The sequence below is a fragment of the Taudactylus pleione genome, unplaced genomic scaffold, assembly GCF_031769625.1.
Source record: "Taudactylus pleione unplaced genomic scaffold, aTauple2 ptg000522l, whole genome shotgun sequence".
Taxonomy (NCBI): domain Eukaryota; kingdom Metazoa; phylum Chordata; class Amphibia; order Anura; family Myobatrachidae; genus Taudactylus; species Taudactylus pleione.
Genome location: NW_028284924.1, coordinates 1 through 144,179, shown reverse-complemented (window position 1 = coordinate 144,179; position 144,179 = coordinate 1). Strand labels below are relative to the sequence as shown.

Sequence of the window (144,179 nt, the reverse complement as noted above, 5' to 3'; positions counted from 1 at the left end):
CATGTTTTGTAGAACGGTCCAGGTCGCAGCCCCCACTTAGTCCCCCAAACGCCACAGCATGTCAATCATGCTGCGACTGAGAAGGGACTGCCGGTGATCACGCAGGTCTCGTTCTGCACATGCGCAGACCCACAAACATGCAATATGTGCGTAAACCAATGGGATTACATACATCTCTGAATCAGACCCTGATGTTCTTAAATCACCATATGCTGGAATACAACCAAGTAGGGAAAAATCAGATATACTGCCCCACTCACCCCTCCTGGGTTGCCGGGTTACAATGCTGTACTTGGTCCAGGCTCCAGATGGCTGTTAGGAGGGTTTTGGCAGAAAAAAAGTGCTCCTACACCTACAGTATGGCCCCCACATAGGGGGGGTGGAGTTTAACATGACAAGGGGCCTGTGACAACGGTCGCAGTGCTCCCTAAGCCGCAGCGTAATTGGCATGCGGCTGTTTGGGGGCGGGTTAGGGGCTGTGAGGATCAGCATCCCAGAAAATGGAGGTATGTCGCCCCATTTTCTAGGCGTGCTAAGGCTAGTGGCTGCGACTTTGGATGCAGCTCACTGGCCCCACCAGAGTGAAATACACAGCCGTACTGAGTAACCTAAGGGCTACTTAGATGGCCGAAGTTCACGTAGTTTATCCGATGCTGCGTTCTTGGATGCACCTTCGGGTCTCAAAGGCCGCCAGGAGGCGTCTATTTACACAACTCGCCTATTGTGGCATAAGCATAATATTGCATGGCCGCTGCTGTATCAGGCCCTATAGCCCCATATACAGGAAATATACCCCAGATGCTGACAGGAATATACCCCCAGACACAGGGAATATACCCTAGATCAGGGATGGCCAGACTTTTGGACTCGATGATCTACTTATAAAGCTAAAAACCTTTGGTGATCTAACAAGTATCCATATACTTTGCTGCCTCCCATTCAAGAGTTCACTTATTATTATCATTTATTTATATGGCGCCACAAGTGTTCCGCAGCGCCTTACAAAGTACATAAACAAAACTGTAGACAAGTGACTTACAGAATACAATACAATACAGGACATGGATAGTATATATTGCTACATTAGGGACCATATCACCCAGATACGCAACAGAGCATAAGCAGCCAAGTATTAGGTGCCCTAGTGGTGAGTAAGAAGTAAGTTACACTATAGTAAGGAGAAGCACAAGAGGGTAGATGGCCCTGCTCGTGAGAGCTTACATTCTAAAAAGGTGGGGGAAGACAAACTGGGTTGACACAGATGGGGTAGATGGGGACGAAGGAGCATGAAGCAAGGAGTTAGAATGATAGCTGGAAGGCTTTGATGAAGTAGTGGGTCTTGAGAGCCCGTTTGAAGGATCGCAAACAGGTGGAGAGTCTGATGGGGAGTGGGAGAGAGTTCCAGAGGTGGGGAGCAGTGCAGGCAAAATCTTGGAGGTGGGAGGAAGTAATCAGCTGGCATGAAAGGCAGCGTGCATTAGTTGAATGAAGAGGGCAAAGAGGAGCGTGAAGGGAGATGAGATCAGAGATGTATATGGGAGAAGATTGGGTGAGGGCTTTGTGAGCGAGCATGAGAACCTTAAATTGGGTTCTAAAAGGGAAGGGGAGCCAGTGGAGGGCTTGTTGGAGAGGGGAGGCAGATGTAGAGCGTTTGGAGAGGAAGATAAGCTGTGCAGCAGCATTAAGGATAGACTGGAGAGGAGAGAGATGGGATTTGGGGAGGCCACATAGGAGTAGGTTACAATAGGCCAATCTGGAGATGACCAGTGAGTGTATGAGGGTTTTAGTAGCATCCTGGGTGAGATAGGGTCTGATCTTAGAAATATTTTTGAGATGGAAACGACAGGACTGTGAAAGGTTCTGGATATGTGGTTTGAAGGAGAGGGATGAGTCCAGGATAACTCCAAGGCAGCGCACCTTGGGACTAGATGAGATAGTTATTCCATCAATTGGTAAAGAAATAGTGGGAAGAGAGGTGATGTGGGAGGGTGGGAAGATGATCAGCTCTGTCTTAGACATATTAAGTTTAAGAAATATCTGGGACATCCAGGAAGAGATAGCAGAGAGACAGTTGGAGATACGAGTCAGAAGAGAGGGGGAGAGATCAGGGGAGGAAATGTAGATTTGAGTATCATCAGTATAGAGATGATAATGGAGGTCAAAAGAGCTGATGAGTTCACCTAGAGAGGAAGTAAAGAGGGAGAATAGGAGAGGAACAAGAACAGAACCTTGGGGAACACCTACTGTAAGAGGCTGTGGGGGGGAAGAGGAGTCATGAGAGGAAACTGAGAAAGATCGGTCAGAGAGGTAGGACGACAGCCAGGAGAGGGCAGTTTCACGTAGACCAAGGGAGTGAAGGATATTCAGCAGGAGAGGGTGGTCCACAGTGTCAAAAGCAGCAGAGAGATCAAGGAGAATGAGAAGAGAGTAGTGGCCTTGGGATTTGGCAGCAAGGAGGTCATTGCTGACTTTTGTGAGGGCAGTTTCAGTGGAGTGGAGAGAACGGAAGCCAGACTGAAAAGAGTCAAGGAGGGAGTGGGAGGAAAGAAAAGTGGTAAGGCAGTTGTAGACAATCCGCTCAAGGAGTTTGGAGGCAAAAGGGAGGAGAGAGATGGGTCGGTAGTTAGAAAGTAGGTTAGGATCAAGGGTAGATTTTTTTAAGAATGGGCATGCTTGAATGCAGAAGGAACAGTGCCTGATGAGAGGGAGAGGTTAATGAGTTGGGCAAGCTGGGAGCAGAGAGAGAAAGGAAGCGGAGGAGGCGGGAGGGGATGGGAGCAAGGGGGGAGGTGGAAGGGGGGGAGGACCGGATGAGGGCCATGACTTCCTCTCCAGATACAGGGGAGAAGGATGTTAGAGTTGGTAAAGTTGATAGGGAGGCCTGATTTGGGAAATGAGGAGGTGGAGAGCTGGGGGACTGGTTGGATATGATGTCCTGACGTATGGAATCAATTTTAGATGTATAGTAGGTAGCAAAGTCAAGGGCAGTGAGCAAGGAGGGGAGGGGAGGAGGGGGTGGGCGAAGGAGGTAGTTGGCGAAGGAGGGAGTTGAAAGTAGTGGAGAGACGCTGGGGATTAGAGGACTGAGAGGAGATGAGGTTCTTAAAGTATGACTGTTTAGAGAGGGAGAGCACAGCACTATAGGATGAGAGCATAAATTTGAAATGGAGAAAATCTGCCATAGAGCGTGATCTTCTCCACTGTCGCTCGGCAGTACGAGAACACTTTTGCAGGTATCTGGTGCATTTGGAATGCCAGGGTTGAGGAGTAGATCTGCGAGTGTGAGTAGTGATCGCCGGAGCGACAGAGTCCAGAGCAGAAGTAAGGGAGGCGTTGTATAGGGAAATGGCTTGTTCAGGGCAGGAGAGAGAGAGGATAGGGGAGAGAAGTGTGTCAAGCAGGGAAGAAAAGGAACCTGTGTCGATAGCATCAATGTTATGCTTAGTAATGGAGGCTTTTGGAGGTAGAGGAGGGGAAGGAGAGAGGGACAGGTTAAAAGAGAGAAGGTGATGGTCAGAAAGTGGGAATCGGGAATTGAGGTGGTCAGAAATTTCGCAATGGTGAGTGAAGACCAGATCAAGCACATGGCCATTCACATGGGAGGGTGAGGAGGTCCATTGGGATAGACCAAGTGACGATGTGAGGGAGAGGAGTTTGGAGGCAGAGGATTCTGTGGGGATATCAATTGGAATATTGAAGTCACCTAGGATAATGGAGGGAAGGTCTGAGGAGAGAAAGTGAGGGAGCCAGGAAGCAAAGTTGTCAAGGAACTTGGAGGGAGGGCCAGGGGGATGGTAAATGACAGCTTATTGGAGGTGTACTGGATGGAAGAGGCGTATAGCATGGACTTCAAATGAAGAGAATGTGAGGGATGGTTCAGAGGGAATGGGTTGGTATGAGTAACCAGGGGATAGGACCCCAACACCACCACCATGGTGACCCTGAGGTCGTGGGGTGTGGGAAAAGGTGAGGCCCCCAGAGGAAAGAGCTGCAGGAGAAGTGGTGTCAGAGGGTAAAATCCAGGTTTCAGTAATGGCTAGGAGATTCAGGGAGTTGGAGATGAAAAGGTCATGGGTTAGGACCAGTTTATTACAGACTGACCTGGCATTCCAGAGGGCACAGGATAGAGGGACAGAGTTTGTTGGAGAGATTTGAATGAGATTATCAGGGATGCTGTAGTGTGGGGGTGAGATTAATTTGGGGGACCGAGCTGAATAGAGTGTAGCGATGGTGCGGACTCCAGTGCTAGAAGGGGAGCCAGTAGAAGGTGGGCAGGAAGGGAAATTAATGATGTGGGGTGAAGTGACCTGGAGAGGGGAGTGGGAGGAGGGATTAGCAGTGAGGTTGTAGGACCCCTGTGGAGTATAAGAGAATGAAAGTGGAGTAATGGGAGAAGATGAGGAGGAAGGTAAACAGAGGTCGAGGAGATAAGGGGAAGAGGAAATGGAAGAGACAAGTGGGAAAGGATAAAGGTGGAAGCAAGGGGCAGAACAAAAGATTAGGTAGACACTGAGGCCTTCATTCAGAGGCGGCCGTACGGTCTACGACCGCACAGCCGCCTCGATGTTTGTCAAGTGCGCATGCGCATGAGGGAGCCGGCTCCTTCGTGCGCATGCGTGAGACCCGCTACGACCGACAGCGCCGGTCGTAGCGGGTCTCTTTCCAAAGGGGGCGAGCTGTCGATGTTGATTGACAGCTCGCCCCTTTTGGAAGGCGGGCCGGGGGGTGGCAGCCCAAACGGAGGCGTTCCCATGGGAACGCCTACCATTTGGGGGAGGTCCCACTGACATAGTGGAGAGCTTCCGGCTCTGTCAGAGCCAGAAGCTCTCCGGGGCTTACGACAAGTGAGACCCTACCCTAGGGTCTCGTCGTAGGGTAGGGTCTAGTTACGGCTATGACCAAGTGTACAGTTATGCACGTTTTATTACTTGTTCTTTTAATACAGTGCATCCGGAAAGTATTCACAGCGCTTCACTTTTTACACATTTTGTTATATTACAGCCTTATTCCAAGAGTAAAAAGTTTTTTTGAGATTTTGCAAATTTAATAAAAAAAACCCTAAGAAATCACATGTACATAAGTATTCACAGCCTTTGCCATGAAGCTCAAAATTGAGCTCAGGTGCATCCTGTTTCCACTGATCATCCTTGAGATGTTCCTACAGCTTAATTGGAGTCCACCTGTGGTAAATTCAGTTAATTGAACATGATTTTGAAAGGCATACACCTGTCTATATAAGGTCTCACACTTGACAGTGCATGTCAGAGCACAAACCAAGCATGAAGTTCAAGAAATTGTCTGTAGACCTCCGAGACAGGATTGTCTCGAGGCACAAATCTGGGGAAGGGTACAGAAAAATATCTGCTGCTTTGAAGGTCCCAATGAGCACAGTGGCCTCCATCATCCGTAAATGGAAGAAGTTCGGAACACCAAGATTCTTCCTAGAGTTGGCCGGCCGTCTAAATTGAGCGATCGGGGGAGAAGGGCCCTAGTCAGGGAGGTGACCAAGAACCCGATGGTCACTCTGTCAGAGCTACAGCATTCCTCTGTGGAGATAGGAGAACCTTCCAAAAGGACAACCATCTCTGCAGCAATCCACCAATCAGGCCTGTATGGTAGAGTGGCCAGACGGAAGCCACTTCTTAGTAAAAAGCCATCCCTACAGTGAAGCATGGTGGTGGCAGCATCATGCTTTGGGGATGTTTTTCAGCGGCAGGAACTGGGAGACTAGTCAGGATAGAGGGAAAGATGAATGCAGCAATGTACAGAGACATCCTGGATGAAAACCTACTCCAGAGCGCTCTTGACCTCATCTTCATCTTTCAGCAGGACAACGACCCTAAGCACACAGCCAAGATAACAAAGGAGTGGCTTCAGGACAACTCTGTGAATGTCCTTGAGTGGACCAGCCAGAGCCCAGACTTGAATCCAATTAAACATCTCTGGAGAGATCTGAAAATGGCTGTGAACCGACGCTTCCCATCCAACCTGATGGAGCTTGAGAGGTGCTGCAAAGAGGAATGGGCAAAACTGCCTAAAGATAGGTGTGCCAAGCTTGTGGCATCATATTCAAAAAGATTCGAGGCTGTAATTGCTGCCAAAGCTGCATCAACAAAGTATTGAGCAAAGGCTGTGAATACTTATGTACATGTGATTTCTTTTCTTTTTAAATAAAATTAGCAAAAATCTCAAAAAAACATTTTACACGTTGTCATTATGGGATATATTGTGTGTAGAATTTTGAGGACAAAAATTAATTTATTCCGTTTTGGAATGAGGCTGTAACATTACAAAATGTGGAAAAATGAAGCGCTGTGAATACTTTCCGTATGCACTGTACTTGTTCCTTTGCTTAGGCTCCAGTCCTTGTCAGCCTGCTAAAGCCTTCCAGCCTTACTTGTATCTGTCCCCTGCCTCCTAGTGTCTGTTGTCTACTCTTTGTGGAGTGTTACATATCTCCAATTCCTGGTTATACAGCTAGTCTTCAACTCCAACTTTCCCTGTCACCACCTGCTGTCCATGCATAAGCTCCTACTATCCTAAATTAAATCCTGGCGGTATCCAAGTACCTGTGAAAATTTTCATCTCTATGGTTAAACAGCGGCTGTTATGTGAAGACCTCTGTAGCATGATTCTAGGAGTTTATGTAGACTATTGGGTGTGCATAACAACTCGTAGCACTTTCTCTTCCAGTCTATCCATCCTAGCCCTTGGACAGAGATTGTTACCTTATTTTTCTGTTTGGTCTTCTGTAGAGCCAACAGTTGGTCTATCTGCTCCTTTTGTTCTCAAAGAATCTTTAACAACTCATTCTCTCTGTAAACATGTTTCTTATTTTAAACTAAGCTCCTTTGCCTTCTATACCACTTTATCTCTAACTTTGAGCACAGCCTCTTCTTCCTTGACCTCACAAATAAATTAGATGAAAGTGGGAAGTGGGGTTGTCTCAATAGCATTTTGTAGCTTGATGGCTACAGAATCAAAGGATATCTCTCCAGTTAATAAATGCTGCTTTCAGATCTCATCCATCTTGTCTACGGCGATACCCCTTTCTCCAAAATGCAATGGAGTAGCTTGTCCAGATGATACAAGTACTTGGATAGCTTCTCCACCAGCCCTTGACATGCTTCCCAATTTGTAAAGAAGGTTGGCGGCTTCTTCAGGAGTTATTTCCCTAAATCCATTTTCTGGGGAGAGCAGAGTAGAACTAAGTTGTTTCCTGTGAAGTTCAAATGAAGAGCTGCAGCAGGGTTTTCTGGTTTGCAGGATCTCCTAGGGTTATTCTTGGGATGATAACAGGTGGCAGAACTTGTGAGTGGTGAGCGCAGCTGCAAAAATATGCTTTGGGCCCAAGTTCATAATAGCGGATGATAGGGAAAGGCAGTGGGTGACAGGGAGGGGCAATGGGTGAAAGGGAGAGGCAGAGGGTAACAGGGAAAGGCAATGGGTGACAGGGAGAGGTAGATGGTGACAGGGAGGGGCAGTGAACCACAGGGAGGCAGTGGGTGACAAGGAGAAGTAGAGGGTGATGGGAGAGGCAGTGGGTGACAGGGAGAGGAGGTGGTTGACAGGGAAAGGTAGAGGGTGACAGGGAGAGGCAGAGGGTGACAGGGAGAGGCAGAGGGTGACAGGGAGAGGAAGTGGGTGACAGAGAGGTATTACAATTTTCTTAACTGGTTCCACCTTAGAACTGCATTGCATGGAGGGAGGCTTCTCCTCCTCCCTGGGTTTTCGCACCAGTGGCAAGTACAGGACTGCCACAGAGAGGAAAAGCTGGGGAGAGATGAGGAGAGGGGAGGGGGCCTCTCCTCCTCTCCTCCAGCCAGAACATATCCCTTCTTTGTTATGGCCCGCAGCACAGCTGTTGTGTATTTAATGACATCGGGGCGTGGCCTGTCAGCCATTTGGAGGAGACGTGCGATTCTGCAGCTCCTGATCTGGATGCTTTTTTTAAACATATTTCTATTACCCATCCAGCCTAAATTGCTCTGGTGAGCTACCATACTGTGCCCAACACCGGCAGGCAACCCTGAGGTAGAACTGCGGAGTCGGGGAGGGTCTCCTACCCTCCTGCGGGCTGTGGCGTACTCTCCGCCCTTGGAGCCGGGACCTAGAGTTGCGGCAGCCGCCCGCGCCTGACTGATAGCGGACCCGCTGTAGACGCCGGCGCCTCCTCTCAGCCCCCGTTGATGCCGCTATGACCTCACTCCACCTGGGGGCCTTACCTGATTTCTGCATCCCCGCTGGCCGGCTCTTGGCGGGTGACTGACGCGGACCCGCGGGAGCGTATGCCATCTTGTAACTCCTGGAGGTGAGAGGTCCGGAGCGTGGGCCCCCTGCGGCGCTTTTTTAGACTCTGCTCGGTGGCCTCCTGGGGAGTGCTGCAGCCTGTGGTCTATGGACGGATAAGACGCAGTGCCTCAGACCTCCTGTCCTGCTGGAGCGTGGTGAGTGTGTCAGGCTCATTACGGAGGGCTGCAAATGCCATCAGTAGCTATTTTATTGCCGCCTACACCCTCAGTGGTCCCTGTATTATTTCCCATTATCTGCAGAGTGCTGAGTGTGGGCTACACAGTGTCCATCTCTGGTGGCCTGACGATTTCATTATAGTGATCCTACTCACTTCACATAAACCTCCCAAATCCTCTATGCTCCACCGTTTGAACATTAAGAGGTTGTGATAATTATAACATATATGCTCACCAAAGAGTCCTGCCTGGATTTAATACCTTTATTTATCTATATTACTTAACAAGTACTCTCAAGTATTCTACACTGACTTAATTATCATCAACAATACCAGCTCTTTTGGCTCCCTCTTGTGGTTGTCTTTTGGAATCTCACTACCAAGAGTTCTCATCAACCCCTGGAGACTGTCATAGACACGAAAACACGGCTGATCTTCTCTCTGTCATGATGTGACGGCACTCCTGATGGCTGCCTGGGTCTTTTAGGGGGGACGGTGCCTGGCGATGACCCAATCCTTTTTCTTTCTTCACTAGTCACCTTCACATATGGAATTCTGAGCAGATCTTATTCTATGTCACAAATCTACAGTTTTTGAACTCAGAATTGGGAAGGACAAGAAACAAAGGTCCAGGTCTGAAGTTGGTGGTAGGTCAGATAGCGGATCTCATCAAGATATGCGTCAGTTTTTAAAGCCTGTTGGTACCACTGCGGTGGATGAGGCCTCTGCACATGCCTCGCCTGCTGCCTCTTCCTCATCAGACAGAATGTCTCCAGGAGCTAATCTTAGTTCCAGCCCTTCAGCACCCTCCTTTCGGGACGAGATTAGTGAAATTCTCTCCCACGTCAGATCACTACCAACGAAACAGGACTTTCAGTCCCTGGAGGCCAGGCTTCAGTCTATTCATCAGGAAGTAGCCATTATACAATCGGATATGGCTGAATTGGCGACGAGGATTGACGGCCTGGAAGATTATAAAGAGGTATCTGCGGGCTTTTTTCACCACTTGACAGAAGTTCTCTCTCACCAACAATCTGAGATTCACTCTCTTAAATCATGTATGGACGACCAGGATAAACGTGGTAGACGCAATAATATCAGGATACGTGGTCTACCTGAAGATGTAATGCAACCTAGCCTTACAGATGCCCTCATGAAAATATTTGGGGAGATCCTCGGTCTAGACCCCAATAGCGAAATCTTGTTTGACAGGGCACATCGGGCCCTCCGCCCGAGAGGTCTACCCACTGACAAACCTCACCTTCACTACCATACCCAAAAAGAAGCTATCTTACAGAAGGTTCGACAACTTGAAGAGGTCGATTTCAATGGGGATAAAATACAACTCTTTCCCGACCTATCATGGTATACCTTACAACAAAGGAAGGCTCTGAGACCACTCACAGAACAACTTCGCAAGCATTCCCTGAGATACCGGTGGGGTTTCCCATTTAATTTACAAGTAACTCATAATGGATAAAATGTTGTTCTCCACTCTTCCAACGACCTCCCTTCCTTCTTCTCGGCTTTGGGCATAAGTCCAGTGGCACTCCCAGATTGGGAGAACCTACACAGACCTCCAGCGGTTCCTTCCCTTCCTTCTGATGGAGAAAAATGGCATCGTACTTCAAGCTCCAAATGGAGGACAAGACGTCCGTCTCTCCGATTACCTGTAGAAGAGACTTGACCACTTCACCTTATATTTATAATTGGTGATACCGTTTCAGTTTCTACCTATCTACAAAAGACTCCGGTCTTAATCATAGATTTAATTGGTATGATGCCAATGTTCATTTGATTGCATTTTTGGTATATTTTCATTAATTATATCAGCAATATATGTGACGTTACTCCTTATTACATCTATAAGTTTCATAATGCAATGTTAACTGTGTGATTTGCCTAGTTGCAGTTGATTTAATTTTATATTTCTATATTTGGCTGGTTGTTGTTGCCGTCCCTCCGAACCCCCTCAATGCTGCATTTTTTTCTTTACATCCTGGACATGGAGTTTTATTTTGTCTCCTGGTTGTCCAGATGCAGCATTTTAAGGTTACAACTTACAATCCTTATCTATACTTAATGCTTTACATATGTGTCCATTGTATGCGATTATGTTTTTTCTTTTCTTTTTTCTCTTTCCTTCCCTCTTTTTCCGTCCCTTTTCCCTTCTCACTACCCTCCCATTATTCAGGGGTGACTCATATGATTGGGTAACTAACACTATATCAAGAGGTGCAGACTGCTACGTTATCTTTACATTATTAATTTATGTCTAGTCGTAAACCTGTGTTGCGGATTGTTACCATTAATGCCAAAGGATTGAATGTTCCTGAAAAGAGATCCCAAATGCTAATGTCCTTTCGAGCTGATAAAGTAGATATAGCACTTATACAAGAAACACATTTCAAGAAAGGGCATGCCCCCCCTTTAAAAAATTTCTATTATCCTCAAACATTTTCTAGTGATAATTCAGTAAGACTTTAGGTGTTGCAGTTGTGTTTGCTCGTCACTTACCGATATCTGATATTTCCATACATAATCTGGTTGAAGGTAAAGGTATTTTGATTAAATGTACTCTATACCATCAGCGTTTCTCCTTTTTAAATGTTTACACACCTAATTCTGGTCAACCCTCTTTTATTGCTGCTGTTTTAGACAAAGCTGAGACTTTGCTGGAGGGAATTACGGTTATGGGAGGTGATTTAAATTGGCCCCTTGACCCTTTCCGTGACACTTCCAATAAAACAACTCATAGACCAGGGAAGGAGTTTAGGCGGATGAGACGCACCCTTCACGACCATCAGCTAGTTGATTCCTGGCGGATCGCTCATCCAGCTGTGTCTGACTTTACCTTCTTCTCTCGCCCTCACCACACCTACTCGAGAATCGATTATCTTTTCTTAAGTCACCGACACCTTTTTTCTCATATCAAACACTTCCATAGGATCTATCACATGGTCTGACCATGCTCCAGTTTTTCTTACCCTTTCCCTTCCACAACACTCGCTCAATCCTTGGTCATGGTGTTTTAACGATCTTCTTTTACAAGATGCCTATTACAAATCCCAAATTGAGTCCTCTATAGACTCTTATATTGCACAAAATGACCAAGATGACATTTCCAAGATCACGGTGTGGGAGGCACATAAATGTGTACTCCGGGGCACTTGCATTCAATTAGGCTCCTATTTAAAAAACAGAAAACGAAGCAAAGAGATGCCCTTTTGGCTGAGATCAAATCCTTGGAAACTACTCACAAGGCTTCCTTATCCCCACACTTCTATTCTAAATTGGAGGAAGCTAGAGCTGCTCTCCATAAACTCTCCATGGATAACATTAAACTGTCCTACCGTAAATGCCATAGTTGTTTCTACCAATGGGGAAATAGACCAGGTAAGATGCTTGCCAGGGCACTGCGCGAACAGCGTGCTATTACGTTTATTCAAGCTATAAAAGACGAACATGGCCAGACCAATAATGAAACTAAACGAATTGCTGAATCTTTCCGGTCTTACTATGCTAAACTCTACAACCTTAAGAACCTGAGTTAAGACTCGGACATTGTTGCCCATCGAGAGGCAATTTCATCTTATTTAAAATCGCTTGACTATCCTCAGCTCTCAGCAGACGAGGTTGATTCTCTTGAGGCACCTTTCTCTGTTGAAGAGGTGGATCAGGCAATCTCCTCCTCTCCAGCTGGTAAGAGCCCTGGACCACATGGATTTTCTACAGCCTACTATAAGACTTTCAAAGATAGATTGGCACCCCTTATGACTCGCACCTTTAATTCGATCTCTGATAGTAGGGGTTTCTCCAAACAATCATTGGAGGCACACATAACTGTTTTACCTAAGGAGGGTAAAGACCCCGCCTTGTGTCCTAGTTATAGGCCTATTTCTCTCCTAAACATTGACATGAAGATTTTTGCTAAGCTCCTAGCCAACCGGTTGAAAACATTTTTACCTAAATTGATCCATGATGACCAGGTTGGTTTTGTCTTAGGTCGCGAGGCCAGAGACAATACAACAAAAGTTATCAATTTAATACACCAAGCCTCTCTCTCATCTGCCCAGACTATTATTTTATCAACTGACGCAGAGAAGGCTTTCGACAGGGTTGACTGGGAGTTTATGTCAGGTCTTTTACGTCATTTGGGATTAGGGCCTACATGTCTGCAGAGAATTTTGGCTTTATATACTAGTCCCACAGCAAGAATTAGGATAAATGGATCCCTTTCCGACTCATTTTCTATATCAAATGGTACGAGGCAGGGGTGCCCTCTCTCTCCTTTGTTATTCGTCCTATGTATGGAGGCTCTAGCTAGAGCGATACGTAGTAATGTGAACATTTCTGGTATCCATATAGGTAGCAAGGAATATAAGCTAGCACTCTTTGCAGATGACCTACTTGCAGTGCTCTCTAACCCGGCTACCTCTCTTCTGAATCTTGTTTCAGAATTCCAAAAATTTGGCATGTTTTCAAATTTTAAAATTAATTATTCTAAATCTGTAGCTATGAGTTTGACCGCCCCTCCTTCTTTGGTAAATTCTTTGAAACAATCCTTCTCCTTTACCTGGTACCCCACCAGACTTAAATATCTTGGAGTCTTCCTGACTAAAGATCTATCCCAACTGTTCTCGAATAATTTTTTACCATTATTACAAACTATCCGCACTGACTTAGCCAAATGGCGTACCACTCGTTTATCCTGGATCGGCAGGATTAACGTGATCAAAATGAATTCCTTGATAAAAAATTCTATATTTAATGCAAACCCTCCCAATCCACATACCCCCGGCGTGGTTTGCGGAGTTGGAACGCCTTATTCGTAGGTTCATCTGGAACACCTCTACACCACGCTTTAAACATGCTATCCTTTACCGCCGTAAACAAGACAGAGGTCTGCAACTTCCCCACATTACTAGCTATTATCAGGCCATAATGCTTAATCATGTTCTTGAATGGACTCGAGCGAAGGGTTTCAAACAATGGATCATGTTGGAGGAGAGCAGCCTGGCTCAACCCATAGAAATTGCTCCATGGCTTCCCAAACTGCCAACTGTTCGACATCCCACTATAACACCTACACTACGCGCTTGGCGGAAATTGCGAAGTCTCCCCCACATTTCATCTAATGTTTCCCCTCTCACTTCCTTCCTTGGGAGTTCAGACTTCCTTCCTGGGCTCTCAATACTGCCCTTCAAAAACTGGATGAGCGATGGTCACTTTCGACTGGGTCAGATGGTTTGTTCGTCAGGGGTGCATCCGTTTACAGAACTCCAGGAATCCTGGCACCTCCCTCAATCCGAATTTTGGAAATACCTCCAAATATGACACTTTATCACCACTTCTTGCAAGCTCCCTGACCTCACCAGGACACTTACCTTATTTGAGTCTTTGTGTTCTTCCTCTCAGGCTCCATCCCATGCTATATCCAAATTGTATTCACTAATTATTGGAAATTTGTATAAACTACCCCCTCAATTTACTGTGGTTTGGGAGAAGGAACTTCTGGATACAATACAGGATATTGATTGGGAGATTGTTTTTGCTAACACCTTTGCCAGTTCTTCCTGTATAGCTACTCTTGAAACCCTCTACAAAGTTTTAACACGCTGGTATAGATATCCAGTACTTTTAAATAAAATGTATCCGCAGGTTCCAAAAGTCTGCTGGAGATGTAATTCTGCACCAGGTAGCCTTCTCCACATATGGTGGGATTGCCCCTCCCTGGCTAATTTTTGGTTGAATGTATTTGAATGTTCCAAGATAATTCTTGGGGGAGAGGTCCCTAGAGATTCTGGCTTTTGGCTTTTAAACATAACCTCTTCTCATACGGCTTCATACAAGAATTCATTGCTGAGGCACTTAAACAATGCAGCTAAAGCGGTAATCCCTGTGTTATGGAAGTCCACCTCTCCTCCCTCCATTAAAGATTGGTTCAAGAGGATCGATTATTACATGGATATGGAGGATATCATATCCTTCTCTAAAGGTAGTCCCACCGACTTTACTGTTTTATGGTCCCTTTGGCTGTTATTCAAGGGATCTACACAATATTCCATGTTTAATGGCTCCAACCCAGTACCCATATCTGTCTCTTCTTGATTCTGATATAATCTATTTGAGATTATGTATTTTGCCCCCACAGATCACCCCCCCTCCATTCCCCGCTAGCTTCCTCCTTCCCCTCTGACCTCCCACCCCCTGAACTTTCCCCTTATATTGTTTATTGGTTGTCTATTTTATTACTATTGCCTACTGTTTATTTTATTTTATTGTATAACTTGCAATGCGATTTATTTATATTATATTAGAAATTTGATTGTATTATTTAAAATGGAATTTTCAATTGTCAATTGTTTGAATCTATACGCTTTTTCCATTCTGATATATCTAAAAGTGTTTGAGTTTCTTTTCAATAAAAACAGTTTGTGTAAAAAAAATATAATGACATCAGCTGCTGGCCCCTTGTTGGGAACCATCCTTACCCTAAGGGCTGTTCTGCTCTGTCTTGGTGGGTGGCCCGGCTTGGGGGCTCTCGGTGTGCGCTGTTGGCGGGTCCTTGCGTGGTGGTGATCTCAGGGGCCCTAAGCTCGGGCGGCGTTTCTGCAAGCTCCTGACCAAGGTGCTGCTGTGGTGGGCCCAGCCGGCTGATGGTGCTGCTGACGGGCTTCCAGTGTGGTGGTGATCTCTGGGGGCTTGGAGTCCGGTGGCATTCCCGCCGGCTCCAGAAACTGGGCACAGCCATATTGGTCCCGGTCAGCTGACTGCTAGTCTCCAGTAACAGCCAGGCCACTCTCCACCTGACCGCATTAGCCAATCCCTGCGAGGCTCAGGGTTTAAGTATCCTGCCCTGATGGCACTCTGTGTCTGAGCTTCGATGCTGATACATGTCCTAGCCTCTCCTCCTGGCTTGTTGTCTTAGACTCATTGTAGACTCTGGCTCCAGTGTGTATTCCAAGTTCGGTCCCACTCCGGCTACACTCTGTGCTCCAAGTACAGTCCTCCTTCAGCTCCAGTGTATATTCTAGTCGGGTTCCACTCTGGCTCCAACCTGTGCTTCAAGTATGGTCCTACTCCTGCTCAGGTGTATATTCTAAGTCCGGTCCCACTCCAACTCCAACCTGTGGATCAAATCTGGTGTCCTACTCTGGCCCCAGTGTATACTCTAAATCCGATCACTCTGTGCTCCAAGTTTGGCTCTATTCTGGTTCCAGTGTATACCCCAGCTCCTGTGTATACTCTAAAGTCCAGTCCCACTATGGCTCCAGTCTGTACTCCAAGTCCAATTTCACTCCGGCTCCAGTGTATCCACTAAATGCGGTCTCACTGCGGCTCCGGTCTGTGCTCCAAGTCCGGTCCTACTCTGGTCCCTGTGTATACTCAAGTCTGGTCCCAATCCAGCTTAATTGCCTATTCTGTCTAGTCCCAGTTCAACTCCGGTATTACTATAGTATTAACCTAGTGCTTACTCCATGCACTTTCTGAGTAATACTGTCCTGCTGCATACATACTATTATTATTACATCTATGAGGAATAGTTATATACAACCATCTCTACTCCAAACCTTCCATACCACCTGTAAGCAGGTATTAGACTCTCTCCCAGGCAAACCAGAGTTCCCAGCCTTGACACCCCTTCATTGCGACATGCCCAGGTACAATGCATTGGCTGCTAATTCTGCCCCTGGATAAGAACTCTCAGATTATTTCTGCTTGGCTTTCCAATAATACAGCAGATATCATGTTCTGCTCATCTCCCTGTCTGTAGAATCTTCTGTCTATATACCTGATAGACTGGACACCACTTCGGACAATTCTTACCACTAAACATCACTCTGGGGGCCTGATTCAGAGGAGCATGCAGTCACCAACACGTCTTTTTTTTTTACAGTGCCATGGTGTTGATAATATGTAAATGTTCATTCCAGTTTAGCGTGCGCCCAGAATGTGCAAGCCCTGAGATGCCCACTTTCCATGCCCATGCACGCTGCAATACCACCAGTGGTTGTGAGCAAACCACCATTAGCTCATTATCTTATGCACCATCAACACTTGCAGAAGCCTATAGAAGGTGCAGTGTCTCTGTATGACATGGCCTATGAGAATGCAGCAGCTTTTACTGACACATCCAGGACACTCCCATAATGCGCCCATGCAACATTTTTTTTTGTGTTCTCTTCAGCCCACCTCCCAGAAATACCCATGGTTTTCCCTTGCCAGTTCTTACAACAGCGGTCTTGTATGTAACAGCACATTTGTGTGTACACTCAGGTGTCTGCATCATATGGATTTTCAGAATATTTGCGCATGCACAGTAGCAAATAATCGCTCACCTACATGAACAATGGCATTGCGTGCACTTAGCCTGCACCTCTTAAACAGGCCCTAGGTATCTTGAACATTGTGTCATGCCTGCGGTTAGATCTGACTGGGAGCAGACGTGGGTAACTGAAGAGGAATGCACAAACCTGGGTGGCTGGACCCAGGTCTTTCTCATAGAGGAATAGGAGGTAGATGTGATGACTGTGATGTCAGGAGGAACCGATGAAGGAACCACTAGACAATGATAATAGTCCACAAGAGTAGATGACTTGATACTAATAGTAAAAGTCCATTGAAGAATATACTGGATCAGCATACACAAACGGTAAGGACCGATGTTGGCACTGGATAGTGACCGAAGGTAGAACTTGATATTGATGGTTGATGAGAAGCGAGGTGAATGCTTGATAGGAATTGATAACTTTATTAATGATGATTGGTAAGAACAGATGTTGGAACTTGAAAGGAATTGATGAAGACTTTATTAAAGATGCTCGGTAGGAACTGATGTTGGTGGAAATCGATGATGACTTTATTAAAGATGCTCGGTAGGAACCTATTTTGATTTGAATCAATGTTGATTAAGGGATAATTCCCAATTATGGTAACCAAACTCTAAGTGTCGAACTCGGAGAGATAATTCCCCATGGAAAATCCAGACAGCAGCTGAAGAAATGAGAATAATTCCCAATGGCAAATCTGGACTGCAACAATTGATCGTGGAGTTGATTGAAGATGAAGATAATCGATTAGGACGGACTGCGCCATTCAGAATAGCATTGGAGGGAGCACAGCACATGAGCTGTTACTTCAGTGGAAGCAACGTTGTACTGGCAGAGGCGTTCCGTCCGAGGAAAGAATTTATAAGGCTGGACTCCGGATGATAGGTCGATGCAATTAGCAGAACCGCAGACCATGCTCTGAGTGGATGACTGGACTCATGTGACAGAGTCCAAGATGGCCGCGGCCATGACCCGGCTCTGGAGGGCCTGCTTGCTGACAGGAGACAGAAGCCTGCTTGGAGTACAGGCAGCATGCGGCCTGCTTGCTGACAGGAGACAGAAGCCTGCTTGGAGTACAGGCATGTGGAGTACTATGCCTATGCCTAGCAGACATCCGGATGCAGTGCGCGAGTTGGGATCTCCTTTGTGCCAACCAGGATAGACACCACATAGGTAAATAGTGAGTTTCCACACTCCGGATCATGACACATTGCTCATACCACCTGTACACCTCTAATTTGACCAGCTGAGGAGCATACACATCAGAAGAAAAAGTCCAAGAGCATTCTTCAGGACCATAACCTTTCCAATCAATCAAGTATTGAAGTCGTTCATACCGAATACGAGAGTCAAGAATCTTAGCAACTTCATACTCTACTCCATGGTGAGTTTGAACCTTGAGAGTCTATGGAAGTGTAGAATGAAATCTGTTGAGAATGAGTGGTTTCATTAAAGAAATATGGAACTAATTAGGGGCCTGATTCAGACCCACTCGCAAGCAGCTGTCCGCTCGCAGGTGGGTCGATGTTGTGCACTGCGCATGCGCACGACGGCGGGAGCTCTGTCGTGCGCATGCGCCAGACGCGACGAGCGAAGGACTTTCCTTCGCTCGTTGTGTCTGATCAAAGGGGGCGTGCTGTCAATGTTGATTGACAGCACGCCCCCTTTGGTGGGCGTGCCGGGGGCGTGCCTCCCTGACGGGGGCATTCCCAAGGGAACGCCTACCGTCAGAAGCCGGCCCACTGACATCACTAGTGATGTCAGTGGGAGTGATTTTGGCTCTGATAGAGCCAAAATCACTCCGGGCCTTGCGGTTGAAAACCTCAACCGCAGGCTCCGGCTCGCAGTGGCGATGGTCAAGACCATCGCGGCCATAAAACTGCACGCTCGTATAGGCTGTGGGTGGTGACCCACAGCTATACGAGCGTCCAGGAGGACGCTCCATAATTATGGAGGGTGGCCCTCATTCAGAGCGTGCGCTCTGCTCAGAGCGTACGGCTCTGAATGAGGACCTAGGTATTTTCAGGAAAGGTGGTAACTTGAATTTGCAGGAAACTGGGTTGATCACATGTTCAATAGCAAATGGTCCAATGTAACGGGGTGCAAACTTCATGGATGGCACTCTCAGACGCAAATTTCTAGTGGAAAGCCAAACCTTATCACCTTCTTTGAGACTGGGAACTGCTCTTCTCTTTTTGTCAGCAAAATTTTTGTAACGATCAGAAGCTTTCACTAAAGAGCAGATTTCTTTCCAAACTTTAGAAAAGTGCTGTAAGGTGCGATCAGTAGCTGGAATTTGGGATGTGGGGAGGGGTTGAAAACCAGTAACTCTGGGGTGGAGACCATAATTGGCATAGAAAGGTGTGGATCCAGATGAGGAATGATACTGATTATTATGACAAAATTCAGCCCAAGGAAGAAGTTCAGCCCAGTCATCTTGAGAGGATGAAATGTACAGTCTAAGAAAAGCTTCCAGATCTTGAAATGACTTTCCGGTTGACCATTGGATCGAGGATGGTATGCAGTGGAAAAGTTGAGCTTGACTTGACCGCCAAAACTTTGCCACGAACTGTACTACTCTATCCGAAATGATTTCCAGAGGAAGGCCATGAAGTCTGAAAATGTCTTGAATGATCATCTGAGCTAACTTGGGAGCTGATGGAAGACCGATGAGGTATGAAGTGAGTCATCTTGGTAAACCGATCCACCACTACCCATATGGTATTGAATTTGTTGTAAACCAGAAGATCGGCAATGAAATCCATTGAAAGATGAGACCAGGGTTGAAGTGGAATTGAGAGAGGAAACAACTGCCCAGCTGGACACTGTCAAGGAATTTTATGCTGAGCACACTTGTTACAGGAAGCAATAAAGTATTTAATGTCTTTTCTTAATGATGGCCATCAATAGGATCTGGAAATAAATTTGAAAGTGTTTTGTACACCTGCGTGACCAGCAAAATGGGAAGCATGAGCCCAATGTAACAGTTTTTTGCGCAGGACTGGTTTAACAAGTGTTTTCCCAACAGGAGAAGAATCTTTTACTCCAACAGCAGCATTTGCAAGTGGATCAATGATGAGATGTCTTTCACTGGATGAGTTATCATTCTCTTGTTCCAAAGAGCGAGAGAGAGCATCAGCATTCTGATTTTGGTCTCCTTGGTGAAAAGATAATTTAAAGTTGAACCTGGAAAAAAATAAGGCCCATTTTGCTTGTCTAGGATTGAGACAATGAGCTGTTTGAAGATACAAAAGAATTTTATGATCTGTAAAAGTACTGATGGGATGTAAAGCTCTATCTAGCAGGTAGCACCATTCTTCTAAGGCTAACTAGATAGCAAGAAGTTCTTGGTCTCCAATGGAATAATTGCATTCAGCTGGAGTGAATTTCCAGGAATAAAACCCACAAGTATGAAGAAGATTATCAGCTGCCCATTCAGAGAGCACTGTCCCAACTCCCACGGACGAAGCATCAACTTCTAAGACAAATGGCAAAGTGATATCAGGCTGTCAAAGAACAGGAGCAAAAATGAATCGTTGCTTAATTTCTTGGAACGCCTCAATAGCTTCTTCTGGCCATCGAGATGGATTGGCACCTTTCCAGGTAAGGGCAGTAATATGTGTAATGACAGTAGAAAAGTTCTTTATAAATTTACGATAGTAATTGGCGAAGCCCAAGAAGCATTGAACAGCCCTGAGAGTATTCTAACTATTATCTTCTAGAAGGTGCTAGTGAAATATTAAGTAGAATCTGATTGGTTGCTATGGGCAACATCTCTTCTTAAACCCACTTCTAAAGGAATCGGTATGAAATACTGCCGGCCGCGGCAGCCCGACAGATGAACAGATCCCGACAGTGGCAGCCCGACAGTGCTGGAAATCCCAATTGTCCTCAGGTAAGTAATAATTAACCTAACCTAACCCCCCTAACCCTCCTTAGGGGTGCCTAACCCAAACTTCCCCCCCAAGTGCCTAACCCTAATCCCCCCTGTAAGTGCCTAACCCTAACCCCCCCCTTCCCCGCTGCCTAAACCTAAATCCCCCCCAGGGGTGCCTAATCCCAACCCTCCCTCCCCCTAGCCTAACCCTCCCGGGGGTGCCTAACCCTAAGCCCCCCCCGGGTGCGCTAAACCTAAACCTCCCCCCCCACGGCTGTCCGCTCATGGCGCCCGGGATCCCTTCGATCGGGATGCCGGGTGCCTGTCTCTCGGCGTCGGGAAAATGACAGGCGTCTAGATATAGACGCCTGTCATTTAACCCACGCCGGGATAAAGCAGTCGGGAAGCCATCAGCCGGATTCCCGATTGCATCCCCTCCTAAAAACTCTAACTTTAGTAAATTTATCCCGATGAGCAGGGGCGTATGTTCCTATTGGCCTGGATGGCCCTCGCCAAGGGCGCCGGCCGAGGGGGGGTGCCATTGCCACCCGACATAATTAACAAATGATCACTGGTCGCCTGTTTGCTCTGTGCCACAGACAGCTGTTATTAGTAAATGATCCCTGGTCTCCTTCTGTCTCCTCTGCTCTTATATGAGAAACATTTAAAATTAGAGAGACTCATTTTTTTTTTCTAATATATCTCTTCTCCCACAATACCCACTACATACCAATCACCACTCACTAATTCCCATATGTCAACCTTGCAGGAAAAGAGTGTGAGTACCACATCAACCACAATGCTCTATTCGCAAGATAATTTGCATATATGGAAATTATTTTGTCCACAATGCATCTTGTTTGTTATTGATGCCCTCTTTTCCTGTGTTGTTGACATATAGAAATTAATAAGCACATTTATCTTGTCCTCACTATGGGGAATTGGCCATGATCTTTATAGAGTGTGGTTACTCAGGTGTCAGGATTAAGATAAAATTCTTATGGGCTGTTATTATTATTGTGTGTGAGATAGCAATGGACCCATGTGGGCAGTTTTACCAGTGAATTATATGGCAGAGTTAAAAAAGTATAATGCAGTGTACAGTCCAATTTGAATATATGTAAATTATTTTACCCATAATGCATGTTTGTTTTTGATGCTATGTTTTCAAGCTTTTCCTGTGTATTTTGGCATTAGTAAATAGTGGTTTGCAATAGAGTGACTTCTGTAAAAGATATATTTATATTAAAAAGAGAAAGAAAAAATATTCTCCCTATTTCTACAGGTGTCTGAATTAAACTACCCCCAGTGTGTGTTATTTTATTTTTTCAAGTAGAAGCAGTCATTGGAGGGGGGTGCCAGTCCCTTAGTTTGCCAGGGGCGCTCGGACCCCAAGATACACCCCTGCCGATGAGTGCAAAGACGTGACAATACTTCCTTGACTTGAAGACGATGTTCTTCTAGATTACTGGCAAATATGACAATAACATCAAGGTACACAACAATATGTTTATATAGTAGATCGCGGACATGACGAGGTACTCATAATGGCAGTCACGAGTGTTAAATGCGGTTTTCCACTCGTCTCCTTCACTCATGACTGCGTATAAGATTGTTTCCACCACGTAAGTCCAGTTTTGAAAAGATGGTGGCACCACTGACCTGATCAAAGAGTTATGTAATGAGTGGAAGAGGGTAACGGTTTTTAATGGTGATTTCATTTAAACCTCTGTAGTCGATGCATGGACGAAGGCTTCCGTCCTTCTTAACAGAAAAAGAATCCTGCACCAGCAGGAGAGGTGGAGGGACGAATGAACCCCTTTTCCAGATTCTCTGTAATATAGTCGGACATAGCTTTAGTCTCTGTTAAAGATAGAGGATAGGTACATCCTCTAGGAGGAGATTTCCCAGGAACAAGTTCAATAGGACAATCCCATTCACGGTGCAGAGGAAGGACATAAGCTTTTTTTGCTGAAAACATCAGTAAACTCTTGATAAGGAGGAAGTGTGGCATACGGATGAGACAGTACAACAGAACACACTGGTAGAACTTTCTGAAGACAGGAGTCAAAATAGGAGGATCCCCATGCAGTAATTTGCGAGGTTTGCCAATCAATTTGCGGATTATGTGTACGGAGCCAGGGTAAGCCCAGAACAATGGAATGTAAAGCCCTGGGTATCACAAGGAATTGTAAAAGTTTAGAATGCAAAGCAAAAATTTTCACACACAGTTGAAGTGTTTGCTAGGTAATGGTACTTCCTGGAATACGGCTGCCATCCATAGCAGTGAGATAAATAGGACTGGACAAGTTCTCAGTAGGCAGTGCCCATCGTTGAACCCATTCGGATGTAACAAAGTTACCCGCTGCACCGGAATTTAATAAAGCTGAGACTTGCTTGACTAGAAACTGGAATGATACAGTCTTTATTTTTTGGAGAGGATCGCCTCACTCCCAACTTAGCCTCTCCTTGCTGAGTTAGGAGCAGGAGTTTCCCGAACGCTTGGGACAGTTATTAATTTGATGTGATGTGATGGAGCAGCACAATATAAGCAAAGGTTCCGTGTTTGCTGTCTACGGCTTTCTTCTAGGGACAATCGAGAGCAATTAACTTGCATGGGTTCTTCTTTAAATTCTTCCTTGGGAGGTGACACCACTATAGCTCGAGTTTTGAAATGAAGAGATCTTTCTTTCTCAGTAGCTCGTAAGTCCACTTTGGTACATAAGGAAATTAAGGGCCTGATTCAGCAAAAAAAAAAGCACGCAGAGTCCTCACACAGTGATTGACAGGAAGTGTCTGTTTGGGGGTGGAGACGGGGGTGGTCAGAGAAATGCAGGAATGCCTGTGCATTTAAACGCTGTTACAGGGGCGTGCATAATTAAGCCGCTGTTATTGCATACGCTGGCAGAGGTCTAGATGGCGACAGGAAGTTTAGCAGTTTGTGAGGTAGGGTCAGGTCAACCACAACTGTGCAAATGGTTCTGATGTTACCGATGTTTTCGCTGACTTGCAGATGCATGTCATGGGAAGTGGGCGGCTTTATACAGTGATGGGCATCTTGTTATAGTGCTTCGGTTGCCATGCGGTTGCATTCAGTAACATATTTTTGCAGTTAGCGGGTGCATGCGAACGCAGCCGTGTGATCCGTGCTGAATCAGGCCCTAAGTCCTCTAATTTATCAGGCAGATCATGAGTGACTAGGACATCTTTAATTCTGTTGGATAAGCCATTCCAGAAGGCTGCGTAGAGAGCTTGATTATTCCAAGACAATTCTGATGCTAGAATGTGGAACTGCATGAGATATTGACCCACAGTATTAGAGCCCTGACATAGACGTAAGAAATTAGTGGATGCAGATGACACTTTTCCAGGCTCATTGAAGATTCAACAAAAAGTGGTGACAAACTCTTTATAAGATCGGGCGATGCCCAGGCTAAAGAGGAACCAGACAACAGGGAGATGAAATACGCCACTCGGGTTTGATCTGTAGGAAAATTGTGAGATTGAAGCTCAAACTGTATTTCACATTGATTTAGAAATCCTCTGCAGTTCTCAGGATTTCCATCAAATTTCGCTGGAGTAGGAACATGAAGACGAGAAAATGTAGACACACTAAGAGCCGGAACAATCAGAACAGATGCTGTGGACACTCCGAAGAGAGGATTGGATGTTATCAAGCTGGCCAGATAGTTCTTGAATGAAATGGACCACTCTTCCCTGTGCCGCTTCTTGGTGTTCCAGGCGGGCAACCAGGTCAGATGGAAACCCAGCAGCTTGCATTGGATCCTCGGCTGGATCCATAGGGCCAGTACAAACTGTCACACCTGCAGTTAGATCTTACTAGGAGCAGGCATGGGTAACTGAAGAGGAATGCACAAACCTGGGTGGCTGGACCCAGGTCTTTCTTATAGAGGAACAGGAGGTAGATATGATGACTGTGATGTCAGGAGGAATCGATGAAGAAACCGCTAGACAATGATATTAGTCCACAAGAGTAGATGACTTGATATTAATAGTAAAAGTCCATAGAAGAATATACTGGATCAGCACAGACAATCGGTAAGGACCAATGTTGGCACTGGAGAGTGAACAATGGTAGAACTAGATATTGATGGTTGATGAGAAGTGAGATGAATGCTTGATAGGAATTGATGATAACTTTATTAACGATGATCGGTAAGAACCGATGTTGGAACTTGAAAGGAATTGATGATAACTTTATGTTCCCGGTGGAACTAAATAAGGTTCTTGGATACAGAAGGTTAATTAAGCCACACAAACCAGTATCTTGAAATTTTTTTTTAATTTTTACAACAAATAACAACATATAAAAGAATAATAGTTACTTAGCTTCAGAATAGAAAATGGTTACACAATCCTGGAGCCTTCGGTCTATTCAGAATAGCTGGACGAACAATTTCCTGGCCACCAGCTGCAGACTGATCCAGGCATTGGGCAGGCCACTGGAATCTCCTTTGTGTCCTGTTTATATAGCATCATACTTGCATACCCAACTAACTCTTACTAATATGGGTATAAACCTACTTCAAACTACTCTATTGGTTAACTACATTCTAAAACTTAATGCAGGCGTACACTGCAAAAAACAACGCCTAAAGGATTTATGGCTTGTCTACTTTCCACATTCCTGTACCATTTCATGCCTGATACCACTTCATGTCTGACACACCATGAATAGAAATGGCTGTCAGTAGCCATTTTCTCTCCCAATACACTTTATTAACGATGATCGGTAAGAACTGATGTTGGAACTTGAAAGGAATTGATGATAAGTTTATTAGAGATAGGCATTAGGAGCCGATGTTGGTAGAAATCGATGATGACTTTATTAGAGATGATCGGTAGGAACCGATGTAGATAGGAATTGATGAAGACTTTATTAAAGATAATCAGTAAGAACCGATGTAGATAGTAATTGATGAAGACTTTATTAGAGATGCTCGGTAGGAACCGGTGTTGATTTGAATCGATGTTGATTGAGAGATAATTCTCAATTATAGTAACCAAACTCCAAGTGTCGAACTCGGAGAGATAATTCCCGATTGCAAATCCAGACTGCAGCTGAAGAAATGAGAATAATTCCCAATGGAAAATCTGGACTGCAACAATCGATGGTGGAATTGATTGAAGATGTAGATAGTCGATTAGGACGAACTGTGCCATTCAGAATAGCAATGGAGGGAGCACAGTACAGGAGCTGTTACTTCAGTGAAAGCAGCGTTGTACTGGCAGAGGAGTTCAGTCAGAGGAAAGAATTTATAGGGCTGGACTCTGGATGATAGGTCGGTGCAGTCAGCAGACCATGCTCTGAGTGGATGACTGGACTCATGTGGCAGAGTCCAAGATGGCCGCACCCACGACCCGGCTCTCGAGGGAAGGCCGGCATGTGGCCTGCTTGCTGACAGGAGCCTGCCTGGAGTACAGGGACGTGGAGTACCATGCCTATGCCTAGCAGCCGCAGCACACGAGATGGGATCTCCTTTGTGCCAACCAGGATAGACACAGCATAGGTAAATAGTGTTTCCACACTCCGGATCGTGATACATTGCTCATACCGCCTGTACACCTCCTCTTGCAAAAATCCAGCCATAACACTTGTCTCTAAGAAGTAAATGGTTTTAGAATCTCATCAGTGCCTCCACTGTAGCATCCCTTTAACCAAGTTTGTATTGGTGTGAGCAGTGTGTTTAAAGATTTTACACATGGTTTATTCTTCTGGAGAATGTTACGACCATGAACACCAAAGGGAGATTTGAGGAACCCCATGCCCACATACTTTAACCTCATATTTCTGAGCTTGATTATGAGGCATGGCCCTTGGGTTGCAGAAGCTAGGTTGGATTTTGGGGATGCACGCTCTGACCAGCTGGTTGGGGGAGTTGGGTATAGACCAAGACAAGTATCTGTCTCATAGGATTGTAATGAATGTCCACTGTATTTGCATAAGTCCCCTAGAGTCACTCTAGGGAGGGCTTCTGCCTATAACAACCTTCCGTTATTCCCATAGAGTACGACACACTCATCGGTACCTAGGATGCCACCAGGTCTTAAACTCCGGACAGTAGGGGCTTATACAAACAGCATGAGTTCGCAAGGTAAAACTGGAGAAGTAGTACAAAGGTAATATTAACCATGGAGCAGCCTGCAGCCATGGACACAAGCAAGATAGAATGCACTATAATAACATGTAACATGAATATCAGCAATACTAAGTAACAATATCGCAGGGTAATTATCACAGAGCAGCATGCACTGTGGACAATAACAGTATACAAATCCATATAAACACAACTACATAAAATAGTGGCAATCACAAACAACAGATATATTGCAAGATGGTATAGCAATAAACTCAGATACATATGCAGCTGGCAGTATGGAATTGCAGCATAACATACAATGCGGAATGGAATAGCGTGTGTTTTGCAGAATAATAGTAGCAAGAGATATAGTATGTGCATATAATAGAGGATGGACTAGCAACAGTACACAACACCAATGGCTTGCAGAATGGATTTGCAGCACAATGACTGTTCCAGGTATACTTGCAACAGGTACAGGTAATGCAAGGTACAGCCAGGACAGGAATCAGGTATACCAAACAGCAGATAGAGGAACAGAGACCGAATGGCATGACTTCCACAAGAAACTAAGGCAGGAATGGGCTGGCTGTCCTATAACAGAAGTCAGAGCCAATCCCGTGTGAGCAAACAAGACCTGCCTCTAGTAATTACCATTATGAGCAGCTGAGTGCTGCACGTTCACAGAGGCTTCCCAGCTGGGAGCAATCAGTCTGGACAAAACCTCACTGTGGCTGTCTTTGCCTGTTAACCTTCTCAGCTCTGGCCGGAACCTGCAGCAGATATGAGCTGTCACGATGGCCCATAACATGGAGATTGTGGTGCTGGGCCCCTAGATTGTGTGCAGTGTATTGGTGAGTTTGGATGCATAGCTCTATAGTGCAGGGCAGCATATATGACACCACTGCACTAGTTCGCTTTTTCTCTGCATACACTGTGGGAATTGTAAGCCTTTGGAAGATAGAACTGCAAACTGGCGGCTACATTCTAAGGCGTTATGTAAAGTAAAGATTGCATACAGTAGCCTGTACTGCTAGAGAAGTGGGCACTATAATCTTAAATAGTTTTTGCCAACTAGATTCCGAATTGCATGCTGCTGCAACCGCTTACTGATGCCGCATCTATGACTTTATGCTAATGCTAGTATTAGCCCTTCCCCTGGTGTACAAGCCTGCATCTATGCAAGGTATGGGAAACCCATCAGCAGTCACTCCATTTAATCTTGCAACAGTCCTATAACAGGTGCAGCTTTCACAATGTGAGTGACCAGTTAAGCGAGCCACCTGCGACACTCCCAGAACATGGCCATAAAATGGTACATCTGCCATCTGTCTGAATAGCCACCTACCCTGACACCATCCAGAACATTTACAGTACATTTCTAATATTGTACTGTCCCATATTGTGCAGTCACGGGGCACCCTTGGAGCCTATGTGGCTTTTTCACAGAAAGTCAGCTTACGTAGTTCACATCCCAGTGGTCAGAATGCCGGTGCTCAGAATCCTGATGCTGGAATCCCTAAAGCAGTCATAATCGCGGTGCCAGAATCCCAACGCAGAGTTACTAAAGGTTAGCCTGCGGTTCTCGTCATTGACTTCAATGGTGGGAGCCGTTCATTGGTTGAGAGAGGCGGAGGCTGACCTCTCTCAGCCAATGAACGTTCAGCCACAGCACTTCTAAGGGAAATGCCGCGTCTGAGCCCGTCATTTGGGAGTTACCATCCTTTCAGGAGGGTACTGAGATTGCGTTTTTTTATTTTCAGAAGACCGAGGATGTCTACATGGAAAAGAGGACCAGGTCCAGGTATTGTAGGTATGTGTGAGTGTGTATTAAACATATACTGTCACGGTTTGTGTGTCTTGTCTTTATTTCAACTAGAGATGAGCGGGTCTGGTTCTCAGAGAACCGGACCCACCCGAACTTGCAGATCCAAGGCAAGAACCGAGTCTGGCTCGAGTTTTCCCACCTGATTTGGATCTCAAAGTGAGGCAAAACATTATCCTCCCACTGTCGGATTCTCGCGAGTTCTCGCGGGTTTTGGATTATATAAAAGTCCCCACGATCTGTGCCAATTTCACTCCGGCTGTGGAGAGTGTAGTGAATGGATGTGCTGTGTCCATCCAAGAGCTGTTGCATTTGTCTAGGGCAGGGGTTGCTGTGTCCATCCAGGGGCAGTGGCTGCTGTGTCCATCCAGGGGCTGCTGTATCCATCAAGCGCAGGGGTTTCTGTGTCCATCCATGATTCTGCTGTGTCCATCCAGGGGCTGCTGTGTCCATCCAGGGGCAGTGGCTGCTGTGTCCATCCAGGGGCTGCTGTATCCATCAAGCGCAGGGGTTTCTGTGTCCATCCATGATTCTGCTGTGTCCATCCAGGGGCTGCTGTGTCCATCCAGGGGTTGTTGGGTCCATCTAGGGCAGGGGCTGCTGTGTCCATCCATGATTCTGCTGTGTCCATCCAGGGGCTGCTGTGTCCATCCAGGGGTTGTTGGGTCCATCTAGGGCAGGGGCTGCTGTGTCCATCCAGGGGCTGCTGTGTCCAACCAGAGGCTGCTGTGTCCATCCAGGGGTTGTGTCCATCTAGGGCAGGGGTTGCTGTGTCCATCCAGGGGCTACTGTGTCCATCCAGGGGTTTCTGTGTCCATCCAGGGGCTTCTGTGTCCATCCAGGGCCAGGAGCTGCTGTGTCCAACCAGGGGTACTCTGTCCATCCAAGGGTGCCCAGTGTATAAAAAATAAAAGCTAATAATAATATAATTAATTAAAAAGTAATTATATATTTTTTTGTACCCCAGTGTACTATATTATTATTATTATTTTTTTACTGTGACGCTGCCTGTCAGACCGCAGTGTAATATTCATACACGTATTGTTTGTGACACTGTAAATAGTAGCACAGTGTATAATAAATATTGTGACACTGTAAGTGTATTCGTAAAAAAATATTGACACTCTTAGTGGAAACGCAGTGTATTCGGAAAAACTATTGCGACACTGTAAGTGGAAAACGCAGTGTATTTGTAAAAAATATTGACACTGTTAGTGGAAACTCAGTGTATTTGCAAAAAATATTGTGACACTAAGTGGAAAACGCAGTGTATTCGTAAAAAATTTTGACACTGTTAGTGGAAACGCAGTGTATTCATAAAAAATATTGTAAAACTGTAAGTGGAAAATGCAGTGCATTTGTTAAAAATATTGTGACATTGTAAGTGGAAAACGCAGTGTATTCATAAAAAATATTTACACTGTTAGTGGAAATGCCGTGTATTCATAAAAAATATTGTGACCCTGTAAGTGGAAAATGTAGTGTATTCGTAAAAAAATATTAACACTGTTAGTGGAAATGCAGTGTATTTGTAAAAAATATTGTGACACTGTAAGTGGAAAATGCAGTGTATTTGTATAAAAATATTGACACTAAGTGGAAAACGCAGTGTATTCATAAAAAAGATTGACACTGTTAGTGGAAACGCAGTGTATTTGTAAAAAATATTGTGACGCTATAAGTGGAAAACGCAGTGTATTCATAAAAAAATATTGACACTCTTAGTGGAAATGCAGTGTATTCGTAAAAACTATTGCGACACTGTAAGTGGAAAACCCAGTGTATTTGTAAAAAATATTGACACTGTTAGTGGAAACTCAGGGCCTGATTCAGAGCCGGACGCTCTGACCAGAGCACTCGCTCTGAATCAGGGCCCTCCTACCTAAACTTGGAGCGGCCTCCTGGCCGCTCGCATAGTTGTGGGTGACCACCCACAGCATATGTGAGTGGCCAAAAAGATGGTCGCGATGGTCAAGACCATCGCGACCATCGAGCTTGCGACGAGACCCTGCGGTAGGGTCTCGGTGACCGCAAGCCCTGGAGTGATTTTGGCTCTATCAGAGCCAAAATCACTCCCACTGACATCACTAGTGATCACTAGTGATGTCAGTGGGGCCGGACCCAGATGGTAGGCGTTCCCATGGGAACACCTCCGTCTGGCAGCCATGCCCCCGGCACGCCCACCAAAGGGGGAGTGCTGTCAATCAACATCGACAGCACACCCCCTTTGGTGGGAGACCCATAACGACGGCTACCCCGTTGTTATTCGGGTCTCGCAAATACGCACGACGGAGCACCCTCCATCGTGCGCATGCGCACTAGGGCACCATTGACACTGTTTGTGGAAACGCAGTGTATTCATAAAAAATATTGTAAAACTGTAAGCGGAAAATGCAGTGCATTTGTACAAAATATTGTGAAATTGTAAGTGGAAAACGCAGTGTATTCATAAAAAATATTTACACTGTTAGTGGAAATGCCGTGTATTCGTAAAAAATATTGTGACACTATAAGTGAAAAATGCAGCGTATTCGTAAAAAATATTGTGACACTGTAAGTGGAAAACGCAGTGTATTTGTAAAAAATATCGACATTGTTAATGGAAACGCAGTGTATTCATAAAAAATCTTAGGACCCTGTAAGTGGAACTGCAGTGTAATATTCAACACGTGTTAAATTAATTTGTGACACTGTAAGTGGAAACTTCACAATTTCACAATTTAATAACACAAGGTTAGCAATAAAAAACTGCAACTTTTCACTTTTCCTCAATCATGAATAAATTTTAGTCTACATGCCGACTACAAGACCACAACAAAGTGGTAAATAACATGCAAAATATATTAAACATAATGACATCACAAACGCCTCAGCTGAGATTCACATAAACATATTTTCAAAAGGTGAAAATAGAGGATATGGTTTAAAAAATGGAATAAGGCAGCTAAAACTGTGTTCTCTAATATAGTGTCCATATTCCCTACCTATGGCCCAGGGGGGTTTTAAGAGGGGGCCCGTGTGCATTCCCCATGCAGGGCCCTCTCCCCAGAGTCTACTGCGCATGCGCAGAATGCTGGAAAAATGGCTGTGGCGATTATTGTCCGGTGTTCTTTGCAGCGCTGACACCCAACGCGGGATCACGGACAGGTGAGTTTTAAATAATATGGGTGCAGGGTGTGGGGCACCCCTGGACCCAGGGGCCCTTGTGCCCCGCACACCCTGCACCCATTATAGATACGACCCTGCCATGGCCCCTCTACCTGAATTTCAGAGAGTTAGGGGGCCACTTCCATTCAACCGTATTTCAGAGTGCAGCTGCTCCTCCTGTAGCCCAGGTCAGTAGATGTCTGGGGGGTATAGTGATATGGACTAAAATGGAGCTCACATCCACTAATTCGGGAGGTACCATCCTTTGAGGATGGTACTGAGTTCGTGGGTACTGAGATTGCGTGTTTTTATTTTCAGAAGACCGAGGATGTCTACATGGAATAGAGGACCAGGTCCAGGTATTGTAGGTATGTGTGAGTGTGTATTAAACGTATACTGTCATGGTTTGTGTGTCTTGTCTTTATTTTAACTAGAGATGAGTGGGTTCGGTTCTCAGAGAACCGTACCCACCTGAACTTGCAGATCCGAGGTGAGAACCGAGTCTGGTTCGAGTTTTCCCGCCTGATTCGGATCTCAAAGTGAGGCAAAACATTATCCTCCTGCTGTTGGATTCTCGCGGGTTCTTGCGGGTTTTGGATCCCCACGGTCTGTGCCAATTTCACTCCGGCTGTGGAGAGTGTAGTGAATGGATGTGCTGTGTCCATCCAAGAGCTGTTGTATTTGTCCAGGGCAGGGGTTGCTGTGTCCATCCAGGTGCAGTGGCTGCTGTGTCCATCCAGGGGCTGCTGTATCCATCAAGCACAGGGGTTTCTGTGTCCATCCATGATTCTGCTGTGTCCCTCCGGGGGCAGTGGCTGCTGTGTCCATCCAGGGTTTGTTGGGTCCATCTAGGACAGGGGCTGCTGTGTCCATCCAGGGGCAGCTGTGTCCATCTAGGGCAGGGGCTGCTGTGTCCATCCAGGGGCTGCTGTGTCCATCCAGGGATTTCTGTGTCCATCCAGGGGCAGGAGCTGCTGTGTCCAACCAGGGGTGCTCTGTCCATCCGGGAAGCAATCGGGAAGCCGACTGCCTAAATACCGGCAGCCGGCTTCCCGACTGTCTTATCCCGGCAAGGGTGAAATGCCGGGTGTCTAGATGTAGACGCACGCATTTCCCCGACGCCGGGAGACCGGCGCCCGGCATCACGATCGTAGTGATGCCGGGCACCGCGAGCGGACAGCCGTGGGGGGGAGGGTTAGGTTTAGGGCTCCTGGGGGGGACTTAGGGTTAGGCACCCCCCCGGGGGACTTAGGTTTAGGTAGCGGGGAAGGGGGTGGTTAGGGTTAGGCACTTAGAGGGGGGATTAGTGTTAGGCACTAGGGGGAGAAGTTAGGGTTAGGCACCCCTAAGGAGGGTTAGGGTTAGGGGGGTTAGGTTAGTGGATACTTACCTATCCACGATCGGGATTTCCAGTGCTGTCGGGCTTCCGCTGCTTCGCACTCTGCTCCTGTCGGGCTGCCGCGATGCCGCCATGCGGCCGGCGGTATTTCATACCCATTCCGTCCATCCAAGGGTGCCCAGTGTATAAAAAATAAAAGCTAATAATAATATAATTAATAAAAAAGTAATTATAGATTTTTTGTACCCCAGTGTACTATATTATTATTCTTTTTTTACTGTGACGCTGCCTGTCAGACCGCAATGTAATATTCATACACGTATTGTTTGTGACACTATAAATAGTAGAACAGTGTATAATAAATATTGTGACACTGTAAGTGGAAAATGCAGTGTATTCGTAAAAAAATATTGAGACACTGTAAGTGGAAAACGCAGTGTATTCGTAAAAAAATATTGACACTCTTAGTGGAAACGCAATGTATTCGTAATAACTATTGTGACCCTGTAAGTGGAAAATGCAGTGTATTCGTAAAAAAATATTGACACTGTTAGTGGAAATGCAGTGTATTTGTAAAAAATATTGTGACACTGTAAGTGGAAAATGCAGTGTATTTGTAAAAAAAATATTGACACTGTTAGTGGAAACGCAGTGTATTTGTAAAAAATATTGTGACACTATAAGTGGAAAACGCAGTGTATTCGTAAAAAATTATTGACACTCTTAGTGGAAACGCAGTGTATTCGGAAAAACTATTGCGACACTAAGTGGAAAACCAAGTGTATTTGTAAAAAATATTGACAGTTAATGAAAACGCAGTGTATTTGTAAAAAAATATTGTGACACTAAGTGGAAAACGCAGTGTATTCGTAAAAAATATTGACACTGTTAGTGGAAACGCAGTGTATTCATAAAAAATATTGTAAAACTGTAAGTGGAAAATGCACTGCATTTGTAAAAAATATTGTGACACTGTAAGTGGAAAACGCAGTGTATTCATAAAAAATATTTACACTGTTAGTGGAAATGCCGTGTATTCGTAAAAAATATTGTGACACTGTAAGTGAAAAATGCAGCGTATTCGTAAAAATATTGTGACACTGTAAGTGGAAAACGCAGTGTATTCATAAAAAATATTGACATTGTTAGTGGAAACGCAGTGTATTCGTAAAAAATCTTAGGACCCTGTAAGTGGAACTGCAGTGTAATATTCAACACGTGTTAAATTAATTTGTGACAATGTAAGTGGAAACTTCACAATTTTTCAATTTAATAACACAAGGTTAGCAATAAAAAAATGCAACTATTCACTTTTCCTCAATCATGAATACATTTTAGTCTACACTCCGACTACAAGACCACAACAAAGTGGTAAATAACATGCAAAATATATTAAACATAATGACATCACAAACGCCTCAGCTGAGATTCACATAAACATATTTTCAAAAGTTGAAAATAGAGGATATGGTTTAAAAAATGGAATAAGGCAGCTAAAACTGTGTTCTCTAATATAGTGTCCATACTCTCTACCTATGGCCCAGGGGGGTTTTAAGAGGGGGCCCGTGCGCATTCCCCATGCAGGGCCCTCTCCCCAGAGTCTACTGCGCATGTGCAGAATGCTGGAAAAATGGCTGTGGCGGTTATTGTCCGGTGTTCTTTGCAGCGCTGACACCCAACGCGGGATCACGGACAGGTGAGTTTTAAATAATATGGGTGCAGGGTGTGCGGTGTTGGGCCCCCCTGGACCTGGGAGCCCATGTGCCCCGCACACCCTGCACCCATTATAGATACGACCCTGCCATGGCCCCACTACCTGAATTTCAGAGAGTTAGGGGGCCACTTCCAAGCAACCGTATTTCAGCTGCTCCTCCTGTAGCCCAGGTCAGTAGATGTCTGGGGGGTGTAGTGATATGGACTAAAATGGAGCTCACATCCACTAATTCAGGAGGTACCATCCTTTGAGGATGGTACTGAGTTCGTGGGTACTGAGATTGTGTTTTTTTATTTTCAGAAGACCGAGGATGTCTACATGGAATAGAGGACCAGGTCCAGGTATTGTAGGTATATGTGAGTGTGTATTAAACGTATACTGTCACGGTTTGTGTGTCTTGTCTTTATTTTAACTAGAGATGAGTGGGTTCGGTTCTCAGAGAACCGGACCCACCTGAACTTGCAGATCCGAGGTGAGAACCGAGTCTGGCTCAAGTTTACCCACCTGATTCGGATCTCAAAGCGAGGCAAAACATTATCCTCCCGCTGTTGGATTCTCGCGGGTTCTTGCAGGTTTTGGATTATATAAAAGTCCCCACGATCTGTACCAATTTCACTCTGGCTGTGGAGAGTGTAGTGAACGGATGTGCTGTGTCCATCCAAGAGCTGTTGTATTTGTCCAGGGCAGGGGTTGCTGTGTCCATCCAGGGGCAGTGGCTGCTATATCCATCCAGGGGCTGCTGTATCCATCAAGCACAGGGGTTTCTGTGTCCATCCATGATTCTGCTGTGTCCCTCTGGGGGCAGTGGCTGCTGTGTCCATCCAGGGTTTGTTGGGTCCATCTAGGACAGGGGGTGCTGTGTCCATCCAGGGGCAGCTGTGTCCATCCAGGGGTTGTGTCCATCTAGGGCAGGGGCTGCTGTGTCCATCCAGGGGCTGCTGTGTCCATCCAGGGATTTCTGTGTCCATCCAGGGGCAGGAGCTGCTGTGTCCAACCAGGGGTGCTCTGTCCATCCAAGGGTGCCCAGTGTATAAAAAATAAAAGCTAATAATAATATAATTAATAAAAAAGTAATTATATATTTTTTGTACCCCAGTGTACTATATTATTATTCTTTTTTTACTGTGACGCTGCCTGTCAGACCGCAATCTCATATTCATACACGTATTGTTTGTGACACTGTAAATAGTAGCACAGTGTATAATAAATATTGTGACACTGTAAGTGGAAAATGCAGTGTATTCGTAAAAAAATATTGAGACACTGTAAGTGGAAAACGCAGTGTATTCGTAAAATATATTGACACTCTTAGTGGAAACGCAATGTATTCGTAAAAACTATTGTGACCCTCTAAGTGGAAAATGCAGTGTATTCATAAAAAAATATTGACACTGTTAGTGGAAAATGCAGTGTATTTGTAAAAAAATATTGACACTAAGTGGAAAACGCAGTGTATCCGTAAAAAAATATTGACACTGTTAGTGCAAACGTAGTGTATTTGTAAAAAATATTGTGACACTATAAGTGGAAAACGCAATGTATTCGTAAAAAAATATTGACACTCTTAGTGGAAACGCAGTGTATTCGGAAAAACTATTGCGACACTAAGTGGAAAACCCAGTGTATTTGTAAAAAATATTGACAGTTAGTGAAAACGCAGTGTATTTGTAAAAAAATATTGTGACACTAAGTGGAAAACGCAGTGTATTCGTAAAAAATATTGACACTGTTAGTGGAAACGCTGTGTATTCATAAAAAATATTGTAAAACTATAAGTGGAAAATGCAGTGCATTTGTAAAAAATATTGTGACACTGTAAGTGGAAAACGCAGTGTATTCATAAAAAATATTTACACTGTTAGTGCAAATGCCGTGTATTCGTAAAAAATATTGTGACACTGTAAGTGAAAAATGCTGCGTATTCATAAAAAATATTGTGACACTGTAAGTGGAAAACGCAGTGTATTCATAAAAAATATCGACATTGTTAGTGGAAACGCAGTGTATTCGTAAAAAATCTTAGGACCCTGTAAGTGGAACTGCAGTGTAATATTCAACACGTGTTAAATTAATTTGTGACAATGTAAGTGGAAACTTCACAATTTTACAATTTAATAACACAAGGTTAGCAATAAAAAAATGCAACTTTTCACTTTTCCTCAATCATGAATAAATTTTAGTTACACGCCGACTACAAGACCACAACAAAGTGCTAAATAACGTGCAAAATACATTAAACATAATGACATCACAAACGCCTCAGCTGAGATTCACATAAACATATTTTCAAAAGGTGAAAATAGAGGATATGGTTTAAAAAATGGAATAAGGCAGCTAAAACTGTGTTCTCTAATATAGTGTCCATACTCCCAACCCATGGCCCAGGGGCATTTTAAGAGGAGGCTCGTGTGAATTCCCCATGCAGGGCCCTCTCCTCTCTCCCCAGAGTCTACTGCGCATGCTCAGAACACTGGAAAAATGGCTGCGGCGGTCATTGTCCGGTGTTCTTTGCAGCGCTGACACCCAACGCAGGTTCACGGACAAGTGAGTTTTAAATAATATGGGTGCAGGGTGTGGGGCACCCCTGGACCCAGGGGCCCGTGTGCCCCGCACACCCTGCACCCATTATAGATACGACCCTGCCATGGCCCTCTACCTGAATTTCAGCGAGTCAGAGGGCCACTTCCATGCAAGCGTATTTCAGAGTACAGCTGCTCCTCCTGTAGCCCAGGTCATTGGATGTGTGGGGGGTGTAGTGATATGGACTAAAATGGAGCTCACATCCACTAATTCGGGAGGTACCATCCTTTGAGGATGGTACTGAGTTCGTGGGTACTGAGATTGCGTTTTTTTATTTTCAGAAGACCGAGGATGTCTACATGGAAAAGAGGACCATGTCCAGGTATTGTAGGTATGTGTGAGTGTGTATTAAATGTATACTGTCATGGTTTGTGCGTCTTGTCTTTATTTTAACTAGAGATGAGCGGACTTGCAGATCCGAGGCGAGAACCGAGTCTGGCTCAAGTTTTCCTGCCTGATTCGGATCTCAAAGCGAGGCAAAACATTATCCTCCCGCTGTTGGATTCTCACGGGTTCTCGCAGGTTTTGGATTATATAAAATCCATGTTTGGTAAAAAATCTGTGCCAATTTCACTCCGGCTCTGGAGAGTACAGTGAACGGATGTGCTGTGTCCATCCAAGAGCTGTTGTATTTGTCCAGGGCAGGGGTTGCTGTGTCCATCCTGGGGCAGTGGCTGCTGTGTCCATCCAGGGGCTGCTGTATCCATCAAGCGCAGGGGTTTCTGTGTTCATCCATGATTCTGCTGTGTCCCTCCGGGGGCAGTGACTGCTGTGTCCATCCAGGGGTTGTTGGGTCCATCTAGGGCAGGGGCTGCTGTGCCCATCCAGGGGTTTGTGTCCATCTAGGGCAGGGGCTGCTGTGTCCATCCAGGGCAGGGGCTGCTGTGTCCATCCAGGGGTTTCTGTGTCCATCCAGGGGCAGGAGCTGCTGTGTCCTACCAGGGGTGCTCTGTCCATCCAAGGGTGCCCAGTGTATAAAAAATAAAAGCTAATAATAATATAATTAATAAAAAAGTAATTATATTTTTTTTGTACCCCAGTGTACTATATTATTATTTTTTTTACTGTGACGCTGCCTGTCAGACCGCAGTGTAATATTCATACACGTATTGTTTGTGACACTGTAAATAGTAGCACAATGTATAATAAATATTGAGACACTGTAATTGAAAAATGCATTGTATTCGTAAAAAAATATTGTGACACTGTAAGTGGAAAACGCAGTGTATTCGTAAAATATAGTGACACTCTTAGTGGAAACGCAATGTATTCGTAAAAACTATTGTGACCCTGTAAGTGGAAAATGCAGTGTATTCGTAAAGATATTTTGACACTGTAAGTGGAAATGCAGTGTATTCATAAAAAATATTTACACTGTTAGTGGAAATTCCGTGTATTCGTAAAAAATATTGTGACACTGTAAGTGAAAAATGCAGCGTGTTCGTAAAAAATATTGTGACACTGTAAGTGGAAAACGCAGTGTATTCGTAAAAAATATTTACACTGTTAGTGGAAACGCAGTGTATTCATAACAACTATTGTAAAACTGTAAGTGGAAAATGCATTGCATTTGTAAAAAATATTGTGACATTGTAAGTGGAAAACGCAGTGTATTCATAAAAAATATTTACACTGTTAGTGGAAATGCTGTGTATTCGAAAAAAATATTGTGACACTGTAAGTGAAAAATGCAGCATGTTCATAAAAAATATTGTGACACTGTAAGTGGAAAACGCAGTGTATTCATAAAATATATTTACACTTAGTGGAAATGGCGTGTATTCGTAAAAAATATTGTGACACTGTAAGTGAAAAATACAGCGTATTTGTAAAAAAAATATTGTGACACTGTAAGTAGAAAACGCAGTGTATTCGTAAAAAATATCGACATTGTTAGTGGAAACGCAGTGTATTCGTAAAAAATCTTATGACCCTGTAAGTGGAACTGCAGTGTAATATTCAACACATGTTAAATTAATTTGTGACACTGTAAGTGGAAACTTCACAATTTTACAATTTAATAACACAAGGTTAGCAATAAAAAAATGCAACTTTTCACTTTTCCTCAATCATGAATAAATTTTAGTCTACACGCCGATTACAAGACCACAACAAAGTGCTAAATAACGTGCAAAATATATTACACATTACATCACAAACGCCTCAGCTGAGATTCACATAAACACATAGAGGATATGGTTTAAAAAATTGAATAAGGCAGCTAAAACTGCGTTCTCTGATATAGTGTCCATACTCCCTACCCATGGCCCAGGGGCATTTTAAGTGGGGGCCCGTGTGCATTCCCCATGCAGGGCCCTCTCCTCTCTCCCCAGAGTCTACTGCGCATGCGCAGAATGCTGGAAAAATGGCTGCGGCGGTCATTGTCCGGTGTTCTTTGCAGCGCTGACACCCAACGCGGGATCACGGACAGGTGAGTTTTAAATATGGGTGCAGGGTGTGCAGTGTGGGGCACCCCTGGACCTGGGGGCCCGTGTACCCCGCACACCCTGCACCCATTATAGATACGACCCTGCCATGGCCCCTTTACCTGAATTTCAGCGAGTCAGAGGGCCACTTCCATGCAACCCTATTTCAGAGTGCAGCTGCTCCTCCTGTAGCCCAGGTCAGTAGATGTGTAGGGGGTGTAGTGATATGGACTAAAATGGAGCTCACATCCACTAATGCGGACAAAGAATACCCAATCCAACATGGAGCGCAGCTGTAATTTATACACAACACAGGATGGGATGACGATATAGGCTTGGATGCTGGTATAACCTGGGGTGATGGTATAGGCTGGGGTAACGCTATAAACTGAGGTTAAAGTCACATCTTGGGTGTGGAATTATCTTAACCCAAATCCTGACAACAGTTGTAAAGGCATCTGTACCATTTGTAAAGCCAAAATTAGTAGAGACAGGGACCTTAACCATCTAGGAACCTCAACCCTGTTACGTCATCTGCAGCACATCCATCAAAAAACGTTTTTGCAAAATTCTGAAAGTTTGGCTAAAAAAGCAGTCCAGCGTCAGCTAGCTTCCTTCTCTCTGCTAGATCCAAGCACCTGCCATCTTCACCAACACCTTCATCAACAATATCCTCAATCATGAAGCGATTGGTTTGTTTGGACCCCACAAAACAAGCTACCAATGGGCAGCTGACATTGTTGGCAATGATCTCTACGTGCACAAACTGGGCCTAATTCAGACCCGCTCGCGAGCGCAGGACGCTCGCTAGCGGGTCGATGGTGCCCTAATGCGCATGACGGAGGGAGCTCCGTTGTGCGCATGCGCGAGACCTGGCTAGCGACAGCCAAGTTGTCGTTATGGGTCTCGCACCAAAGGGGGCGTGCTGTCGATGGTGACTGACAGCATGCCCCCTTTGGTGGGCGTGCCAGGGGTGTGGCTGCCAGACGGAGGCGTTCCGATGGGTCCGGCCCCACTGACATCACTAGTGATGTCAGTGGGAGTGATTTTGGCTCTGATAGAGCCAAAATCACTCCAGGGCTTGCGGCAGCAAGACCCTACCGCAGGGTCTCGTCGCAAGCCCGATGGTCGCGATGGTCTTGACCATCATCATGGCCGCTCGCTATAGCTGTGGGTGGTCACCCACAGCTATACAAGCGGCCAGGAGGCCGCTCCTATAAGAGGTAGGAGGGTCCTGATTCAGAGCGAGCGCTCTGGTCAGAGCGTCCGGCTCTGAATCAGGCCCACTGGCTTTACAGAGGCAAGATGTTGTCACCATCATCATCTGATTCCTAACCCTCATCAGTGTATATATCATCTTCACACAATATTAATTTGTCCCTGTTGGAATCCACCATTACAGGAGCCTCTGTAATTTTTGCACATAATTGACGGTAAAGGTCTTTCTTGTAGAATTTGTAGTTCATTTTGATGGACATCATCTTTTCCTGATTTTGGGGAAGTAGCCTCATAGACCAATCACTGACAAGGTTCCCGGCTGTGCTAAACACTCTTTCTGAGTACACACTGGAGCGTGGGCAGCACAAGTAAAGCAAAGCCAGTTTGTGCAAGGGCCTCCAAATTACCTTTTTTTCATGCCAGTAGTCAAATGGATTGTCTGACATGCCTATTTGGACACTGTCATTAACATTTTTTAAATAGTCCTCAAAAATTCTTTGAATGGTGATCCTACCAGATGGAGTAATGGTAGAGGTGTCATTAATTGTAGGCAATTCTGACCCGACCATATGTCAAAAGTTAAAACTTGGTTGTGTTGACTCATCTGCATCACCAGTGGGTGTTTTGAAAGTTTTGTTTTTTCTCGGCAGATGCACATGCTGGAGAAACTGAAGGATGAAGCCATCGCTGCATCACGTACTGCTTGAGCTAACAATTTACTTACCAACAGCTCTTTACATCTCTTCAGATCTGTGGGCCTGATTCAGACCCGTACGCTAGGCTGCTTTCGCACGTAGCCTGCCGATGTTTGCACGTGACATGGCTGAATTACACACTGAAGCACACGCAGTGCTTGCGCTAGGGTATGGTCAGCCACAAGTGCTGCGTATGGATCCGATGGTACTCGATGTTACCGATTGTTGAATACATTTCCTGGAGATGACGTGTGTTACTAAGGGAAAGTGGGCATCTCAAGACAGGCTGGTGGGCATCTAAATGCAGATCGCGATCGCACGCCAGGACATAGTGGGCGTGCCAATGCCTTGCGATCGTGGGATTTGCATACTTTGGCAGTGTGCGAATGCATCTAGCAAGCAGGTCTGAATCGGGCCCTGTGTCCGTTGGGAAGAAAGACACAATGTCTTCTTTCCTTCTGGGATGAAAATCCACTCCCAACAGCAGGCATGGTGCTCAAGGATTCTCAAGAAAGACACAACGTAAGACTTAAACCTTACATTTGCTCTGTTCGGCTTGTCCACATTTATGTGGTTAAGTGGACAGTGGGTACAATGGCAGTTTGGAGGCCACTAACTATGTTTTTTTTAATGTCCCTGTACAGGTTGGGAAATGCTTTTCAAGTGGAATCTTTGCAAAGGATTATGTAACAGTCAATTGTTTTGGAAAGCACTATTAGTAGTGTTCCTAATCCACTTCTAGGATGACAATCCACTCCCAAGAGCTGTAGCACGAATGGCGCTTAAGGATTCTTCTGGGGCAAGGACTCATGTGAATGAGTAAAATATTTTTTGTAAATGCCTCCCCTCCCCTTCTCCCTCATAAATTTACTTCCGAATCAAAAAATGAAATTCAATTTACTACTATTTAACCCTTCCTGTCCCTGCCTTCAACTACATACATACTCCAACTCCCTCAGGCCTCTTGAATAATAAAAACATTTGTTTCCTGATGTGCCATGTTGGAAGTTGAACTGCCACATGTTTGTGCCGCCCACGGCTGCCGCTTAACCAGCCAGCTAGCTTGGTGCAAATTTTGGGCCTAAACTGTATGAAAATATTATTCTGAGCAGTGAGGTGGTCAAAATCGACTGAAAACGAGTGCAAATTAATGTTATTGAGGTTAATAATACTGTAGGAACAAAAAAAACAAACAAATGATGTGATTTTAGCAGATTTTATCAATTTAAAAAAAAAAATACAGATACAAAACCAAAACCAAAACACGCAAGGGGTGGTTTTGGCAAAACCAAATCCAGATGCAAAAGACAAGGAGATACAGATCCAAAACCAAAACATGGGGGTCGGCTCACATCTCTAATTTTAACATTTTACATGTGAACTACAGGTACCAGCGGGCCCTTAATGCCCCGCATGCTGGTACTTTTGGTTCTCCAAGTACCAGCATGCGGGAGAGGTTTGCTGGGACCTGCACTTCTACTGGTAAAGACAATGTTGACACTTCTATTTTTACACACATTTTACAGTAACGGGGATAGCCCTGGGCTATCAGCCTGGGGTGCCCTGGAGAGGGGACCCCTTTATTGGGGGGTTCCCAACTCCCCAGGGATCCCCGGCTTGGGCTGACCAGCAGTCAGGGGTAATGTTTTGGTCGGGGAACCCAGTGATAGGGTTTCCCTGGCTGTAGCATTACTCCCCCTGCTAGAAAGGGTCCGGTGCTGGTTATGGAAATTACAGGGGAACCCTATGCTTTTCCCCCCTGTAATTCCAGAACCAGGATTGGCTCAGAGCCTGGTGCTGGTTGCGCTAAGTACTGGGGAACCCTACACATGTTTTTCCCCTGTATTTATACAACCAGGACTGGCTATGAAAAGTTTGGGGCTGGTTGTGTTTTTTAGCGGGGACCCCACGTAATTTTTTTTTTAAATTAACACTTAATAAGCATTTTACACTAAGATACATGCATGCATCTCACTCTTAATTTGGGGATTTGAGGTTCAATTTGGAGTGGGATTTGGTGTTCGATTTTTACATGAACATGCAAAATCGAACATCAAATCCATTCTTAACATGAAAGAAGATCGAATTCGATTTGAAAATCGAATGCAAAATAGAATTTTAGTAAATTTGAGATTTGCTAAGGGATTTTGCTGTTCGATTTCATTTCGATTTCAGGAAATTTAAGAAATTCGTAAAAATGAATCTCAAATCGAACTTTAGTAAATTTACCCCCAGGAGGGGGGTACAGGTTGATCAGATGCTTGTAATCCACAAACCTTTGCTCTTACAATCAATTAAATAAAACCCTAAAGCTGGGTACACACTATAACGGATTGGTCAGCAGACCGATCCACCGTCCGAGGAGCTGATTTGTAAGCTATACACACTTACCAATCGGCCGCTCAATATGTCTGGCCTGACATCATAACTGGACGGGCATTTAAATTTGGCCACCCAGTTGAGATGTCAGTTACGGGGGTCCCTGCAGCAAGTACACATATGTAGATGCATAGATATATCTTTCAGATATATTGGCATCGGTTGTGCTGCAGGGCTGACCTGATATCTCTGTGAAAAATGTCATTCACAAGAATGCCCCACCTGAAATCTAAAAAATGCCAGGGATGCATAGATTACAGTGCAGGTTAATACAAGAAGGGTTTATGTATGCTAAGGTCCCACGTTTAAGCATGACGTGCTAGAGAATTAAATTCAGATCTTTGCCTGTATTCAGAGCTGGCAACTTCTATGCATCCACACCGCCCCTATCCGTCTGCTTGTGAAAATACACGTCATTACTATCAGCTCTATGCCTGGTTCAAGAGATTCATCTGAATATGCTCAAGTCTGAAGAGTCTGTAATTCCCCCTACACTTCCATGACGCCTTCGGAACACTTAGCCTGTGTGCAAGTTCCCAGTTGCTGCCCAGTTCCACCTATACAGCTGCAATGCGACTGAGATGTCTACGACTCTCAATCACCTGTAGCTGTTCAAAGTTGCATCTACTCAGCTCGGATGGATGTGCAGCACGAAAAATCTAAAGATCCATCCACAAATTAGACATGCTTGCAACTCAGAATATCTGAATCAGGTCCTTTAAGTCCAGGTCGATGATGACAATTAGAATAAAGCAGTGGTTCCCAAACCTCCTCAGTTTGAAGCACCCTTTGGCTCTCCATAATTTTTTCAAGGCATCTCTAAGCCAAAATAATAAGTATATATAACCCTAACCTTTGACCCTCCATGTCTCTCCCTTTGCCTCATCCATGTCTCTCACTTTGCCTCATCCATGTCTCTCCCTTTGCCCCTCCATGTCTCTCCCTTTGCCTCCTCCATGTCTCTCCCATTGCCCCCTACATGTCTCTCCCTTTGTCCCTCCATGTCTCTCCCTTTGCCTCCTCCATGTCTCTCCCTTTGCCCCCTCCATGTCTTTCCCTTTGCCTCCTCCATGTCACTCCCTTTGCCCCCACCATGTTGCTCCCTTTGCCCCCTCCATGTTTTTCCCTTTGCCCCCTCCATGTCTCTCCCTTTGCCCCCTCCATGTCTCTCCCTTTGCCCCTCCATGTCTCTCCCTTTCCAACTCAATGTCTTTCCCTTTGCCCCCTCCATGTCTCTCCCTTTGCCCCCTCCATGTCTCTCCCTTTCCAACTCAATGTCTTTCCCTTTGCCTCTCCATGTCTCTCCCTTTGCCAAGTCCATGTCTCTCCCTTTGCCCCCCTCCATATCTTTCCATTACCCCCCTTCATGTCTCTCCCTTTGCACCCCTAAATGTCCATCCCTAGCACAGCATTGACATGGAAGTAATGAGTGATCAAATGACTGAGTACATCAGAATATCATCTAAGTAAACTAAAACCTAAAAATAGTCTGTGAAAATGTTATTCCAAATATGTTGGAAAATAGTTGGGAAATTGCCTAGTTCAAATGGAACTGCAAGACATTCTTACGGGTTCTGATTTGCCAAAAGCGCAGATTTTTGGGAGATTTTGCAACAGGATTTAAAGCAGCAATTTTTTTTAAAGGCTTCCTAGTGTTCGAATAGAGGGCCTGATTCAGAGATGGACGCAATGCCGATTTTTATACAGATCAGGTGATTGTTTGGCATTGCGCAAGCGTGTCAGCCGCACTGTGCACGCGCAGTGATTGCTTTGAAATTATGCCAGCACTGAGGATCCATTCGCAAAGTGAGTGACAGGAAATCAGTGCTTGGAGGAGGTAATGGGGGGAGGGGGTGGCTTACAGTTTAAATTATCCATTGCGATCTCCAACAACGCAGCATGAGAGCTCTCTGCGTGCTATGAGACAGGGACAGGTCAGACCTTCCGAATGGCCGCGGGGTTGGTTGATGTTACAGATTTTTACGCTTGTACGCAACGTAGGACACAGATGAGAAGGCAGCAGTGGGCGTTCCTATGCTCAGGTAAGCTTTGGAACCATTAGCATATTTTTGCAGCTGCGATTTGTGAGATCGCAATAGCGTCCATCTCTAAAGTAGGCCAGATTGCAAATCAAGCTTCAAAATGACAGTGAGTCCATCAATGCGAACAAACAGTATTTAATTCAAGGGTTAGTATTTTAAAGCGTTCAATTCTCTATAGACAATGTACTTTCTAAAGCAATGGTCTTTCTGGTCAATGAAAAATCCGGCTCCAACAGGAGTAAAGGATTTAAAGATAAATCATCACTGCAAATGCTCACCTGCAAGGATAAACGTTATACACAGTTTTGAGGAGAAACAGAGCTCAAGAACAAATTGATTGCATAGGTAAAAGAATGGTAAGCAGGTAAGGTTTCAGCATCTATAAATGAAAAATATACAGGAGGAGGGGAAGACTGCATATCTGAGGGAGCCAGTAGAATGGATGTATTGGACATGACTGCACCAAAGCAAGTACTGAAGCTAGAAAAGCGCCTCAACAAAATTTGACTGAAGATCCAACTGATAACAAGATGATGTTGTTGGAACAAGGCAAACCTAAATATAAGAGATTTTAGGAATATTTGTACTTTAAGCAGGACCACAACATGGGGGAACAAGGGGAACGGTCTTTTTATGAGCACTGATCCATAGTTGAGATGGTTATCAGCAAGCCGAGTTGCTGCTGGAGCCCTGCCATGTATAGAGGTATGTTGCACAACCCTCAAACTGCCTTTACAAAAGACCTCTGGAGATCCTCTACCCGGCTTTAGTGGTTAACTTTGATGAACCTTGTTGACATCAAGAGGATGTTAAGAAGCACTGTTCAGTGGTACTGTTGACAAGAAGGAGAGTATGTACATCAGTGACTTTAACTCCTGGACATTTGCAGTCCCCCTGGAAATTTTTTTTTGGAAAAGCTTCAAACTTGTATCTCAAACTCCTTGTGAGGATACAGGGGTTCTCTTGATGACTCAGGCCAAATTCCTGGAGATTCAACAGCACAAATATCCTGACCCAAGCTTCATCTCTTAGATCAGGTCTCTGTCTCCTAAAATGAGCACACAGTTTATTGCTTATCCCTAGGGAGCCTCTTTTATGCCCCATTCAAAAACCCCTGTGGAACAGACATCCCCTCTGTCAGTGTAGGCACCGATTGGAGTGGAACTAGCTGTGACCAAACCTCCCCCAGGTGATGGGGGACAGGTAACCCACTTGCTGTAAGGGCTCCAGTGAGTCTACTGAGTGGTCTTCTAGGATGATGGGACCATCTGCCATTGAATAATAGGTGGTTGATATATTTAGCATCTGCTTACCCCCAGCCGTGCTACAAGTTAACCCCGGGGACTTTTGGCCGGAGTAGTAAAGTCAGGACCAACAGGGGATCCATGTTTCCCACCTGGTATAATTAAAACATCAACGCAACAGGGAAAACACAACAGTAAATACATAATAACAAGAGATATTTGCCCTGAGTCAGAGCCGGAGGCTCTGACCAGAGCGCTCGCTCTGAATCAGGGCCCACCTCCATTAATATGGAGCGTCCTCCTGGACGCTCGTATAGCTGTGGGTCACCACCCACAGCATATACGAGCGTGCAGGATGATGGTCGCAATGGTCTTGACCATCGCGACCATCGAAACTGCGAGCAAAAGCCCGTGGTTGAGTTTTTCAACCACAAGGCCAGGAGTGATTTTGGCTCTATCAGAGCCAAAATCACTCCCACTGACATCACTAGTGATGTCAGTGGGGCCGGCTTCAGACGGTAGGCGTTCCCTTGGGAACGTCTCCGTCTGGCAGCCACGCCCCCGGCACGCCCAACCAAAGGGGAATGAAGACTGCCGAGATCGCTGGAATGTGACACTCCGCCCAAGCAAGAATGCGAGACACCTCCGACATCGCTGCCCGACTGCGAGTTCCTCCTTGGTGGTTGATATACGCCACCGTGGTGGCGTTGTTGGACTGCACCTGAACCGCCCTTCCGTGAAGAATGGGGCCGGATGACTGCAGGGCCCTGTATACTGCCCGCAGTTCCAGGATGTTGATGGGGAGAAGTGCTTCTTCCGCGGACCAACGACCCTGAAGCGATATTGAGCCGGTCACTGCCCCCCAACCCCCGGAGACTGGCATCTGTCGTGATCAGGACCCAGTCCGGGATCCAAAAGGGGCGCCCCTCGACCAGATGAGCTGTCTGAAGCCACCAAGCCAAAGACTGCCGAACCTCCGGGGACAACACCAGCCTCTGAGAGCGGATCCGGTGAGGTAACCCATTCCATTCTGATAGAATCAGCCCCTGCAGGGGCCGGGAATGGAACTGGGCAAATTCCACCATGTCGAATGTCGACACCATGGACCCCAGAACTCTCATAGCCGAATATACCAACAAGCGGCAGCTGCTCAGGCAACTGTGTATCCGCATCTGTAGGGAGGAGACCTTCTCAGGAGTCAGGAAGATCCGTTGCTGACGAGAATCCAGCAGGGCTCCCAAATGAACCATCCGCTGTGATGGAATCAGGGAGGACTTTTTCCAATTTATCAGCCACCCGTGCGCTTGCAGGCAAGCGATCGTCAGGTGCAGATGTTGAAACAGTACCTCTGGGGAGCTCGCCAGCAACAGGACGGCGTCCAGATATGGCAGCAGCCATACATTCTGGTTCCGAAGATGTGCGGCCATGACAGCCATAATCTTCGTGAACACCCTCGGCGCCATGGAGAGGCCAAAGAGTAGCGCCCTGAACTGATAATGTTGCTGAAGAACAGCGAACCTCAGATACCGCTGGTGCGAAGGTGCTATCGGAACATGGAGGTAGGCGTCCTGGATATCCAGGGACACCATGTAATCCCCAGGTTCCATCGCCAGAATGATGGAACGTAACGTTTCCATCCTGAATTTGGGAACTCTGAGGAATTTGTTCAGAGACTTCATATTGAGGATAGGGCGATGAGAACCATTGGGTTTCTGCACCAGAAACAGAGACGAATAGTACCCCGCCCCTCGTTGTGATTGAGGAACGGGAACAATGACCCCTGCTTTCAGCAAGGATGCTATAGCCTCCTGAATCTGTAACACCTTGGTCCTGTCCTGAGAAGGACGCGTGCAGAAAAACTGGTGGGGCGGTCTGTGCCGAAAAGACGTACCACTGGGAGACCACTTCTCGAACCCAGGCATCCGTGGTGGTATTGTGCCAGCACTGGGCAAACAGAAGAAGTCTGCCTCCCACTCTGGGGTCCCCCAGATGGAGGCCCGTCCCATCAGGCAGAAGGTTTATCTTCCTGTTTTGAAGAAGGGCGTCTGGCACTCCAGGCCTGCTTCTTGGGCTTAGAAGCGGCCTTGGTCGCCGACTGCCTCGGGAACGACTGATCTTTAGCCTTGCCCTGAACCCGAAAGGACCGAAAGGCAGAGCTCCGTACCTTGGTAGGCGCAGAAGCCGAAGGAAGGAAGGCTGATTTAGATTTAGCGAGAGTATCCACTATTTTGTCCAAGTCTGGACCAAAAAGCAACTCCCCATTAAAAGGTAAGGCCTCCAGGTCCTTTTAGGAGTCTGCATCAGCTCTCCAAGACCTCAGCCACAAGGACCGACACGCTGACACAGCTGCAGCCGACACCCGAGAGGTCAGCAGGCTTGCATCTAACGATGCTTCCCCAATGTAGGACGCCGCATCCCTCATTTGTCCTATCAACGCTCTCTGGATCTCCGAAGCATCCTCCGGAAAGGTATCCTCCAAAGAGTTGGCCCAGCTCTCGATGGCCTTAGCCACCCAAGAGATGGCCATGGACGGACGGGCCACGGCCCCCGAGAGAGAGTAGATAGACTTTAAACAAGTCTCCACTTTCCTGTCCGTGGGATCTTTCAGGGAGGAGATCGACGGCAAAGGCAGCGTAGCGCTTTTAATTAAGCGGTGTAACGTGGGAATCCACCGCAGGCGGAGTTTCCCACTTCCTGCAATGAGCCTCAGGAAAGGGATAGTTGGAAGCCAACCTTTTCTGTGGTTGGAATCTCTTGCTGGGCAACTGCCAGGCCCCTGCCATATGATCCATTAACTGGTCGGACAGGGGAAAAACCGTCAAAGTTACTTTGGCCTTTTTAAAATGAGGGTACTTCGACCGGGGAGCCGTCGCATCCTCCTCTATATGAAGGATGGCCCGCACCGCCCTAACCAATGCCGGCACATTAATGGAGGACTTAGCCTCCACCTCCGGGGCCCCGGCATCTGAGTCAGAGTCTTCATGGATCTCCCCGTCATCCGAAGACACGTCCGTGTCCTGTGCCGCCAATGAAGCCGGAACGGGTCGCTTGGTCGCCCATGGGGGCAAATCACTGTGCAACATAGATTGAAAGGCCGATGACGAAGCCGCCAGACTCTGAACAGAGCTGGAGAGGACATCTACCCAGGGAGGGGGTACCGTTTGAGGATACCCCTGAAAAGGTACCATCGACTGCTGCGGTACCGTGGGAGATTGCACGAATACAGGCATTCTCGCATAAGGACCCACAGTCTGAGACCTGGGAGGAGACTGCACCAGATGCGTCACACTCGGGGAACGGTAGGCTGGGGCAACGCCCTAGAAGGGACCGCAGTCGGGACCGCAAGCCGGTCCGCGATCGACGCCAGCACTTGCGTAAACATCGCCCACGGAGGATCCTGCGCCACCGGCGGTTTAGAGAGACCAGGTACCAGCAGGCACCGCCCGCACAGACCGTCCTGAGACAAATCCGCCCCGTTAACCCCTGCCAAACAGCGTCAGCAGGAAAACAACACAAGAGCCACGGAGCGCTCATTCTCATCAGACATGACACAAAACTTTTAGCAGCAAAAATGTATCACCGAAACGAGGTAAGGCGTATAACACCTGCGCACTCCCAAGTATGCAACACAAACAGCCCACAATATGGTACTGAGTAGCACACCGCTGTATGTGACGGACCTCACAAATAAGTAGATCTATATAAGTGAGTTATACAGAAAGAACACCCCTCCCCCACGCACCTGCGGGCCGTAGGATAAGGAAAGGGATAGGTAAAAAGCTGACAGTAAGTAGAAATAAGCACAGACAGCAGCACTAGCAATAGTCACATACCATGCAGGAAGTTATACTCACTGCACCTTCAGCTATAATCAACCTCCCAGATTCAGTGTCTGGGAGGGCTATAGCACTGCGAACACTGTCCTGAACAAGGGAGAGGTACGCAGGGGGACCGGTCCCCTGGAAGCCGCCTGGGAGCTCTGCGTTGCTGCCTGGGAAGATGGCCGCCGGAGGGCTCTGAGTGGCCGAGAACAGCCCTGCGACGCCAGCACACAAGAGAGAAGGCGCGCTGGGCTGAGGGGAGGAGCCGCTCAAGCAGGGAAGGCTGCCTCCCCTGCTAGTAAAGAAACCCCAGGAACGCCGGTTCCCTGCCGGTCTTACACCCTGGTGGTCCAGCGGTCACGCGGGGTATACCACAGAGGGGGGAGCCCGTCGCCGCTACTAGTGCCGCCGGTCTGTCCCCAGAGACCTGCGGCATAAAGACTGCATTTACACCCCTTGTGTCCGGCAGAAGTCTGTGGGAGATCCCAGAGCCACGCTAGTACTGACTCCGTGGTCCCGCTGCGATCCCCAGATCAGTACTGGCGTTGCAGCGCCAGCGGGGCTGTTGGAGCGGCAGCGTGGACGTCCAGATGGACAGTCTGATGCTGCCACTCAGAAGAAGTAAAAATAAAGAAATAAACTCTTCTTTTGTAAAAATAAAAAAATACAGCTTAGGGGCTGCTTATGCAGCCCCACTGCGCCAGGGTGACCCGACTTCGGCCGGGCACCAACTAAAACTGAGGTGCCTGTGGCTCGGGGTATAGAGGAGGACGGACCCAAGTGCATCCTGGGAGCAGCAAAGCTTTAACTGCGTGGTGCCCGTGGATCCAGATCCAGCTATACCCCAAGGTCAACCCTGTGGTCCCCCTATGGACCCTGAAGTAGAAATAACCATATACAGTAACCTGTCGATATTTGTGGTGAGGAGAGGTACTGGAGAATGGGTACCTGGAAGCCTTGAATGGGCCAGATCTCAGAGTTACAGTAACAATGGCTATGCTACCAATGATATTATATTTAGGTTTCTGCTTAACGTGGAGTAACCAATCCCACAGGCTCTATTCTCAGCTTTCTGTCACCTCTCTCTTTGGTCAAACCTTCTAAAGAGGTGGGGGTGCTGCCCATAACAAACCAATCAGATTCTGGCTATCAGCTTATAGAATGTAGTAGGTAAATGATAGCTAGAATCCAGTGACGTACGTTGAGCTAAATGGCTGGGGTGATACTGGCTAGTATCAGAGCCAGATTTACAAAGTACATATATGAACCCGAGGGTTCATGTGGGCATTATAGAAAAGGTGCTGCACTACATAGTGCTGGAAATTTGGTGTGTTTTGACCAGGGATGTGCGTAAAAGGTAGACAGGGGAGGCAGTGCCTCACCTGCCATACACTTTTTACTCCAGAGTTTTGACTATAACAATTATTACAATACTACAAAGATATTTATAATATTTTCTTTAAAGATATTTATAATATTTTCTTTAAATTTATTTTGTCAAAACTCTGGACTATACCTAAGTAGGACAGGAAAGGCTCTGCCTCACCTGTCCGCACATCACTGTTAGCATCTGATTCTCACCCAATTCTTATCTGACTCCTCTCAGCTCTCTGACCACCTCCTGTGCACTCTGACCACTTCTTCTGTGTCTCTTATTCTAAGGTCTCTGACAACTCCTTAGCTATGAATCCTCCTCTCATATCTCTGCCATCTCTTCAGCTCTGACTCCTCAACTCTGCTGACTCCTCCTTTCATGTCTCTGACAACTCTTCAGCTGACTCCTTCTCTCATGTCTCTGACAACTCTTTAGCTGACTCCTCCTCTCACGTCTCTAACAACTCCTCAGCTCTGACTCCTCCTCTCACGTCTGACAATTCCTCAGCCATCTGATTCCTCTCATGACTCAACTCATCAGCTCCCAGACTCCTCCTCTTATGTCTTTGAATCTTCCTTTCTGATCTCTGACTCCCCCTTAGCTCCAAGACACATCATCTCATGTCTTTGACAACTCAACTTTCTGACTTTTCCTTCCTGGTGTACTAAGCTCTGGAAAGTGATAAATTGGAGTGATAAACTACCAATCAATCAGCTCCTGCCATCTTACAGGCTGTGTTCTAAAAATTAGTTAGGAGCTGATTGGTTGTTAGTCTATCACTCTCCAATTTATCACTTTCCAGAGCTTAAGTACATCTGCCCCCTGATTTGTAATTATTTCACAGCTCTGACCCCATCTCTCATATAGCTAATAACTCATCAACTATGACTTCTCTGCTTATATCTCTGACTCCTTGTCTTGTCTCTGACAACTCCTCAGCTCTGACTCCTTGTCTTTGACAACTCATTAGCTCTGACTCCTCTTTTAATGTCTCTGACAACTCTGCTACCCTGGCTTCTCAATTTATGTATCTGACAATTCCTCAGCCCTCTGACGGCACCTCTCATCACTGACTCAACTCCTCCTCAGCTCTCACACTCTTCCTATGTCTCTGACAATGTCCTCCTTTCTGACTCCTCCTCACAGAGCCGTAAGTAGACTTTTTGGTGCCCTGTGCCAGAAAGAGCATTGGCGCCCCCCTCAGTTTTCAAAGGGACATAATGCACCCAAAAAAGGGCCATGGCTTCATGGTGAAGGGCCAGTGAAGAGATAAGGGAGGCCAGGAGATGCTGTGGATGAAATAAGAGGAAGCTACAAGCAAGAATGATAATAAACAGAAATTTGACAGGCCCAAACAGTGCCCACTGACATGTGGTGCCCCGTGCGATGGCACCGGCCGCACTACCCTAGCTACGGCCCTGCCTCCTCAGCTCCTAGACCTCTCATGTCTCTTACAAATAAGGTTTCTGACCATTCCTTTCTATTCTTTAATTATTTCTCAGCTCTGACCCCTCTCTCTTATATCTGACAACTTCTCAGTTCTGACTCCTCCTCTTATGTCTGACAACTCATCAGCTCTGACTCCTCCTTTCATGTCTCTGACAACTTCACAGCTCTGACTCCTAATCAATGTCATGTCTCAGACAATTGTCTAGCTTCTCCTCTCATGGCTCCTCAACTCCTGCCAGACTCCTCCTCTCAGGTCTCTTACTCCTCTCTGCTCTCCCTCAGCTCTCTGACTCTTCTCGGTTATGCTTTCCCTGCAGTGCGGCTGCGCTATGGGCGATAGGTGACGCCAGGAGATGGGCGTGTTCTGCTGCGTCACGTGGGCGGACTGACCCGGAAGGGAAGAGGTGAGTGCGGCGGTGACTGCAGGAGCTTAAACGGGAATAAAGCGTGAGTAACGGAGAGCGGCGCCGCTCATTCCGGCAACAGGGTACCGGGAGCATAAATTAGAGGGGCTCTATAGGGTGACATGGGGAACAATATGACATAAAGATGAGGGGCGTACAGGGTGACAGTTGGTGGTGTTACAGGCTGGCATTAGAGCGGGGCAGTGACGGGGAGCAGTGCGGACAGTGACGGGGGTGGTGTGCGTGGGCGCCAGTGACAGGAGGTGGGACAGAATGACAGAGGTTGCCCGTGACAGGAGGTGGTGGGGCATATTGGTTGTGAAAGGAGATGGTGGGGCACAGTGTGAGGTGATAGGTGAGTGATGTGGGGTTACAGGAGGAGGTTGTGGGGCAGAATGACAGGGGTACAGTGACATGTGGAGGTGGGATGTGGGGCTGACATGGGATGGTAGTGACTGGAGGAGATGAGGCATATTGACAGGGGACAGAGTAACCTGTAGGGACTGAAAGTGACCAGAAGACGTGAGGGACAGTGATGTGGGGCAGAAAAACGGGATGACAGGAGGAGGTAGGGGGGCAGAATGCTGGGATGACAGGAGGAGGTAGGGGGGCAGAACGCTGGGATGACAGGAGAAGGTAGGGGGGGCAGAATGCTGGGATGACAGGAGGAGGTTTGGGGGCAGAACGCTGGGATGACAGGAGAAGCTAGGGGGGCAGAATGCTGGGATGACAGGAGGAGGTAGGGGGGCAGAACGCTGAGATGACAGGAGGAGGTAGGGGGACAGTGATGTCAGGGAGAACGCTGAGATGACAGGAGGAGGTAGGGGGGGCAGAACGCTGGGATGACAGGAGGAGCTGGGGGGGCAGAACGGCGGGATGACAGGAGGAGGTAGGGGGGGAAGAACGCCGGGCTGACAGGAGGAGGTAGTTGGACAGAACGCCGGGATGACAGGAGGAGGTAGTTGGACAGAACGCCGGGATGACAGGAGGAGGTAGTTGGACAGAACGCTGGGATGACAGGAGGAGGTAGTTGGACAGAACGCTGGGATGACAGGAGAAGGTAGGACAGAATGACGGGACAGTGATGTGGAGCAGAATGATAAGGGATGATAGTGACCGGAGGAGGTAGGAGGATTAATGTGGGGTTCAACAACGGGGTGACAGGGAAAGGGACAGTGATGTGGGGTACAATGAGGGGATGATGATGAGGAGGTAGGGGACAGTGATGTTGAGTACAACAATGGGGTGACAGGAGGAGATTGTGGGGCAGAATGATGGGCTGACAGGAGGAGGTGGGGGACAATGATGTAATGTACAACAACAGTGTAATAGGTGGTAGAAAGAGTGATGTGCGGTATAACAGGGTGAAAGGAAGAGACAGGAAGTGATGTGTACAACAACAGGGTGACAGGAGGAGGTAGGAGACAGTGATGTAGGGTACAACAATGGGATGACAGAGGTGGGGTACAATGACAGGAGGCGGTAGGGGGGCAGAACGCTGGGATGACAGGAGGAGGTAGTGGGACAGTACGTCGGGATGACAGGAGGAGGTAGGGGACAGTGATGTCAGGGAGAACGCTGAGATGACAGGGAACAGTGACGTGGAGCAGACTGATAAGGGATGATAGTGACCGAAGGAGGTAGGAGGATTAATGTGAGGTACAACAACGGGGTGACAGGGAAAGGGACAGTGATGTGGGGTACAACAATGGGGTGACAGGAGGAGATTGTGGGGCAGAATGATGGGCTGACAGGAGGAGGTGGGGGACAATGATGTAATGTACAACAACAGGGTAACAGTAGGTGGTAGAAAGAGTGATGTGCAGTATAACAGGGTGAAAGGAAGAGGCAGGGGTACAGCAATGTGTACAACAACAGGGTGACAGGAGGAGGTAGGAGACAGTGATGTAGGGTACAACAATGGGGTGAGAGGAGTAGGTAGGTTACAGAGGTGGGGTACAATGACAGGAGGAGGTAGGGGACAATGATGTGGGGTACAACAACGGGTGACAGGAGGAGGTAGCGGGACAGGGTGACGGTAGGAGTTAATGGTACAGTGATGTGGGGCAGAACGATGAGGTGACAGGAGGAGTTGGGGACAATGATGTCATGTACAACAATGGGTTGACAATAGGTGGTAGGGAGACGGTGATTTGAGGTAAAACTACAGAGTGAAAGGGGGAGGCAGGGGTACAGTGATATGTACAACAATAGGGCGACAGGAGGAGGAATGGGGGCAGTGATATGTACAACAATAGGGCGACAGGAGGAGGAAGGGGGCAGTGATATTGGGCAGGGTGACAGGAGAAGGTAGGGGGGGCTGATGTGGGGTGACAGGAACGAGGTAAGGGTACATTGATGTGGGGCAGAACAACGGGTTGACAGGAGGAGGTAGGGGGACAGTGATGTGGGTACAACAACAGAGAGTGACAGGAGGATTTGGTGGGACAAAGTAACATGAGTTGGGAAGGAGAACTTGATAGATTGAGGGAAGGAAATCTTGTCTATTGTGGTGCAGTTATTGAGATCTAATTTCTTTTCTCATCCTACATTTTCAGGGACTGGAAGAAAACTGTTAAAATTACATTTTGTTTTCTCCCCGTAGTGTCAACCATGTTAGTGGGGGAGCGGAGGAATGGCAATCTCATGGTACAGCTGGGGCCAACGCTGCAGGCCCAGCCAGAGGAGCTGCTGCGACAGCGATGGAGCACAGACGGGCATATCGAGTACCTGATTCGTTGGGCTGTACAAAATACGGAGGAAGGAGCAGGGAATAGTGGAATGACCTTACAGGCTGAGAGCAAGTCCTCCAACATCTTGATGTGGATGTCCGCAGAGGAAGTATACACAAATTGCCCCACTTTACTAGGGAAGCGCAAACCTGAGGGACCAGGAATTCCGGAAGAGAAGGCGACTGGGGCTCCAGATGAGGGTGCTCTGCAGGAGATGACCGAAGATGTTCGGATGTTGGTGCAGAGAGCTGCTAGACAGATGTCGCAGAGTTCTGGTCCTGACTCCTCCATCCTGAATACTATTCACGTGCTGAGTGCCTACGCCAGCATTGGCTCCTTGGCCGGAGTCTTCAAGGAGACCGGAGCGCTGGACCTGCTCATGAAGATGCTCTGTAACCCAGAAAAACCCATTTGCAAGAATGCTGGGAAGATGCTGCGTGCACTGGCCTCACACGATGCAGGTTGGAGTCTTATCGGAATTGAAATCTTGTTACATAGAACTGATTAACGAAGGCTTGTGAAGGGTCTGCTTATATATCTCGCATATATCTCATATTGGGGTCTGTTTAGGCTCAATATTTAGAGTGATTGGGTCAAAAGTTTAAAGTTTTTTATTGCTTTTGCAAATCATGTTGGTTAGTTATTTGGTTGTGAGAGAATTCTAGTCTGTCCTTTTCAGTGTGTGATGGGTAATCATTGGGTTCTTTCTTTTGCAGGAAGTCGGGCCCATGTCTTACTGTCTCTCAGTCAGCAGGATGGCATTGAACAGCACATGGATTTTGAGTCTCGTTATACATTGTTACAGCTATTTGCTGAGACCACCAGCTCAGAAGAACATTGCATCTCTTTTGATGGCATACACCTACCTCAGGTAAGGGAATATGCTGGGTTTTATTGGTCATCTGATCATTTATATTTTGCTATGTTTTCCCAGTTCAGGTCAATTTGTCCTCTCCGTGTAGTTAAAAGCCCAGAGGGCAGGGCCCTGTGTTGTTATCCCCAGGTAGTTGGTGGGCCAGTGTTACTTATATTATTGCACTATGCTGATATGTGAATTTAAAGCGTTATAGCAACAATGCATACTATATAGTGATCAGCCCTCTCTGACTTCACTTGTTTTCTGGTAGATTCCGGGGAAGCAGCTGTTCTCACTGGTGAAACGTTACCTGTGCGTCACGTCACTCCTCGACCAACTGAGCAGTGACCGGCCAGACCGTAATAATAAAATCCGTCTCAAGCGCCAATTTGATTTCAGTATGGCAATGGGCAGCCTAATCTGCGAGCTTGTGCGGGTTATGGGCTGGGTGAGCGAACAAGCTTCCGAGGTAGATGTTTCCGGAGATTATGAGCAGCCCCGGGTGCTTCGGTCAATCTTCCAGCCTAAAGTACCATCCGCTTTCCAGATGGCAGTCACACCTCCTTTACGTGTCACAGCTTCTTCTAAGAAGAAATCTGTGAAGGAATTCATGTCTCCGTCAGACTTCGTTTCCCGGAATGCCTATGTGGATTATATCCAAGAAGCCCTAAAACCTGGTATGTCTGTCCGAATGCTGGAAGACTACGATGAGATCAGCGCCGGGGATGAGGGGGTTTTCCGTCAAAACAACAATGGAATGCCTCCAGTTCAGGTAAGCAATATTGACAGCAAATAGAGAAAACTGTTTACTTAATTTAAATCCTTTTCTCTTAAACCATTGGAGGAAACTTTTATCGCTGAATCGTTGAAAAAATCGTTCACTTTCTAAGTTAAAACGATGAACGATTATCGTTCACGTTTGTAGTTCAGTCAGACTGACCAACTCAACGATTTTCATTAAGGGAATATGCAAAAATCGTTTGTAGTTCAAAAAAATCGTTCATTACATTTAGTAAATGAACGATTTTAGTAAACTATTTTCGTTCATTTTTTCCCTTGAAAAAATGAACGAAAATCGTTTACTAAAATCGTTCAGTTACAAAATCGTTGTGTGTGTATGCAGCTTTAGAGTTTGGCACATTAGGAAATATGTTTAAAGTCTACAACTCTTTCCCATTATACATCCTTGCAGGAGAGTATGAAGAGACAAAAAAAAAATAAAATTCCCAAAACATTTAGAGGAGAACCAGAGAGTAAGGGGTGGGCGCGCAGTGTTTCTGAATGCATTCAGAATACAGGATTTTTTTTGTTACACCCTGTTGTGGGGACACTGATGCTGGGGATTTCCTGAAGCTACCTTTGTGGTCAGAAGTTGCAGTGCACAGTGCATCTCCTTTGCATTACTGGCTCTCCAAAGGAATATACCGTATATACTCGAGTATAAGTCGACCCGAATATAAGCCGAGGTACCTAATTTTACCACGAAAAACTGGGAAAACTTATTGACTCGAGTATAAGCCTAGGGTGGGAAATGTAGCAGCTACTGGTAGTAATCCCCCCCTGGTACTGTCCCCAGTAGTAATCCCCCCCTGGTAGTGCCCCCAGTATTAACCCCCCCCCCGGTAGTGCCCCCAGTAGCAACATCCCCCCCTGGTGGTGCCCCCAGTAGTAATACCCCCCCGGTAGTGCCCCAGTAGCAATATCCCCCCCTGGTAGTGCCCCCAGTATTAATCCCCCCCCTGGTAGTGCCCCCAGTAGCAATATCCCCCCCTGGTAGTGCCCCCAGTATTAACCCCCCCTGGTAGTGCCCCCAGTAGCAACATCCCCCCCTGGTAGTGCTCCCGGTATTAATCCCCCCCCCCCCCCCCAGTAGTGCCCCCAGTAGCAATATCCCCCCCTGGTAGTGCCCCCAGTAGCAACATCCCCCCTGGTAGTGCTCCCAGTATTAATCCCCCCCCCCTGGTAGTGCCCCCAGTAGCAATATCCCCCCCTGGTAGTGCTCCCAGTATTAACCCCCCCTGGTAGTGCCCCAAGTAGCAACATCCCCCCTGGTAGTTCCCCCATTATTAATCCCCCCCCTCTGGTAGTGCCCCCACTAGCGATATCCCCCCCTGGTAGTACCCCCCGGTAGTAGCCCCCCCCAGTAGAAAGAAATGTCAAAAAAAAAACCACTTACCTGTAACCCCGCTCCTGGTCCCGACGCTGCTACAGGCTCCTCCGCCGCTTTGCATAATGGGAGAGACGTCGTCATGACTCCGTCCGGTCAGCGCTACACACGCGGTGCAGGCTGTGTCACAGTGACACAGTCTGCACCGCGGCCCGCATGGTACGCTACTCAGCAGCGTACCATGCGGGCATGACTCGAGTATAAGCCGAGGGGGTGCTTTTTCAGCACAAAAAATGTGCTGAAAAACTCGGCTTATACTCGAGTATATACGGTATGTTAAAAGTAAAAAATGCTGGAAATAGTGTAATACAGTAATATAATAACACATCAGTTCCAAAGTGGGACCACAAAGCACAGCAAAAATCTACATAAACAACTCTGCCAGAGCCAATGCACACAATGCGTACTAGAGGGGGATGGAATAAGGGCATGTAACCTGTTATTAGGTTTAAAGGTCCGGACCACCGTTATGTCAGGAATGCTCCTTCTCCTTTGGTGTACAGGTCCCGATGGAAAGGGTGGCAGCTCACACTTCCTCTTCCAATGCGTACCGACTCACAGGAATCTTTTTGAGTTTTCCACATTTTTGTTTTGCTTAACTTTATGAAATGAGGTGACGTATATGGTGTCTTTGAAATCCCATCACCTCTTTATTGAATTTCTATTGTTTCAGACCTAGGTCTGTCTGATTGCAAAATACTTGACCACTGGCTAAAACAATAAAAGGCAGCAGGCCGTCCTGGGCCCGCATGCGACCCTCCAACCTTTCATTTGCAGTTCCAGCTCCTTCTTGTTTTGTTCTATTTGTTATAACTTGTAGTGCCTGTTTAAAATGCTTGCTTTTATGTTATTACAGATGTCTTTCATTGAATAAATGTATAAGTTTAACTTGCTACTGAGATAAAGGGTAATGTGTGGCCCTTTTGAAGGTTAGTAGGCCGCCCAACGTGGCCCTGGAAGTGTATCTCTGGACTAAAATGTGTCAGAGAGCGGCCAGCGCAGACACCTATATAATAAGCATGGTCTTGCGTTGGTATACAATCGGGAAACCGGCTGCCTTAATACCGACAGCCGGCTTCCCGATTGTCATATCCCGGCGAGGGTGAAATGCCGGGCGTCTATATCTAGACGCCTGTCATTTCCCCGACGCCGGGAGACAGGCTCCCGGCATCCCTATCGGACAGCCGCGGGGGTGAGGGTTAGGTTTAGGGCACCCGGGGGGGGCTTAGGGTTAGGCACCCCCCTGGGAGGGTTAAAGTAAGGCTAGGGGGAGGGAGGGTTAGGGTTAGGCACCCCCGGGGGGGACATAGGGTTAGGCACCCCCCCGGGGTACTTAGGTTTAGTCAGCGAGGAAGTGGGGGTTAGGGTTAGGCACCTCTATGGAGGATTAGGTTAGATTAGTGTATACTTACCTTAGCGACTATCTGGATTTCCAGCGCTGTCGGGAACTCTGCTTTTGTCGGCCAGATGCTTCCGGGAATCGAACCACCGGCCGCATTCCCTTGCGTTTTCAGGTCGGTTCCATCCCTAAGGACTGACTTATTTGAAATTGGAATAATAGTGCTGGACCTTTACATTTATCTCTATCTCCCTTGAGGAGAGGATAACAAGTCTGCGATACCTGAGATTTGTGCAGGCTTTGCCTATGCTTTACAAAGTAATTAATAGCTGATGGGAAGAAAGAATGGAAATCGATTGCTTCTCTTTCCTTTTAAACAGCTTAGTGTATGGCACTGCCGAGTCTTTCCATCCTTTCTTGAATATTTATTGTTGCTGCACAGCCCCCACAAAATTATCCTCACCTTGCTATGTAGGTCAATCCTCCCATAGGCAAATTCAGGGGGAGGGGGGGAAAGCGGGGTTCAGGTTGCCTGGAAACTCATTTGGCGATATATATCGCTCGTTCTTTTGAAGGGCGATCTAAGTCGAGTGCATCGGTGGGTGTATACACCTGATAAGTGTGTGAACGATGTTGTTCACAGACATATCAGGTTAATCCTGCAGCACAGTCAATGCCAGCATCTGCATTTGTGTATGGGTGACCCGTCGCCCCCTTGTACACTGGCTGCAAGGACCACTGACATAACAACTGGAGTGTTCCTCCCAGTTGTGATGTCAGCCAAGATACATTGATCGGCCTATTGGTAAGTGTATGTAGCTTAACAATCGGCCGCTGGGACGGCAGATCGGTCCGCTGACAGATCCATCATTCTCGCATGTACCCAGCCTTAGAGCCCTAGATGCAGAGGCAGAATCCAGCATCCTTTATAAGGGTGAGAAAACCTTTATGGAGCTCTGGATGGACCTGGTCAGACTCTGCAGGAGCCTTCACAGAACCTACGAACGACTGACCCAACAACACCAGATTAAGTTCATCATTCCATGAGGCTTCAAATGAGGAGGCAGAAGGGATGATCCTGTTGCATCCCCCTTGATTTCTAACTGTCAACCAGATAACTGATAGCACCTGTACCTCCACCTGACTTTGTATTAGGTTATGGTGCATACACACGGTCAGATTTTTCCTTCAGATATGAACGATAACGATTTAAAAATCGTCCAGTCGTTCATATCTGAAGGAAAATCGTTCATATCTGACATGCCTGAACGATGGACGATCAACGATGCGCGTTCCCGATGGTCAGATAACGATTTCTGACATCTGATGTGTTTGCAGTCAGACTTGGACGATTCCATTCATTTTAATGCAGTCAAAAATCGTTCAATCGTTCAAATCGTTCAAATCGTTCAAAACTTTGGTCAAATCGTTCAAATCGTTCAAATCGTTTAATCGTTCAAATCGTTTAATCGTTCAGTCGTTCATCTGACAAATCTGACAAGTCTGACAAATCTGACCGTGTGTACGCTCCATTATTTAGAGGTGCACATTGAACAAGTTTGTAAAAAAAAAAAAAACAAATACAAAAAAAAATCTCAGATACCATCCTAAAACCTTAGTTCTGGAATTACTCCCTTATAACTCAATCTCCCAATCCGAGAGAGAAAGGGATGCTTGCAATAACTGACTGCTGGACCAGGAGAATATGGAGGACGTAACCCACTAGGGCAGTGGTTCCCAAACTTTTTTGAATCTCTGCGCCCTAGAGTATCTGCATTGTTTTCACGGCACCCCTAAGCCAAAAGTTTGTTATTGAGAAACTCAGAAAAATATGTGGTGAAGTAAATTGTACTTACCTGTCATCCTTCGGTTCTGGTATGTAGTGACAGGTTTGCGCTTCTGTTTGTCCACATATTTACTTTACATTGACCATAAATAATTTGATTTGAGGCTGGACCACCAACCTGAGGCACCCCTGCAAGTGTCCGGCGCACAGTTTGGGAACCACTGCACTAGGGAGATCCTCCACTCACAGAGAACTTCCCTTTAGCAGATATGTACAAGAGGAGAGGGCTCCCGGAGCTTCTCTGTCGTCTGTATGAAGAAGGTTACTCGTCCCAGGACCCAGCACACAATAGGGGACAGACACCAACTGCCAGATTGTCACCTATCAAGCAAAGCAGGATCAAATATATAAAGTTTAACAGGCCTAACTAACAAAAGCCGGAATTATTCAGATTTACTACCATTCTGTGACTAAGTGAATACTAGGATGTTTAATTCAGTACATTTACACTGTAACACCAACTATCCATTTAGGAAATACGAATGCTCATCTGAACGTGTCTTGATCAGGCAAATAAGGGACACTGGGCCTGATTCATAACTGAGCACAATTGCAACAATGTACGTAGATCGCCAATGGTGCATACGTATGCAACGCAGTGCGCAGGCCATCATTGTGCCTCACATATGCATATACAAAGCCATCGCAGACTGACGGGAAGTCAGCGTTTGGGGGCGGTGATGGAGTGGTGGGAGAAACGCAGGCGTGCCTGTCCATTTGAACGCCGTTCCTGGGCGTGCATAAATTAGCCACTGCATTGGCATACGCAGCTTGTGTACTCACTGCGTGCAAGGAGAGTTGCAATTTGAGAGACAGGTCAGACCTGCTGTAATTCTGCGTGAGGGTACGATGTTACTGATGTATACGCAGGACTGCGAAAGATGTAGTGGGTGTCTCTATGCTGGCTGAGCAGTTGCAAACATTAGCATATTTTCGCAGCAGAACTGCGTGCGGAGTCACAGCTGCGATCGCAGTATCTGTCCGTCGTGAATCGGGTCTGCAGTCCAACTGCAGATTATTTCAATGTGACATACACATGAACGATAACGGGTGACTGAATCACGTTCTAATTATATATCCGATACCTTATACTTTGTAAATGTTGTATCTGTAATGAAATATATCTGATGTGAATCACAGAAACCAATTCTCCCAATAACTACGGATAATCCCTGGGTGCAGAACTAACCTGTCTCTGTAGCAAATCTCAAAGCAAAATAGACACTTTATTGAAATAACTAATGTATGCAATGACTAGCTACAAGAATTCCACATTTACATCAGTGTGATGCAAAGATATTGTTACAAATCAGCGACCGGTCACATCTCACTGACATTCAAGTATCCGTTACATTTATAGTAAATCACACAAAAGTACATCGTTTTTATTAGTCTTTTTTAACATTTTATTTCTTCACACATCTCTGTTTCTCAAACTATTTTATTATAATATTGCACCACACTTTTTTTCTCCTTTTTTCTCCTTGCTGATTGTGTGTATACCCAGTTGTTTGTGTTAGCACCCTTCTGTATATCATGATAAAGGAATATTTCTATACATAGGTAATGTTCATTCTAGCACTCTGCACCTGTCACAACCCTTGCAGTTCCTCTTTCCTGCCTGGGGTGACGCTCTGCTCTGGTGCTTCTAGCACTCTCTGGTCTGTATCTCAACAGTTGTTTCAGAGAGCAACACCCCAGGCAGGAAAGAGGAACTGCACGGGTTGTGACAGGTGCTAGAATGAACACTACATAGAGGTACAAAACAACATTACATTCCACTACTGGCCAGATTGCACCTAGCAAGAAACGACCCTGCTTACTCAACAGCTCCCACCTGATCTGCCTCTCAAACACTGGTGGTCTTACTTTTCAATCTTGCCGCCTTGTGCTGACCAGCACCATGGGCTCCGCTGTCACAGTTTGGAGAGTATAGTTCATTTACCTAAAGCTGGGTAAACCTTAAACGATGTGTACCCAGCGATCTGATGGACGACGGGCCGACATATCGGGCAGCCAGTTCACATTAGATGATCCGGTGCCCGACCACCTGATATGTCGGCCTCTGCCACATCCTGCTGCAAGGGGTAGCCGGTCGCATTGTCCGATTGAGCTGCATGTAGGGCCGACCTGACAATGCGACTAACGATCAAAAGGGAAGGGAGCGTGCATGGCCCGACACAGAGCATATACAATAGACGAAATTGACAATATATTGGGCCAATCCGTTAGATTGGCCGAAATATCGTCAGCGTACCCACCTTAAATCAGCATTTCTAGTCCCTGATGGCACACAGCATTGCAGCGTTCCACCAGTCACTCCCTGCAGCAGCAATGACGACGAGATTCCCCCAGAAGCAGTCCCTCGTCAGTAGTGGGAGGCAACGCAACAATACCTTCTGAACCCATTCCTGGGATCCGCCAGCCCTGCAGGCTGTATTTAGTCTATATTAAATCTTCAAACTTGCAAAAGATAAACAGGAAAGCTGCCAAAGGCAGCTCTAAAACGTACCACACTCTTGTAATCACTTAAAAATGTAGTTGGGGAATATTGAATGGGGAGGAATTGCAGACTCCTAGATGGAGCAGCTTTACTCTAAGAGGATGTTGGAGAAAGTGTTTCGTCATTTGAGGACATGCTGAGGGCTTCCGATCTTAATGTGCTGTCAGGCATCTTGGGAGCGGAGAGTGCATAGAGGTATGAAGAGATTTACATATGTACTCGGCAGAATGACATGAAGGTTTGGATGGCAGCTGAAGTCACACTATGAGTTAGGGGCTGAACGCTAGAAAGAACCACTCCCCATTTGCTGGTAGCCAAAGAGCTCCCCAAGTACTTATTATAGATCAGTGTTTCTCAGCCTCAACCCTCAAGTTTTCCCCAGCAGGTAAAGTTTGGAGGATTTCTGTCTGTGGAAGCAGGTGGGATAATTACTCTTGGTTAAATTGGTTAACTCACCTGTGTATGATTAAAGACATCCATAAAACATGACCTGTTAGTGATACACGAGGACTAGAGTTGAGAACCCCTGTTTTAGATGAAATCGCATAACATGTGCTCAATTCTTTAGAGCAAAGATGGGGAACCTCAGGCCCGGGGGCCGTATAAGGTCCGCTGAGTCATTTGGCCTGGCCCTCGGAGCTTTTATCTGCTAGCCTTATCTGGCTAGCAGGGTGCCTAGAATGACACCCTGCAGCCAGAATCTTTGCAGCAGTGCCACCGGGGCGTCCTTAGGACTCTTCAGACGGTCACACCGCTGCCCTTACAGCTCCCTGGAGCATCCTCAGGATGCCCCGGCATTGCTGTAATCACCGTCGATTGTGGCCCTGCCCCGTATGACGTTACATGGAGGGAATATGGCCTGCACCGGGCCCATGAATAATGTTATATATATCAAAATGGCCCTCGGTAGAAAAAAGGTTCCCCACCCCTACTTTAGTACATGATCAAACAGGGCCAGTTCTTTAGACACAACAGGGCAAGCGTGTTTCTCAGGAATATACCTGTAAACCATCTAACCACTCTCCAGTGCCTGTCTGTGTTCCTAGCAGAGCCGACAACAGAAATCTTGGGGCCCGGTACAGTGATGTCTCTGGGGGCCACACCTTCTCGCCACCACCCAAGGCTTCAGGGGACTTGGGGCTGGACGGCCTCTATGGGGCTCGCCGGCTGGAACAGTGTCCGCCGTCCGTGGCATAGTTTTGTGCCCGTCCGGTCCTCGGGGCCCCTCTGGACCCGGTACGGGTGTCCCCTTAGTCCTCCCCTCTGTCGCTGGATTCCTAGGAACTGTATTGTCCCTGCACCTCACTGCAAAGAAGTCACCTCCCTCTTTACACCACCTGAAGAGTAGCCTTGGAGAGAAATCCCACCCCTTTCGCTGATGTGCGTTCATATCAGGAGCCTTAATAGTGCTTACTATGTGGCAACAGTACCTCCGCCACATTGCAAAAGGAAAGCGAATTTCATCTATACAAGTCAAGGTAACATTTTATATAGGCTCATCATGTCCACCTTCTTTCCGGTATGGGAGCTGGTAGGATAGAGGAACATGTATTTGTTCCATTCTTCGCAATACTTATGCTCCAGCACACCTGGACAAAGATGTCACACTGAATGTGGCCTTATCTGTACTTTTTTCTGTAGATCATTTATTAAATTTCAAAGCATGAACATAGATTGTGATTTTGATCCCTGACCTGCTACTAAGTCTAAGTATTCAACTATAACACAAATAATTACACACAGGTGCTCTGGAGGTCGACGGGCCGCACCTACTGGGTACACTGGCATATGGTGGAGATTATCGGCCATGGAGAGCAGACAGATGAGGACAATCAGGAGAAGGCATCCACCTTGGCTGAAAATACAAAGATGTCTCCAGGTGAGTGGTTGTGATGTGAATTATGATCTCCTATTGGTCTAATACATCAGTCTTCAGTTTTGGGGGCTTTTGTAAAAGGGTGTGAGCTTGTGCTGCTGCGGGACTACATGAGTTTTCCTGTATTTTTAAAGCGGCAATCATATTAAAGGCAAATCCAAGCTGGTTTTATTTTTTAAAATGATTGTCGCTTTAAAAATGCAGGAACACATCTGTATTCCCGAAGTGGCACAAGCTCGCACCCTATTACATAAGCCCCTTGGTTTTGGTTGTCTCAAGAAATAGGATGGATTTGTGGAGAAGTTTGAACACTTAAGGATTCTGTGCCAAATATTTCACATGAGATTTTCCAGCTGAGTTTTTTGTTCTAATTTTTATGTGTATTTAACTTGTCCGTTCAATTTCTTTATTAATTCAGTTAGTGTTCTGTTACTTGTCTGTTGATAGTTATTAATACTTTTGGTTCATCTTTTCTTTTTCTTACAAATGTGGGACACTGGAGATGTTGGGTTTAGTGGTGGCTACAGGAGTTTGGGCACGTTAAAAGCTTACCTTATTAAGGTAATAATTACCTTAAGGTAATCGGATAATTTATGCACGCCCCTGCAACGGCGTTCAAATGCCGAGCACCTCCCACAAACGGCACTTCCTGTCAATCACTCTTCGATGGGTCTGCGTAGTCACTGCGATCGCAGTGGCTTGTTCGTGCACTGCGATGCAGCGCATAACGCAACAATCGGCCGATTGCGTGCGCAATCGCAGTTGCGATCGGTAATGAATCAGGCCCTATGTCCATGGCCTCCTGGATATTTTTACTGTGCTGTCCACCCCCGTACATTGGCAAATATTCCAGGAAATTGGCTGCACACATCTTAGTGGCAGAGAAATCCCTTATTGCTCTAAACTTGAAAAAGACCTCTCCGCCACTTCTCTCTGTACTTAAGAGTCAGATCTGGCATATTGCGGCCATGGAGGGTACAACTTATTACCTTCATGACCAAGGACATGTTTTTACCCAAGTTTGGGCTCCCTGGTTGATTGCTGAAGGTAATCCTCCTCTTTCCACTAACCTCATGCATGGACCCCTGGACGGCAACTGATGTTTTCTCTTCAACTTTTTGTTTTACCCCCTACGCTGCTCTATTTTTAGATGCTTATTGTGTGTCAATCCTTATGGAAATGTGTTGTGTTCTCCCCACTTCCTTCTCATCACCCTACCCCCTGTTTACCCCTCTCCCTTCCATCAATTACTTGATTTTTCTCTGTTTTATTATAGTTTTTAAAATTTGGTCTTTATTGGGCTCTTTTTGCCCTTTTTTTTCTCTGTATTTGCCTCAATTTTGTCTGACCATTTAAAATAAAGATTAAAAAAAAAAAAAAAAAAAGAGGGTAGTCTAGGGGCAGGGGCTGGTATGACTTACTGCTGACAATAAGACATCACTAAGGGCTAGGATGGCTGAAGCGGCTATCCTCCAGGGATTGCCTCTCTTTGATATGGACACTAGGGAGTAAATTTACTGAAGTGAGCGTTTTTAGAAGTGGAGATGTTGCCCATAGCAACCAATCAGATTCTACTTAACATTTAACTAGCACCTTCTAGAACATAATAGCTAGAATCTGATTGGTTGCTCCACTTCTAAAAACTCTCACTTTAGTAAATATACCCCTAGAGGTATCTGTTTCTTCCCTCCACCTGCACCTCCACCCTGGCAGCCATTTTAGGAGCTTTAACACTCCCTTTCTCTACCCTGTATGTAATGAGGTAACAGGTCTGCGGACGGCTCTTTCAAGTCGTTAATTCTCTTAGATTTACTGTATGCTGTGGGCTGTCTTGCAGGTTCACTTGTTTTACAGATTGTTCCGCTATGGTTGGTTGTTGTTTTTCTGCTCTGTCCTATCAGAAAATAATCTACCCCAGTGGGTACTGCATCTGAGTTGCAGGAACAGGGCTGGGCAAGGTCCATGGCTGACTCCATCGCCCAATTTGTTCAACTAGTGACTATCTCAAAGGGGAGGGTTCCAGTTCAGTATCTAGTGGGCTATGCATGGATGGCCAGAAACCTTTCAGTTACAGGGTTACTGCTCAGGAGGCACTGTCTTAGGTTAGAGATTTTGCCTCTTCTGACCAAGGGTTAATTTATGCCTCCTTGCAAAATTTTGTGAATGTCTGAGCTACTACATATTAGTGTCAGCCATTACCACAGACTTGGGAGAAGTCAGAATTTGACCATTCATCCCAGTAGTGACTGATTTCCTCGCAATTTGAGTATGAGGTCTCTGGTCGGCAGGGCGGAGATGCTTTTGCTCTTCTCCGAATCTGGTTATCCAGGCGTGGGAGAGGCCTGATCGAAAGTTTCAGGTCCAACATGGAATTCGTCTAGTTATCCCTTTCACAGTGAAGAAACAGCATGGTGGGAGTCGAGATGGAGGTCTTGAAGATGGTCATCAACAGCATGTAGCAGAACAACTAATAGCGACAATTTAGTTTTAAAGGTAAAACCAGGTTGGTTTTGCCTTTACACTATTTGAAAATTTACTTTTTAAATCTAGTGACTGTTTCGGCTGAATCACACTGGCTCCCACCAATCGCAACCTTTTACATTTGGTCCCTGGTCCTCAGTCTACATGTCCATAAAATTCTCTAGAACAATTTTCTGTCCAAATATGCCAGTGTTGGTTGTACAGTTATGTCTGAGAGTATCCTCCCAAAGCTTTTGTATGTCCACAGTGTATTTAGTGTGCCTGTGGAAGAAATAAAAAATAAATTTTTTATTTACATTTTCTTGAAGTCCAGTAGAGGATATTGGACGCCCTCCCTTCAGACTGTAATTATTTTGTTCCACTGTCTTTCTTTTTCGGATTCTTGTTCCTGGTTTTTGGAGCCGTAAGTTATCCTCTCCCCTACCTCTTCTTGTGTACCACTGATTCTGTCCTTGCGGCTTTTAGAGAAATTCTGGGCTTGCCGGTGGGAAAGGGAGGAGCTCTAGTTTTTGAATGTCATTTAGTAAGTGCCCAGGCTCCTATCACTGCACTCTTTAACCCAGCGTATCCAGTGTCTCCCATCTGACATCTCCTACTTTTCAAAATAGATTTTCAACGTTTAAAAGCTTTCCAGCGTGTTATCGCCCCGTTCATTCACTAGTCACTAGATTGTGTTTCCTCTGCAGTGTCCCAAACTTTGCATTGTAAACCCTCAGGGGGTATATACACCCTCCCCTACCTCGGAAGTGGGACCTGTGAGGAGAGAGGGAATCTGAGGCAGGACGAGTGGTGGGAAATTCTGTTCTTTGTTCGGAAACTGGAACCTCAGGAGCAGCAAGAGGCACATGGGATTATAATGCAGAACCTGGAAGATCAGGTGAGGCATTCGCTGAACTATTACCTAAATTGACCTCGTGGGCACTATGATGGGGAACTTGCTGAAGAGGAAATTAACATTAAAAATTTCAGAAGGTGGATTTATGGCAAATGTCATTTTAGTTGGGTGGGTGTTGCCTAAAAACCATGATATGAGAAATAATCTAAGGGTCAAAATGGGTTAAGACTTTTTTTTTTTGTGGGGGATAACTGTGATAACTGTACTCCATGTTTATGTCTGCTCTTTATTCAGCTGTGTGACCTGGATGAGGATACCTTCATGCAGACATCCATATCTGTGGACGTGGCACAGAAGATTCTTCGCTTTCTGACTGAACATTGTCGTGGCTGTGTCCTCGGTGACCTACAGAGCTCTCGCGTCTATAGTAAATATGTTCTCCGTCCCGGGGTGGCTGAGAAGCAGACTTCAAGACTAGGCTGCTCTTCACAGGATAACCCTTCACAAGGCCTTCTTTCCAAAAAGACAAAGAGTGAGGAGTATCAGAAGACTGTGAAGAGTGGGACCCATGCTAGTGCAGAACCTTCAGACCTCCAGCTGCTAATCAGCTTACTGTCTCAGGAAGGGCTTCAGATCCCTGCTCCAGGAGATGATAAAAGCAAAGGTGAGGTTTTCATAAGGAAGAGATGCATAAAAGGGAAGGGATGACCAGGGCCAATAGTGAAATAAGTAGTGGTATCATTGTTTAGATTTGAGGTGGGCCAGTGGAGACCGTGTTTCTGAGGGACGTGCCTCAGGTCTCCAATCCAGCAGGTAAGATGACCATTATAGACTCAGAGGGGCCCATGTACAGATGTGTCCTCATACATCTAGCCTCCAAACTCCACACAGCACGACTTGCCTGGCGTGAGTGAGCCACCGAAAGGGGCTTTTTGGCTCAACTTCAGCAAAGATCAGTAAGGAAAACAGGATTTTGGTACTTAGCGATAAATCCCTTTCTCCGATTCCACAGGGGACACTGGAGTTCAAGACAGTGGGGTATAGACGGTGGTAGAGCAGAGCCTGGCACTTTAAATAATTCTGAAGTGTGACTGGCTCCTCCCCCTCTATGCCCATCAGCCCCAGTTTTAAGAACTGAGCCCGAGAGGAGACGGTAAGGAGAAGACCACAGAACGGAACAATACCGACTGAAGGAGAACAGAGGAACCCACTGCAGGGAACACATGCAGTCACACAACTAGATAAGGACCCAACAAAACGGCAGGAACGCAGCGCTGGGCGGGCGTCCAGTGTCCCCTGTGGAATCGGAGAAAGGGATTTATCGGTAAGTACCAAAATCCTGTTTTCTCCTTCATCCACTAGGGGACACTGGAGTTCAAGACTGGGGACGTCCCAAAGCCAACCTGCCGGGTGGGAAGCGCGGAGAACTTGCCGACCTTTCGGCCAACCGAAACAGAGACAGCCCAAGACTGGAGGCATGTCGTAGAGCCAGGAGACAAACAGAGCTCCTTGCTGAACAGTCACAGACATTCCACAACTTACAGCGTAAATTCAATGGAATACGGCTAGAGAGTAGCCGCAGATGAGAAACATCAGAACACCGTAAGCTCAGCCAAAAACAGACCAAGCAAGACCGCTGGGAGCAGAAAAACCCCAACTAAAATCCATAGAATGGCCGTAACATGAGAACAAAACTCGAGAAAACCGTACCAGCGACAACTACAGGAAGCTGCAACAGTCTCAGACAGCAGAATCCCAGCACTGCGGGACATCAATCATATAGATAAAAGTATAATGATACCAATATACAGAGACGGAGCTGAACCCGTCCACAGACTCCTAACCAAGCAAACAAGGAGGCAAGAGTCACGACCTAACAGTCGCCCTGAACCATTCTCGAGGTCCAACTACTAAAGGGTTGGTAACCAGTGTAAGGTTTAGACCATAGAAGTTGTCAACGAGTGGCGATCCCACTGGGCATGAGGCGGATACGAGAGGATTGAGACTACACTTCCTTCCAGTGGGTCAGACGGCAGTACCACCCCTCCTGTCAAATAGCAGACAACTTCCTACATGATGGTAGAGTGTAATCAGTACCAACTACTGGCCTGAACATAGTATGAAAACACCCAGGATACCCTTAGCAGAAAAAGAGCACGGATGCCACCTCCACCCAGGGAGAGTTACCAATATAGGGAAGTATCCCATCCGCAAGGCTAAAGCACTAGGACAACTATGAAGGTACCATTCAGGTACCTGTCAGTGTGCTGAATTTATCAACAGATACTGAACAGGAAACAAACCAGGCCCCCTGTATGGAACATAGAGACTGTCACACTTTATAGTAAAAATGTGCATTAGCCCATAGATGCGCTTCAGTCCATAAACCCAACAGATTCCAGTAGAATAGGGTCACAAATCTCAATGTTACAACTATGCACCTACATACCAGGAAAGCTCTAAAGTGTACAGCCAACTGATTTAAAAGAACTGAAGGCTGCTAGGACAGCAGCTAGGGTGCGTAAGATAGAATAACAGCTATGTCAGGATGCATGAAAAGGAAGCATCTTCCGAGGCATTAGTGGGGTAAGCCCGCTTACCTGTGAGCGACCAGAAACCCTCTGGACGCTATGTAGAATGTCACTGACCTTATTCATCTCACAGCAACCCACCACGACAGGTACAGAGAGTAGCCTCAGTGGGCAAAGATCAATGCTCTACAGCACGGACTTCAGTCTGGAGATGCTGCAGAAGAAAATACTGTAGAAACTAGCAAATTGTTAGTGGAGACAAGAAGGCCGTACAACAGGACGCTATACCTGAGCCTGTTCCATTAGGGATATGTATCCATATAGAGATTACACATACCCCAAAAACGGTCTGCTAGTGTATCCTTACATTAACACTTATAATGGTGAAGTGTGTATTACGCCCACAATCTGATACAACTCAGGCCAGACCCTGCCTATATCGGCGGGTGGCCCTAGGCCTCATGTAAATTAACTAATAAGCCATGAGGATGGAATAGATCCTGGATTCTCTATGTACTGATAGGAAATGTACCCAAGGGACCATCAGATACCCATTTTATTGAGATATGCGACAAGACAATAATATAAAGTACCAGAATCGATACTGGGAAAGGTACCTGTACATAGACATAGAATGCGTTAATTATCCCAAGTAAGAAGAGATATATATATGTAGTGATAACGCCAGACAGGGCCAAAAACAGATTTCTCCAATTATTAGGAAAATTCATACAAGGAACGGGAATATATCAGTATATATACACATACACACACATAAACATAGCTGCATGAAAAGGCAAACTCTTTGAAAGGAAGAGTTAGTACCGACATAGTAAGTCAGTTGTCAAACTCCTGCACCAGGAGATCAGCACGCTACATACATATACACACATATATATATCCCGCAATAGGAGATCAGCATGCTATATCTATATATACACACACTGCATTCCTAGTGTCTTACAAGTTGGTTACTAAGTGCGCCCTAGAGTGTAGTTGTAATTAATAGGTCCCCCGAAGTGGACGCCGTAGATATAGACTGATGGAAACAGGACTATAACCCGAGGCGGGTGTAAGTACATATACATGTGTGGACATACAGGAAGGCCCCAGGACATGTATAGAGTCCATACTAGAAGCGATGCCGTAGGAGCCTGTGACTATCCTATGTAAGCTGCAGAACATGACTCTAGTCTATAGAGCCACCATATAATATGTATAACAGACAGCTTCTGGTAAACCCTGGCAGCTTTCCAGACGTGGAATAATATGTACCTTAATGATTGTGGAAGTATAGGCATACCTACACATATCCATAATTATATACATATACACACACACCACCCAATCCCTAGGGAGAGATGGTGTTAAGCGGAGTTATAGAACAAACTACCGGATCAGGAGAGTCCAGCCTCTCGTCGCAGCATCCTCTTTAAATATGCTAGGTATCAGACATAAAACTGAGAAGAACATATCCTACCCCTGCTTTAATGGTAAGGATAAGAAGCAAAACATATATATATATATATATATATATATATATATATATATATATATATATATATATATATACACACATACACACATATATATATATATTACACACACAAATCCCCACATGCCTACGCGTACCTACATACAAGATTAGTAGGTGACGATATAATTTGAAAAATATAACATGGGCAATAGTTAGAGCCATGGAAGGAACTGAGCCCCAGGTCTTAACGCCGGGTTTAGTTTAAAATACAAGTATATACATACATGTGGCTTACCTCCACGCAGGGAGACTGCTCATGTGCCGTGCGTGGCTGTCATTCTGCTACGGCGTTGGGGCAGGAAATGTTAGCAACGTACTATCCCAGACTGATTGCCATCCTGGGACCCTTCCGTTACCGGTGTACTCGCCTTATCAGGTGTGCCCTTCTGGCTCCAGATGATGGAAATCAAAAGATGACCTCAGTGATGCGAGACAGCAATGCCAACCACCACAACGGCCATATGTTACTACTTCGTGTTGTGTGTGCTGCCGAAGGGAATAAATAAGATATAAATCCATATAGATGCACAGATGCATACCTTCTAAGGTAAGCACCGAAGGCTGTTGAGATTTAACATATGTGCAGCCACATATGTGCCCTTCTTATGCATGAGAAGAGTACGGCTCATTGTTAAGGCGAGCCAATGTGAGGCATAAGCCTGAGGATGGGACGCACCCTTTTTGTAACCTTGAGTTAAAGATATGCAATAACCGTAATTTCTGGCAGCAGCCAGAACAGTGGCCCGACTATGCATACTATACACATTTAGGCAGAGTGATCTCTGGCAGCTATAGATGGAAGAAACACACTGCATTATTCTGTTACACATCAAGCATATTTGCCCCAGATGTTCAATGTAATAAGCCTGCCGCACCTGGTATACCCAGGCGGTCTCCCATCCAAGTACTACCCAGGCCTGGCGCTGCTTAGCGTCCAAGATCAGACGAGATCGGGCGTGTGGCCGTAGGCGCTGATAGATATGTGGTGGGCAAAGTGGCGTGGACACAACCTCTATATTAGCCTGTGACATGTTCCTCCCTGTTTTTTTTTTTAAATATAATATTAAACCAGTACACTACCCAGTTCCGTAGGGGAACTACCGACGTGCAATATAACAGAGATGAGGCAGAGCCAGAATCTATATAAAGACTGCAGGTTAAATTACAAACTCCAGGTGCTGTAGGTTTAAGTAAAGAAAAAAACGGAAGAGGCCATATGCAAGCACAGGGAGAACATACAAACTCCAAACAGTTAGGGACGTACTGGGAATAAAACACACAACCCTGTTAAGGGTTGCACCCCCCACAGAACTCCAGAGTGAGGATGCAGGAGATGCTGGCAATAAGCCCCGGCTCCTTTTAAGGCAGGTGCATATGCTGTTTAAGAATACTCGCTGGAGGTAATGGCGGCATCTGTGCACGCCAGCATGGACTAGACTCCGCCCCTTATCAATAAGCTGGCGGGGTGCAAACAATGGCTGGTATAGCAGGCATAATGCGAGTGGGGGAGCGGGAACGTAATAGCCAGCGCCGGTGCATCTTCATACAAGCACCGGCGCCGCAACCAGCAGCCGAGAGCGCTGTGAATAACAGCCTTGCTCTCCGGCGGCTGTGTGCAGAAGCCAGCGCTTCTACAAGCACCAGCGCGGCAGGGAACAGCCGCGCTGAGCAGCTCCCTAAGCCCCGCCATGCGGCCAATTGTAGCCAGCGCCGGTGCAATCTCCGGCGCCGCAACCAGCAGCCGAGGGCGCTGTGAATAACAGCATCGCTCTCCGGCGGCTGTGCTCCTCCCCCTGCAGAAGCCCAGTGCTTCTTCAAGCACCAGCGCGGCAGGGAACAGCCGCGCTGCTGCGCAATGTAGACTCCCTTATGGGAGTAGCGGGTCGCGGCAGGCTCCCTCCCCGTGGGGATATAGCAGAGGGAGGATTCGGCTCTCGTGAGAGCAGCAAACAGAGCGCTGTCAGGCTCTATAAAGTAAGACAGCGCTCATCGTGCAGGGATCAGGCATGCTGCTAGGCAGCAACATTACAGACTGTCTGAACAGTCTCCCTGTACATGTATCCGCGCTCTATGCGCGGTACCTCCGCCCCTTGTAACAACGCTAGCGGCGTTATAACAGGATTCCAGGAGGGGTTATACTACAGTATATACCACCTGAGCCTGGGAGGGGGCAGAGGGGCCGCAGATTAAACTCCGTTCCCCATAAGGGGAACAGAGCTATACTTACCACTGCTGGCATCAGGGCTGCGGCTAGGCATTCGGAAGCACGGACACAGCCTCTATATTAAGCTGTGGCGTGTCCTCCCTGAGCTACTGCCAGGGTGCCTGGGACTCCGACACACACTCTTTTTAGTGGAGGCGGGTCTCCTGATGCCTCCATGTAGCAGGCTGACAGACGCAGTACTCTGTCAGCCTGTCCTCAATGCTTTGTGAAAGCTAGAATTAAAATAAAGTTGAAATAAAAGAAAAAATACTAAGTGTGGGCTGGAGCTCAGCCCTATGTGACCGGCTCTCTCGGGCACATTCTAAAAACTGGGGCTGATGGGGCATAGAGGGGGAGGAGCCAGTCACACTTCAGAATTATTTAAAGTGCCAGGCTCTGCTCTACCACCGTCTATACCCCACTGTCTTGAACTCCAGTGTCCCCTAGTGGATGAAGGAGAAACATCTGTATTAAAGTTATTCTCCACATTTTTTAAGTATTCCACAAATGTATTGATAGGGAACCACAGCAGTTTATCTTTACTGTCTGCTGCATTCCCTCTATTTTTCTATGCCACAGCAGTCCCACAGCTTAGCTTTTCGGAGCTTGGGTTCCGATAGGTAACGCCATCTGTTGGTGGTATTATCAATTGTAACCTATAGACTCATATATATATTTTTTTTCCCGTAGAGGGAGCCTTCAGATCTCGCTCCGGTAATGGCTGCTTGCACATGCGCAGTAGTTCTGTAAGGACTGGCTCCAACCTTGTCCCTGCAAAACTTTTTTTTTAATTTTTTTTTAATATATTGACACAATGAAAAACTGTGGTTCTGGACTAAAATGTGGTCATTGATAAATCTGTCCCAGAATCTGTTGGTGAAGGAGAAATATAACAAGACTGAGGTGAATATTAGGCCACTAACGATATTGAATTTGAACCTCTATACACTCCTGCCTATACCTTCTAATATCCTTCCTATAAACCTCTAAGGATGACGCTATTTTGCGTACGCAATCATACAGTAAATAAAGACTCCAGACCTTGAACCTGTGGTTCCAAAGCACAAAGTATTATTCAAGTAAAAGTACAGTCAGTTACGCGCTATGATCTAAGTACAATTTAGCGCAAAGAAATTATACAGACCCAAGTACAGTTATACATACGCATGCGCTTCTGGACCAGATACCGGCATCCGCAAGAAACCTCCGTCAATCAGCATTCAGCAAGAAGACTCCAGACTGAGGTCACTACACACACATTTATACCCTCACAGAAACAGACAACACAAAAGAGAAGCTTGTTGCTGATGCCATTGGTTCCCAAGGGGGATGCATCTGTTACAGAGCATTTAACAGGTTGATTCAAATAGACACAGTCCAGCCTCCGACAGCTGGATGCATACGTTTCCCGCCTCATGCAAATCCAAACAGTTGGTCATACAATGTACATTTCGGTGCTTTAAGTCTCTGCGGTCCATAAGTTGAGAATGCATGTTGCGATCTTCACACCAATGATACCGGAATGCTGTTGAAAGAGTGCGGATCAGTATAATACCAAACATGGCTTACTTATCACGTATAAAACCTTAGCTACCAAATAACCTTTATTTCACAGCAATTATAATAAATGAACAAACTTGCATCTTATACTTTTAAAGCTTATGGAACCTTTTATGTAAATATGTAATGTAGAAGTATGCAGGGTTTGATATAAAGACGCTAGTTAACTTGGGGCAGTGCGCATGAAGCTAATAAACAGCGTTTTCATACAGGATCTTATGCATTCGCTAATGTGCGACTAGTTAGCGCAATTGTGCGTATTTATGTGTGAATGGGGTATAGTGAAACATGCAATCGCATGATACTAATAGTAACATCGCCATATGTACCTAAGTGTGAGTTTAGCTAAAATGGCGCTGAGCGGTCATTCGCAAAATGGCGTCTTGCGATCTCATTTCCAAGATGGCGTCATTACGATCTAATTTTAAGCTGATCTTGTCTCAGCCAATTATCCAGCTTCGACACCACGCACTGAGTAATGCTAATATAGACGTAGTGTACTCTGTAATTTGCACTGTTGACAAGTCAGAACTCACGGGCCAATTTAAAAAGGGCAATAATGTGTGGGTGAGTAAGGGACAAGAATTAAATGTCTAAAGTAGTATTTTATTGCAGTAATGTTGAAAAGCACTAAGTGGTCAAGAGTGAAAATAGGTGAAGTGAATGCTTTGCTGTATTGGCTGATTTAATATTTGTGACAACCCTTTAGGTATTGGAGGCTCCTGGGGTACATCGACGGGCATTTCTCTGGAGACGTTACTGGAGATGTTGGATAACGTAAAGAAGAGCGTCTGCGGGCCTGAAGCGCTGGGCTTTATTGTACAGATCCTGCAGCAGCAGTCTGGAGAAGAGGGACACAGTATGAAAGTTGAAGGGCGCTCATCTAACAGGTACCTACAAGAGAACATTGGCCGTCTGTTGGGCCCAGCAGTATATGTTACTGACTTTACACGAACCTAAAACAATTAAGGGGCTTTATGTCTCTTGTTCATCTTGCTCATTAAACGTGTGTCAGAACTTGGGCAAAATTTTGAAGGAACAGTGAGAGCAGTTGAACATTAACAGGCGTCTTATGGCGGAAGTTCCTCTCTGAATACCGTTTGGTGTACTCTGAAACGCACACTGATAAGTAACAGCACAAATTGCCTTATCTGTTCCTTTCCCTTCAGGGGCTTATATTGTTTCTTTTTTTTGTCTGAAATTTCTTCACAACCAGAGAGAAGATCGTTAAGATGTTGGTTGAAATCTTGACAAATCAAATGAAGGAGATGCTTCTCGTCGTCACGTGTTTGCAGCTGACCTATGTTGTGATGTCCAAGTACGACTGGCGGGTTCTGTTTGCTACAGAGGGAGGCGTTCGAGCAGTGCTGGGCTGCATGCAAGAGCATCAGTCCTCGGCTGCCGTCCAGCATATAGGCCTGGCGGTGAGTGAGGTCATCATTACTCATCTTGGTTTATAGATTTCCCTGATTGCCCTGTGATAGGTGACCCCTCTTTGATGCCTCTTCCATCTAGTTTTATGATGTCTTCATTCCCTTGCAGGTCCTGAAGGTACTCACAGGTGTGGGGAGCTGTGATCTGCGAGGAGGAAGTACCCGGCGCTACACCTTGAATCCCGCGGACGCTCAGGTCATTAAAGAAATCTTCTCCAGCATCGGATCTGCTGCCAGCGGTAGCTCCACCAGTCTCCTCCGGGCGATCCCATGTGCCATCGGCAAGATGTTGTGTACACCAGGGTAAGGGGTCAATAATAAGATACAATAGATAGGATTCTGAGCCCTCCCTTCCAGCTTGTGTGGCCGTGGAAGTTCTCATTACATTGCTTTTATCTATCTGCTATACTGTTGTATACACCACCTGCTTCTTTCTTTTATCCAGAAACTCAGTGTATCCACCCTTTTCATTTCCTGGTATACTTCAGTGCCCATTTTCACTTTTCTGGAGTATTGCAATGACACTGATTTTAAATTATGACGTGGCAGCCAAGGCTATGTCCATTTCTTGAAATACTGTTGTATCTCACCCAACTGTAATCTATGATTTTTGCCTACTCTGGCATATTGAAGGCTCTCATACCTCCAGTAATAGGGCTAGTACCGAGTCCAGATTGGCTGTAGCTCTCACCAGTGTCCTCTGCAGCTCTTTAAATGAACCTTGCATTTAGGACTCTGGGGAGGGGTCTTGTCTGCATCGCAGGTATTTCACCTCTGTACACAATGTGCTCACCTTTCACCTTTTTGCATCGCAGGTGTTTCACCTCCGTACACAATGGACTCCTGGTTGTCCGCATGTTGACTGAAAACCACAAGGGTTTGTCTGAGCAGCTGTCCAGTTGTGAGTTGCCCTCAGTCCTCCAAAGCATTCCCGAGGACTCCAGCAATTCCATGTACGGGAGGCTTGATATCTTCATGCAGAAACAGCTGTGCGATCTTTTAAAGAGCAACCAGGAGAAAGGCAGCTCAGACGCCAAAGGTGAGAATCTTTTTCTTCTCCGGGGGTCATGAGATGAAGGAAGAGGCTCCATTCTGTGTTTCGGCACAGTGAGTCTCATCTGAGGCGTTTGCTGTTTGACTTATGGCTGGGAAATCAGTACATATTCTGCTGGATTTGTGTAGAGATAGCACATATGTGGGGTGCAGGCATTCTGCAGCTGGTATAGTGTTGAAATAATAAATATTCAATAAATAACTGGGTATAAATAGTGAAATCCCTGTTTACGTTTTTCAAGGGACCAGGTAAAAATGGGCTAAAAAACTGGCAAAAGTGTGAAATGAGGATAAATTCTACGAACTCTTAAAACTGCTTCAAGCTAGGTCATGAAAATCGACACAGGGCAATTTACAATGACCACAGTTGTTTATTACGATTCGTTATTGTTGCCATCACTGAGCATACATATTACATATTTTATACTATGTACAATATTTTGTACCTTTTTACTTTGAGCTTTAATCACAGTACTGAAGTCAGGCAGAAATACGGAAAATAACCCTCTGTACATAATACCTTGTCTGGTGTGAAATGGAAATATTTTGGGGGCATGACCGCTAAGCGCTAAACTAAACAATGTATACCCAGCGCGATATCGTTTGCGGCGGGGTTCCGGCATCGGCAAGTGCATACACACTTGCTGATGCCAGCAGTGACGGAATGACATTGAGGGCCATGTTGCATTCAGAAGAACGTCCCCCGCTTACGATATAGCCATGCAGGTCCGACTGGCAATGTTGCTGACAACGCGTGGGAGCGCGCATCAGCGACATAACGTGTACACACAGGCCAATGTGCCCCGATACTGGCCGATGTGCCCCGATATGATGTCCGATCCGGTGGATCGGATAACATATCGTCTAGTGTGTACCTGACATAAGAGCTCATCCTACAAGGTCGGTGGCAACCACTTGGGCAGCAGGTTGGTTATCACCGTTTATTAAATGACGACATCTGCTGATTCTGAGCTTGGAATTGAAATCCTTCAAGAAGTTTTTTAATAAAACATGTTTGTTCTCTACTCTTCTGTACTAGTGGTGTCCATATGGCTGCATTGCCAGGTTGCAATCTGTGCCGGCTGGCGAGGAGGCTGGTACACAGGGCTTGGGAGCTTCAGTATCAATGAGGATTTTTACAGCATGCAACTTGAGCCCTCTGCAAAATCCAAAGAGCACCTTCATAGGGGTGCATTCTTGGAAACTCTTATATAGTTTAGCTGATTAGTAATACTCTCTACCCATCTGGAGGCTGGTCTCATACTGTGTGCTGATTTGCGCTAGGTACTTTAAGTAGCTGCCTTCAGTGGGAGATCCTTGCCAGTTATAGTGGTTTCTTGCTAATGTTCCTGTGCTGATCGTGTCTGCTGTTGCGCCTCTTATCCTGACTTAATTGTGACTCCATCCCCGCTATTGAGATCACACCTTGTACTGACCCTCTGTTTGTGACTCTGCTACTATATACTGTCTGGACTGACCTTTTTCTTGTATATCATGACTTCTGATGCTTAGAACATCTATTGCCAATACTCACTAATTGCATTCTTCACATCTCTTTGGATCACCCAGTAGTATGGCCCAAGCAGTAGAGAAGACTAATCTGTGTATAGCAGACCCCAATCAAAGACTCAGTTAACCACAATTGTATTTGTTAATAATTTTATGCTTGGTGAATAAGTGGACTGAATTATTCAGGAAGCCATTGAACGTCAATCCCGTCATTTTCCGCAGGGTAGGAGAATAGGTGGTTTTCTTCTCGCCAGCACTGCAGAGAGACGTTACGCTACCGGACAGGGAAGAAGTATTGTTTGCAGCTAGGTGGCGCCTCTTTTAAGTAGCTTTTCCTTTTTTTCTCGGCTAAGGAAGATAAGCTAGGGCCCAAGGCTCCGCATTTACTCTTTTTTTTTTCTTTAGACCAGCCTCCCTGAAGTCCTGTTTGTGGCAGAAACTAAAACTATGCGTAGACATCGATGCTCACCACTCAAGGTCAATGTGTTTGCAACTTCCATTGAATTCCACTGACTGAATTCCACTCTATCCCCAGATTGAACACTTCTCTTTTCTCCTTCATCCACCAGGGGATACTGGAGCTCAAGACACTGAGTATAGACGGTGGTTGAGTAGAGCTTGGCACTTTAATCTAAAAGTGTGACTGTCTCCTCCCCCTCAGCCCCAGTATTAGAAATGTGCCCGAGAGAGCCGGTGCACATTGGGGCTGTCTCCAGCTCTTTTGTAATATTTAGATTTCATTTTATTCTTTCTCATATATAACAGAAGGAAATGGGAAAATCCTCCGCCTGTGGATTCCTCAGTCTCTCAAAGAAGACAATGCTTCCAGTGCCAGGAGCTACGGCAGGAAGGAAGGTTCTGAGCAGAAATTGGAAACTACTCTCAAGTCCATCTATACTGCTGCTGGTGCCCTACTCAGACCGGCTTTGGTTGGCTCCTGGGTTAACAAGGTAGTAGAAACATGGTCTGAACAATTTGCGGAGGGACTGAGGTCTCTCTTCCCGAACATATCCAGTAATCCGCTTTTTTTGTATCTGGGTGCGGCCTCTAGGGATATTGGTCATGTAGGCTCCAGAATCTTTGCAGCTTGCCACGCTCTGTGGCTCCGTACTTGGCAGGCGGACGCCGAGTCTAAGCACGCTGTCGAAGGTCTTACGTTTACAGGTGATATACTGTTTGGTCCGGAGTTGGACAAATGGATTTCTCTGGCCATGGGTGGCAAGAGTACCTTTTGCCTTCCACAGCAGCGACTCCGCGTCATTCTTTTTAAAGGTTGTTCCTTTCGGGCCCGCGCTAGGTTTCAAGGCAGACCAAGAGGTGCTTCCTCACCAGTTAGAGGACGCCAGGCTTCTAACTCCGGTCGTCCAGACCCCAAGACTCAAGCCAGTGGCAGTATGGGCTCCCGTCCCACTTGGGGGATCTCAAGGTGGGTGGTCTGCCTTCTGAGGTTCACGAAAATTTTGTTCCACATTTGTTCCGACTCTTGGGTTCGGAATTTTGTGTCCCAGGGTTACACAACTGAATTTGCCTTTCGTTCTTTTACCATTGGCCTTCTAGTCAATCCCCTGAAGCAGCTAGTTCTGCGACAGGCAATCAATGGGCTTCTGGACTCCGCATTTCTGATCCTGTTCCCCAAAGGACTCGGGGATTCTCCTTCAATCTGTTTGTGGTTCCAAAGCCTGATGGGTCAGGCCCATCTTGAATCTCACATCCTTGAATCTCTACCTATCCTTTCACAGATTAAGATGAAATTCCTTCATCCGGTCTTTGCGGGGTTGGTACATGATATCCCTGGACATCAAGGATGCATATTTACACATCCCCATCTGGAAACCACACCAAGCATTCCTACGGTTTGCTATCAAGGAGTCTCATTACTAGTTTCAGGCCTTGCCGTTTGGCTTCTCGTCGGCCTCCAGGGTCTTCACCAAGGTGATGGCCGTAATGATTGCTCCTCTTTGCTCTCAGGGAGTGAACATTGTCCCTTATCTGGATGACCTGCTCATCAAGGTCTCGTCGGCAGAGGGTCTGCTGGACCAGGTGGCGCTGACTCATCAGATCCTCATACAGCACGGCTGGATTGTCAACTTCCAGAAGTCACAGCTGGTACCGTCTCAGAGGCTTCAGTTCCCCGGGATGATTCTGGACACACTACGAGTATTCCTTCCTTTGGACAAGCGCTAGCCATTTAGGAATTGGTTCTCTTGGGTCTCAAGCCGAAACGGGTCTTGGTACATTTTTACATCGGCTTCTAGGGAAGATGGTAGCATCCTTCGAAGCCCTCCAGTTCAGCAGATTTCATACCAGGCTGTTTCAGTTGGATCTTCGGTCCCAATGGTGAGGCCCGCATTTCTCTGATATGGTTGCTCCAGATGGATCACTTTGTGACGGGTCGTTGTTTTGGCATCTGGAATTGGATCCTGCTAACTAAGGCGCCAGTCTTCACATATGGGGAGCAGTGATCCTGGACAACCAATTCCAGGGGAGTTGGTCTCGTCAGGAGTCCCTCTTGCCGATCAACGTTCTTGAACTCTGAGCGATTTACAATGAGCTGCTAGCAGCAGCTGCCCTTCTGCTGGGATTGCCAGTTCAAGTGCAATCCGACATCAACTGGCAAGGGGTGACGCACAGTTGCATGGCTAAGCGTGAGGCCAGCTGCATACTACAGTGGGCGGAAAGACACGTCGAGGCTAACTCCGCTATCTTCATCTTAGGGGTGCACAACTGGGTAGCGAATTACCTCAGTCGTCAGGATCTTCATCCCGGGGAATGGGCTCTGCGTCCTGAAGTCTCCCTACAGTTGGTCCGCTGTTGGGGCAGACCGCAGATAGATCTCATGGCCTCCAGAAACAATTGACAACTGCCTCTTTACTGCTCCAGAACAAGGGATCCCGAGACTGTCAGAGCAGATGCACTGTCAATTCCTTGGTCGTATGGCCTAGTGTACCTGTTCCCGCCATTTCCACTATGTCCACGGGTTCTCAAGAGCATCAAGCGCAAATCCATAACAGTAATCCTAGTGGCACCGGACTGGCCTCGTTGTGCTTGATACCCTGATCTCCTGTTCCTTCTAGCAGATGATCATTGGATTGGATTTTCTTCAGCAGGGTCCGTTCGTGTACCCCGGCTTACATCGGCTTCGTTTGAGGGCGTGGCTGTTCAGAGCTTGGAAGACTGTTACGTCTGCTCATTACCATGGAAGTCCTATGTGTCCTGGTGTGAAGGGCGTGGTTTCTCCAACTCCTCCTTCCACTTGCCTTGTCTTCTTCTTTTCTTTCAATGGGGTCTAGATGCTGGACTTCGTTTGGGCTCGCTGAAGGTGCAGGTCTAATCTTCAGGGGGTGCTTCTAGTCCAGACTCTTTGTGCTGCCTACTTCACCCTGGGAATTCAACCTCGTCCTTTCTTTTCTTTGGTCCATGGTTTTCGAACCCTTGGACGAGGTGGATTTGAAGTTTCTCACCTGGAAACTGGTTCTTTTGTTGGCCTTTGCTTCGGCTAGGTGCGTGTCTGAGCTGGGGGCTCTATCTTGTCGCTCTCCCTATCTTGTTTTTCATGACGACAGGGCGGAACTTTTAGAGTGCCACTCTACTCAACCACCGTCTATACCCCAGAGTCTTGAGCTCCATTGTTCCCTGTGGAATGGATTTACCGGTATTTGCCAAAATCCTGTTTTTGTAAGTCTTGTCTACCCCTGTGCAACTGGAAGCATTACAGAACAGTTTACAGACTTTGTTGGAGGAAGAAATAATTTCTCCTGTTCCACTGACGTAGAAAGACACTGTCTTCTATACTTCCCAACCTAGGGTAGTTACTACTTTCCATATCAATCAGAAAATTATACTTTCTTCTCTTTCTCTCTAAAGCTGTGTACACACTACACAATGTAAGGTCTGATATACTGCATCGTTCTGCTGTGGATTGGAATGATATATTGTATACATTGTATAGTGTGTACGTCTGATCCGTCGTTCATCACATTGTCCCATCTGCTGTTCTGCACATCAGATGAGATGATGCAATGAATGCCGTGGTGCTGTTACGTGCAGCATGCAAATGACACATTGCACAATCCGGTGTATGACGGAACAATGTGTATGGCACTCACAATGTATCGTTACATCGCATCGCTCTGTCGCCGGGTCCACGCTATTGCATGGTGTGTACCCAGCTTAACGGGAATAGGTATGTAATGCTGGCTGTCGGGGTGCCTCCTGTCAAAATACAGACAGCGGCATCCCGAAGGTTGGTATCCCGACACGGGTAGTGTACTTACCCTCCCCCTTCTTAACCCCGCTACGCTACCTAAACCTAACCCTTCCCCCCCCCCCCCCCCCTCGGGATTAATATAGGCGTCGGTATTCCCCATGTCGGGCTTCCCCTGTTGAGATTGAGACCAGCGATATCGCGTCCGCCGGTCTCATAACTACATCCTAGCTTAAAGATAAAGAAGAGAGGTTGCATACCCTGGATCTTATAAGGCCAATTTCGATTCATCTCTCCAGAACAAAAGATTTTAGGAAGAAATATCAAAGTATTTAAGTTTTCAAACTATATAATCCATCCAAACAAACTCCAGATAGGATCCTGGATATCAATGAGCAGCCTTACAAGGGAACGAACATGAGTGCCAAAAGCAATGTGTGCAACCGCTAAGTCACACAGGGTCCAGGCTTCAGCATACATACAGTACATGCAATAGCAGGATGATCATCACTTCATACCTTTACCAGACATTTTAAGGATGTAGCCTCATTTGCTGATGCTCGGTTTGAAAGAAAAGTCCCTTATGCGGTTATTCAATAAAGTGTCTTTTGTTGCAATTTCTATCACTTTTACTGATTGTTATACTTATCCCACCCTCTTTTTATATACTGCTTGGGTATGTAGTAGTATACTTATGGCTGCCATGGGGTTGAAAAGGAAATGATAGAAATATTACCACTAATTTAATTTCCTTGAAATACTCCATTGCAAACCATTCTTGCCGTTCATGTTGTATGTTTACTGTCAGACTGCTTGGGACATTTATCAAAGACACCAGATTTTAGTTAGTGTTTTACAGTAGGTGCCTGAATCCCCGTTTTGGGATCAGGATTTTTGAGGAGATGACATTATGAATGCGCCAACAGCCTGTGGCTGACCCCATGGCCGCAGACTGCTCTCGACCCCGGCAGAGGGTCACCAGGCACCAGCGGATGCTCTGGGACCCTGCTTTTCATCCAGACTAAAACACACTCTGACCATCTAATAGTTTCTCTGCACTCGGGATTTGCGGTCTTTAAGTACGGCCATCACACCTAACATGGATAGCACTTGGCAGCGCCGCTCTGACTGCCAACAGTTAGTGTATCTGAGCCTGTCTCTTAGACTTAGGTTCCACCTGGGAATGATTATGGAGTGCGCATTTTAATGCTGGCACCTGATTCCCCTTTTGCCTTTGGGCACCGTTTTTACAATGTCAGCGCTTCCCAGAGCATGAGGCTGTCACTACCTATGTTCCCAGCCTGTGAAGACAGACGTCACTATGGCTTGGGAATAGACAGACACCGGAGTGCTAGTTTACTGTAGCCTGGGATTAGCCTGTCCCTCCTGTTTTATTTAACTATAGAGTACTGCCTAATCTCATTAACAAATTTGATAAAGCTAAGGCTCATGTCTTTATTTTTTATGGGCATTAGTCCCCCTTTTACAGTTGATACATCCTGTACTTGGGACAGCAGCTCCTAGAGATCGTATGTATTTCTGGTAAAGTGATTAGCGTTAGTGTTTTTTTCTATGTCTTCTGGTAAAAAAATAAATAAATAAAAATAAATCGGTCTGTCTGAAAAGGGAGAGAGACATCCCAAACCCGCACAGATTGTGCATTATGCTTGCTCAATATGCTCTTCCAAGCTGCTTCGAGGTAGCAGGATTCTCTTTGTGCACCTTGTGAGACTTTCTTGTGAGGATTCTCTGTCTGAGGAGGTGTTGCCTGCCTGGGTGAAGGTTATGGCCCAGTCATCGCGGATCTGGCCAACGAGGCACGTGGCTTCTCCGAACTTGTCCATGGGTTGTCCATTATAAATCTGGGATTGAGCTGTGGTCACAATGGATGCCAGTATCTTGGGCTGGGGTGTGGTGACCCTGGGGTTTCAGTTTCAGGGAGTTTGGTCCAAGGACTAGAATTTCAGATGTTCTGGATGCCCTGTCGCAGGTTTAGTGGTACAAGACTCTCCATGTCCAGCCGGACAATTCCACAGCTGTGGCATATATCAAATGGCAGTGCGTGACCAGGTGTCAACAGGCAATGTCGGAGACCGCTTGGATCAAGCGGTGGGCGGAGAAGTTTGTTCTAGCCAATTCTGACATCTTCATTGTGGGGTGGTCAATTGGGAAGCCGACTTTTTCAGCCGGTACAAGGCCCACCCAGGAGAGTGAGCATTATACCAGTACATGTTCACCCTGATTATGGAGTGCTGGGGTCTTCGAGAAATGTGTTGCATGTACTGCCGACGTACGTTCCGCCTGTTTTGCCTTGGGACCTCCTTTTGGTTTTGGAGGCACTTCAGGCTCCTTTTGAGTCAGTTGCTCTGATTCTGCAGGGGCTTACTTGGATGTGGTTTTTCTGTTGGCCATTACCTCTGCTCAGCGGGTCTCTGCATGGCACTGTTGTCGGCTAGTTCTCCTCTCCTGATTTTCCACTCTAATCGTACCTTGCTCTGTCTTTCCAACCTAAACTGGTTTCCCGTTTTCATCTGAATCAGGAGATTGCTTTACCAGCTTTTCTACTGATTCTGATAGCCCTGCCTGCTTCTTGGATGTTGTCCGAGGGTTGCAAGTTTATGTGAACTGCGAAATTCCAGGACAAACTCTTGGCCCTCTATGATGCTCACAGTCAGGACTGGACTGTTTCCAAGTAATCCATTGCTCGCTGGATGACTTCTACTATTAAGCAGGTTTATGTTGCTTTGGGTAAGTTGATGTCTGACCGTATCTGGGCGCATTCTACTTGGGACTTGAGTGCTTTTTGGGAGGCGCAGCAGGGTGCCACAGTTGAACAGCTGTGAAGGGTGTCTACTTTGTCCTCAGTGCACACCTTCACTAAATGTATCGCTTCCACACGCTTGTAGCCAAATATGCGAGTTTTGGTCATAAAGAATTGCACACGGCTCGACCTGTGGTTGACACTCCCTCTTGAGGCTTATTTTGGGAAGTCCCAAAGTCTGCAGTGTCCCCCAGATATGACGAAAGAGGAAATAATTTTTTGTACTCGCCATAAAACTCACTATCTAGGGGAAACTGCATTCCCTCGCTGGTTGTTTGTTGCGTTGGTTGTGCCTGTTGCAAGTAGTGTTCTCCTTTCGGCTTTGTTAGATATATAGCTGGAGGGATTAGAGGGGGGGGGGGGAGTTTCAGCTCCAATAGCTTAACTATTTAGTGCCTACTCCTCGGCCTGCCCTCTAAACCCACAATCTGCAGTGTCCCTTAGGTGGACTCGTAGAAAGCAATAGAGAAAAGAAAACATGGAGTACAATAATAAAGTACAAAGGATTCAAACTTTGTACTAAGTCCTTATGACGAAACGCGTTTGAGAGGTACACAAAGCGTATCCACATTCATAGTCGTCCGGAGAGTGGTTCCACAGCGCTTGTTATGCCTTGCTTATCTATCAGCTGTGCCAATTTATTATTATTTGTTTCTATGTAAGTTTTTTAATCTTTGTGTTGCAATCCTATGTCCTTCACCATTGAGCTCCTCATGAGGAAGGGCCAAAGAGGGGCGCTGTGCATTGGGTATGAACATTGTGCTGGACTATATGAATTCCTATTAATCTTTATACCCTAAGGTCGCTAATAGCGTTGCGTACGCACAAGAAATAATTGCTTTCCAGACTTTGATTGTGGTTCCAAAGCACAAAAAGTTCTTATTCATATAAAAGCATTTAGTTACACGCTGTGATCTAAATACAATTAGCGCAAAGGTTATACAAAATACAAGGTACAGTCGATACATACGCATGCGCTCTGGATCCAGATTTCCCGGCATCAACTTTGAAACCTCCGCCAACAGAAAGAAAGAAAGATGACTACCAGATATAGAGCACTTGCATATATACCCTTACAGAGATAGGCAATACAATAGAACGAATTGGCATAATCCCATTGGTTCTTCCTCCTGGTTCTTCTGTTACAATACAGTTCATAGGTCAGTTTGTATTGTAATAGTTCAGCCCTCCAACGGCTCTTTGTGTGCCTTTTCCGCCGAAGAACAAGTCTAAACTGGCTAATAAACATTACATTACAGAATACATTTCAGTGCCTATCTCTCTATGATCCATAACTTGCAAACGCATGTTGCGATTTCCTTGCTGATGGAACCGGAAATCTGCAAATAGTGGTTTAGAATGGCACCAAACATGGTCTGCTTATCGTGTACTAAACCTTACATACCAAATATATGTATTTCACAATAGACTTGATAACTTATAAAACCTTTAATATTAACCTTAATGCTAGGGAACCTTTTGTGTAAGTATGCAATGTGTCAGTGTGGGGATATTGCGTATAGTCGCTAATATGCGTGGTGCGTTTGTGTAGAGTGCTTTGATAAACAGCGCAACTGAGCGCTGTGCGTCTTGTATATTATATGTATGATTCAATGTGCATATGGGGTATAGTAGGACTTTTAACAAAATGTGGTAGCAATGCAGTCGCACAATGCTAATAATAGCATATACGCATCGCACACAATGGTTTCATGCTGACGACGCAAGATGGCGTTGTCAGGGGCAACATAAAATGGCGTTACCCGATATTAACTTGAGATCTGGTTTCAGCCAATGATCCGGCTTCGACAACTATTATCTCAATATTTTACTGTTGTGCATATGCATCTATCTATCTATCTATCTATCTATCTATCTATCTATCTATCTATCTATCTATCTATCTAATACATATGTACGTATACACACAAAATAGATAGTTTGTCATTCATTAAAAATCTAAAACACTATACAATAAGTTACACAAGTGTAAAAAGATTTAGATAATACTACAATAAAGAGTAATTTAGCCACTTACGAAGAATATTACTGTGCAACTTTGCTCAATAAAATATTTAAATGGATATGAGTTTTAGATTGCTGTTGAGAAACATCCTGGAATTCCAGTTTATTAACTACTCAAATTTCATTGCTGCTTCACAAATTTTCCAGTAACCTAATATTTACAGGTACACAATTCATCTAAAACCAGGCACTTGCTGGTCTATCCACCGAATTAGGGGAATAATTTAGAAAACACAAACTCTGCTGCTCTTTGGATGAATATTTCTATTTATCTCTTAACCAGTAACTAAGAAACACACAGATTGTGACTTTAAATATTCATGAGTACAAATCAGTGAAAGTTTGAAATTATTGAAAATGGATTCATTCTCAAAAAATAGAAATGACAGAGCTTAGTAATAGTACAACTAATTGGCTTATAAACAATTCCATCTTCAATATGTTTAAATAACATGGAAAAGACATAGTTACGAAATATATATATCTCGTAAAATAATTAAAATAATATATGCACACATCCCAGGGCAGATGTAGGAAAAGACTGGATAAGTGCACTTATGTGACAGTATTAGAGAACACGAACAATACTTGTAGCTTCATGCTGTACTCCTCCAGAATATCCAATCTGTGAAATTACAAGTTATCCGATCCCAAAAATTCTTTTTGACGCATTTCATCTGCATTGAACAGGATTTATCAAAGCTTACATTCCATTACCTCTAATCTGTACGAGTACAGTTATTGAGTTTTGCAACTAATAGTGTCCAAACAAAAGAGCTATCTTAAGGACACTACCCAATGTCTTACAAACATGATGAGAAAGAGATTGGCAATCTAACTTTATTTCAGTGACAGTTGATGTCAGATCGTTCTATTTTTATTGAGCATGTAACTGGGATGCTCCTATGTAAAACACATGCTAAGAAAATATATTATTATGCCATACAAGTTAACTTTCTCATATACAGTATGATATTTAGTGTTAACCATAATTATTTTTGGAATAAAGATCACTTTTATATCCATTGCATGGCACCGCAATGGGAGTAAGTTTGCCCCAAGCTGTACAAATTTATTTATGTTAAAATCGGTAGCACTGTGCTCACACAAAGTACAAGGATGCAGTCGCTAGCTGCGACATGCCCCTGAAATGGTTGCGTCATGTCTGCGTTTGACGTGCCACCCCTCGTTACCTCCCACAAACACTACCTTTTATTCATCCTGCATCCACACTATAACCGCCATCTTAAATTTGTCACAGCACATGCGCAATTGAGAAAATATCGGCATTGCGTCAAAATCTGAACCAGGCCCATTGGTCTGTTCTAGTTAAAGATGATCCTCCTCTGCAAGAGATCAAAGGGTAATTTATAAGAGAACACCTAAAACAAATCACTTTCTGCATATACACAACCTGCATCCATATACCCTTGTATCTATGCCAATTGGAAAAGAAACTGTAGAGAGTAGAGGAGTGTTTCTTAAATGTAAAAAAAAAAAAGTGGACATATCAATTCTAAATCTTTTATCTAATTTATTAAATATCTATTTTCACCTTGTCGTTTTTTTTTTTAAGATAGTGTAATTATGTAATGCTTTATTTCTCACCTCTGTATTCCTAATGTCTTTATCTGGATAGTGTACATATTGGGGTTGCCTCTTCATTAATTATCGCCTCACCCATCAGACACGCAGAAACTGAAGTGTAAGTTAGGAGGGGGCATACTATTCAGCTTCTTGCTGTTTTATTTTTCATCTACATGCTCTTAACGGATCCATTTTGCTATGTAGTGAGCACTGTGCATATTGTTCTCAGTAGCAGGGAACACGTGATCGTATAGTGAACTTTTACGGGTGCACAGAAAATGCTGTCCTTAACGCCGTCTGCAACAGGCGCACCATCTCTGGCAAATAAAGAGTATTTATATAGCGGAGTATTGATTATATGTATTTATTTCACTTTATTATTTGAAAGTATAATATTTTAAAATGTTTAATAAACAACTTTAACACACACACACACACAGTCTCTCAAATTCTATTTGTGACAGGTTGAGGATATTACAATTTAGTAATGAGAATAGAAAATAAGTCTCTGAGTGTTCATTAGTGTAGAAGAGAGTAGTCAGCGGGCAATATGGACAAAGTGATGTCAAATTTGATCTAGTTGCAATGATACAGTGTAGGATTTAATCAGGATTTCTGAGATTAATGCAAATAAACATTTGAAATAGAGCGAAAATCACGAAGTTGCTTTGCCCAGAGCAATGAAATGAAAATGCACTTTCTGGATGTAAAGCATTGTTTCCAGTGGTCCCTAGCTGTTTACGGTTTCCACATTGTTGTCTAGCTGTCACTTGTTAACTGATTGATTGATTTTATATTTTGCGAAAACTACTCCGAAATTATCGTTTTTTTTATTTTAATAACGAATAAAAAGTATTTAAAAAAATGTTGTAGGTATTATTAGAGAGCGCTTGTAAATGTGCAAATACTGTAGTGTAAAGTGTTAAATGGCAGTAAGAGTGTACCCTCAGAATTAAAAATAAGGATTAAATTAGAAATAAAAAAATGGAAAATAAAGGAAAAAAATATAAATAAATTAGAAAAATAGAAATAATAAAAAAATGATAAAATAAAATCAAGGTGATAACAGGTATAAAATAATATAAATATTAGGGCAATGCTGAAAAAGAAGATTAAAAGTCAGTTTGTTTATAGCTCTTTAGTGTGTATTTGTGGAACGGGGCATGTAGATTGAGGAGGAGGATTAGTAATCCTAGATAAATCTGAATACGAACGAGAAGATGAAAAACTCCTATCAGATACAGATACCTACAAAAAATTACAACAAGACCTAACCAAGAAATTTCAAGAACAACTTGCTGCACAACTAGATGAAGGTTTAAAAATGGGTATAATCCACAAAAAAGAATACGAATGCGTCTTGATAAAAAAATCTCAAAATACCCACCTTCCACCACCTCCCCAAAATCCATAAGGACATCAAAGAGCCACCAGGCAGACCTATTGTCTTTGGAGTTAGATCAATAACTTCAAACCTATCCCGCTACATTGATCATTTCCTGCAACCCATAGTCCATAAACAAGCTATTTAAAGGATACATTACACATTCTACAGATTCTAGAAAACATACTGTACAATGGAAAAATACATACACACTTTGTACCAGTGACGTCAAATCACTATATGCGTGCATCAGCCATACTCTGGGATGCGAACGTACAAGACACTATCTTACAACACAAACGGATTTACCAAACAAACAAATAAATTTAATTATGGAACAAATAGAATATATATTACACAACTACTACTTCTGGTACAGTGGTGACTACTTTCTCCAAATTAAAGGCACAGCAATGGGAACAGCCTTTGCACCATGTTATGCGAACCTCTTTGTATCCAAATGGGTGATAAGATATGGCTAAAAAAAAATACAGAGAGAACCTAATCTGGCACAGATCTGTTGATGATCTCTTTTTCATATGGGAAGGATCACAAGAAGACCTGCATGACTTCTCAAAATAAATGAATGAAAACGACACAGCCCTCAAATTTACAACAATAAAAAGCAAAGAAAGAGTAATCTTCCTCGATTTAGAGCTCAACATAACAACAAACAATGAAATAACCACAAAGACTTACACAAAGGAAGTTGACGGAAACAACATCTTACCATACAGCAGTAATCATCATAGAAAATGGCTGAACAATATACCAGGTGTACAGCTATGAAGAATAAAAGGGAACTGCACACGTGAAGAAACATTGAAGGTACAAAGTCAAGAAATAAAGAAAAAATCATAAAAAAAGGGCTACAACAACAACTGCTAGAAAACAATTGAGAAAATCGGCAACCTGAACAGGACTGACATGATAAAATATAAACCGAAACAGGCGAACAAAGGAAAACAATGCACAGCTTTCATTACAAAATTTAGCTCCAATCATGATCATATTGAGGAATTTTTAAGAACACATTGGCATATCTTAATGTTAGACTAAGATTTAAAGTCCATCATTCCACCAAAACCAAAAATATACAAACAGGCCAAAAATTTAAGACAAGAACTCACATCTAGCTTCATCCCTATAGACAATGCTGAAAGAACAACAAGAAATTAATCTAAAGGATTCCACAATTGCCTCAGGTGCAAGGGATGTAAAACAACAAACAAGACAACAAATAACACTTCCAAATTCAAATGCAACCAAACTAATAAACAATATGAAATCCGCCAAGAAATCACCTGCGAAACCGAAGGAGTAATATATCTCTTGGAGTGTTCCTACAGCCTTCAATATGTAGGACAAACAAAAAGAAAAATGAAAATACGCTTAGCTGAGCACATCTATAACATATAAAAAAAGGACTCCCCACACACAGTGTGTCCAAACATTTCTCCGATGTACATGATAAGAACACAAATTGACTGAAATTTGTTGCAATTCAGAAAGTGACCCCACATTGGAGAGGGTGCAACCTAGTCACAGAAATAACGTAGCTCGAAACCAAATGGATATACGAACTCAACACCTTGAGACCTAGAGGTCTAAATATAGATATTGAGCTCAATGCCTTCCTGTAATTCACACTTTTTATAAGGTTCAGATTTCCCAGACTCATTATTCAGTTACATAACATATTTGTCCTATTTTATATTTTTATACTTTTTATATCATTTTTATCATCACTTTCATTAGCTCATATTTTACACCCCTTTGAACTCATAAAAACTAAAATATTAAATATAGATATTTTTATTTTACATATTTCTTTTTTCATATTTTTTTATCATATTATTGTGGGAACCACCCACAAGGTAAACCATCCTTGACAAAGTGCATCATTGCATGAAACGCGTTAGTTGGTGGGCAAGCCGGTGTACATCGAACCGGAAGTGAAAACATGACCACTTTCGGTGGACGTAAGACGGGGACGCGGGACAACGCTGCACATCTGAGAGGAGAAAGAAGTGACTACTGCCAGGGCCAGTTTGTTAGAAGCTCCCAGTGTCTCCATACATCGAGCAAGTGACATCTTCCTCAAAGCACGTTCCATCTACATGCCCCGCTGCCCGGCTCCACAAATACACGCTAAAGAGCTATAAACATAAGTGGTATTACCACAACTTTGACTTTTAATTTTCTTTTTCAGCATTGCCCTAATATTTATAATATTTATATTATTTTATACCTGTTATCACCTTGATGATGTTCTTTTATTTTATTCTTCTTTTTATCTTTATATTTTTTTTACTTAGTTTATTTTCCATTTTTTTATTTCTAATGTTATCTTTATTATTTTTATATTATTTCTAATTCTGAGGGTACAATCTTACTGCCATTTTACTCTTAAAGGGGGGCATCCACTACACGATTTTAGCAGGCGATCGAACGATAACGACGTCTTTTAAAAATCGTTTAGAAATCGTGCAGTGTTTGGTCGTTAACGATCAATGATGCGCGCTCCCGCAGGTCGTTTGATCGTCTCGTCAGTCGACTGAACATGCAGGTCAATTTCACTTGATCTATTAAAGATAGTTTGCAAATCGTTCAGTCTGAAAGATAAAATTTCAAGGGAAAAAATTAAGGGAAAATCGTTTAGAGATTGGACAGGGAGTAGATCATCTAGTGGATGTGCCCCATTACACTATTTGCACATTAGGAGCGCTCTCTAATATACCTACAATTACCATAATTTATAGGAGCTGCTTTCCATACTTAGCGCAGACCACATAACCATATCCTAATTTTTTTTTTAAATATTTCAACTAGCGAATCGCCTACGGTTTCGCATGGGAGCAATTTTGATTTTACGGCGATAGTTTTTTTTTTTTTTTTTTAACTGAGGTATTATAAAATTGTTTCGTAGACAGTCGTTTTTCCTCCTCATGTCAACACGAAAAGATTTATTATTAATGTGACACTCAAAAGGCCACATAAAGTTGTCCATGAGAAAAACTCCACTTAGGTCAACTCCAGCCACGTTAACTGTCTGTCCCTGTACTTTATTTATTGCCATGCCAAAGTAGACTCTTATCGGGAATTGGAATTTGAAATTAAAGAATTGTATTTCACATAAATTAGATGGGAATGGGAAAAAACTGAAATTTGTATCGGTAAACAGGGTTTACATTAATTTTTCTGGAGAAATTGGATAATACGTATCCATCTATACATGGTATAAAATAAAGTCCATCGTTGTGATAGATCTTTAACGGTTCAGGCAGCGTAAGTCAAGAAAATGCTCAGACGTCCATTTTTTAATTGACTTGCTTCACTAAAATCATCACTGCTTGGCTCCCTTTTGTCATACATTATTGTGTCATATGCCTAAACCTTCATTGCCAAATGCTCTATAGAATAGTGAAAATTGCATCAAAATCTTTCCAGTGGTACTCGAGATTAGCCCGAACAAACAGACAGACACCTACCAGGGACTTTATTTTATTTTTTTACTATGTATAGATATTTAAAAAAAAAAAAATTATTGCAAACCCCTCCATGTCCATATGCCCCCATTGTGATCACTTCCCACCAGCCCAACACAAATAGCCCCCCCCCAGTTGCAAAAGAATCTCCAGCATTATCAAACCCCACCGCCCTAGTGGTAATGGATCCCAGTGTCAGTGGGCCCCCAGTTTAGTTCCCTCACCTTCCCATGTGTCACTATATATGTATTTTTAACATATTCCCCCCCCAGCCAAAAAAATATTTTGTGGAACAGCATGACCCTCCCCTTTCGCCTCCCAGTGCCAGAAGATTACCCTCCCCTTTTATTCCACCATCTCCCTCCATCGTGGCATGGCCTCATCTTGTTGGAGAGTGGAGCGTGGGGCAGGGTGGACTGATCATCAGTCTCCCCTGCTGCAGCTGATCTCTGCACACTGGGAGATCGGCATATTTGTGCTTGGTGGGCAACTAAGTTTCCCTCCTTGCGCCTTTTTGGCTTAGGTGCTTGCGCCCCAGAGTGCTGTTTGCACGGCATTCTCGGATGTGATTTTGAGAGTGATGTTGGCGGTTACAGACTGCAGCATCACTCTTTGGGCCTGAACAGGAGGAAGAAATCCATTCTGCACATGGGAGACTCAGCAGGACGGCACTGACTCATGAGATGCGACTTGGTCAGGTGATGCACTCCTGGCTGCAGTTGCATCTCATGTGTTAGTACCAGGCAAGTGGTTAATGAGCGAGTTACAAAATCCCCCAGACTGACTGTAGGCTAATGTACAAAACAAGCCAAATATGAGTAGATCGGTCAGCGGATCAGAAAGAATTGTAGAAATGTGGAGGTGCAGATCTAGTAACATAGAGTAGTGTATGGGGGCAGACTCTGCACATATTAGATTACGTGATCTTGTGCCACCATTGCCTTCTCCATTTGTTCTGAGATGTCCAAAATTACTGAGACAGCTGGACGCTGATTACTAACCTGGTGAACATGCTGACCCAAGAAAGTAATAGCTATTCAGCAATCACTCATAGTGAAGGTTAGGTCCAAGTCAGGCTTGAAAGCATCAATTTAGCAGTACAGAATAGTTCCGGTGCAGCAGTGTCCACTCAGGGAGACTTAAATCCAATATCTACTGTGGCACAGAATAGGAAACTGGAAGTGGCGCTGTTGCGTGGTTAAGCAGAGTAAGAGGGTTGAGGATGGGTAATGCCTCTGAGGCTTTATGCACATCACAGTGTTTCCAAGCTCCATATCTGTTTACAAATTAAAATACCCTGTACCATGGACCACAGGTGCCATTCTGTAGATAACAATTGACCTTTTTAAGCTTTTTATTACTCGGGAGTTCTAGCTGAGCTATGTAGCGTCATTACAGCCTATGAAATTCTGTGCTTGCCCTGTGTGATTTACTATCCACTCTCCCTTTCTCCTTGTCTCCGTTTGTGTAATACTTAGTAAATGGAATGATATATAAGTGCTAAAGTAATTCCTGCAGCTCTTAGAGGCATGACCATCCCACAGCTATTAGTCTTATAGGTAGCTATTGGAATTTGTCCATAAAAGAATATTTCACCTTTTTAGCATGGCATGGCTCATGCATTAATCCATCAATGGGTAGATAGAATGCAGATCTACGTACAGTGTTGTTCCCAAAGAACAAAGTCAAAAGACCTAAATAGGCACAACCTCTCCTTTTGGCTCCAAATGGTATAGGGGATCACAAATAACAAATGTTGCTTGCTTTCTTTAGACGCCAAAACGCTTCCTGCTACATTGCATACAGCGTTAACCTCCTCCTAGATCTTTAGTTCAGATCTTCAGGACAGGCACATATGTTCCACAGCTATAACAGTAATTGTCAACTCTGTTCCCCACTCATTGCCTGACACCTATAGGGAATACTTTGCTCCTGTTCATTCTAGGCTTCTTACTGCGTTCTTCAGATTATTTTTTTATTTTGTAAGGTGTCACAAAGTGTCTACCGCACCGTACTAGGAAAATACAAAGTAACAGTGTACTTGATATATCGGAGGTACAATACAATGTAAGTTGACATATCATAAGAACAATACACAGCAATAAAACAACAAACTAGGTAGGGCAATGTACTATCTTGGAGGGCTATGAGTGGCAGGGAGTCTGGCACTCAATGAGCCCTGTAACTTAAGGTGAGCATACAGTGTACAGTCACTTATGAGGACTTGGTGACAAAACACCAGGAGCACAAGTGGCCTCAATAGGCCTAACGGGAGAGTGGAGGTAACCAGGGTGGGGCTGAGGTCAGTGGAAGAGCAGGAAGGAGTGTTGAGAGGAATGAGGTTGGATATGTAGGAGGGGAGGATTGATTGATTGATTGATTGATTGATTGATTTGCATATCAGGGTGAGAGTTTGAATTGTATTTTAAGGGGGACAGGGAGATAGTAAAGCTGTTTGGAGAGGAATGAGTAGCTGGGTTCAGGATAAATTGAAGTGGGGAAAGGTGAGTTTAGGGAAGTCCAGAAAGGAGGAAGTTACTGTAGTTGAGGCAGGAGATAAGTACATGAATAAGAGTTTTGGTGGCACCAGGGGTATGAAAGGGCTGGATCCTAGAAATGTTATTGAGGTGGAAAATAGAGTGAAAGATAATTTAAATGTGAGGAGTTAAGGATGACATCCACGCAGTGGAATTAGAGGACGCAGCGGTGTAGATGTTATTAACAGAAATAGCAGATGAGGGAAGAGGTAGCTTTGGATGGGGGCAAAACAAGGAGTTCAGTTTTGTAACTGTTTAATTCTAGAAAGCTTCAGGACATAAAGGGTGAGATGCTTGAGAGGATGGTGGTAGAGAGGTCAGTGGAAGAGAGGTGGTATTGGTGATAACAGTATCAGATCTAAGAAGACGAGAATGGAATTGATAAGTGATCGTTGGCATTGGTGGTGAGAAGGAAGGTAGAGTCGAGGGGGCAGAAACCAGATTGGAGATGACACTTGTGCACCGAGTACTTGTTTGGTCTATCCAATTCAGGAGGTACTTGACACTTCTGTATCTCTCTGCTTCTCCAAAGAGTATTAAGTACGATGTCAGCGCATTCTGTGTTTAGTTTTCTTTCTTTTAGTGCCTGCTCTATACGTTTTAGTATTGAGTGCTTGTTGTCTCTTTCAGAGAATACTCCAGTGCTGACCCTCGAGGAAATGGACTTGCCGGCTTTGTTGAGCGGTCTGAAGGACGGGCAGATGTGTCGGGAGCTGCTGCCCTCTCTAGAACGATGTGTTTGTGATGATGTCTCCTCTCTGCGTTGCGATGTCTCTCAGCTTCTCACAGATCCTGACTTCTTCCTGCTGCTTCTCTCCATTCTGGAACAGCTCAGAAGTGAAAAAGCCCTCCAGCTCTCAGTGTACAGGTGCGTATGCTGGGCAGCGGCCTGCAAGTATTTTGCACGTTGTACATGGCGGACAGGGAAAGATCAGAAACTCCTAGCCCAGGGAACCAAATGACATTTTATTATTGTCCATCAAAGAAGAAGAATATTATTTTATTATGCACAGTTTCTGTAAGTCATAACAGTGCTTAATTAGAACAACACTCTGACATGTATAGTATAGAACAGGTCCAAACAGGTCTTCTGGTGGGGGGGTGACCTTGGAAAGACCTATAATAGAATCGGGCTATTTTGTTAGTTTTTCCGCAAAAAAAAAAACTTGGAGGAACATTTGGTTTATAAAGAGTTTGTAAAGAGGGAGCTTGTAATAAATATCAGATTGTACGTCGGCCAATGTGACCAACGTTCCATATTATTATAGTCTATAATATGCCCACAAACACAGCTATTTTGGCTTGGAATACAATCTTATTCAACAAAACCATAGAAATAAACAGAAAAGTTTTTTTTTTTTTTTTTTAAACCATTGCAACATCTTTTAGTCTAGTTGTAATAGTGTTCATGTAAGCTGTTATTCAACAATATGTGTGTATATGGTTAGTGGACAAGTACATGGAAACACCTGGATAAATAAGTTACACCAAGCAAAGGGCTTCCACCCAGTTGTGCCTCATGCAGTAGTTCAGCAAATAACCTGCCAGTGCCTCTTATAATAACAATGGACTTCCCTGGTTTCCTATGACTGCAAGGTAGAGGGGGCAGTGGTGGAGTTAGAGGCGTTTCCAGTGCCTGTGGTGCGACTCCTGTCAACGAGACTAATATTAGGTGGACTTGTTAGCTTGATTTGATATTACAGTCTATAAATATTTGCCTGTGGAGTGATGTTTTGCATGTCCTCTTGGTGAATGTGAACACCACTAATACCTAATGAGTTGAATGGGTACTTTTAATTTTAATCTGATGGGAAAAAAAAATGTAATTTGTGATTTCACTCCTTTAGTATATACATATTTTGTAATATAGAGGGGTAAATGTAATAGCCTGGTATATGCAGGTATAGACCATGTTTTGCCTTTTAAATTATAGCCACTTTAAAAATAGACTTACCGTAATTGCTCCGATGCCTGCACCCCCACACACACTCAATATTTGTTTCCTTTTGTGTGTTAAAGTCTCTCAATAAAGAAACAGGTGGCAGTTACTGCTTCAGCTTTGATTACAGAATAATTGCATCATTTGCCATAAAGAGTTCCAGTATACCTACTCAGTTTATGAAATGTTATGTGAAAGTTAACTTGTACAGTTGTCGCTGTATCCAAGAACTTCATACTGGGCGAGTCCATGGCCTCTATAGGTTGGGAGAATGCTATTTGGCTCAGGAGCAGTGTCTGAACTAATAGTTTGTTCTAGAAGTGGACCAAACTATCGTTTCTGCTCTAAACAAAATGTATCTATTTATTACCAGAATACTGAATAAGTGTCTTGATTTCTACCAAGAAGACGCTCTACCCTGGCACAAAAGTATTGAACCGTGTCTGACTTCTCTCGGAAGCACCAGCAGTGACCAAGAAGTGAGATGGGGGTGATGTGAGCTGAGGGGGAGGTGGGCTTTTAGGCATATAAAAATATGAATGAAGCTTGTTATATGTGTCATACATGGGTTATGTTGATTCTAGGTTCTGCAGGAAGTGGTGAGTTTTCTGCACCGCCTGGCTTCGACAAACAAAGATTGCGCCGTTGTCATGTGCCGGCTTGGTGCAAAGGAAATGCTAAGCAAAGTGTTGGAGAAGCAGAGCTCCAGTCTCCTGCAGGCATCGGAGCTGAAAGACCTGCTGACGGACTGTGAAAAATACGCCAATCTGTACCAGAAGATGGCCACTAGCATCTTGGCTGGCTGCATCCAAGTGAGTGTGTAATCGTTGGTGATACGTTCTTAGCGGTACAAGTTGGCATCACTTGTGGTTAATCTGAGAGGCCAACACAACAATGGATATAGGGGTATAGTTACTAAAGTGAGAGTTTTTAGAAGGGGAATGTTGCCCATAGCAACCAATCAGATTCTAGCTATTCTCTTCTAGAAGGTGCTAGATAAATGTTAAGTAGAATTCGATTGGTTGCTATGGGCAACATCTCCACTTCTAAAAACTCTCACTTTAGTAAATATACCCCATAGACTGAAATTCCCCAATGGGCTTTTTGGTTAACTTAAACATCCATTTTGTAAACAGCTATTTGAAGTCATAGTATTTGAGTAATGTGTTGGGTTCAGCTGCATTGTATGTCCTGTAACCTCTTTGTATTTTTCTCCATCAGATGGTTCTGGGGCAGATAGAAGAACACAGGCGATGTCAGCAGCAGATTAACATTCCTTTCTTTGATGTATTTCTGAGGAATCTATGTCAAGGTGAGTGTCATGTCTTCAGTCTCCTAAGTGCAGAGCAGATCACAAAGTGTCTCCATCTTATTGTAACCTACATAACCCCTCAACTGCAAGGTTCTAAAAATATAACGTGATCCTACCCATTATTTAGTATTTCATTAGTGACCTTAGCCCCCTCATCAACAATTATTGCCACCATCTTCCTTGTCGCCTTTAGCAACCAATCAGGTTGCAATTCAACCTCGTTTTCTGCTGCAGGATATAAAAGTGAGCTTTTTTTTGCAACAATACCTTTTTTCCTTTTACCTGTTTCCCGAAATGCCCTGCTTTATATAGCCATTCTTAACATGTATTGTTAATAGAATAAAATACTCAATAAATGAGTCCAGCGCTTCATTTTCGTTACAATGTTTACTTCTTTATATGCCACCACCTTCTCAAACCAGCCTTTTGGATGTGTGTCCACCTTCTCAAACCATCCTTTTGGATGTGTGTCCACCATCTCAAACTTTCCTTCTGGATGTGCAACAACCTTCTCAAACTATCCTTCTAGATGTGCCTCCACCTTCTCAAACCATCCTTCTGGATGTGCCTCTGCTTTCTCAAGCTACCCTTCTTAATGTGCATCTATTTTCACAAACCATCTTTCAGGTTGTGCCTCCACCTATTTAAACCATCCTTATGGATGTGCCTCCATCTTTTCAAACCATGCTTCTTTACGTACCATCACTTTTTTACATGTGCATCCACTTTCTCAAGCTAACCTTCTCGATGTGCCTTCACCTTCTTAAACCATCCTTCTGGATGTGCCTCCACCTTCTCAAACCATGCTTCTGGATGTGTCTCCACCTTCTCAAGCTACCCTTCTTGAAGCGCCTCTGATTTCTCAAGTTACCCTTCTCCATGGGTCTCCACTTTCTCAAGCTACCCTTCTCCATGGGACTCCCACCTTTTCAACATACCATTCACTGTGTGCATCCACTTCTCAAACTACCCTTCTCGAAGTTCCTCCACATTTTGAAACCGTCCATCACGATGATCCTCCACTTTCTCATGCTATGCTTCTTGATGTGCCTCCACTTTTTTCAAACTATTCTTTTGTTGCTGTGCCTCTACTTTCTAAAGTTATCCTTCTCAATATACCTTCACCTTCTTAAACCATTCTTCTCTATTTTCCTCTATCTTCTCAAACTACTCATCTTGATGTGCCCCCACCTTCTCCTCATAAACTATTCTTCTCGATGCCCCTCTTATATCAACTTTTAGTTTTCCTATTACTTGACTAGACTATTTTTCTTTTCGTTAAATACATCTGTTCTTGCTTAACCAATGCTATTACTTTATTTAGTGTAGAGATGATACCTCCAGTTTTTGTTGTAGCAGTAATCAGATCCTTTCTGTGCAGGCTCCAGTGTGGAAGTTAAAGAAGACAAATGTTGGGAGAAGATTGAAGTCTCCTCCAATCCACATCGTGCCAACAAGCTAACCGATGGAAACACAAAGTCTTACTGGGAATCGAGTGGAAGTACTGGATCTCATTCTATCAACATCTACATGCACCGAGGAGTGGTGATCCGGTAAGATTATTTAATAACTAGCAGGGGGGTGGGCTGGTGCAACCATTCAAATGTTTCACATAAATGTCCACAGGTGATTGGTGGAAAGTTTCACCAGAGAAATATAAAGCTTAGTTGCTTGTTGATGTCAAACAGTGTGCAGGGGACAATGAAGTAGATTTCTAATTGGGCAAGGCGCTGAAATGGTTTTTATACTTTAAGCCCAGATGTGCGTTATTTCACAATTGATACTTGGTGTATTCATATCTTTTGTAGGTGCCTGAACCCTGCACCATTGATAGCCATGTTATGTGCCACTTCTATTTCTTTACTCGATACATATTGTAGTACTGTAGCATGATGGTACAAATACCTTAATCTCTTTATCACATGAAGTAGTTTACTGTTTCTTCGATCAGGGTATTGGGTGGTGTGTGTATTTCCCTATATCCCCTTTTCCCCAGGGACACAGCACAAGGGTGCTTTTTTTCAGTGCTGCTACGGCATTATAGGTGTTTTTCAAATTGTTCTTAATTCATACGGTATACAGTCGGGAAGCCGGCGGACGTAATCCCGACGGCCGGCTTCCCGACTGCTTTATGCCGGCGAGGGTTAAATGACAGGCATCTAAATCTAGACGCCTGTCATTTTACCGACGCCGGGAGACCAGCGCCCGGCATCCCGATCGAAGTGATGCCGGGTGCCGCTGCGGACAGCCGCGGGGGGGAGGGTTATGTTTAGGGCTCCCGGGGGGCACTTAGGGTTAGGCACCTCCCCTGGAGGTTAGGGTTAGGCTAGTGGGAGAGAGGGTTAGGGTTAGGCACCCCCGAGGGGGACTTAGGCTTAGGCGGCGGGGAAGGGGGGGTTAGGTTTAGGCACTGGGGGGAATGTTAGGGTTAGGCACCACTAAGGAGGGTTAGGGGGGGGGGGAGGTTAGGTTAGTAAATACTTACCTAGGGACGATCAGGATTTTCACCCAAGTCGGGCAGCCGCTGTCGGGATTCTAACCGGCGGTAAATCATACCGATTCCCCTACCTGTTTGGATACTGCACTATCGTTTTGAAGGTTCAGCCCGTATTCAGCTCTGACTGAACAGGCAGCCTATGAGAAAATGCTTTACTCTGGCACTGTAGAGCAATTGTGTCTGATGGCGCATGGACCCACTTATGTAGTGTGTCCTGGAAAGGCAGGAGGCACATTAAACACTTCTTTGCTCCTTATTCAGGAGCCTCCACCTAAAGGTAGATCAGCTAAAGCTGGCACTGGACAAACAGCAGCTCCCTCCGTTCACTTCTCTGTAGCTCCCAGTTGCAGGGAAGTGACTGGAGAGGTTCAGGGGGAGTTGAGGGGCATGTGTATTGTTTACCACCAGTCTGATTCTGGCAGTGCCTGTGTGTACATTGTTTGCTTTATCTTGTGTATTATTTATATGTTTTATTCTCCCTTTCTCCTTCATCCACTAGGGGACACTGGAGTTCAAGACAGTGGGGTATAGACGGTGGTAGAGTAGAGCCTGGCACTTTAAAAAAAATCTAGAAGTGTGACTGGCTCCTCCCCCTCTATGCCCCATCAGCCCCAGTTTTTAGAATGTGCCCGAGAGAGCCGGAAGCACATCAGGCTGTCTCCAGCCTTTTTTAAGTATAATTTATTTTATTTTATTTTTTTAGAGCTTTTTATTTAAAGCATTGAGGACAGGCAGACTGTTTACTGTGGCAGTCTGCCTGCTACGTGGGAGCCGCCGGGAGGGCACCACACGGCTACTGCAGCCTGTGTCCGGTGACCCTGAGGGGGGACTTTAAACAGAGTCATCAGACTCCATGAGGACCCGACACAACTGAAACCGGTTTGTGTCCGGGTTTCCTCATTTGCCCCCCCAGCCCAGCAACCCGGCCGCAGCAGTTTGTAAGTATATCCCACCACTCCTGACTAGCTGGAGCGGTGGGCCAAAACGCTGGGCTTAGGGACAGCGCGTGCTGCGCGCTTGTCATACACAGCTCCTTCCAACCTGCCACGTGGTGGTGTCGGAGCTGCTGACGAGACCCGCCGCTGCACTCAACAGTCAGCGTCAGGGTCTCTGGCTTATTCCTAGCCATCACCCTCTTAATTGAAGGAGGGGATGGAGCGCGGCCCCTGCAACATCAAAAGCGCGGTGATGCCGCGGCGGTCACTGAGGACACCTGCTCCTCCCTCCTCTATATAGGAGTTGTAATGCTGGGTGAGTAGATCACACAGTAATGATAGACGCCGCACTGCTGCTCATTGAACAGTACAGCGCTGACAGGCGAGGTCCCGCCATCTGCACAAGCAGTGTAAGGTGCCGGCTTCGGAAGCCAGACGAGTCCCTCTACAGGAGGCAGTGCAGCGCTGACAAGCAGCGCGGTCCTTGGCGCGCATATATATAAAAGCCGGTATTATGGAAAGGGCGCGTCATGCATGTTAGCGGCGCCATCTATAGTCTGGCCCGTGCTCTCCCTCATCTGAGAGCAGCGCGGTTCTACCAGTGCTCGCTTCAGCAGATAGATTAGCTCTATAGCAAAAGGTAGGGGATGCCTGTCACTGTTTGACAGGAGTAGTGCTAGCTATAGTAGATAGCTGGTTGCTAGCAGTATGGGAACTAGCCCAATACCCTTTTTGCTTAACACCGCATTATGCGGTTATGAAAGTAAATGACTGGTATTACCCCCTGTCAGGCTTCCCCTTGGTTCTATACAAAGGTTGCATAGCTTAATCTAATTGCTTGTGAAGGCTACCTCAGGGTGCACTAGCTACCCTGCCTAAATGAACATTGTTTTACATTGGCTCACCTTAGTCACTGTTCTGGTGCTGCTGCCAGAATTTATGGTTATAGCATACCCTTAACCCAGGCTTAGCAGATTATTGCGTCCCATACCCAGGTTATGGCTCACCTTATAGAGGGGCAGTACTCTTCCCATACATATATGTGGCAGCACATATACTAACTTATAGGCTGGTTTTTAAAAACTTCTAGTTCTCACCAGCCTTCTGTGTTTACCTTAGAAGGTATGCATATGTGCATCTATATAGATTATATTTTAGGTGCTCCATTCAGCAGCACATACAAGAGGAAGTTAGTTACTGCCGGTGTGGGGGTTGGCATTGCTGCCTCACAGCATGGAGGTTGTCTTTTTGATTCCCGCTTTTAAAGTAAGTAACCAGTAACAGAAGGGTCCCAGGATAGTCTGGGATAGCACGCTGCTAAAATATCCTGCTTCCTATGCCGTAGCAGAATGACGACCACAGGCGGCACATGAGCAGTTCCCCTGCGTGGAGGTAAGCCACATGTATGTATTTGTATTTTATACTAAGCCCTGCTTTAAAATATATACATGTCTGGAGTGAATTTTGTCTTGTGGCTCAATTCCTTCCATAGCTCTACTATTGCTCATGTTCTATTTTCAAATTATTATCGTCACCTACTAATCTTGTATGTAGGTATGCATGTTTGGAGATAAATATCTATCGCTTCTTATCCTTACCATAAAGGTAGAGGTAGGATCTGTTATCAGTTTTATGTCTGGTACATAGCATATTTTATAAGAGAGGTTTGCGATTGGAGGCTGGTCTCTCCTGATGCGGTAGTTAATACAATAACTCCGCTTTACACCATCTGTCCCTAGGGTTTTGTATGTGGGTATATACCTATATTCCACGGATGGGAAGCCGCCTGGGATTACCAATAGCTGTCAGCTTTATCCATATATATATATTAATGGTGGCTCTATAGACTAGAGTCAAGTTCTGCAGCTTACATAATGATAGTCGCAATTCCCTACGGCATTGCTTCTGTTATGAACCCTATACATAACTGGGGCCTTCTTGTATGTACATGTGTATATATATATATATATATATATAGTAGCTCAGATGGGGTGGTGGTTGGCGTTCCCGCCTCCCAGCGCGGAGGTTGTGGGTTCGGTTCCCACCTTTCCCACATCAGTGTGGAGTTTGTATACTCTCCCTGTGGCACTCTGGTTTACTCCAAATGTGAGTGGCCAACTTGTCACCATATAAATAACTGGTGATTATTTAATCATATGTACTTTAATCCTCCTGGGGTTATAGTTCTGTTCTTGTCAGTCCCTATCTATGACGCCCCCCTTTAGGGTGATCTATGATTATTTTCAACTTTGCACTTGGTAGCAAACTTATAAGACACTAAGAAGGCGGGATATTTGTGTTATGTATGTATATGTGTGTATAATATATGTATGTGTGTGCGTATATATGTATATATATGTATATATATATATATATATGTGTGTATATATATATATATATGTAGCATGCTGATCTCCTGAGGCAGGACATGTATAGATATGGCATGCTGATCTCCCCGTGCAGGAGTCTGACAAGTAAACTTGCTGTGTAGGCACTACTCTTCCTTTCAAAGAGATTGCCTTCTCATGCAACTATGTTGTCTGTGTGTATGTGTGTATATATACTGATATATTCCCATTCCTTGTATGAATATTTTCTAATAATTGGAAAAACCTGGTTTTTAACCCTATGGGGGTTATCACTACAGATATATCCCTTCTTTTCTGGGGATAACGAACGCACTCTGTCTATGTACAGGTACCCTTCTCCGTATAGATTCCGGTACTCCATATTATTGTCTTGTCACATATTTTAATACATGAGTGTCTAAAGGGCCCCTAGGTACACTCTATCTGTACATAGAGCATCCAGGTTCTATTCCATCCTCAGGGCTTCATTTGTTAAATTAAATGAAGGCCTAGGGCCACCCGCTGATATAGGCAGGGTCAGGCCTGGATTGTATTAGATTTGTGGGCGTAATACACACTTCACCTTTATAAGTGTTAATGTACTGATACTTACACGAGCAGACCGTTTTCTGTTTTATGAAAAGTTTCTATATGGATACACATCCCTAATATAACCAGCTCAGGTGCAGAGTACTGTTGTACAACCTCCTTGTCTCCACTAACATTTTGCTAGTTTATACAGTGTTTTCTACCTCAACATCTCCAGGCTGAAGTCCGTGCTGTAGAGCATAGGGTCTTAGCCCACTGAAGCTACTCCCTATACTGATGGGGCAGGTTGCTGTGAGATGGAAAAGGTCAGTGACATTCTACATAGCGTCCAGAGGGCTTTTGGACGCTCATAGGTAAGCGGGCTTACCCCACTAATGCCCAACCTGACATGGCATAGCCGTTATTCTCCCTTATGCACCCTAGTGGTGGCCCTAGCAGCCATCCGCTCTGTTAATCAGTTGGCTCTACATTTTAGAGCTTCCCTGGTGCATAGTTTTAACATTGAGATTAGTGACACTATTCTACTAGAATCTGTTGACTGGTACCTGACTGGTACTTTCAGGGTTGTCCTAGTGCTCTAGCCTTGCTGTATGGAATGCTTCCTTATATTGGTAGCTCTCCCTGGGTGGCTGTTGCATACGTGCTCTTTAACTGCTAGGGTATCCTGTGTCTTTCAGAATATGTTCAGGCCAGCAGTTGGTACTGTCTACGCACTTCTATCATGTTGGGAATTGTCTGTTGTTTTGGAGTTTATGGCTGTGATTTTCTTTTCAGCTGCAGGTGTTCAGTCGCTGTTTTCTACTCTGTTTTCGGAGTGGGGTTCTGCTGTCTGACCCTCTGAAGGTATTGTAATCTCAATCCTCTAGATGCTGCCTCTGCTTCGTCCCCAGTGTGATCTCCACTCATGGTCTTTTCCTTCTACTGGTTTACAACTTTGTAGTAGTTGGACCTCCAGAATGGTTGATGGTGACTGTTCGGCCTTGACTTTTACCTCCCTGCAAATCTCTTTGTTAGGAGTCTGTGGACAGGATCAGCACTGTTTCTGTAGATTGGTATCGTTATACTTGTATCTATATGATTATGTCCAACAGTGCTGGTATTCTGCTATCTACGACAGCTGCAGTTTCCTGTTTCCGAATCTGGTACGGTTTTCTCGAATTTTGTTCTCGGGTTACTGCCCTTCTCATATGGATTCTGGTTGGAGCTCTCTGCTCCCAATAGTCTGGTTTGGTCTGTTTTCAGCTGAGTTTACAGGGTTCTGATGCTTCTCACCTGAGGGTGTTTTCTCGCTAGCCACTTATTCCATTCTATTTACGCTGTAAGTTGTGGAAGTTCTGTGTCTGTTCCGCTTGGAGTTCTGATTGTCTCCTGGCTCACTACACTTGATCCTCCGCTCTTGCCTTCCATTGAACCTCTGGTTCTTGGCGGTCCCTGTTTCTGTTGGCCAAAGGGTCGGCATGTTCTCCGCGCTTCCCACCCAGGAGGTTGGCTTTGGGACGTCCCCACTGTCTTGAACTCCAGTGTCCCCTAGTGGATGAAGGAGAAAACAGGATTTTGGTACTTACCGATAAATCCCTTTCTCCGATTCCACAGGGGACACTGGACGCCCGCCCAGCGCTGCGTACCTGCCAGTTGTTTGGTTCCTTCTATGGTTGTGTGACTGCATAATTCCCTGCAGTGGTTTCCTCTGTTCTCCTTCAGTCGGTCTTGTTTCGTTCTGTGGGCTTCTCCTTCTCCTTGTTTTCCTGTTGTCCTCCGTCTCCTCTCGGGCTCAGTTCTTAAACTGGGGCTGATGGGGCATAGAGGGGGAGGAGCCAGTCACACTTCTAGATTTTTTTTAAAGTGCCAGGCTCTACTCTACCACCGTCTATACCCCACTGTCTTGAACTCCAGTGTCCCCTGTGGAATCGGAGAAAGGGATTTATCGGTAAGTACCAAAATCCTGTTTTTTTGCCTATCATGTCTGATAAAGGGAGTATTTTCAGAGATAAATTCTAATGGTGTTTCCTCAGTAACTTCCTTCACCTGTAGGAAATGCCAAGCTAATTTGGACAGTTTTACACAGATCTTTTATGAACTGCGTGCAAGGCTACCGATTGCCATTCACCCTTGCCTACAGTGTGTGGCACTGATCTGGCAGAGCCAGCCTGGGCCAGATCTTTGGCACAGTCTATAGCTGCACATCCTCAGGCAGCAAGCATGTAGGTCCTTCCCTCTACTTTTGTCACTGAGGCTTCTGTGACAGATGCTACGGACTTTGCCATTTTCAGGTGAAGTCTTATTTGGGCCTGAGTGAGTTGATCAGTCAGTTGACAGGTGGTAAGAGTTCATTCCTACCAATAAACTTTCCTTATGCAATGGACTTAATAATTTTTGGTCTTTACATCATGTTAGAAAAGGAAAATTGCAGTTCTCAAGAGAGCAGTTCTCTACCACCAGTGGACATCATAGAGGTAAGCTGGCATAGTAGTCAAGAAGCCAGTGTCCAGCCCTCAGACAGCCTGTCTGAATAATGGGCGACACACCCATTCAGCGACAGCTGGTTCAATTCACTACCAATTCTTGTATGAATGGCATCATGGAGCTGGTGTATATATCATAAAAATTTTCAGAACCTTTATCCAGCTGATTTTTCACTACAGTTTTCCAATGGACCAGCTAAAACACCAGGCTGTGACAGAGGGCTTTCAGACTCTACTCAATGCAGGGATAATCATCACAGTACCTGCAGATCAGAGTTGGACTCATTCTATTTAAACCTGTTCTTGGTCCTGAAATCAAGTAGACAACAGTCTTTAGGACCACAAGTTTGTTGTCCTCCACCATTGGTTTTAGGGTCTATGGTCCCCAGTGAAAACAACACTTCCGATCAATGTCCTGGAGTTTAGGGCGGCCCTAAATACCTTTTAATAAGAGCCAACATATCTTGTGGGAAAGTCAGAATTCAATCGGCGTACATCAATCATCAGGAAAGCACAACGGGCTTCCTTGCTGTGAAGGAAACCAAGCCGGCTCATGTACTGGGTAGAACAGTATGTGCTGGCAATATTGGCAATGTTTAATAGGTCTTGGAAAACTGGTGCGAATGTTTGTCTCTTTAGACACTACCACCCAAGAGTACAGCCATTCATTCTGGACATCTTTTAGCAGATGGGATAACCCAGACATCAATATAATGGCACATTGAGTGAAGAAAAAAGTGATGTAGATTGGAGATCGCTCAAGGGCCAGCAATCTCCAATTGGTTCAATTTATTTTTTTCTTCTTCAGGGTCCATAGGGCTCCACAGGGAGATAATAGGGTGTAGGTGGGACTTGGAGGACCAGACACCAACAGCAAAGCGTTTTCAATCCCAGGATGCTCCAGTCCTTCCCCCTATACCCCGCCCACAGCCTGAAGGCAACTCAGTTACGTTGGTGTCCGGCAGGACCTGAGTCACCGTTATAATGGTGGGGCTGCTATTAAGCAGTCCTAGCTTATTTTTATGATTTACTTTTTATTTTACTACAGAGCAGCAGCACAAGACAGTCCCTTGGATGTCTGCACTGCTGCTCCATCATCCCTCTGCGGCGCCGTGACACAAGCCCTCGGCGAGGTACTCCCGGCGGGGCTCTGAGGGGGACCAAGCTAGCAAGGCTCCCCAGACTGGAGTCAAGGGGACAGGTAAGTCGGGGACCCGCGTCAATGCTAGCAGTCTTGCCTCCGGTCTCAGGAGACAGACCGGATGCGCTGAAGTGGACACCGGTTCGTCCGGGACTCCACTAGACCACCAAGGCATTACAAGCACTGGCGCAGGGCACAATTTAAGGCCAGGGACCCGGTGGTTAATATCAGCATAGGGGAGATAGCGCTCTCCCTGCGGCCCCTCCCCAAGCTCAGAGCGCCATTCCACTGCACTCTTGCTGCTCTTCCCTCACCCTCCATCCCCTCTGGGACTCACGGCAGCCATTTTCTGCATTCAAGTCTTCGGGAACGCTGGGTCCAGTCTCCCTGTATACCTCTCCCTAAGGCCAGGTTATACAGCGCTATATCCTACCAGCCACTGCTGTTATTGTAGTTGATTTTAGTGCCCACCGCAGTTCTATTACATATTCTGCATTGTATGTGCTAGTGCTGCTCTATGTTTCCTTTTTACTATAACTGTCAGCTTATACCTTTCCCTTTATTCCACTATAACCCTGGCATAATAAGATATAAGGGGGTTCATTGTACCTCACATCTCCCTATATTTGTGAGGGCTATCACATACTATATAGCGGTGTTGCGCACTACACTGTGCCACATAGCACATACATCTGGGTTACTCACTGCACTGTGCCAGATCATGTTTTACTTTATTCTTACAGCTGCGTCTGGCAAGGGCAAGAATAACAAGCAACCGGCTGCTCCCACTCTGGTGTCTTGGAAGTCCTGCTCAGAGGGCCTCATTCAGGATGGTCTTTCTGCATCTTGTTATACTGCCCCTGGCCTATCAGCCCTTGTGTCCTCTCCACAGGACCCACCCTGGGGTGCTTTTTCACAGGTGTTGGCAAAAATTGCGGACCACCTAGCGGTCCCTGTGGTAGCTCCCCCCATAGTTCCCCCTATGGGATGGCCACAGCAGGTACTCCCTGCAAATCCTTTGCCTCCCCCCTGGGTAGATGCATTTTCTACCTAGTGCAGAGTCTGGGGGATACCTCTACATCTTTTCACCAAAAGCTGCAAAAGGAGGAGACCCTTATCTAGTAAACATACCAAGCATTCTGTGCTATCTTCCCCGTCCACCCAGCTATCAGATTCTGATTTATCATCTGGGGAGGCAGAAGATGCAGATCTTTCTCACTCTGACTCCCCCTCGGGTGAGGAGAACCCCCCCCCCCCTCCGTAAGCTAAATGCAAAAATTTCCTGCATTTGTAAGAGTTGTAAAATCTATCCTTCAAATTGAAAAGGTAGAACCCACTTCTAGGGCAAAAGAGACACTGTTTAAACGACAGAAGGTAGTCTTGACAGTTTCCTCACTCTGACCAGCTATCTGATCATATGAGTGAAGCATGGAATATGCCAAGTAAAAGGTTTCAGCTGCCTAAACGCTTGATTTCCTTTTACCCTCTTCCAGCTACTGATTGCACTAAATGGGAAGTTCCCCCTGCAGTGGATTCCCACGTGACACGTCTAGTAAAGAATGCTACCATACCTATCCATACTGCAACCTCCTTGAACGAGACTACGGATAGAAGGATGGAAACTTGTCTAAAATCTCTTTACTGTCTCACAGGGGCTAGATTTGATGGAAAATGTACCTAATATGAACATACAACTATTTCTCTATTGCCCCCTCAGCTGTGGTGCACTAGGCAGGTGCCAAATTCCCCATGATGGTAAATACCCGCCCTGGTAGCGGGCAGATGAGTATATGTCGGAGTAAATTGCACAGATATCAGCAGGTATCTTATGTAAATGTATTTGTTTGCACCCCCTTGCAGGCAGCTGGTTCTGATTGTGGCCAGCGAAGATTCCAGTTACATGCCGGCTCGGGTAGTGGTGATGGGAGGAGAGAACGTCTCCAGTATCAACACGGAGCTGAATGCGGTAAGTGCCCCCAGACCCTGTCTGCTGCTCCATCCCGCCCCATTTGGCTGATATTTTATATTCTTTTTAAAGTTTCTCTTCTACTAAAAAAATAAAACATTTAATGTCAGAAATTGATGTCTGTATTAGTTTTGCCGTAAAGGGGGCTACGAGGACCCCCTACCATTGACCAGGCCTAGTTGTAGATCTGTGTTGTCCTCATGGTATTTTTTGCTTTTTGCCAATAATCAGGTGAACATCTCCAGCACCGCCGGCCGCGTCGTGCTCCTCGAGAACGTCACCCGCTTCTGGCCGATCATTCAGATCAAGATAAAGCGCTGCCAGCAGGTGAAGTCACTGACTTGTGGTTATGTTTGTCGCTTAGGAAACATACCCTAATGTATTGGCCTCTGTATCATAAACTGTGTGTGTGTTTTTTGGATTGAATCTCTGCAGGGTGGTATTGACACGCGTGTGCGAGGCGTGGAAGTCTTGGGACCAAAGCCGACTTTCTGGCCAGTGTTTAAGGAACAGCTCTGCAGAAGAACGTTCTTGTTCTACACCAGCAGAGCTCACAGCTGGGGACAGGAGATCTGTGAGAAGAAGGAACACTTACTGCAGCTGTTTAGCAGGTGAGTAAAGTCACCTGGGTCACAGTAAGAGGTCTTAGATGGACAGGAGATCACCGGTGCTTTAGTAACATCGACAACATTGTCATGGTAGCAATGACCACACCTGAATTGTATTGGTTGGACCACATTGTGGTGCACTCAAGTATCTACAAGCTCTGTTTGGAGGCTGGGTTCACCTTATACTGTGAGTTATGTGAAATGTTGGTGCCACGCAAACTACTAGTATAACTAATGACTAGATGACAGTTTGTTGTTGATGTGGTGGAGTTGGCATGGTCTGTAGTGTTGAGGTTGTTTTGAGACGCTAGGTATTTCTACTTCAGGGTCCATAGGGTATCCACAGGATACCTTGGGGTATAGGTGATGACGTCAGTCTTCAGGCACCACAGAGTTAAAGTTTTCAGCCTCCCAGGATGCATCTGGGTCCCTCTCCTATACCCCGCCCCCGAGCCAAGGCATCCCAGTTTCGTCGGTGCCTGGCCGGAGTCGGAGGCACTGTGCAGAGGGGGGCTATGAAGAGCCCCTGAAGTTTCTTTTAAAGGCAGCGCTGGCTGCACATCTGGGAGTACAGCATGGACAGTCAGTACTGACGTCCATGCCGTCTCCCCTACACCCCGCCGGTACCAGAACGCCGGTACTGATCCGGGGATGCTGGTAGACATCTGGGGTCACGGCTAGCGGTGTCCCCAGATGTTTTGGACCATGGCCGGATCCAAGGGGATGCAGGTAAGCAGCGGGGTCCCGCGGTGGGTCCCCGCTGGTCACATGGTCCTGAGTCCCCAGGCAGGGGGCTCCCTGGGGACTGGCTGCAGCGTGGAGCCAGGCAACCAACCTGCGCTTCCACTACCCCCTGGGACAGCGGGCCGCTGCTGAGCGGCATGCGCTGCGGCGTCCCAGGGGTTAAATGCATGCCAGGGGAGCGCGTTTTCCCTGTCTCACAGCCGGCGCCTCCCCTGCTGCACACAGCCTCTCTGCTCTGCCTGATTGGCCACAGTGTGTCAGCTGTCCTCCCCAGGCCGGCCTCCTTCATCTTCTGCTCCTCGGTGGCCATCTTTAAAGCATGGTGAACACTGCTGGAAGCCTGTGAGCGGTGGCATTGCTGTCTGGGTCCCCCAGCATACCTCTCCTCTGTTTGTCACAGGTCAGTGTATGCAGCGCTGAGTCCTACCAGCCTGAGGGTCTGAGTAGTTGAGAATCAGCGCTAATAGTGCAGGGATTTGTTTCTTCTGCATTGTATGTGACTGAACTGCTAGCCTGCTGTCTGTACTTTCACTTTCTACTGTCAGCTTTATTACTGTCCCTGATCTTGCTCTGCTCAAAGCCCTTGCGGTGCGCGGTGTGCAGGGTGTTATTCACACTATACCAATACGTATAGGTGTGAGTGTCACATACTTACCATCATGTCTGAGACTGATTTTCCTCTCCAGCTCATGTGTACTAAATGTAAGGTACCAATAGCGGAGGGGGAGGGTAACGCGGAGGGGTTATGCCCCCAGTGCCTGGCACTGTCACGGCCGATTATGGTCACGGTCCCGGTACAGGAACCTCCCTGGGCTTGTTTCGCTAAGGCGCTTACAACCCTTGTGGGCCAGCTAGCTCCGCCACCTGCGTTTACCCAGACGGGTTTGTCCCAGCAGTCAGTGGTGTCGTCACCCATGCGGGAGTTCCCGAGACAATTGATGGTACCCCACAGTCTCCCTGTCCCTTCCCAGGTTTCTCCGGAGCCTGCGTGGGTTAATACTCTTAACTACATCGGTTCAGCAATTGTCCGATGTTTTACAGGGGGAGTCTGTGTTGCGGCCTCATAACGGCCGGTGGCGTCTTTATCTGCTCCTTATGGGGATGACAATGAGACGTCAGATCATGCGGAGATTCTGGATCTATCTGACCAAGAACCTCTCCGTACCAAAGAGCCGGACGCTAAGTCCAAGGTGTATATCCCTGGTCTTATTCGAGCGGTCCGCTCGGCTTTAGTTATTGAGGATATTGATCCTTTGGTGGCCACATTCATATATGCCTTTTTAAGGATATTAAGGGTGAGGCTACGGTTTTCCCTCTTTCTGATCAATTAGTGGATCATTTAGAGGAGGCGTGGAAAAATCCAGGTAAACTGTTTCAGCCCCAGAGACGCTTAGCCGTGGCTTATCCGTTTGCGGTCAATTATTTTTCTAAGCGGGAATCCCCTACGCAAGTGGATTCACATGTCACACGCCTAGTCAAAAGTGCCACGTTGCCTATGCCTTCGATGTCATCCTTGAAGGATGTCACTGACCGCAAGGTGGAGATCTGCCTCAAATCCGTTTATTCCCTTGCAGGGAAGCATCCAGACCGGCTCTGGCCGTGTGTTGGGTAGCCAGAGCTATGGAGCGCTGGGCGGATAATTTGGAGGCGTCTTTGGACTCTGACTGTTCGGCTGAACAGACCGAGTTGGTGGGCAATCTCCGAGACTCGGCCACTTACATTAATGAAGCGGCTTTAGATATTTGTATGCTCACCTCTAGGATCTCCTCTGCAGCTGTGGCTGCTCGTCGCACCTTATGGTTGCGTTCTTGGAAAGCGGACGCGGATTCCAAAAAGGGATTAGAAGGTCTGGACAGGTACTATTTGGTCCAGATCTGGACAAAATTGTAGTTACGTTGGCAGCAGCAAAATCTGCATGTCTTCTGACTGCTACGATTCCTTCTAGTGCTGGTGGGTCGTCCTTTTGGCCTCACAGGGCCCAAGGTAGGCCTAAAGTACAGTCCTTTCCACGGCAGGCTGGGGCCAAGAAATTGTCCAAGCCCAAGAAATAGGTCAGATAACAAACCTGCGGCCTGACGGTCCAGGCCTCCTTTTGGGGGACCCCAAAGTGGGGTGCGCCTGCTTCAGTTCGCCCGGTGCTGGTCGCAGTGCATGTTCCAATTTCCCAGAGGGGTCTGGGTTTCTATTCCATTCTATTTTTGGTGCAGAAACCCAATGGGTCTTACCGTTCAATACTAAACCTAAAGGCCCTCAGCAAGTCCTTCAGGGTGCCTCTGTTTCGGATGGAGACCCTGCGGTCCATTATTCTGGCACTGGAACCTGGGGACTACATGGTGTCATTGGACATCCAGGACGCTTACCTGCATGTCCCTATTCTTTTGCGCCATCAGCAGTTCCTCAAATTGGCAATCTGCAACGAACATTTCCAGTTCCGGGCACTGCCTTTTGGCCTGGTGACTGCTCCACGGGTATTCACCAAGGTCATGGCGGCTCTCCTGCGGACGCAGGGAGTCCGACTGTTGCCTTATCTGGACGACCTCCTGTTGATAGCGGGGTCTCCAGAGCTTCTTTTACACCATCTGGATCTGACGATTGCGGTACTGCAACGTCACGGCTGGTTGACAAACTGGCAGAGGTCCACTCTCACCCCGTCTCAGAGGATCCTGCACCTCGGGGCCTTATTGGACTCCAGGCAGCAGTGGATCTTTGTGATGGAGGAAAAGATCCTTGCTTTGTAGTTGAGGGTGCGCAGTTGTCTGCAGTGTCGTCGAGTGTCGATACACTTGGCAAAGAGGTTATTGGGCTCAATGGTGTCGGTATTCGACATGGTGGAGTACGCCCAATGTCACTCCAAACCTCTGCTGCTATTGATCCGGTCCAGATGGAATGGATTGCCTCAGTGTCTCAAGTCCCAGACGATGGGGCTCACTCCGGATGTTCGCCTGTCTCTAACCTGGTGTTTGTAGACGACCCACCTCAACAAGGGTCGCCCGTTCTGGGTGGCGAACTGGGTCTTGTTAACAACGGACGCCAGTCTCCGGTGCTGGGGAGCTGTCACGGGTCCACACTTGTTTCAGGGCAGGTGGACTCGGGCGGTAGCGGAGCTTCCAATAAACATTTTGGAGCTCCATGCGGTGTCAAGAGCTCTCCAGCGGGCACAGCCGGTTCTTCAGGGTCACCCTGTGCAGGTCCCGTCGGACAACGCCACCACGGTGGCCTATTTAAACCAGCAAGGAGGAACCGGGAGAGTGGTCTTTATACCAGGACGTCTTTCGGAGTCTGGTGGACAAGTGGGGTCTTCCAGAGATAGACCTCATGGCGTCCCGGCACAACAACAAGTTGCCGGTGTACGGGTCTCGAACATGAGACGAAAAGGCGTCTCTGGTGTATGCCCTGTCCGTCTAGTAGACGTTCCAGTTTGCCTACCTTTTCCCTCCGTTTTCCCTTCTTCCGCGGGTATTACGGAAATTCAAATCAAGAAGGAGGTACGCTACTGTTGATAGCTTCCGAGTGGCCCAGACTGCACTGGTTCTCCGACCTCCAGAGTCTGTCAGTAGACGTTCCTCTGAGGTTACCATTACGACCGAATCTGCTGTCATAGGGTCCTTGTCTTCACCCGGACCTGACTCGGTGTGGCTGTTGAAACGGTCATGCTAAGGTCCAGAGGGTTTTTCTAGCTCCGTGGTGCAAACCATACTAAGAGCTCGTAAACCTTCCTCGGCAAGAATCTACCATCGTGTGTGGCATACTTTCTTCCGGTGGTGTAGACCTAGAGGGTATTCCCTTAGGGAGTTCCGCCTGTCTAGGGTGTTGGCTTTCCTACAGGCTGGACTGGATCATGGGCTTCGCCTGGCTTCTCTGAAAGTGCAGGTGTCTGCCCTGTCAGTCTGGTTTCATCGTAGGATTGCTGCGCTCTCTGATGTGCACACCTTTATGCGAGGTGTTCTTCGCATTCAGCCACCTTTTGTTCCACCGGTGGCGCCTTGGAATTGGGCTGTGGTCCTGAGAGTTCTCTAGGGGCCGCCGTTTGAACCACTGGACTCAGTGGACTTTAAATGGCTTACAGCTGAAACCATATTCCTTCTGGCCATTGCCTCGGCCAGACGGATTTCGGATTCAGGGGTTCTCTCTTGTAGACCCCCTTTTCTGATTTTTCATAGGAATAGGGCGGTGCTTCGCACTCGTCCGGGATTCCTTCCCGAAGTGGTATCCAGTTTTCACATCAATGAAGAAATTGTTGTGCCGGCTTTCAATTCACCTGGACTTTCAGTGGGTGACGCCACTTGGGATGTTGTGCGGGCATTGAGAATTTATGTTGACCGCACTTCTTCTTTTAGGAAGTCAGACGCCTTGTTTGTCCTCTATGGCTTCCGTAAAAAGGGTTGGCCTGCTTCAAAGTAGACTTTGGCAGGCTGTATTCGTATGGCAATTTCAGAAGCTTATCATCATGAAGGTCTTCCAGTTCCCTCCTTGGTGAGGGCTCATTCCACTAGGTCTGTGGGTCCTTCATTTGCAGCTAGACGTGGTGCCTCTGCAGTTCAGATCTGCAAGGCTGCTACGTAGTCTTCTGTCAATACCTTTGTGAGGTATTACGCTTTTGACATCTTTGCCTCTCAGGATGCTTCCTTCGGGCGGCGGATTCTCCTCTCAGCACAGGAGCGTCCCCACCCTTAAAGGATACTGCTTTGGGACATCCCCAAGGTATCCTGTGGATACCCTATGGACCCTGAAGTGGAAAATATGAGATATGGTAAGAACTTACCCTTGTTATCTCTATTTCTACGAAGTCCATAGGGTTCCACAGGACTCCCGCCCTGTCGCACCTGTACTGCAGATGGGCTTTATTCTGGTCACCGGTTTTTCCGTCTCCCTATGGTGAGAATGTGATTCCTGTGAGTGTCCAGATTTTTTTTTTTTTTCTTCTCTCTCTTTCTTCTCCTCCTCCGGCCTATGGCTTGTGACGTAACTGAGATGCCTTGGCCCGGGGGCGGGGTATAGGAGAGGGACCCAGATGCATCCTGGGAGGCTGAAAACTTTAACTCTGTGGTGCCTGAAGACTGACGTCATCACCTATACCCCAAGGTATCCTGTGGAACCCTATGGACTTCGTAGAAATAGAGATAACAAGGGTAAGTTCTTACCATATCTCATATTTTCTGTGGGCTCTTCCCTGTCTCTGGCCTGTGTCATTTGCAGCTCTACATTCTTCTGGTTTGTGCAGCTGTCCTGTCCTTTCCTTCCCTCATTCCCTGCCTAGGAAGGAGGAGTATGCCTGGGGTTCAGCCTGGAGGAGAGACGGTGGTAAAAATGTTTGCTTCCTCCAGATGTCACTCTAAATTGACTCATGCCAAGTCCATTGTGTATGCCCTGCATGCAACTTGAGGGGAGCATACCACCAACCGCTCTTGTCTGTGAGTGTGCACCCTGATATGGCGAAGCTCTCACAGCTCGCCCCAGGCTCTTTAGAGCCAAGCATTTATAAAGGGTTTATTGGGGCTAGAATTTCAGCTCAGCAGTCTCTGCACACCCTGCAATCTTGGATACGGTTACTGGAGTCCTTGAGGACAAGAGAGTCCCTACTGTTTTCTGGGGAGGTCCTGTTCTATCCCAAACTAGATACATAAATTTCACAGCCTTTTGGGGCCTTGTCAGACAAATGTTCCCAAGCAGCCACTGGGGTATAGAGGGGGAGGAACTTTGCTATTAAATTTTAATTGACCAAACACTGTCACCTTAATCACTACCCTTGGTAATTCAGTGCCCATCAATCGACTGTGAGACAGGATTTAATGCAAATGCAAAAATCCAGGTTTTTTTTAGATTTAAGACCATAGGACAGCTTGTGTCACTGTGTTTGGTGCAAAGTTAGTATTGTAGGATTAGTGCATTAGAGAGAAATGGGGGCAATAATGGTTTTGTTGTGGGATAACATAAAAATTTTAAGAGAAACTGAAATACAGGGAAAATAGATTATACATTACAAAACCGTTTATAATCTCATTGCAATGGGTGTGGAAATTGGCTATGTTATGCAATATAGAGTGTGATAAAAATGTAACAGAATGGCATGTATAGAGTGGAGAAGTGTCTTATATGAAGAGGGTGGTCTTGATGTAATGTGTTGTTTCAGATTGAACCGTGCATTGTCACACGAGCAGGTGTTTGCAGAGCGCTTTCTACCAGATGACGAGGCTGCGCAGGCCCTAGGCCGGATGTGCTGGGAGGCGCTTATTACCCCCCTAGTACAGAGCATCACTACCTCAGGTACAGAATATTCCATCTTGGAATAACATTACTCCAGGATGAACGATGGGGCGGCTGAACCCGCAACATTCCTTTTTTTTTTTTTTTGTTCCAGACCCTGAAGGAGTAAGCCCCCTGAGCTGGCTTCTCACGCGGTACCTGGAGAACATTCAGGTCTGTAGACACCCAAAGTCACGAACTTCTGTCTTCAACTCCCGCGTGCGCAGACTGACTCATCTACTGGTTCATGTGGACAACAGCCCCCCGGACACTGCCGAACTCAAACCCCTGGGCAAAACAAGTGAGTTTATTACAAAGTAAACCCTTTTTGTGCTGGGCGCCTGTAGACAGAAAGGTGTTCAGTTTTCAAAAAATATGGTCTGAGTTCTGAGAAGCTTATGCTCACTGGGTGCAGTTGTCTTCTCCAGTCAGCGCTATGACTATTGTTCAAGGAAATCTGTTGTCGGGTGTATACTAATGATCAACGGTGGAATAATAACTCAATGGGCAGCAGATGCTGCGTCACAGCTTAGCTGCCTTATTATTGGGACTCCCTAAGTGCTTGGTGGGAGCTGATTCATTAACTTTTGTGTTTAGTTGCTACAGAGTTTCGTAGTGTTGCTGTGTTTAGTGACCAAAGACATGGAGTGGCTAGTTAAGAGGCAGAAAATTGGACGAGGAGGTGTGTGATGGCACATTGGGTGGGCTGTGTAGGAGGTGGATAAAATGACTTGTATAGGATGTGGGTGATGGAACATTGGGAGGAACTGTGTAGGAAGTAGGTGATGGGACATTGGGGGTGGGGGCTGTGTAGGAGGTGGGTAACGAGACATTGGGGAGACTTTATAGTAGGTGGGAGAAGGGACATCGGGAGGAGCTGTGTAGAAGTTGTGTAGGAGATGAGTGATGGTACATTGGGGAGGAACTGTGTTGGAGATGTGTGAAGGGATATTGGGAAGAGCTGTGTATTAGGTGGATGAAGGGACATAAGGAGGAGCTGTGTAGGAGGTGGGTGATGGGACATCAGAAGAAGCTGTGTAGGTGATGGGACGTTGGGGAAGCTGTGTAGGTGATGGGTGATTGGACATTGTGGTGAAACTAGTAATTGAGTGATGAGACATCAAACGGAAGTAGAGTATGAGGTAAGTGAAGAGACATTGGGGGAGCTGTGTAGGATGTGGGTGATTTGACATTGGGAGGGCTGTGTAGGAGGTGGATGATGGGACAACAGGAGGAAATGGAGTAGGAGGTGGGTGAAGGGACTCTGCGGGCACTGTGTAGTAGGTGGGTAAGAGGACATCGTGGGGGGCTATGTGATAGGTGGTTAAAGGGATTTCTGAATGAGCTGAGTAGGAGGTGGGTGATGGGACATCAGGAGAAATTTGAGTAGGAGGTGGGTGATGGGACATTGGGGAGAGGAGCTGTGTAGGAGGTGGATGAGGGGACATTGGAAAGTGCTATGTAGGTGGTGTGTAAAGGGAAATTAGGGAGTTTTATAGGAGATGTGTAAAGGGACATTGGGGAGGGGGTGTGTAAAGGGACATTGGAGAGGAAATGTGTAAAGGGACATTGGGGAGGAGGTGTGTGAAGGGACATTGGGGAGGAGATGTGTAAAGGGACATTGGGAAGGAGGCCTGTAAAGGGACATTGGGGAGGAGGCCTGTAAAGGGACATTGGGGAGGAGGCCTGTAAAGGGACATTGGAGAGGAGGTGTGTAGGAGGTCAGTCTTGCAATCAGACATTAGAAGGTGTACTCTGCCTATGTCTACTTCTCTTCACAGATGGGAAAAGCCGGGATTCTTCCAGGGTGTCTGCGAAAGTCTCCAGTTTGGGCTTGAGCAGTATGGCTGGTATTGCTCAGTGCTGGCAGGGAGTGGTTCAGAAGCAGGTAAGTGACATGGCTAATGCAGAGGTCATTGTGATTGTGAATGAGCTCTGCCTATAAAATCCTGATTCATCTCCAACAAGTTGGGTCTGTTTCTGTAGTACAATGTAATCTTTATTTTTTATCCCCAGGTGCAGCGCTTTCTGGAGGCGTCATGGAATGATGTAGATGTGGTTCCCCGGTTTTGCTCTCTGTACCTGACGCTTAGACGGGCAATGGAGGAGATGTTTGGCCAGCAGACACGGTTTTTGCTCTCTCTACGCCAGGGGTTTTGCGAGGGGCTGTTAAAGCTTTCATTCCTGACCGCCCTACATGTGAGTCTGTGTTATTAGCACCCCATTACAAAGCTGCTAATATCAGGCCACACCACTCGTCCACCCAATCTACATCCATATGCTTCCAGCCACAGCCATTTAGAACAGCAGCACACACATTATATCAGTATTAGAAACCTCATGCCTGGAAAGATCAACTGTTGGCAGATATACATTGTATGTCTGTATGTAACCAAATCCCCACCTCCTGCATGTGTCTGTAGCCCACGCTCTCTTTTGTGGCCTGGGCCCATCTATCCCCATTGAGTCCTCTGGGCCCCCCCTTCCCCTTTGTGTGGCTTGGCTATCTCCCCCTTCTCCACTGTGTGTCCTACGTGAGCCACCACCGATCTTTGTTGTGTGTCCTGGCTGCTTCTCTCACCTCATTGTGTGGCCTGGCTGTTTTCCTCACCTCATTGTGTGGCCTGGCTGTTTTCCTCACCTCATTGTGTGGCCTGGCTGTTTTCCTCACCTCATTGTGTGGTCTGGCTGTTTTCCCCACCTCATTGTGTGGCCTGGCTGTTTTCCTCACCTCATTGTGTGGCCTGGCTGTTTTCCTCACCTCATTGTGTGGCCTGGCTGTGTTCCTCACCTCATTGTGTGGCCTGGCTGTTTTCCTCACCTCATTGTGTGACCCTGTTTCTCCCACCCCCATTGTGTGGAATGGTTCATCACTCCAGCCTGTGACTCTGTCCTCCCACACAAGTGGCAGCCCAACTCTCACCACATCTTTGTGCAGCCCCCTCCCAGCCACCACCATCATGTATCCCATCCAAAGCCCCTCGTGTCTGGTGGCAGGTTGCATTACTTTATGCCACTACTTTGCAGGTAACGGAGCAGTTTGCTCGGTACATTGATCAGAAGATGATTGCCATTCGCGCCAATTCTTCGGATTTACAGTCACTGGAGCATCTCCAGCAATTCTTGGAATTTGTTCTTTTCCTGGCTGAGTTGGAACTCGCTAATTCCTTCGAGCATTTCTACAGGTCAGTAAGTTCCCATTGTAAGCATGTGTCTGTATAGAGGCTGTGTATGTGTGTGTGTGTGTATGTATGTATGTATGTATGTGTGTGTGTGTATGTGTGTATATATATATATATATATATATATATATATATATATGTATATATATATATATAAATATATATATATGTGTGTATATATATATATATATATATATATATATATATATATATGTGTGTGTGTGTGTGTATATATATATATATATACACAGGCATTGTGTGTGTATATTATTATTATCCTTTATATATGTCGCCACAAGTGTTCCGCAGCGCCTTGCAAAGTACATAAATCATTTGACAACTGACTTACAGTACAAAATAGGACCATGACATGGATAATATACATTGCTACATTAGTGACCATAACACCTAGATATGCAACAGAGCGTAAGCAACCAAGTGTTAGGTGCCCTGGTGGGGGGTAAGAAGTAGGTGAAAGTAAAGTAAGGAGAAGCACAAGAGGGTAGAGGCCCTGCTCGTAAGAGCTTACATTCTAAAGTATATAGAGGCATTGTCTGTGTATGTGGGTGTGTATAGAGGCATTATGTGTGTGTGTGTGTGTGTGTGTGTGTGTGTGTGTGTGTGTGTGTGTATATAGAGGGTGTGTTTTTGTATATATATAGAGGCATTGTTTGTGTTGGGTGTATACAGACAGTGTACTTTGTGTGTTTGGTATATACAGGCTGTGTAATTTGTGTAGGGTGTATATAGACAGTGTGGTGTGTGTGTGTTGGTTATACACAGGCATTGTAGTGTGTGTGTGTGTTTGGTGTTTACAGGATGTACATGTGTGTAGGGTACATTATATACAGACATATGAAACATGTTGGTTATATACAGGCATCGTAGTCTTTGTGCTGTACAGTGTAGGTGTATAAAAGCTAGTAATGTGTGTAGGGTACATACGGACAATGACTCTGCCTACATTGGTCCAGATGAACTGGCAGTGGTACAGGTGATCAGAAACGGATGTGATCACGTGCATGTGAGATTAACCGGTGGCAACTCCCGCACCAGATCAGGGTGCATAGGTTTTTTCAGCACAAATCTTCAACTGAGCTAATGCACATAGAGAATACAATATAATACCAGTCCCATTATAGCCAACCACTTGGGGCACAATCTGGTAACAGTGAGATTCCTCTTCCATCTTCCACTGTATAGAAGCAGTGCTATCACTGGTTGTGTACTGAAGCAGTATGATGTGTAAGTGTGTATGTATATGTGTATAATAAACATATAAACAGATATATATATGTAATATGGCCACTGCCGACCCCCCACCCCCCCCCACCCCGTATACTTTGCATTGTTATTTCCAGCAAGTTTGCCGCGACGCTGTGTTTCAGGCATTACCTAGCCGATCGGCTACTCACCTTGGGACCATGCTGGCTGGAGAACTCGGTGGTAGATCACATTGGCATTTGTTTCCCAAACCGGTTCCCTCAGGAGATGCTAAAAAATCTGGAGGAGGCAAACGTTCTGCAGAGAGAAGAGCATCTGTTCCGTCTCCAGGAGCTGGATGAAGGGCTCTTATCGGATGAGGAGCAAGAGGAGGAGGAGGAGGCAATGGTGAGAGCAGAATAGACTGGTTGCTGAGCTCTACCAGAGTCATATGGGGGCATTATGAGAGAAAGTAGGATAAGGGAGGGTGGGTGGATGGGAGGAAGAGAGGGGGGTGACAGTCTAGCACGGGCAGTGCAGCACATTGAGATTCTGGATCACTTGCCTATTAGATTGTACATTAAGTGGACTGGAGGTCATTCAAGGAGTCATTGTTGGGCAGTGCGACTGACTTAGTGACCACACAGGAGTCAGGAGTTGGCAGAGCATTGGGATTTTGGATAATCTACCAGTTTGACCAGAGGTCCCCAAACTCTGCCCTCAAGGCACACTTAACAGTCAGGTTTTAAGCATATCCACGCTTTGACCACAGGTGACCTAATTAATATCTCAGTCAATTTGATTTAACCACCTGTGCTCAACCATGGATATCTCTAAAACCTGAACTGTTGGGGAGCCTTGAAGACCACGTTTGGGAACCTCTGCGTTAGACTGTACTTTATGTGGACGTGGATGAGCAGCAACTTAATCTTTAGGTCCAGGACTGTCTAAGGAATGGCCTGATGTGTAGTGTATGGTTTATGTTTTGTGTCTTGTCTTCTTATTAATGGGTTTCTGCAAACTTTTCTGACAACCGTCCTGTCTGTGTCTCCAGGTGATGGAGGAGAACTTGCATTCCCAGGATGAGAGCAGGGAGGAGGATGTAGAGGTGCAGATTTCTGTCCTTTCTCCCCGATGTTGGTCGATATCTTCTTTCTGCTACATGGCTGATCCCTCCAAATATTTCCCAGAATCCCTCAACAGCTCCCTGCAACATTTCACCGACTTCTATACAAAGAGTAAGAGTTCCTGAGGCATACTCAGCCTATATTAATAAAGCGCATAAAGCTGCCATTAACCCTAAGGTCCAATACTGGTGTCCTGAAAACATGGCCTGTTGGGAAAACTTGAGCACTGAGGTTGAGAACCACAGCTGCCCACAATTGTTTCCTAAAGTGAGGATGGGGATATACTACCATCTTGGTAGTCGCTTTATTTTATTTTGTAATTATTGCGTATCCTATCCTATAGCCTATGCAGTGTGCCCAAGATGGCCGCCTCACCTGGTACCTTTGTGGGCAGGATGTATAATCCTTGGAACACAAAATGGCTGTCTGAGCTCTGCATTATGTTCATGGTTTCTGTATTTTCTGCAAATCTAAACCTCTGTATTATGTTCATGGTTTCAGGTGCCTTGGGTCCTATTGGAGAAAAGCACTATATAAATAAAACTGTTCATATTATTATAAAACCGTACCTTGGAAAACTATGGATTGGTGTCTGCTTCTGTTATGGCCACTTGGTTAATCATCTCCCCATGGAGAGTATAGTTGTCCCTGATGTATTGCAGCAACGATCAATACCAACTATTGGCAGGGTCAAACCTTGCCAATCACTTCTCTGAAGCTGCAGACAATTGCTTGCTCCATCTAGGTTATTGACACATCCTAGTGTTTGGTAATTTTTTCTATAGCAGATGTTTCTATATTTAGGACTAGTCCAGTTCCAGCTTTTTTCCTATGGGTTATCATGACTCCTGGTCCTGACTCCGAATATTGAAGGAACAGACACCTTAGTTACTGAACTGTGTTAAAGAAAATAATCATTGCAAAGTCCCCATTTCTACTTCAGGGTCCATAGGGTCCACAGGGTGACTTTGGGGTATAGCTGGATCCTGGATCCTCGGGCACCACGGAGTTAAAGCTTTTAGCTGCACTTGGGTCCAACCTCCCCTATACCCCGCCCCTGAGCCACAGGCACCTCAGTTTAAGATGGTGCCCGGCCAGAGTCGGGTCACCCTGCGGGGTGCAGCCCCCTAAAGCTTTTTATTTAACTTAGTTTAATTTCCTTTTTTTACTATGAGTTTTTCTCTAGAGCAGCAGCGATGGGCTGTCTGTACAGACGCCCACGCTGCCGCTCCTTCTCCCTGCTGGCGCCGCGACGCCAGCACTGAACTGGGGATCGCGGCGGGGGAAGTCAGAGTCTGTACTAGCCGGACTCTGGCTTCCCCCGGGACTTCTGTCGGAGACGCCGGGGAGATCAAGGTAAGCCGCGCACCGCTGATTAGCGGCGGTGCGCGGGTTCCTTTTTAAAAATGCAGTCCCATGCCCCCGGTTCTAGGGGACAGACTGGGGGCGCTAGCGGTGGCAGCGGGCCCCCCCTCCAGCGGAGGCATACCCCGCCAGACCACTAGACCACCAGGGTTAATATCGTGGCAAGCTTGATGCCGGCAACCCGGGGGTTAAATATGCTAGCCAGGGGAGGAAGCCTTCCCTGTCTAGCGGCTCCTCCCCTCAGCTCAGCGCGCCTTTCAGCACGGAGTCTGGCGTCGCTGAGCTGCAGTTACTCAGCCACTCCTCCTCTGAGGTCTCCAGCGGCCATTTTCTTCAAGTGGCAGCGCAGATCTTCAGGGAGCACGCTGACCGGTCCCCCTGTGTACCTCTCCCCCGACAAGGACAGTGTACACAGCACTATAGCCCTCCCAGACACTGAATCTGGGAGGTTGATTGTAGTGCAAAGGTGCAGTGAGTATATCTTCCTGCATGGTATGTGACTTTTGCTAGTGCTGCCTGTCTGTTTCTTTTTTCTACTTACTGTCAGCCTATACCTATCCCTTTCCTTCTCCTACAAGCCCTACAGGTGTGCGGGGGAAGGGCGTTTCTACTGACCTCACTTATATAGATCACGTATTTGTGAGGTCCGTCACATACAGTTCTGTGCTACACGGTGCCATATTGTGGGCTGTTGTCCAGCACACGGGTGAGTGCGCAAGTTTTCTTCCAACGTCATGTCTGAGGAGGAGATTGAGCACTCCGGGGCTCCGGTATTGTTCTCCTGCAGGCGCTGTTCTGCAGGAGTGGATAGGGAGGATTTGTCACGGGACGGCCTGTGCGGATGGTGCCAGGCGCTCCCTGGTATGTCTAAACCTCCCATGTCGCAGGAGCCACCTTGGGCGATGTTTTCCCAGGTGCTGGTGTCCATCGCGGACCGTCTGTCGGTCCCGACTGCCGCCCCTACTAGGGCGTTGCCCCAGCCTGCCATCCCCCATTCCCTGGGTGTCCCACAATTATTGCAGACTCCCCCGGGGTCTCAGCCTGTTGGTCCCTATGCGGGGTTGCCAATGTATATTCAGTCCACCCCTGTGGCGCAGCAGGCTGTGATGCCGTTTCAGGCTCCTGTGGCAGCTCCTCCACCCTGGGTGGATGCGCTTTCCCACACTGTCCAAGATTTGGCGGCAGCATCTTCGGCTTTTCAGTCGATGTTGCGCAGTGACGTGCCCTCCAGGGCGTCTAAACGCTCAGTCATGGCGCAGGCTGCGCATCTTTCGGATTCTGAGGGGTCCTCGGATGATGGTGAGGTGCAGGATGACTCAGGCTCAGATGCCTCAGTCCAGGAGGTAAACACTAAGTCTTCCATCAATGTGCGGGCTCTGGTTAGGGGACATTCTTCTGATTGAGGATGAGGCACCCGCTCCTAAGTCGAGGTATCCTAGTTTTAAAAAAGCTAAGGTTACTTCTGCAGCGTTCCCCTTGTCTGATCAGTTGACTGATCACATGGCGGTGGCCTGGCAGACGCCCAGTAAGCGATTCCTGCCACAGAAACGCTTGGCGTCCAATTATCCATTCCCGGAAGAGCATTGTAAGAAATGGGAAACTCCGCCTGCAGTCGATTCACATGTAACACGCCTCATGAGGAGTGCTACTTTGCCATTGCCGTCTATATCCTCGTTGAAGGATCCTACGGACAGGAAGGTGGAGACTTGTCTAAAGTCTATTTATTCTCTCTCAGGGGCTGTAGCCCGGCCGTCCATGGCCATCTCCTGGGTGGCCAAGGCCATTGAGGGGTGGGCCAACGCCTTGGAGGACACGTTTACGGATGAAGCTCCGGACGTCCAGAGGGCGTTGTTAGGACAGATGAGAGAGGAACCGCCTCCTACATTGGAGAAGCATCTTTGGATGCTAGCCTGTTGACCTCTAGGGTTTCGGCGGCAGCAGTGTCTGCTCGTAGATCCTTGTGGTTGCGGTCTTGGAGAGCAGACGCGGATTCAAAGAAAGGCTTGGAGGCCTTACCTTTTAATGGAGAATTACTATTTGGTCCGGACCTGGACAAAATAGTAGATACCCTGGCAAAATCCAAGTCAGCCTTCCTCCCTTCAGCTACTACACCTGCTAAGGTCCGGAGCTCGGCCTTTCGTTCCTTTCGGGTTCAGGGCAAGGCAAAGGGTCAGTCCTTCCCGAGGCAGTCCGCACCCAAGACCGCCTCAAAGCCAAAGAAGCAAGCTTGGAGTGCTAGGCGCCCTTCTTCCAAGTAAGAAGATAAGCCTTCTGCGTGATGGGACGGGCCTCCCTCTGGGGGACCCCAGAGTGGGAGGCCGACTTCTTCAATTCGCCCAGTGCTGGCACAATACCACCACGGATGCCTGGGTGCGAGAAGTGGTCTCCCAGGGGTACGCCCTGTCTTTTCGGCACAGGCCGCCTCGCCAGTTTTTTTGCACAAGTCCTTCTCAGGACAAAACCAAGGCCTTGCAGGTTCAGGAAGCCATAGAGGCCTTGCTGACGGCGGGGGTCATTATACCCGTACCACAGTCTCAACGTGGGATGGGGTATTACTCTACGCTCTTTCTGGTGCAGAAACCCAATGGCTCTCATCGCCCCATCCTCAATTTGAAGTCCCTGAACAGGTTTCCCAGGGTTCCAAAATTCAGGATGGAAACTTTGCGTTCCATCATTCTGGCGATGGAACCGGGGGATTATATGGTCTCCCTGGATATCCAGGACGCCTACCTCCATGTGCCTATAGCAACATCGCACCAACGGTTTCTGCGGTTTGCTATTCTCCACAACCACTACCAATTCAGGGCTCTACCCTTTGGTCTCTCCACGGCACCAAGGGTATTTACCAAGGTGATGGCGGTCATGGCGGCTCACCTTCGGAGCCAGGGGATACGGTTGCTACCGTATCTAGACGACCTCCTCTTGCTGGCGAGCTCCCCGGAGGTACTGATCCAGCATCTCCACCTGACGGTCGCTTGTCTACAGGCGCACGGCTGGTTGATCAACTGGAAGAAGTCCTCCCTCATCCCATCACAGCGGATGTTTCATTTGGGGGCCCTGCTGGACTCTCGTCAGCAACGGATTTTTCTGACTCCAGAGAAGGTCTCCTCCTTACAGCTGCGGATTCATGGCTGTCTGAGCAGTGGCAGAGTGTCGGTGCACTCAGCGATGAGAGTTTTGGGGTCCATGGTGTCGGCATTCGACATGGTGGAGTTTGCCCAGTTCCATTCCAGGCCCCTGCAGGGGCTGATTCTTTCGGAATGGAACGGATTGCCACACAGGATCCGCTCTCAGATGCTGGTGTTGTCCTCGGAGGTGCGTCTGTCCCTAGCCTGGTGGCTGCAGACAGCTCATCTCCTAGAGGGGCGCCCCTTTTGGATCCCGGAATGGGTTCTGCTCACGACAGATGCCAGTTTCCGGGGTTGGGGGTCGGTGACAGGCTCCTTGTCACTTCAGGGTCGTTGGTCGGCGGAGGAAGCGATTCTTCCCATCAACATCCTGGAACTGAGGGCAGTATACAGAGCCCTGCAGTCGTCCGGCACCGCTCTTCACGGAAGGGCCGTTCAGGTGCAATCAGACAACGCCACCACGGTGGTGTACATCAGTCACCAGGGAGGGACTCGCAGTCGAGCTGCGATGTCGGAGGTGTCCCGCGTCCTGGCTTGGGCGGAGCGCTATCTTCCAGCTCTCTCTGCAGTTTTCATCCCAGGAGTCCTCAATTGGGAGGCAGGCTTCCACAGCCGTTACGACGTGCATCCCGGGGAATGGTCGCTTCATCCAGAGGTATTCCAACTACTCGTGGACAAGTGGGGGCTGCCAGAGCTGGACCTGATGGCGTCCCGTCACAATCTGCCCGTGTACGGGTCAAGGACAAGGGACGCAGGCGCAAGTCTGATAGACACGCTGTCGGTGAGATGGCTGTTTCAACTGGCTTACTTGTTCCCTCCGATATCTCTGCTGCCTCGGGTCCTGCGCAAGTTCAAACAGGACGGAGGCACACTGATCCTGGTGGCTCCAGCGTGGCCCAGAAGGCTGTGGTACTCCGATCTGCGGAGCTTGTCCATCGACGCTCCGTACCTCCTACCTCAACGGCGGGACCTGTTGTCTCAGGGGCCCTGTCTTCACCCGGATCTGGGTCGACTATCTTTGACGGCGTGGCTCTTGAGACAGCCGTCCTGAGGTCTCGGGGCTTTTCTAGCTCCGTTATTACCACCATGCTGAGGGCGCGCAAGCCTGCTTCCGCGAGGATCTATCACAGAGTGTGGCACACTTACTTTCAGTGGTGCGAGGCCAGAAAATATGATCCCCGGGTGTTCCGGGTTTCGCGTATTCTGGCTTTCCTTCAGTCGGGTTAGGATTTAGGATTACGTCTTTCCTCACTGAAGGTGCACGTGTCTGCTCTGTCGGTGTGGTTCCAGCGCAGGATCGCTGCTATGCCGGACGTACACACCTTTTTCCAGGGAGTTTTAAGAATCCAGCCTCCCTTTGTGCCACCTGTGGCCCCGTGGGATTTGGCGGTGGTTCTTCGGGCCTTACAGGGTCTGCCTTTTGAGCCCTTGGAGTCAGTGGAGCTCAAGTGGCTAACTTTTAAAACTGTTTTCCTCTTGGCAATTGCTTCTGCCAGGAGGGTTTCAGATTTGGGGGCGCTTTCTTGTCGTCCCCCTTTTCTGATTTTCCATCAGGACAGAGCGGTGCTTCGCACTCGTCCTGATTTCCTGCCTAAGGTGGTTTCCAGGTTCCACATTGATCAGGAAATTGTTGTACCAGCCTTTCAGTCGCCTGATCTTTCGGCTGGGGAGACTTCCTTAGACGTTGTCCGTGCTCTCCAGGTTTATGTGGACCGGACTAGTTCTGTGAGGAAGTCGAATTCTTTGTTTATCCTCTTTGGTTTTCACAAGAGGGGTTGGCCTGCCAACAAACAGACTCTAGCCCGTTGGCTTCGTTCTGTTATTATTGAGGCTTATATGCAGGAGGGTTTACCTGTTCCAGCCTCTGTTAAGGCTCATTCCACTCGGTCTGTGGGCCCTTCTTGGGCTGCTAGCCGTGGCGCCTCTGCTGTTCAGCTATGTAAGGCGGCCACCTGGTCTTCCATTCAGACTTTTTTGAGGTTCTATGCGTTTGACACCTTTGCCTCTCAGGATGCATCCTTTGGGCGCCGGGTTCTCCTATCAGCACAGGAGCGTCCCCGCCCTTAGTTGGACTGCTTTGGGACATCCCCAAGGTCACCCTGTGGACCACTATGGACCCTGAAGTAGAAAACACGAGATATGGTAAGAACTTACCTTTGTTATCTCTGTTTCTACGAAGTCCATAGGGTCCACAGGGCCCCCGACCTGACACACCTGGCTTCATATGGGCTCTGTGACTGGTCACCGGTTTTCCGTCTCCCTTTTCTGTGAGTATGGTTCTTGTGTGTTCCAGTCTTCCTTCTCTCTGTTTTGTCTCCTCCTCCGGCCTGGGCTGCTTACCAACTGAGGTGCCTGTGGCTCGGGGGCGGGATATAGGGGAGGTTGGACCCAAGTGCATCCTGGGAGCAGCTAAAAGCTTTAACTCCGTGGTGCCCGAGGATCTAGGATCCAGCTATACCCCAAGGTCACCCTGTGGACCCTATGGACTTCGTAGAAACAGAGATAACAAAGGAAGTTCTTACCATATCTCTTGTTTTATTCCATCCATAGCTGTGGCTGATTTGTATTATTATTCTGTGACAGACCATTTAAGTTTTACTATTTTGTAATGTTGAAGTCTCTATGCACACCCATTAGGAAATGTCTTCATTTAGCATGTTCTGTTGACTCCTCAGGTCAGTCTGTCCGTGGCTCCAGTCTCGCTCCGTCTCGGCAGCTGCAGTGGACATGGTTGGGAAATGCGGAGGTACAATACGGAGACCTGACCCTTCGTGTCTCCACCCTTCAGATGTTTGTTTTGCTGTTATTTAACCACCAGGAGGTGAGATACAATTGGCAGCACTGCTAAAAAATTGCTATTCTTATGAAAGACTGTGTGTGGAGTATGGGAGGAGAGCGGACTCAGTGGTGGTGGACAGGAGGACTAGCACAGTGGCAGGAAATGGACGCATATAGTCCAACAGTAAGGAAGACTGGAGTATATGGTCATGTACAGTGGTGAGGACAGGAATGTATGATATGGCAAATAGAGTGCGAGGAGGAGGATACAGTCCGGTACAGTAAGGTGGGCAGGAGAATACAGTCTGGCACAGCAGTGGTAGACGGGAAGTTACAGTGTCGTACAACAGTGGTGGATGACTTCTACAGTAGGTTGGGCAGGAGTGTACAGTCTGGTAGAGTGGTGAAGAGAGAGGACAATATGGACTGGCACAATGGTGGACAGGAAGATGCATTCTGGTACAGTGGATTGGCTGGGAGGATACAGTCTGGTACAGTGGTGGTAGACTGGATGATATTGTCTGGCACAATGGTGGACAGGAGGATAAGGACTGGTACAGTAGTGGTAGACTGGATGATATGGTCTGGCATAATGGTGGACGGGAGGATAAGGACTGGTACAGTGGTGGTAGACTGGATGATATGGTCTGGCACAATGGTGAACGGGAGGATAAGGACTGGTACAGTGGTGGTAGACTGGATGATATGGCCTGGCACAATGGTGAACGGGAGGATAAGGACCGGTACAGTGGTGGTAGACCGGATGATATGGTCTGGCACAATGGTGGACGGGAGGATAAGGACTGGTACAGTGGTGGTAGACTGGATGATATGGTCTGGCACAATGGTGGATGGGAGGATAAGGACTGGTACAGTGGTGGTAGACTGGATGATATGGTCTGGCACAATGGTGAACGGAAGGATAAGGACTGGTACAGTGGTGGTAGACTGGATGATATGGTCTGGCACAATGGTGGACAGGAGGATAAGGACTGGTACAGTGGTAGGGGAAGGGAGCTTTGTGAAATGCTGGCTCTGAGCACAGAACACCGGTGGGGGATGGGAGGATATTGTTTGATTCAGTGTTGGGGAAAGGGAGGGTTCAGTCTGGCACAATTAGGTGGATTGGAGGATACAGTCTAGTACAGTATTTGTGGTTGCTAGGGTATGATCTGGCTCCCCTGGGTCTGATGGGATTATATAAACAGGGGTCTTCAACCTTTGGCCCTCCAGCTACTGTGGAACTACACATCCCAGCATGCCCTGCCACCATTTTGATATAACAGCATGTTAAAACTGTGGCAGGGCATCCTGGGATCTGTAGTTCAACAGCAGCTGGAGGTCCAAAGGTTGAAGACCCATTTTTTAATAGGACATGTTGAGGATGGGTGCAATACTACATTTCTCCTGTATGTGGTAGCTTTAAGACTGGTGCACTTTGCTTGTTTCTAGGAAGTTTTGGAAGAGGCAATTATTCAATCCACTGGATTAGCAGAGACCCTCGTGAGCCACGCACTTGCACCTCTAACTGCCAAGGGGAGTATCCTGGCACACAAGAAGAAAGGTATTATATGTCTGTCCAGTCTGCCCCCTGTCACTTCTGTGCTATCAATCTATAACACCTTTTCCTTCCTCTTTGTTCCCTTCCCTTACTGTCTTCTCCATGTCTGCTCCTGTCTTCTCCATGTCTGCTCCTGTCTTCTCAATGTCTGCTTTTGTCCATTGAATGTCTTGCCTTTTTGAAGGGCTCCTGTGTTTGAATGAAGAGAAGTTAATAGAACAAGGTCCTGGGAAGGTTTTACAGCTACTTCCCAGACAGACATACCTGAACGTTGAGGAAGATGAAGGGTGGACATTAGAAAAGAAAAGGAACATTATCCTCTGTCTAATAACACAGATCATGAAGGAGGAGAACGAGCTACATATGGACAATCTGGTGTTCCGGGTAAGCCTGGTGTTCTCTTCATGCTGTGACTTTATAACCATGTCTCATGTTGACAGGCCAATAGAATAGCTATAGTGATAATGGAAATATTGGCGCTTGAATCTGTATTTTGGTGACATATTTGTTGACACGGACTTCAGAGGCTCCATTTATTATCACACTGTACTAGCGTTATAAACCACTATATGCTTTGTTCTCCAGGTTATTGAATCCTGTCATAAATCAGAGTTTGGAAAGAGCCTCAAGTTTCTGAACTTCAGTTGTAGCCACACAGACGTCCTGTCCTGCATTATGTACCTCATCAGTCAGGGCTATGCCCGTCGCAGCGAGGATAGCCCCCATATTCTCGAATACCTGTCAAAGGACCCCTCCACACCACACAAGGGCAAAGCCCACATCAGCTTCCAGAGTTCCAGCAAGAAGAAGCAGGACATGGTCACCAAATCTTCCAGGTACCATTTAAGGTTTTTCTTGAATTTTAGTATTGAGTATTCGCAGATGTAGTTAGAATAATGGAAGTCAGAATGTAGAGGGAGGGTTTGATATGAGGGTTTGTTTCACAGCACTGTAATAATCCAGAGCATAGGTATCTGCCATGTTGAAACATATTGATTAGTGTTGTAATCTTCTAGCATTGCATTTGTAATTCCTAAAACTGGGTACACACTTGTGCGAGTGCATTGGTTGGGTGCGTATACCCAATATGTCTGAATGACATTGTTCATAGATATACCAAGTCGTCCCTGCAGCACAGCCGATGCCGATTATAGCTTGAAGATATATCAGTGCATCTGGCTCTTTTTGTACAGGCGACCCACTGGCTGCCCATATACTGGCATACCAATTGGATGGGCAAATTTAAATGCCTGTCCAATTGTGATGTCAGGTCAGAGATTTGGAGTGGCCGTATAGTAAGTGTGTATAGCTTGCCAATCGGCCTCTCGGATGTCAGATTGTTCTACTGACCAATCCCGTTGTCCTAGTGTGTACCAGGCATTACCTTGTGCTTTATGTGTCCCCTCCCCCATCGGGAGTTTCATGACATCCAGTTTAAGGAGAGAGGACAGGAGGACGTTATTATATTATATATTGTAATGCTTAGTCCACTGTTTCAGCTCTGGAGGAATGGTTGAGCAGGTGGTTTTGGAGTCTGTTCTACTCCCCATGGGACGCACTCTGAGCCAAGAGGAAGTGTGGGCAATGATGTGTCATATGGTTAGCCAAGTATCAGATACACTAAGTGTTACCCAGGATACCGCCCAGCATCTTCTCATCCACTGCAAGTGGAACATGGACTTGCTGCTGCAGAAGTACACAGATGACCCAGAGGTTCTACTAATCGCATCCGGGTTGGAGGTTCAGGCTCCACTCCACCCTGAGAGCCCCCAGCCCGCATGTCCTGTGTGCATGAGTCCGCTGAGTCCGTCCGACAACCCCCCATCTCTGTGCTGTAAACACTGCTGCTGTAAGGTGAGACACCTGTTATGTTCCATTCCATTTTATGTTCTATCCCACCAGTTTAAAAAGAGTGACTGCAGTGGGCAAATGAGAGGGGGGATTCCTTGTGCATCTATGGTTTCTTCTGTATGGCCTGTTATCTTAGGTGGCTCATCTGTGCAGTATGCGTACAAGGAACTCTGACATACATTAATAGCGTCCTTAATGTCTGCAGAATTGCTGGAATGAATATCTAACCACCCGGATTGAGCAGAACCTTGTGCTGACCTGCACTTGTCCCACCACAGACTGTCTGGCACAGCCTACCTCTGACTTCATCCGTAAGATCATATCCTCCAAAGAGGTCATTGAGAAGGTACGGCAGAGATGGACGTTGGATGTCATGGAAGCTTTTTCCAGTTTGTCCAGTGTTGCTGTAGTCTTTTTTTTTTTTTTCTTTTTCTCCTCTCTCTCTCTGATTACCCAGGTCCTTCTCTACTCTGTATGTAAAACATTTCCTTTGCTCTCCTGCCTGTAGGGTAATACATCCTGAGGCAGATCTCGTGTGACTTTTTGTTTCTTGCCTCCTGTAGTATGAGAAATCTCTTCTGCGTGGGTTTGTTGAGAGTTGCTCTAACCTGACCTGGTGCACAAACCCTCAAGGCTGCGACCGCATCCTGTGCAAAGAAGGATTGGGTAGTGGGGCAGCCTGTGCCAAGTGCTCCTGGCTGTCTTGCTTCAACTGCAGTTTTCCTGAAGTGAGTCTTCTCCTCTGATGGTTCCAAGTTCTGACAGTCTGTTGTAAAGCCAGAATCAGAGTATAATTGTCTTTTTTTTTTCTTAACTTTCTTCCATCCTAATTGTATCAGGCTCATTACCCAGCCAGCTGCAGTCACATGTCCCAGTGGATGGATGACGGCGGATTCTACGAGGGTATGACGATTGAAGCTCAGAGCAAGCACTTGACGAAGCTCATATCTAAGCACTGTCCCAGCTGTCAGGCTCCGATTGAGAAAAATGAGGGCTGTCTGCAGTAAGTGACGTAATGATGGGGATTTGATCCCTAACCTTCAGCGTAAACCTGCAGCCGCACTCCCACAACTTTCAGAATATAACCCAGTACTGTTTCAACCTTTCTCTGATCTGATCGCTGGTCTATTTCCCTACTACAGTATGACTTGTGCCAAATGTAACCATGGATTTTGCTGGCGATGCCTCAAACCCTGGAAGCCCACCCATAAAGATTATTACAACTGTTCTGCCATGGTGAGTGTGACAGAGTCTGGATCCATCATTAAAGCTTGGGGGATGTATTCAAAATTTAGACACGCGTAAACATAGTTAAAAATGGTCGACCCCAAAATGATGACTTTTCAAAATGTCAAAATGTCGACAGGGTCATAAGTTTGACAACTAAAAATTTCAACAATGACAAAATAAATGTTGACCCGGCTAAAAATAATTATAATAAGTAATGGTGACTGGTAAACAGTGAGCCTGTTATATGAGACCTATTGCAGTGACCCTACATATGGTAATTGCAATGAAATTCGTGAAATAATAGTATACAGTCTGTATGCGAAGATTCCAAGTTTCATTGCAAATAGAACATGAAGGGTAGTATCATATAGATAGTGTCCCATTGAGAGATACTGTGTGGAACCACACATACCAAAATGCCTTACCGCAGATAAGCTGTTAAAGCCTGCTAAAACTGTTGCAGGGCATGCTGACCTGTGTAGTTCCACAGCAACTGGACTGCTACAGTTTGCCTACTGAGGGAAAAGCACCGCGCAGGCGCAAACAGTTATCGTGGCATATTAGCCATACAGTCACATGTCTCCATATGTCACATAATAGAAGTCATTGTCACCATAAATATAGACAGCCAAAATGTTGACATTGACAATATAGGTCACTGCACGTTAGTGTAACCTGCAGTCAAAATATAGTCCGGTGTACATGCTTTGCTTGTCATTTATGTAGTGCAACTAAGCAGAGAATTAGCGCTACCGTGCTTGTCATTTATTTAGCGATCTTACGAAGGGGATTAGCGGCTGCGGCAATTGATGTATAGTGCGGCACATAACGGACAGGCCAGCATGCCCGGCAACAGTTTCAGTAGGCTCTAACAGCACATCTGTGCCAGGGCATGCTGGCATGTGTGGTTCCATAGCAGCTCTCACTGGGATAATATCTTTATGATAACACTGTGTATATTATGTTTGCAGTGAAACTGTTGGTATCCTAGCATACAGACTGCATATGCTAATTGCAATCAGACTGTATGCTATTATTCCACGCATTTCATTGCAAATAGCATATGAAGGGTAGTATCATCTGAGTTGCTAATTGCAATCAGTCTGACATGACAGGCTCACTGTTGAAAGGTCACCATTGGTTATAATTTTAGCTCTGTCGACATGGTTGTCGATTTTTAACTGTCTACATTTTGGTTGTCGACTTTGATTTGTCTACATTTTAACTGTCAGCATTTTGACCCTGCCGATATTTCAACCTGTCTACATATTAATTGTCTATATTATCTCCTTGTCTACATTATGTCCCTGTCAATATTTTAACTGTCTACATATTGATTGTTGACCTATAGTCCATGTCGACATTTTGTCTGTCTAAACAATATACCCAACCCCATGCTTGGATTTAATACTCTGTTTGCTTTATTTTCATCTGTTAAATTTAGTCACAAATTATAATTTATTAATATTGTAAAAATATAAATCCAGCATCTGAAGATGCCTTTGAAAAGTGCCCTAGGTCTAAATATAGATAACAAACATGCCTTCTAATCGTGCAATGCCGTGGCGTGACTCTGTAGCGCCAAGCGTCTTTTCGTGCAACTTTTTACCTCCAAATGCGTCTTATTCATACAATGATGTGAATAGCTGGCACAAGCAGCTTCTGCTGTTTAAAATAATATGCATGTCTGTGTTCTCTTTGCATCTGCATGCGAAACGCTACGTTAGTGTTACAGCCGCTGACACTAATTTTAATCACTGTAATCATATCATTTTAATCAGCAGAAGCTGCTTGTGCCAGCTATTCGCAATAAGACGCATTTGAAGGTAAAAAGTCGCACAAAAAGAGCCAGTGTCGGATCCCGACACTCTAATGGATCCCCTGGGCTATCCAATTAGCCCCAAAGTCCGCCCGACGCCTCCACTTATTGGTGCTTTTATTTTGGCACCTGATGTGTCCCGAAAAAGAAAATGTACAGTATGCAGTTTTTTTTACAGCCTCGATGGCGAAAACACATAGGTCCCTAAGCTTATCATGGATCCTATGTATTTTCGGGTGAAATATCCTGTTATTTCGTCAAAAATAATAGGATAGAGGGGGAAAAAACATTGTCGAAAAATGGAGATAATCAGCAAAAAAACCCTGTTTTTCGCAGATCGCGGCTAATTGGATACCCCCCTTGGGGTTGCTTCCTTTTTAGTTTGGTTTCTCGTCCGTAGTCGTTCAGAGAGCCTGCTGAAGGAATGAAAAGCAGCAAATCTGCTCAGTGTTGTTTCTGCAGCATTTTAGAAACTATGGCCCGTATTCAACTTGAGGCGAAAAGCCGGAATTGGCGAAAAAGCTTCGCCGAGGACATGATTTCGCCAGGCGGAAAAGTATCACCGTATTCAATTTGAAAGACTTTCCACCTAGCCGGAAAGTCATTGCAATGTAATAGGCGGAAAAAAGTGCAGAATTGGGGTTTTGGGGTGCAACATTGCGGGAACCCCCGTGCAGCCTTCAGACAGTCCCTCAAAGGTAGACTGCGTCAAAAAAATTCGAAAAAACCCTTAAGAACACCCCAAAAAATCACTTTCAAGTTCGGGGACAAAGTTAAAAACTAGCGAACTAGACTGCAGGGGGGTCCCCAAGTATGCCCCAGGTGTTTTTTTCATTGCAGGTGTTTGCGGCAGGTGGATTTTTCAAGTTTTTTTTTAAACTTAACTTTAGCAACTTTAAAATATGCTGTCCCCCATTTTCAAGTACCCCAAATTTGCTGAGATAAGTTATTGAATACTATTCTGCACCACTTATACAAAAACGCTCTTTAGCAACTATTGAGCCCGTGTAAAAACACCAAATACCTTCAGCAATCCAAATCGGGGGTAACCATAGCTAACCCCCATGTCAGAGCATCTTTTGGGGGGTGTCAGGCTGATTTCCCCAAATCTGACAGTACTTTCTGTTTGTTTAAGTTTCACCGGAATCCCATTTTCACATACTTTCAAATCGAATACGGGGATACGCGGGCAGGTGCGCGATACTTTTCCGCCTGCAAAACAGGCAAAGTAGGCGAAAAGTCCGGGAG

General features: G+C 46.1%; 1 protein-coding gene across 1 annotated transcript; it reads left to right on the top strand.

The window, feature by feature from the left end:
• Positions 1-54,482: 54,482 nt before the first annotated feature.
• On the top strand, positions 54,483-141,118 carry LOC148501260 (cullin-9-like; the record flags this gene model as incomplete). The annotated part of the gene is made up of 35 exons (XM_088450690.1): positions 54,483-54,519; positions 57,042-57,629; positions 57,885-58,039; positions 58,296-58,796; positions 67,623-67,758; positions 70,923-71,113; positions 71,366-71,735; positions 79,612-79,792; positions 80,119-80,326; positions 80,445-80,638; positions 81,151-81,374; positions 101,574-101,811; positions 103,256-103,361; positions 103,467-103,694; positions 104,104-104,194; positions 105,576-105,747; positions 115,987-116,092; positions 116,324-116,419; positions 116,528-116,703; positions 123,575-123,708; positions 123,803-123,988; positions 125,469-125,575; positions 125,704-125,886; positions 126,715-126,872; positions 128,258-128,480; positions 129,127-129,310; positions 136,368-136,513; positions 137,923-138,034; positions 138,216-138,415; positions 138,617-138,867; positions 139,531-139,885; positions 140,088-140,228; positions 140,446-140,610; positions 140,722-140,885; positions 141,025-141,118. Coding segments are annotated over exons 2-35 (6,756 nt in total), but the record flags the coding sequence as incomplete, so codon positions are not given.
• Positions 141,119-144,179: the final 3,061 nt, after the last annotated feature.